Source organism: Heloderma suspectum, chromosome 1, assembly GCF_057233095.1.
Source record: "Heloderma suspectum isolate Gila_16-S chromosome 1, 16-S_ref, whole genome shotgun sequence".
Taxonomy (NCBI): domain Eukaryota; kingdom Metazoa; phylum Chordata; class Lepidosauria; order Squamata; family Helodermatidae; genus Heloderma; species Heloderma suspectum.
In genome coordinates, this window is record NC_139458.1 from 247646803 (window position 1) to 247790981 (window position 144179).

At 44.6% G+C, this 144179-nt stretch overlaps 2 protein-coding genes and 1 long non-coding RNA gene across 3 annotated transcripts; 1 reads left to right on the forward strand and 2 right to left on the reverse strand.

Moving 5' to 3' along the window:
- Window positions 1-47870: 47870 nt before the first annotated feature.
- LOC146358924 (uncharacterized) lies at window positions 47871-77339 on the reverse strand. The gene is made up of 10 exons (XM_084830386.1): window positions 77303-77339; window positions 62333-62446; window positions 58990-59134; window positions 58100-58213; window positions 56991-57135; window positions 55578-55726; window positions 52940-53079; window positions 50122-50316; window positions 49572-49672; window positions 47871-48811 (listed from the first exon to the last, which is right to left on the reverse strand). Exons 2-8 carry the CDS (start codon window positions 62436-62438, stop codon window positions 50204-50206), a joined length of 912 nt encoding a protein of 303 aa, XP_084686512.1. The 5' UTR covers window positions 62439-62446; window positions 77303-77339; the 3' UTR covers window positions 47871-48811; window positions 49572-49672; window positions 50122-50203.
- Window positions 77340-107142: 29803 nt separating this feature from the next.
- On the reverse strand, window positions 107143-117207 carry LOC146358925 (uncharacterized). The gene is made up of 3 exons (XR_014786219.1): window positions 116908-117207; window positions 113440-113563; window positions 107143-110253 (listed from the first exon to the last, which is right to left on the reverse strand). It is a non-coding gene; the product is annotated as an uncharacterized LOC146358925 (long non-coding RNA).
- A 268-nt stretch (window positions 117208-117475) lies between these two features.
- Window positions 117476-138278, forward strand: LGALSL (galectin like). Its single transcript, XM_084823419.1, has 5 exons — window positions 117476-117624; window positions 118295-118366; window positions 118484-118572; window positions 119101-119278; window positions 134772-138278. The coding sequence occupies exons 1-5, from the start codon at window positions 117592-117594 to the stop codon at window positions 134913-134915; spliced, it is 516 nt and encodes a 171-aa protein (XP_084679545.1). The 5' UTR covers window positions 117476-117591; the 3' UTR covers window positions 134916-138278.
- Window positions 138279-144179: the final 5901 nt, after the last annotated feature.

Sequence of the window (144179 nt, forward strand, 5' to 3'; positions counted from 1 at the left end):
GCCCGGAACAGGGGACAGATATTACACATCTCTCCCTTGTTCCCCTTACCTGGCATGGCCTGCCCCTAGCACTCCACCAGTGCCTGCCGCCCAGCCTCGGTATAGGGTGGCCCCCAACACTCCCCCCACTGCCTGGCTGCCTGCTTGCCTGCCTGCCTCTCTCTCTCTCTCTCTCTCTCTCTCTCTCTCTCTCTGTGTGTGGGCTGGCAAACAGTGCTTGCTAACCTCCTGTGGTTAGTCTTATCTTTAAGAAATTTCTTAAGAGGTTTCATCATAGTCAGGGTGGAAGTTCTTAGATTTGCAGCCAATTGGTTTAAGTTGTTGCTATCTTGGTGAGAAGATCTGAGCATTATGGCACATGGCTGACACATGGGACGTTGGTGGGAAACTTTCAGAGTTGCTTGTAGGAAGCAGAGAATGTGGCCGGGAGACAGCAGAATGACGCTGCAGCTGCAGCAGCACGTTGCATTGCAAATCAAAGCTCCACTAGACTGATTCTGTCTCCTCTCTAGCAATGACATACTCGTAGAAAATAATCTTCAAAGGAAAGCAGAGAGACAGCTTTGCATTTATTCCTCTCTGCATGGTATGTTGTATGATGTCTCTGCAACAGAGATGTTGAATTCCTGTGACAGAACATAAAAGAAAACTCAAAGACGTTACAGTGCTTCATGGAACTAATTAAGGAATCAAATGGCATTTGTTAAACACACACACACACACACACACACACACACACCCCTTTAATGTATGATGCAGACATCAGAACATAAGAAGAGCCCTGGTGGATTCAGACGAAAGAATGAGCTAGTCCAGCATTCTTTTCCCACAGTGGCCAACCAGATGCCTGTGGGAAGCCCAGGAGCAGGACATTAGTCCAGTAGAACCCTCCTACTCCTGTTCCCCAGCAACTCATATAAAGAGGTATACTGCCTCTGATACTAGAAATAATATGCAGCCATCCTGACTAGTAACCATTGATAGTCTTACCTGTGATTTGGGGAGACTAAGGGGCCTTCCCCAGCATACGCTGCTAATGTCAGTCTCCCGTTGCTTCCTCATCTCAACTTAAGGTAATTTTAGAACTCGGTGGCCGTGTTCGGATGATCAAAGGGGGAAAAGAAGCCACTGTGGCTTCTTCTCCCCGCCCTGTGTGTGCCACGTGTGCGAGTGCTATTTGCATAATTACCTGCAACACCGTGCAGGATGCTGTGTTGTCAGGACCCAGCGCAGTGTGCGTCGGGGATGGCTTCTTACCCACCCTACAACCCTTACTACAAACCATGGGTTGTAGGGTGGGTAAGAAGCCACCCCCACTGTGCACAGTGCCAAGTTCAGATGACACGGCAACCCACACAACGTTGCGGATAATTATGAAAATGGTGGTCGGGAAGAAGCCATGGTGGGTTCTTTCCCCACGATTGTTCAAACCGGGTCACTCTGTAAAAGCTTCCACCACTTTTATTTCTTCTTGTTCAATGCACCTGGGTGATTAATGATGAATTGTCTTTTAGGGCTTCTTTACACGGAGCTTTCATCCTGCTATTGAGATTGGTTATTCACGGAGGTTTACGGGTCCTTTACATGACGCCGTCAACCTCCAGGGCGTCTCCCTCGCTAAATGACCTTTATCACATTTTTTTAAAAGATTGGAGGTAATGAGCTATCAAATTACCCCCCATTGAGTTCCATAGTGAAAAGAGGAAATCCTGCAATAAGAGGAGCTAGACCACAGCACCATCTAGTGGCTGCATAATGAAACATATAGAACTTGCAGATAAGGGGGGAAAGCTGGGGGTGGGGGTGGGGAAGGGAAGCACGTGTAAAGGGAGTCTGTCATGATCCTGCATTTAAAATGGAAGCAGAAAGCCCCAGTAAAGTTGCGGGATTTTAGGATGGTGTAGAAATGCTCTTGGTCAGCTTTAGTTTCCAATTTGGATGTGTGGTTTCCTGTCAGGAATGTTCAGATTTGGTCCATTTCAGAGGAGCCCAGCTCCGATTTGGACATCTCCCGAATGTGTCCAGAATCAGCTTCATTCAGTTCTGGATTCAGGACTTGACTGAATCCAAAGCACACCCCTACCAGGAAGTTGTTCTCTGTAGATCTTGGACCTTGTAATGGCATAGAGAAGACCAAAGGTCTCTTAAGTACATGGGGACCAAATTGTTTTAGTATTTCCCTGTAGAATATATGTTTCTAAAAATGTAGAAGGTTGGGTAGAAAATGGCCTTTATCCAAAAGTAATAACATAAATTCAGAACCACCATAAAATTTATTCCCCCTTTTGATACATTTTGTTTTCTTGACATACTGCTAAACCTATTAAAAGATAGTGGTTGGCAACTTAAAGTTAATTTAGGTTGCAATCCTATACCAGGTGGCCCAAAAGTAGGTATACAGTTGTTTAGAATGTTGATGGGAGGGGGAGAGAATGTGTGAGTAGAAGATGTGTGGGTGGAGTCAGAATGACAGTTGGGAAGAGTGAATGACAGGGAGTGACAGTTAAATCAGTTAAGTGTAGAGAGTGAGGGGAGTGAGGCCCTTAAGTAGGAATACAGTTTAGTTGTTGTTGTTTTTACTGATAAACAGTAAATATTACTGATATTTGTAAATGATGGCAGCGAACTTGAGTCAAGAAAAAAGAAAGTGGATTCTAAAGCAGTACTGGAAGACTGGAAATGCTGAGTGGGTGCTCACAGTGTGGCAAGAAGCATCTGACACTCCTCCACCAACACGTCTGATAATTTATCGTCTTAGAGATAAATTTGAAGCAACAGGTGCACTGGCTACTGCACCGAAATCTTGATGTCCTAGGATGTCTATGACAGAGGAAAATGAGATGAGAGTCGCTCTGACATTTGTGAACAGTCCAAAAAAATCCACACGACGTGCGTCTAAGCAGCTATTCATACCTAGAACGTCCTTGCAACGCTTAATGTGTAAATTGAAACTGAAGCCATACTGTCCAAGACTGTTACATGGTCTTCTGGAGGACGACCCAGACCGTCGGTTGCAATTCTGTGAGATGATGCGTAACCAAATCTCTAACGACCCAGACCTTCTTGATAAGATCATCTGGTCAGATGAGGCTTCTTTCAAGTTGTCAGGCCATGTGAACAGGCATAACTGTGTGTATTGGGCAGATGAAAATCCTCATTTGACTATCACATCTCAACTGAACCAGCCAGGTGTCACAGTGTGGGGTGCACTGTCCAGTGAAAGTGTTGTAGGACCGGTTTTCTTCGATACAACTGTGGATAGTAACAATTACCTAAACATGTTACGTGATGTGGTAGTGCCACAACTCAGAACCAGGGCTAACTTCGCCGAACTGCTCTTCCAACAAGATGGGGCACCTCCTCATTATGCTTTTGCAGTACGGGACTATCTTGACAACGCCTTTCTGCAGCTTTGGATTGGACGACATGGCAGCATTGAATGGCCGCCACATTCACCCGATTTAACACCAATGGACTTCTTTTGGGGGGGCGTAGTAAAGAATAAGGTTTTTGAGAGGAATCCCTGGACAGTGGACGAATTAAAAGAGTTCATCTCAGAAGCATTTATGGACATCGATGCGGACCAGAATTTGTGTCGTACTATGTGTCACAGTGTTCTGGACAGGTTCAAGGAATGTTGCAATGTTGATGGAATACATTTCGAGCACTTATGAGATTAAACAGTGTTAAATGTAAATGTAATAAACAATGTAATAAAGTGCAAATAAACTATACTGTATACCTACTTTTGGGCCACTCTGTATATGTTCAGACTGCAAAAAGTCCTTCAGCTGCCTGCATGGCTGAGGAATGTTGCTGTCTAAACATTCTTGTTGCTGTCTAAACATTCATAGGATTGCCCCTTTCATCTGTAGCAGTGGTGCAAAGACATGACTTTCCCTATTGTTCTTCCTCAACTTTCTTTGAATTTAGCCAGGGCTTGTAAAATCCAAGTCATTGGCCACCTACTGGTCTCTGGAAGAAGTACTAAGCAAACACCTTAAAAAAAGAAAAGCACCAATTTCCAGAGCTTTTAACTTCTCATGAGACAGTTTTCATGCTGCTAAACCTCCCCGCTGTTTTTATTCTGTGTTTGTTTAGTGTTATATTGGATTTTATTGTTTTATCATTTTGACAATGTACTGTAAGCACCCTAGAAATATTTATATTGAAGGGCAGCATACAAATCCATAAAATAAATAAATACAGATTCTAGTCTCAGTATCTGAAATATTAATAAGCCCTCAGCAACTTGAATATGCAAAAGAAATGTTAAGAAGCAAAGGAAGAATGACAGCTCATAGAAGTTATTATAGAGTTACTTCAGGATGACACAGGAATAGCTGAGGTCCATCAGACCCTGTTTAGCTGGGAAATACTTTATTTACCAAAGTACTGAGTTTGTTTGTTTGTTTATTTAACATGATTTTTAGGACACCTATACAGGTGGAATACTCTCAAGGTTGCGTTGTTGTTGTTGTTCAGTTGTTAAGTCGTGTCCGACTCTTCGTGACCCCATGGACCATAGCACGCCAGGCCTTCCTGTCCTCCGCTCTCTCCCGGAGTGTGCTCAAGCCCATATTCATTGCATTGGTGATGCTATCTAGCCATCTCATCCTCTACCGTCCCCTTCTCCTTTTGCCTTCCATCGTTCCCAGCATCAGGGTCTTTTCCAGGGAGTTTTCTCTTCACATTAGGTAGCCAAAATATTTGAGCTTCAGCTTCAGTATCTGTCCTTCCAATGAGCAGTCAGGCTTGATTTCCTTTAGGATTGACTGATTTGGCCTCCTTGCAGTCCAGGGGACTACAAAAACCAATGCAAAATACAATAGACAAGCAATAAATAAATGTTCAATAAACTACCATAAAAACAGACAGTTGGACCATTCTAGAAGACAAGCTGTTCTACTTTGATGTACATAGCAAACCAAACTTGCTAGCATACTGAAGCTGCAGCCAAATGCACACCTACCTACGATTAAGCCCAATGGAACACAGAGGGCCTTACTTCTGAGTAGGATCACACTGAACATATTTTAAAGAGAGAGCTTCGGCTATTGGGCGGTATATACATACATACATACATACATACATAAATGCTTCTTCCCAGCTCAATAAAGTTGCTGAATAAAAGTCACTAGAAGCTGTTAAATACATAATCATCAGGCAGGATGCTTGAATGCTACTGCTTCTCATTCTTCTTTTAGAGACAGTCATCAGGGCCAGCATCAAGGGTAGGTGTGGTTGGGCACTGGCCAAAGGCCCCTTCTCCAGCAGGAGCCCAGTGACAAGAGCCCCCTGGACTTGCCCTTCTCTTCTCTATTGCCATCTGCAACCTATTTACCTGCCTCTCACTCTGATCCAAAGGTGATGGTGAGGAGGAGCAGGAGATGCCTCGGCCCACTTGCTCACTCAGTCTCTGCCTGCCAAGCAAGTGGGCCGAGACTCATCTCATCTCATCATCATCTCAGCAATGATGAGAAAGAGGATGAGGAGCCACAGCAGTTGGTGACAATGGCACCGAGAAGGGAGACTCACTGAGGGAGGGGCCCACTGAGGGTGTTTTGCCAAGGGCCCTCGAAGACCTGGCCCTGGCCCTGCCAGTAATGACTTCCCAAATAAGGTGTTGGCATAGCAACATTTTATTAATGGCAGAACGCTATACGCTGAATGTCACAACTGGAAAACTACCACATACACATTACAACCACATTGTGGTCCTGAGAAGGGGCACAGTGGAGTAAGGCAAGCTCCAAGTGAGCAGCTTGCACCAACAGGGGCAGCATGGACTGTGGCCTTGGGCAGATGTGGGAGCACAGGGGGCACTTGGGTCCTCAGGCTCAGGGGAAGGTCCTTGAGAGGGTCCACACTATGGTTTGGCAGGCTTGGCTGGTGGCAGGGGCTTGGTCCAGCTTTTCAGCCAGCAGCTCAGCCTGCTCATTCTTCTCTTCCAAGTCTGAGGCCAGGGCCATAACAGTGGGTCTGGTCGGCCCCTCCTCGTCTGAGCTTAGGCTGCTGCTCTGGATGAGAGTCGTCACATGAAGGGGGAGCATGGGGGAGGAGAGGTCCACGGTGGGATCTCCACGACAACGGGAGGAGAAGCGAACGGAGGATTACTGGATTTTTTCAGGTAATCGGCTTTGGTCCATGCAGGGCTCCATGAACAAGTGCACTGAACCATTCTAAGTCGCTTCACAGGAATGTACCGCTGGGTTGGGTGGGGGGTTTGGAGTGAACATCATCAGACTGGCAGGGGCTGATCAATGTGAGAGGCTTCCCCCCCTCACTCCAATGCGAGAGGTTCCCTGCCCCCCGTCCTTCCTTACAGCTGACAAAGCAAACATTAAAGAAAGCCTTCTCCCTACCCTGAAGCTCCCATTATGCGAAAGATCAAAGCTTCACAATAACTACTTCCTTACAGCTGACAAACATTAAAGAAACACAGCTCCACCACCACCCCTCCCCAAGCTCCTGATGCTGTGAAGGATCGAAGCTGCACATTAGTTATTTCTGAAAAGCAAGGAAGCAAACATCAAAAACATGCAGCTTTGACATGGCTTTAAGAACATTTCAGGAACAAGCCTCACTGACCACAATGGGAGTTACTTCTGAGTAGACACACATATGTTTGTGCTGGGAAAGACAGAGACAGGAAACACAGGGACAGGAAACTCCCCTTGACCGGGGTCACAGTGAAAGGCACACCCCTGGGTAAGGCTAGCGTACGCAAGATAAATGCAGGGGATGGGGCATACAGCAACTATAGTGTGGAGAACCCAACTTAAGGAAAAGAATCGGACTTTAAATAGTTTCAGGAAATCTGTTTTTCCCGTGAAAAGCTCTGAGATGGCCACAACATATGTGCCCTGAATGACCTCCAAACACAGCCAGCTTGCAGGAAATCACCTGTGGAGGCACCTCCCCCAGGGGGGGGGAGGACCTTTTTCAGCACAGGAGGGATGACCTCATCTGCCAAAGTGCCTGGGGAGGAGTTGACGGACACCTTTCTTGCTCCAGCAAATGAACAAGGACCTAATGAGGCTTTCAAGTTTTACTGTTGTTTGTGACACATTAGTACAGAGTAAGTCAGGGAAAGAGGAAAATGATCAAGCAGAGGCTAGATATCTCTTTCCTTTTCTTTAATGGGGTTCCTACTTCAAGCTAACAGTTTAGATGGTCACACTTCTTTGAAAGATTGTTTGCAGTTCTAATCAAAATCTAAAGATTGCATTTCAGCTGGTTGGAAATATTTGGTTAAAGCTCAGTGTGTCTTACCAGTTGAACCTAGGCATTCTGAAGTAAGCACTGTTGAATTCAGTTGACCCTACTGCCTGTCCCAGGTAACTGCACATAGGACTGCAGGCATGCTGATCCTAATAAATTGGGTATTATGCTATGAACCAGGGGCATCGTTAAATACTCAAAAGATCTGGGCCCTGGCACACAGACACAAAATTGTGTAACATTTACATATGCTAATGTATATACATAAATGCTAATTTTGAAATTAGTATACTTTACATTTCACAGAAGGCAAGCCAATTAATTTCCAGCCAAGTAAGCCCAAATAACTTTTTCAATAAATGTGCACTCCAGAACACCCACGTTAATTTACCCATTACCCCAAATTAATTATCCACCCAGATGACCTAGATCCTGCTCCAAAATTAATTTCTCTTCAGTTATTCCCATTCATTAATCATTGCATCATTACTTCCCTAAATTCAATTCAAAGGAAAAAGTAACGGCTGCCCGAAAATAGGTTTCAGAGCAAAGCATCTGCAGCTCAGCAGCTTAATTCACCTACCCAGTTACCTTTGCTTAAGAACGTAAGCAACTCCACCATACAGCTGATAAGCAGTTTTAGCACTTGACACCACATGCCTCCTACTGCAGCAGCTGCAGACAGATCCAGGCCCAGGCCCCAAAGACCCGGGACTCCAGCTACCCCGTAAAAATGCCCCTGCTATATGCTGCTATTCTCTCTCTCTCTCTCTGTGTGTGTGTGTGTGTGTGTACACACTGCCATGATGAGCTCCTGCGCTTCAAAATGTATCACAACACCACTGTACAGATAGAATGAAGAATGCCCGGCAATCCAGAAGGGTCCCAATTTGACTCTAGAGCACAAGGTGCTTGCATGCCTTCCACTCCCCTTCCTTTGTGTGTCTTGTCACTTTCATTTGTAAGCCTCGTGACAGGGGCTGTCCCTTTTTTTATTGATGTGAGGTGCTTTGAGAGACAATAACTGTCTGAAAAGTGGAATAGAAATGCAGATTCTAATAAAAATTATATACAGTATGTATATGGAAAGCAGCTGCTTCAACTGACCTCCAACAATCTCCAGGGCAACCTAGTTTTATCTCTGGGTGAACAACCTTAACCACTTTCAAGGACAGGATGGACAATATGGATTACTGACCGTAACCCAGTAAATCTAATTTTCTATCATTATTCTTTGGTATCATTTATATATTAATCCCAAGATGTTTTCTTGCCTGAGGCAAAAACACAACGAGATGACACTCTCTCCCATTCCATGTACAACAGCCAACTGGACTGTTTCTTCAACAGTGGTGATGGGACAGCATCCTCCACTGCCCCTGAATGCAGCAGGCTAGCTTAGGGGGCACAGGCAGGGGCAGGCTGCTTGGCATGCAGCATTCTCCTCTAACATCTGACTGCCATCTCCCAACATCTGCTGCCACTTCACTTTGGCTCATGGTAGGGCCATCCCTGGCTGGAGCAAACAGAAGCACTGAGGGAGACTGCATACACAGTGGACTTGGGAGTGAGGGAAGAGCTAGTGGCAAGCCCAAATTAAGGCTGGCTATCAGGCCAAGCCAAAATGTGTGAAGCCGTGGTGCTATATGGATAAAGTGTGGCTCCGCTTAGCAATGGGGGCCTACAAAGCTTTTTCTTCCTCAAGACAAAACATTTTGTTCAAAAGATCTACTGATCCGAACAAGCACTTTTTATTTAGCAGCATTACTCGTTTTTCACCTGTAAGAACATAAGAAGAGTCATGCTGGATCAGACCAAGGGCCCTTCTATTCCAGCATTCTGTTCACACAGTGGCCAACCAGCTGTCCTTTTCTGCACTTTTTCCAGCTCTACAATATCTTTTTTTAGGTGTGGTGACCAGAACTGGACACAGTATTCCAAGTGTGGTCGCACCATAGATTTGTATAGGGGCAGTATGGTATTGGCAGTTTCATTCTCAGTTCCTTTTCTAATTATGCCTAACATGGAGTTTGCCTTTTTTACAGCAGCTGCACACTGGGTTGACATTTTCATTGAGCTGTCCACCACAACCCCAAGATCTGCTTTTTGATTGGTCACCACTAGCTCAGATCCCATCAGGGTATATCCCATCAGTTGGGATTTTTTGCCCCAGCGTGCATCACTTTATACCTTTTCATACCTTTATACCGTCATACCTTTATACCTTTTCATACCTTGCTCAAGATCTTGCAAGGTAGACTCCAGCAATTCATGGAACGAGAATTGCCAGATGTACAAGCTGGGTTTAGAAAAGGCAGAGGAACTAGAGACCAAATTGCCAATATCCGCTGGATAATGGAGAAAGCCAGGGAGTTTCAGAAGAATATTTCTGTTTTATTGACTATTCTAAAGCTTTTGACTGTGTGGATCATCACAAATTGTGGCAAGTTCTTGGTGGGATCGGATACCAAGTCATCTTGTCTGCCTCCTGAGAAATCTGTATAACGACCAAGTAGCAATGGTAAGAACAGACCATGGAACAACGGACTGGTTTAAGATTGGGAAAGGAGTACGGCAGGGTTGTATACTCTCACCCTACCTATTCAACCTGTATGCAGAACACATCATGCGATGTGCTGGGCTTGATGAAGCCAAGGCTGGAGTTAAAATTGCTGGAAGAAACATTAACAATCTCACATATGCAGATGATACCACTTTGATGGCTGAAAGCGAGGACGAGCTGAGGAACCTTATGACGAAGGTGAAAGAAGAAAGTGCAAAAGCTGGGTTGCAGTTAAACCTCACAAAAACCAAGATTATGGCAACCAGCTTGATTGATAACTGGCAAATAGAGGGAGAAAACATGGAGGCAGTGACAGACTTTGTCTTTCTAGGCACAAAGATTACTGCAGACGCTGACTGCAGCCAGGAAATCAGAAGACGTTTACTTCTTGGGAGGAGAGCAATGACAAATCTTGATAAAATAGTGAAGAGCAGAGACATCACACTGACAACAAAGGTCCGCATAGTTAAAGCAATGGTATTCCCCATAGTAACCTATGGCTGTGAGAGCTGGACCATAAGGAAGGCTGAGCGAAGGAAGAGAGATGCTTTTGAACCGTGGTGCTGGAGGAAAATTCTGAGAGTGCCTTGGACTGCAAGAAGATCCAACCAGTCCATACTCCAGGAAATAAAGCCAGACTGCTCACTTGACGGAAGGATATTAAAGGCAAAACTGAAGTACTTTGGCCATATAATGAGAAGACAGGACACCCTGGAGAAGATGCTGATGCTAGGGAAAGTGGAAGGCCAAAGGAAGAGGGGTCGACCAAGGGCAAGGTGGATGAATGATATTCTGGAGGTGACAGACTCGACCTTGGGGGAGCTGGGGGTGGTGACAGCCGACAGGAAGCTTTGGCGTGGGCTGGTCCATGAAGCCACGAAGAGTCGGAAGCGACTGACCGAATAAACAACAATATGCATCACTTTACACTTGCTTACATTGAACCACATTTGTCATTTAGATGCCTATTCTCCTACTTTGGAGATATCCTTTTGGAGCTCTTCACAATCCCCTTTTTGTTTTAACCACCCTAAATAATTTGGTGTCATAGGAAAACTTGGCCACTTCACTGCTCACTCCTAATTCCAGACCATTTATGAACTGGTTGGAAAGCATTGTCCTAATACAAATCCCTGTGGGACTCCACTATTTACTTCCCTCCATTCGGAGAATTCACCATTTATTCCTGTTCTTTGCTTTCTGTTGTTTAACCAGTTACTGATCCGTAAGAGGACCTGTCCTCTTATTCCATGACTGCTAAGTTAGCTCAGGAGTCTTTGCTGAGGGACTTTGTCAAAAGCCTTTTAGAAGTCAAACTAAAAAATTTTGACCATATCACCCCTGTCTACATGTTTACCGACACTCTCAAAGAACTCTAAAACGTTAGTGAGACAGGACTTACCTTTGCAGAAGCCGTGTTGATTCTTTTTCAGCAGGGCTTATCCTTCTAGATGCCTACTAATTTTATCTTTAATAATGCCTTCAACCAATTTACCCAGAACAGATGTTAAACTAACAGGACGGTTATTTCCCAGATCCCCCCTGAATCCCTTTCTGAAAATTGGTGTTACACTGGACAACTTCCAGTCCTCTGGTATAGAGGCTGATCTTAGGGACATGTTGCATATTTTGGTTAGAAGATCAGCAATTTCATATTTGAGTTGAGAGCTCTAGGATGGATCCCATCTGGGCCTGGTGATTTATTTGCTTTCAACTTAGCCATAAGGTTGAGAAAGTCATCTTTTGTCGCCACTGTTTGCTTCAATTCCTCAGACTCCCTTCCTGAAATCATCAGTTCAGGCACAGATATTTGTCCTATCTCTTCTGCAATGAAAACAGATGAAAATAATTCATTCAGCTTCTCTGCAATCTCCTTGTTCTCCTTCAGTACTCCTTTGACTCCATTGTCATCCAATGGTCCAACTGCCTCCCTAGCTGGCTTTCTGCTTCTGATATATTTAAAGAATTCTTTATTGTTGGCCTTGATGTTGTTAGCAATATGCTCTTCAAAATGCTTTTTTGCATCTCTTATTGTCTGCTTGCATCGCCTTTGTGCACGCTTGTGCTCCCTTCCCCCCCACCCTCACTTGGGCAGAACTTCCATTTTCTGAAGGAAGCTCTCTTTTCTCTAATAGCTCCCTTAACCCTGCTTGTGAACCATGCCGGTGACCTCTTGGACTTGGTGCTACCATTCCTAACCTGTGGCATATATTTTAGCTGGGCTTCTATTATTGTGGTTTTGAGTAATCTCTATGCATTTTTAAGGGATTTAATCCTCTTGACTCCCCCTTTTAACTTCCTTTTCACCAGTTCCCTCATTTTAGAGAAGTTTCCTCTTTTGAAGTCAAATGTGACTGTGTTGGACTTCCTCTGCAAGTTTCCATTTAAATATACATTTACCTGTAGAATCATAGAATCATAGAATAGAAGGTTTGGAAGGGGCCTATAAGACCACTGAGTCCAGCCCCCTGCTCAATGCAGGTATCGAAGTCAAAGCATCCCTGACAGGTGGCTGTGCAGCTTCATCTTGAATGCCTCCAGTGCGGGAGAGCCCACTACCTCCCTAGGGAATTGGTTCCATTGTCATATTGCTCTAACAGTCAGGAAGTTTGTCCTGATGGTCAGCCGGAATCTGGCACCCCGTTATTTGAGCCCGCTATTCCATATCCTGCACCCTGGGATAATTGAGAAGAGATCCTGGCCTTCCTCTCTGTGACAACCTTTCAAGGACTTGAGGATATCTCCCCTCCTCTTCTCAAGGCTAAGCATGCCCAGTTCTTTCAGTCTCTTCTCATAGGGCTTTGTTTCCAGTCCCCTGATCATCTTTGTTGCCCTCCTCTGAACCCTCTCCAGTTTGTCTACATCCTTCTTAAAATGTGGTGCCCAAAACTAGACACAGTACTCCAGATGAGGCCTAACCAGTGCTGAGTAGAGGGGAACTAGCACTTCATGTGATTTGGAAGCTATGCTTCTATGAATGCAGCCTTTTTTGCAGCCACATCACATTGTTGGCTCAATTCAGCTTGTGATCTACAACAATTCCAAGATCCTTCTCATTTGTAGAATTGTTGAGCCAAGTATCCCCCATCTTGTAATCATGCATCAGTCTTTTTCCCGCCACCCAGCTGAGCAGAGCAGAGGAAGCTGCTCCAGCTGGTACAGGGACTACAGAAACAAGCAAGCTCCCAGAGAGCGAGCAACCAGAGCAAGTGGACAGGGGGAGCAAACAGGAGTTGGCCAGGGGAGTTGCAGTGGTAGAAGAGACAAAGGAGACAGAGGCAAAGAGGTAAGTGGGCTGCAGGAAGCCCAGGGGGCTGCCCTTTATCCTTCTGAGTGGCTGTGAGCTCACCAGGTGCTCCTGAGAGCTCCAACTGAATTGGGGGGGGGGTGGCCTGAGTACTCCCAGCAGCGGTGGGCAGGAAGCTTCAGTTTGTTTCCCACCTCCCAGCTGAGCAGAGCAGAGCAGAGGAAGCTGCTCCAGCTGGTCTAGGGACTACAGAAGCAAGCAAGCTCCCAGAGAGCGAGGGAATAGGGGGAGCAAACAGGAGTTGGCCAGGGGGGTTCAGCAGGGGAGGTCAAGGGGGAGGCCCCTAACATTTTTAAAAAATATTTTTCTTGTAACACACACTTTCACACCAGTGGGACTTTGCTTTTAACCTCTAGTGAGTAGAGGAGCAGGCACAGGCTAGTCTAGAATCAGAATGCTAGACACAAAAAGGGAAAGAGGCTATGGAAGGACAAAACTCTCCAGTGGTGGTGACTTGCAAGGTGTGTGCAATGTTTGTTTTCTTGCCCGAGAACAACATGGCCTACACCTGCAACAAGTGCAAGTTGATCACGCTGCTGGAAGAAAAAGTAAGAGGACTGGAGCAGCGACTGTCAACCCTCCAGGGAATAAGAGAACACGAAGAGTTCTTGGACAGAATGGTGGAACTACAGCAGCAAAGTGAAGACCAGAAGCTTAAAGAGCAACAGCAAGCTGAGGCAGAAGTGGGAAATGCTGAGGTGAGGAAAAATGTAGTAGAGATACTCCTTGGAAAACAGTGACAGTTATGAGAAGAAGAACTAGAAGCCATGCTACACCAGTGGAAGCAGTGGAGCTGTGGAACCAATTCCAGGTACTTGAGGATGAGACTGGAGGACAGCCGGCAGAGGAAAAATTAGAGGGGAACCTGCATGAGAGTGAGCAAGAGGCTGAAGGTCAGTCAACTAGAGCAGATGAAACCCAGGCCTACAAGAAGAAGAAGAGAAGAGTGGTAGTAGTGGGAGACTCCTTGCTGCATGGGATTGAGACCCAAGTATGTTGTGAAGACCCGTGGACTCGCCAGGTATGTTGTCTCCCAGGAGGATGGATTAGAGACGTGACGGAAAGGTTGCCTGCACTCATAAAGCCCACTGATAGATATCCCTTTCTTCTCATCCATGTGGGAACAAATGATACCGCCAAGCGGAGCTATGAAGAAATCATGTCAGACTTTGAAGCTTTGGGAAGGAAACTCAAGAACTTTGGGGCCCAGATAGTTTTCTCTTCCATCCTTCCAGTAGTTAGAAGAGGGATAGAAAGGCAAAGGAAAATACTCCAGGTGAATGACTGGCTACGAAGGTGGTGCCGGCGCTAGAGATTTGGATTCTGGGACCACGGCCTATACTTCCTAAAAGATGGGCTGTTGGCAAGGGATGGATTGCACTTCACAAAGGTTGGGAGGAATGTGTTTGGCCACAGCATGAAGAACTTCATCAGGAAGGCTTTAAACTGAATCCTACGGGGAAGGGAGATGTAAAGTTGGGGGTAACAATGGACGTAGGCTCATGCACTGCAACAGAGAGAACAGCTCTAATAGTGCCCAATAATAGTCTTCAGAGACATGTAGGAAGAAAGCCAGACTATGAAGCACATGGTTTTCAATGTCTATGTACTAATGCCTAGGGATGTACGAAAGTCACTTACCTTTTCGCAGCTTGGCTTCGCGGTGGGGGGGAGGCGCTTCGCTTTCTCCCCTGAAGTTCAGGCGAAGGGGGGGAGGCTTCCCGCCTCGCCCGGCCGAAATTCAGGCTGGGGAGAAGGGCCCCATCTCCCCGGCCGCGAAACAAAAAGTAAAAAAAAAAAAAAAAGACCCCGTGATAGGCTACGTGACGATTTACATAGCCTATCACGGCTAGATTTCCAAAGTCAGCTGTGATAGGCTACGTAAATCGTCACATAGCCTATCACGGGTGACTTTGAAAAAAAAAAAAAAGCACATACGCAAATGGCGGCGGCCCATGGGCGCCGCCATTTGCGTTCCTTATTTTGGCACGTCTAGTCTACGTAAAGATTTACGTAGACTACGGCGAAAATAAGGGCAACGCAAATAGCGTGCCCTTATTTTCACCGTAGTCTACATAAATCTTTACGTAGACTAGGCGTGCCAAAATAAGGAACACAAATGGCGGCGCCCATGGGCCACCGCCATTTGCGTACGTGCTTTTTTTTTTTTTCAAAGTCACCCGTGATAGGCTATGTGACGATTTACGTAGCCTATCACAGCTGACTTTGGAAATCTAGCCGTGATAGGCTACGTAAATCGTCATGTAGCCTATCACGTTTTTGTTTTTGTTTTTTACTTTAGGTGTTTTTTTTTGCAATGGTGGCGGCGGCAGCCGGTCGGGAGACCAGCCGCCGCCCCCGCCCGCGACGAACCGCCGCTGGGAGGGACATTTGCCAAAGGTAAGTCCCGTCCCGGGGGGGGCAGGGGGGCGGAGAATTTCACCACCGATTTCGGGGGGCTGAATGCGTTGGTGCTCGGCCCCCCGAAGATTCGGGGAGGAATTCTCCACCATCCCTACTAATGCCCAGAGTATGGGAAACAAACAGAACGAACTTGAACTCTTAATACAAGAGGGAAATTACGACTTGATAGGTATAACCGAGACTTGGTAGGATGACTGTCATGACTGGAATACAGCAATTGAAGGATATAACTCGTTCAAAAAGAACAGGAGGAACAGAAAGGGAGGTGAGGTTGCACTATATGTGAAAAATACATATCTCTGCACAGAAATACAGGAGGATGAGCTTGGTAGCCCCATTGAGAGCATCTGGATCAAAATAAATGGAGTAAAGAATAAAAGGAACATGGTGGTTGGTGTCTACTACCAGCCACCCAATCAAGGAGAAGACGAGGATGAAACTTTTGAAAAGCAAATAGCCAATGTTTCAAGGAAGCATGATGGAGTAGTAATGGGGGACTTCAATTTCCCTGATATTTGTTGGGAGACAAATTCTGCAAAACATGGCCCCTCCAGGAACTTCCTGAATTGTGTGTCAGATAACTTCCTCCTACAGAAAGTAGAGGAAGTGTCAGGAGCGCCCCAGTTGCCTCTTGCAGTCCCCTCCAACAGCCAACTCAGGACACAGATGATGAGGATTCTTTCCAAGGCTTTATTCCTTTATTACTTTATGACTCTTACAGATACTAATCACTAGCAACTAAACAAGGAACAACACTGGGGAAAGACAGCAGAGTAGCCTAAGTTCCAGGTAAGGCAGTTGGTCCCCATTTGAAGGAGAACTGCAGGAAGACTCTGAACTTATGGGCTATGGAGAGATCCTCCCTCTTTCCCTTGGGTCCTTGGGACGCGACCGTTGTTTTAGCACCAAACGAGCGGACCGTTGTTTTAGCACCAAACCCTCCATCTGTTGTCGCTTCCTGCATCTGCGCTGAGTGTCCAGCCAGCCCCCCTCCAGCGCTCTCTCACTGCCAGGGTCACTATCTATCCCAGGAATGCTGGCAGGAAAAATCTCTGCCAGCTGCTGTGCTTGTGAGAGATGAGCAAGCTCCTCTCCCACGGATTGCTGTTCTTCCTCAGAATCAGAACTGCACTGGGGCTCTATGGGCTCAGATTCCACCCTGACATCATCCCCGCTCCCATGAGGCTCCCCCTCGTGCTCCTTCCCTGGGCCTCCGGGTTTGTGGGGGTACAGCTGGTGGAAACGCCTTGGCAGCAACGGAGCATGCACATTTTCCATGGGTTTCCAGGATCGCTCATCTGGCTCGTACCCCTTCCAGTCCACCAGATATTGCAAGCGGCCACGAGAAAGGTGGGAGTCCAGAATCTCCGCGACCTCAAACTCCTCCTCCCCCTCCACCAGCACTGGTGGCAGGGGGGAGCCAGCCGAGCGATGAGGGTCACCAGAAACCAGGGGGGGCAATAAGGACCGATGAAAAACAGGATGGATCTTCATGGGGGGGGAGAGCCAGGCGAAAAGCAACAGGGTTAATCTGGGCCGTAATCTGGAAAGGCCCCATGCGGCGAGGCGTGAGCTTCTTTGCGGGTGAGTGAGAAGGGAGGTATTGGGTGGACAACCAAACCCAGTCCCCCAGTTGCAGAGACAGACCCGGCTGGCGCCGCCAGTCCACAGAGGCCTTGTAGGCTGTCTTGGCTTGCTCAAGGGAGTCCTATAAGAGGTGGTGTACTGCTTGCAAGTCCTCTAAAAACTCATGGGCCGCAGGCACTAAAGAGGGAGCTAGGGTGGACGGGAAAGCCTTGAGGTGGTAACCAAAATTGGCAAAAAATGGAGTTTGGTGGGTGGAAGCATGGCAGGCATTGTTATAAGCAAATTCTGTGAGAGGCAGCAAGGAAAACCAGTCATCTTGCTGGTAATTGACATAACAGCGCAAATATTGCTCCAGAGTCGCACTGGTGCACTTGGTCTGACCGTCTGTCTGTGGATGGTGGGCGGAGGAAAGACGGAGTGTCACATGGAGAAGCCCAAGTAGCTCCCTCCAGAAATGGGCAGTGAATTGGGCTCCCTATCCGAAATTAGACCCTCTGGCCATCTGTGGAGCCAGAAAACATGTGCCAAAAACAGCTCTGCCATCTTCCTGGCTGTTGGCAACCCAGAGCAGGGGATGAAATGGGCCATCTTAGAAAACAAATCCACCACCACCAGAATAGTGGTCTTACCATGTGAGTTAGGCAAGTCAGTGATGAAGTCAAGGGAGAGCAGTCAAGGGACAGCAGTTTCCAAGGTCCTGAGGAGGTAGGCAGGGGGTGAAGCAAGCCTGTGGGCTTGCCTGAGGGGGCCTTTGCCCGCTGGCAGGTTGGGCAGGAGGCGACATAGGTCTTGATGTCCTGACACACACGAGGCCACCAAAAATCCCATGTCACTCCGTGCAGGGTCTTGGCGAAGCCAAAATGCCCATCAGTGGGGGAGTCGTGGCACTGATGGAGGACCTTCTCATGGAGGGGTCTAGAAGGCACATAGACCCGGCCGGAATGGTAAAGCAGGCCACCTCGCAAAGAGAAGTGGGTAGAGTGGGGGGGGGGCAGAGGCTAGCCCCAATTCCTCCACTTTTGTGTGGACAAAAGCATCCTGAGCCTGTTCACAGTGAAGGAGCTCCTACCAAGAGTGAGGTACCACAGCTGCCGCCAGGCTCTGGGCGGGGGGAAAGAATCAGAGGGGGGGGATTTCCCTCACCCCCTGGCTGGAGGTCCAGCTTATGAGAAAGAGCATCTGCTTGTAGGTTGTTGGAGGCCTTCACATCGCAAATCTTAAGGTGGAACCAGGGGGGAAAAAGCGACCAACTAATCTGCTGCTGGTTTAAGGCACGGGCTGTCTGAAGATGTTCCAGGTTGCAATGGTTGGTTCTAACTTCGACTGGGTACTGTGCCCCCTCCAGAAGATGACACCAGGTCTCCAAAGCGGACTTGATGGCCAACAGTTCCTTCTCCCAGATGGTATAATTCCTCTCAGACATGTTCAGCTTCTTGGAGTGGTAGGCGCAGGGTTGCAATCCGCCGCCCACCCGATCTGGCTGAAAAAGCACAGCCCCCACCGCAAAGTCAGAGGCATCAGTTTGCACTACAAAAGGCTTCCTCGGGTCGGGATGTAACAGGATTGGCTCAGAACTAAAAAGCTTCTTAAGTTCCTCGAAAGCCTGTTGGGCAGATGCTGTCCAATGAAAAGGAGATTTCCTGCCCTTAAGGAGGTCCGTGAGAGGAGATGTCAGCTGAGCAAAGCTGGGCAGGAACTTTCTGTAAAAATTTGCAAAACCCAGAAAATGTTGCAAGTCCTTCTTGGTGGATGGAGCCTGCCAGGAGAGGACAGCCTGGACCTTTGCAGGATCCATCCTGATACCGTCAGCTGAGATAATGTAGCCGAGATAGTCCAAAGAGGTTAGGTCAAACACACATTTCTCCAGCTTGGCATAAAGATGGTGCTTGCGGAGGCGCTGGAGGACGGCGGAGACATGGTGCTGATGGGCGTGGGGGTCCTCAGAAAATATAAGTAAATCATCGAGATAAACCATGAGGAAAGTGTCCAAATACTAGTCCCGGAAAATGGCATTCATAAAATGCGAAAATGTGGGGAGGGGGGGGACAGGCAAGCCCAAACGGCATCACTAAGTATTCATATACTCTGTACCGGGTGCCAAAACAGGTCTTCCACTCATCCCCTTCCTGGATGCGAATCAGATTGTAGGCGCCACGCAAGTCCAACTTCGTGAAAATCTTGGCTCACCCCAGGCGCTCCAGCATCTCCGTTATGAGGGGGAAGGGGTACTTGTTGGGGATCGAGACCAAATGCAATGCTCAGAAGTCATGCACCGGGCGAAATTCTCCCAATTTTTTGCGCACAAACATGGTAGTGGGGCAGGCGGGGGAGGAGGAGGGGCGAATGAAGCCACGGCTGAGGTTTGTGTCCAAAAACTCCCGCAGAGCTCAAAGTTCTGGCTCCAACATCGAATACAGCTGGCCAGCGGGGATGGTCGCCCCAGGAATGATGTTAGTGGCACAGTCAAAAGGGCAGTGAGGGGGGAGCTGGTTGGCCTCCTTCTTGTTGAAAGCATCCCGAAAAGCCGCATACTTCTCTGGTAGCTGAAGAACTGCCAGAAGCAGACGAGGAGGGGGAAGAAAGGGTTAAGGCCTGGGCCGGGACTGGCACCTCGGTCGGGAGGCAACGCTCCCGGCAGTAGGGAGACGAGAACTCCACTTGCTGAAGCCCCCAAGAAATCTGAGGATTATGCTTAGGGAGCCAGGAAACACCAAGCACGATTGAGTATTGGGGAACCTTGGCCACGTGAAACTGAATCTGCTCAACATGGGACTGGGTGCGCAGAGTAAGCGGAGCTGTAATCCAGGTCACTGCACCTGAAGAAAGAGGATGCCCATCAATGGTCTCCACTGCCAAGGGGGCAGGAAGAGGCAGGGTAGGAATCTTGTGGAAGTGTGTGAACGTTTCATCCATGAAACTGGTCGTAGCCCCAGAGTCCACTAAAGCTAGGGCCTCCACCGTACCCCACTGGGAGGAGCGGAGGTGAACATGCAATAGCAGATGGGAGGGGGGCTTGTAGAAGGCACTCACCTGGTGGGGAACCGACCCCCACACTGGAGACCCCCAACAGGCTTGGGGGGCAGGCTAGTCAGGCTTGGGGATGAGGAGGAGGAGGAGGAGGCAGTGGGGCTGCGCGTCTGGCGCGGCAGGTTTTAGCGAAATGTCCCATCTTTCCACACCAAAAGCATAGGCGCTCCACGCACCGCCGCTGTAGTTCCTCCGGTGGCTCGGGTAGCTCCCAGCTGCATCGGGGTCTCCTCCGCCCCCACCACAGGGGTGGGGGTGGGGGTGGGAGAGGGGGCAGGAAATGTGGGGGAATGGGAGGAGGGAAATCTCGGCCCCCGGGGCCCCGCCGGGTCTGCCGGTGCCCCTCCAGCTGACTATCTATCTGGAGGCAGGTCTGGATGAGGTCCTCTAAAGTAGGCGGGCTAGGTGTGCATGCCAACTCATCCAAGATCTCGTTGTTCAAACCGTCCAAAAACTGAGCCACCAGCGCAGCATCATTCCACTATAAATCCTGCATCAGAAAGCAAAAAGTTGTCGTGTAGCTGGAAACTGAGTCCTTGCCCTGCCTGAGGTGACGAATCTCCTGAGAAGCCATCTGCATGCGCAGGGGGTCACCAAAAAAATTGGCCATCGCTGTCATGAAACCTTGATAGTCCCTGAGCAGGGGGTCATTAGCGAGAAGAAGTCCATTTAGCTGCCACGCCTGAAAGTAGGTTAATGATGAAGCCCACATGAACCTGTTCTGTCAGGAAATCCTCAGGTTGTAGGTGCATGTACAGATCCGACTGGGCACAGAAAATCTGAAAAAGTCCTTTCTCAGCAGAAAACTTCTCTGGCAGAGCCACCGGGCACTTGCGGCGGGGGGTAATCGGGGGTGGTGGGGGTTGAACCTCAGCTTGTAGAGCCTGTATGGCAGTCGTCAGTTGAGCCACTTGATCACAAAAAGCCTGGTTCTCTTGTGCGAGGGCTTGCACCGCCGAGTCCATGGCAGCCTCCAGAGGCAGTAGGAGCAGAGAGAGAGAAAAAAAGAGGGACGGGGACCAAGCTGTCAGGAGCGCCCTAGCTGCCTCTTGCAGTCCCCACCAATAACCAACTCAGGACACAGACTACGAGGATTCTTTCCAAGGCTTTATTCCTTTATTCCTTTATTACTCTTACAGATACTAATCACTAGTGACTAAGCAAGGAACTGCACTGGGGATAGATAGCAGAGTAGCCTAAGCTTCAGGTAAGGCAGTTGGCCCCCGTTTGAAAGAGAACCGCAGGAAGACTCAGAACATATGGGCTATGGAGAGATCTTCCCTCTTTCCCTTGGGTCCTCGGGATGCGACCGTTGTTTTAGTATCAAATGAGCAGAGTGCCTCCTTTCGGCACCCTCCACCTGTCGTCGCTCCCTGCGTCTGCACCGAGTGTCCAGCAAGCCCCCCTCCAGCGCTCTCTCACTGCCAGGGTCACTATCTCTCCCAGGAATGCTGGCAGGAGGAATCTCTGCCAGCTGCTCTGCTTGTGAGAGATCAGCGAGCTCCTCTCCCACGGATTGCTGTTCCTCCTCAGAATCAGAACTGCTCTGGGGTTCTATTGGCTCAGTTTCCACCCTGACAGGAAGGAACTAGAGGATCAGCTATCCTTGACTTGATCCTAACCAACAGAGATGACTTAGTGGATAAAGTAGTAGTTACAGGAACTCTGGGGGAAAGTGACCATGTTATAGAGTTCTTGGTTCTAAGGGAAGCAAAAGCCGAGTGTAGTCAAACACGTACCCTGGATTTTAGGAAAGCTGATTTTAATAAACTCAGAACAATGATAAGTAAGGTCCCATGGCAAGTGACTCTAATGAGAAAAGGAGTCCAAGATGGGTGGGAGCTTTTAAAAAAGGAAATTCTCAAGGCACAATTACAAACAATTCCAACAAGAAGAAAAGGTGGAAGACAACAGAAGAAGCCAATGTGGCTTCACAAAAGCTGAGAGATGACCTGAAAACAAAAAAGGACACATCTAGGAAGTGGAAAGAAGGCCAAGCAACAAAGGAAGAGTACAGGCAGGTAGCACAGAATTGCAGGGATGGCGTCAGGAAGGCTAAAGCTGAGAACGAGCTGAGGTTAGCGAGGGACGCTAAAAGGAACAAAAAGGCTTTCTTCAGCTACGTGCATAGTAAAAGACAGAGGAAAGAAATGGTGGTTCAGCTATTAAATAAGGATGGCAAAATGATAACAGATGACAAAGAAAAGGCAGAGGTGCTCAATTCCTACTTTGGCTCAGTCTTCTCCCAAAAGAGGGTCTATGACCCCCCTGGCAAAGGCGAAGTACAGGCTGAAGGGGCAGGATTGCAGCTTGAGATCAATAGGCATATGGTTGAGGAATACCTAATTACTTTGAATGAGTTCAAATCACCAGGGCCAGATGAACTGCATCCTAGAGTAATAAAGGAACTGGCAGAAGAACTCTCAGAACTGCTGTCTATTCTCTTTGAGAAATCATGGAGGACGTGAAGTGCTACACTCAGCTTTTGCTTCCTTCAGAACCAAGTACTCAAGTATAACTATAACATGGTCACTTTCCCCCAGAGTTCCCATAACTGCTACTTTATCCACTAAGTCATCTCTGTCGGTTAGGATCAAGTCAAGGATAGCCGATCCTCTAGTTTCTTCCTCTGCTTTCTGTAGGAGGAAGTTATCAGCAACACAAGTCAGGAATTTCTTGGAGGGGCAGTGTTTTGCAGAAATATTTATATAGTAACATCTGTTTTCAGTTATCACAGTATCCACTAGGTGGTGCTATAGACACATTGCACAAGCAAAGAAAATTAATTTATTTCCCATAAAAGCATGCACTGCCATCTTCGGACTTTCACACATGGGCAGGAGCCTGAGAATCGAACAAGAATCACTTCTCAAAAACTAATTAATATGCAATGAATGGTTCTTAGTAACAGTGCTAATAAGCAAAGAAACTTGTATGAAAGCTTCTTCTAAGAAGTTATGCCCGGTAAGCCGGTACCCATGATAACACTGTTCCAATGCTCATAGTAGTTTCCCATTAATCCAAATGGCAGACTAAGCTGGGGCGGGGCATGATGGGGTTAGTGGGGTCATCATGAAGGTCAAGCAAGGTTTTTAAAGATCAAAACACTGCACAATTTATTCCACAATTATATGGAGCTAATTAGAAGAAAAAATCCTGATCTATGTTACAGGGCTGTTGTGAGGATTGTTTATTCATGTATTTAAAGTACTTTGAACACTCTAACTTACTATATAAACATTATTATTATGCAAATGCCCATCATTATGGCAAGTATGGTATAGATGGAAGGAGGGCCCCACATTGCAAATGGTCTTGGACATTGCAAGGATCCCTGGGGATCCTTGCAATGCATCTCTGTGCATCTCTGTGTGGTCTGTATATTCTATGTGCAGAGGCAGAATTTCCTGCTAGTGAGAGCTGGGCTACCCAGTGGCATGGCAGGGGGAGGGCAGGTTTTGCCCTCACTACTACAGTGCCCACTGGCAAACATACTCATTCATGGGCAAAAGGCACACTCGAGGAAGCTCTGAGGACAGGGAGGCCAAGCCTGCTCCTGCTCCTATTGATCCAAGCCACTGGGAGTCATCTGTTCTTGTTATCAAAGCTCAGTCATGGACTCTATTTCTTGGCCGCACTAGACTGGAATGGTATGTTGAGAACAGGCTTTTAGGTGGTGGTGCTGGTGATGATGGACCCAGATAGAGATCATCTCTGCACCAGCTTAAGATCCTGCATTTAAAACAGGGCGTTCTGCTTCCATTTTAAATGCAGGATCATGATGGACTCCCTTTACATGCGTTTCCTTCCCCCTCTTCCCCCCGCCTTTTCACCCATATCTGAGTAGTCCATACGTTTCATTGGTCTAGCTTCTCTTATTGCAGCTTTTCCTCTTTTCATGGAGGGAACTCAAGCGGAACTCAAGTGCTGTGATTTGATAGCTCATTATCTTTGATCTTTTAAAAAATGGAATAAAGGTCATTTAGTTCAGGAGACACCCCGGAGGATGAGAAAGTCATCTAAAGGATCCACAAACTTCCATGAGTAACCAATCTCAATAGCAGGATAACAGCTCCATGTGGAGAAACCTTAAGTTAATCACACTTGAGTGCCATTGAAATCAGTGGGGCAAGTTACAGCCCCTCAATTTTATAGGACAGCTCCAGGCACTGTTGAATGAAACAGATTATCTAGATCCATTTCAATCGGGCTTCAGGCCTGGTTTTGGAACGGAAACTGCCTTGGTCGCCCTGTGGGATGACCTCTGCCGGGAGAGGGACAGGGGGAGTGCGACCCTGTTGATTCTCTTGGACCTCTCAGCGGCTTTCGATACCATCGACCATGGTATCCTTCTGGATAGGTTGTCTGGGTTGGGAGTTGGAGGCACTGCACTACAGTGGTTCCGCTCCTACTTGGATGGCCGATTCCAGAAGGTGGTGCTGGGGGATTATTGCTCTGTGCCATGGCAATTGTGCCATGGGGTTCCACAGGGCTCTATTTTATCCCCCATGCTGTTTAACATCTACATGAAACCGCTGGGGGAGGTTATCCGGAGGTGTGGGCTGAGGTGCCATCAATATGCGGATGACACCCAGCTCTACCTCTCTTTCTCATCAAAACCAGGTGAGGCAGTGGCTGTTCTGAACAGTGCCTGGGCACGGTAATGGACTGGACGAGGGCTAATAAACTGAAACTCAATCCAGACAAGACGGAGGTACTGTTAGTGGGTGGTTCGTCTGCCCGGCTAGGTGATATTCAACCTGTTCTGGAGGGGGTTGCACTCCCCCTAAAAGATCACGTTCGTAGTTTGGGGGTGCTCTTGGATCCAGAACTGTCACTTGAGGCATAGGTGAACTCAGTGGCACGGAGCACTTTTTATCAGCTTAGGCTGGTATACCAACTACGCCCTTATCTGGACAGAGATAGCCTTGCTACAGTTATCCATGCTCTGATAACTTCTCGTCTGGATTACTGCAATGCGTTATACGTGGGGCTGCCTTTGAAAACGGTCCGGAAACTTCAGCTGGTCCAAAATAGGGCAGCAAGATTGTTAACAGGGACTGGCCAGTGAGCTCATATTACGCCAGTACTTTTCCAGCTGCACTGGCTGCCAGTCCATTTCTGGGCCCGATTCAAAGTGCTGGTGTTAACATTCAAAGCCCTTAACGGCTTGGGGCCAGGTTACCTGAAGGATCGCCTCCTCCCATATGTGCCTGCCCGGACCTTAAGATCATCATCAGCGGTCCTTCTCCGTGAGCCCCTGCCAAAGGAAGTGAGGCGGGTGGCTACTAGGAGGAGGGCTTTTTCTGCTGTGGCACCCCGGCTCTGGAATGAGCTCCCTAGTGAGGTTCGCCTGGCGCCTACATTGTATTCCTTTCGGTGCCAGGTGAAGACCTTTTTATTTCCCAGGCATTTTAGCATTTTAGCTTTCTAAATTTTTATCTTTGCTGTTTTAAATCTGTATTTTAATATACAGGATCTGTATATCCTGCACTGCTGCTAGGTTTTATTGTGGTTGTATTGTTATATTGTGGTTTTAATGTTCTATATATTTTAAATTGTTTTATTGTGTGTTGTTTGGTTTTAATTTTTGTGAACCGCCCAGAGAGCTTCGGCTATTGGGCAGTATAGAAATGAAATTAAAAAAATAATAATTTAATGGGCCGAAAGCATGACTAACTCAGTCTGGATCCAACCCATCAATATTACTACTAGTACTATATTGTTGTTGTTGTTGTTATAGAGAGTTTCAGCTATTGGGCAGTACAGAAATGCAATAATAAATACACACATACATACATTATAGTAATTGTACTACAATGATGATGAAGCTCTTTTTTTCCTTTTCTTTCCAGGCACAGCTAGGCCCAGATCAAGCCCCACTGAAATCATTTGGACCAATCCATGGTGACTGGCCGGGGAATACTGGGAGTTGTAGACATTTTCCTGTCTAAACATGCATAGGATTGCACCCTTACTCTCTTTGGAGACGAGCCCAACTGACTGGTTTAGTGCTAACATGCTCAACCAGCAGTAGAAGAACCTGCCTTTTGGATGCACTTTAAATCCTGAGCTCATGAAGCCCATGCTTTCCAGCTGCCCCATGTATGTCTAGAAGGAGAGATACCAGGGCTCAAGACTGCCAGATTCTGATTTCCCCCCAAATGAGGCGAAAGGGATGTGGTGAAGAAAAAGCATTCTGTTACTTGATTTCATGTGCTAAGAACATGGAGTGCAGGGAATAGTGGGGGGGGGGGTAAATCATGATGTGCAGGTGCTCTCCATAACAATCCCCATGGCCACACCCCAAGGAGAGTCCAAGAATGCAGGCAGCTGCATTGATCCATATCAACAAACCAGTTCAAGCAGGTTTATCTCCACCAGGAGCTGGTCTGTTGTAAAGCTACTGGGTCCTAATTGCCTAGTCAAGACCAGGCCACCCCAAATTACTTTGCATTACAACAAGGAATAATATAGTGTTGTTGGGAAAATTCATTCCACCCCATTTACTGTGAGGACTACAGCTAAGCTCAGAGGGGGCAGGGAATTCACTGCAAGTCCTGCAATTAAAATGGATTCTCTTTTTAAACACCAGTTTTGTAGCAAGCCTGTAATCCCTGGAAGGGCATCCTAGGAACCATAGGATAAAGCGGCGTTCTCTCTCCACCTGCGGAGAGGGAGGTCTGTAGGCAGAGAAGGAGGTCTGCCCTCCCAGCTGCAGGTGTGGAAACCACAGTGCTCCAATGGCAGTAACAGCTGAGGGGAGGGGGTCCTGGGGGTATTTGGGGGCAGATTGGAGGGGGCTTTGGATCCACTGGATTCAAAGCCCCCCCCTTCCTCCAACATGTGTGTGTGTGGGGGGGGGGCGGTATGCCAGGCCTATACCAATGGGAGGGAAAATCTGGATTGGACAGTGGATGAAGGTAGCCTGGGTTGGGAAAAAGTGCCCCCCTTTCTGCCTTGCCAGTGCAAGCCCAGCAGGGCTTTGGATTTGGTGGTTCCTCCATCTCAGATTCTCCCTCTCCCACCCCCATAGGATTGCCCTGCCTGGTGTTTTATACTTCTGAAGTTTTATACTTATGTTGTTTCAACTTCTTAAAACTGCGTCACCCTCCTATCTATGGAACTATATGCACAGGGTTTTGATAGTGATGTAAAGTAGCCTCCTCTTTGATATGACCTGGAACTGTTTTTCATTCAAGCAGCTGTATTCAGACAGCGATTTATACAGGAACAACCAGAACAGCATGTAAATCTCTTGCCCGAATCCTTCTCCATTCGCCTTGCTACAGCCTACATTAGCTTTCCCCAACCTGGTGCCCTCCAGATGTGTCGGCCAAGGGCCAAGCTGTCTGGGAATTATGGGAGTTGTAGTCCAGCACATCTGGAGGGCACCAGGTTGGGGAAGGCTGGCCAGTATCTTCATTCTGTTCAACTTACTTGCTCAGGTTAACTTATTGTTATTCTTATCATGATTATTATTTTGCAAAACATCGACGCTCTTAAGCCTAATTTGTATATATGCACATTGCAATGTACTAAGCAACCACTTGAAATGCAGCCACCTGGAGGAAGCCCCACATGGCAAATAGTTTGGGTGAGGTGGCTCCATAGGGGTTCTTGCTAATCCCCCCCCCATGAATGGACACAGCAAAAAAGGGTGGGGACAGCTGTGTTAGTTCATAAAATGGCTAGAGCTGCATCCACTTCACAACTACATAGAACTGTGGCTGCAATTCCAAGGTCTGCTATCAAGGAATTTGCATACCCGACTGATGGCTGTTGTATCTTTCTAGTTACAGGCACTTCCTTCTTTTGAGTTTTGAAAGATTTGTCCCTGGAGGGCCCTGGCAGAAAAAAAGGAAGGCAGGAGAAGATAGAGGAAGAAAGAAGGAGGGGGCTAGTGGAAGGGGGGGGGAACGTGGTATATGGGAGTTGAAAAATAAAGTGATCTGTTTGCATTCAGGCCTTGTTTTTGGGTCCTCCTTGCCGAGAAGGTACAAAAACTCCTCGTGCGGCTGAAACCCTTTTCCATGTTATGACTGTAAACTTTAAATGATGGGACTGATTTTCTGAAGTAATTTCCCAAGACTAAGAGCATAGCGAGAGGAGGATTTGTGTCAAAATATTCGATTTTACTCATACGGAAGAAAAGAATAGAAAGCTGACACGGGGGTGGCTCAGCATATCTGTCCCTTTTTTCTGAGCCAGCCCGTTCATAACCCTGTCTCATGTTATTTCACACATGGGGACTGAGAGGCGGGAGCATTCTGAGGTCTGATTCAATGTGACAATCCCCTCATAGAAGAGTTGCAAAGCTCTGTGCTGCTAGGGTAGCTTCTCACGGCCGGCCACATTTAAATCGGCCCTAAATAAACCATTCCATAAACTACCGGATCCTGGACCCTTGTGCTGATAAATAATGGGATCTCTACTCAATTTGGAAAGCTGCTAGAAGAAATGTGTGTTAGATTTGTGGCTTTGAAGTCTCTTTTATGACTGTGATCCTGGCATATAATTTAGAAAGTCTTGTACTGTAACTAGTAGCTCTTTCTATATGTTAGTATCATAGGTTTGTCAGGCTACACATTTCCTGGCCTGTATATGGCTTTTTAGCTTCACATGCAGGCAGATATAGGATCTATTTTGACAAGCTGTCAGCAGAGCTAACGATGTCCTGACACTTTGCTCACCCCACCAGGGAGAGCGGAGTTTGGATATGCGTTCTTTAATGCGAGGCAGTCCTCATTCCATTATTACACCACTGATTCGGATGGTCACTGCTGTGTCTAAACAGGTCTAGAGTGGAATGGTGCATGGAAGAGAGCTTTGTGGAGCCACCCGTGTGTCTTTAAAACAGGCGGTGCTTTCAGATGAGGCTTTTATGCTGCCATTGTCCCGCCTAAATCAGGGCATTTTACTGGGGTCCGGACGTCATCATCTTCCACTTGTAATCTTCCCATACTTTCCCGCCGCTTCTTCCACCTTTTTTCTTATTGCAGAAAAGTTAAGAAAGAAATGGCAGAATAGCTGCGCAGTGCCTTCTACTGGCTAGGAGCCCTCCATCTGGTGTACATAGGCAGCATGGATTTTAGTCCATAGGGCAGGGGTGCTCAGGCCTGAGAGCTGAATTCCATTTTGGAGAAGGTCTCAGGGGCCGCATCCCAGTGGTGGGCGGGGCTGAAGGCAAAAGGGGCAGGGGCAGAATTTCAGCCTCTTTTAGCTTAAAGCTCTTCCTGCCAGTTAACTCAGCCTTAGGAGAGGCATCTCAGGCTCTTAGAATGGAGAAGAACTGTGTCAAAGCTGGGAAACCACCAAATGATTGGTGGAGGGGGGGAGTGGTAGAGCCAGGATAAAGTGCAAGGCCATCTAGGAATGCCCAGAGAGCTGGATTTGGCCCCAGGCATGAGATTCTGAGCCCCTGCTAGAGGACCTGTTCTTCCATGGGGAATAACACTTCTCACAGGCTGCTCAGCAGAGTGCTTTGCAATGGAGGCTGGTGCTGTATTAGGATCACTGAGCAGCTGTAGAAACGACTTTTCAAAAGGTATCCCACGAATATTCTATGTCAACAGAGATGGGACTCCTACAACATCTCCCAACCCGCTGGATCACAACAGAGGTAGAACTAAAGACCAGGACATCCATTCCACAACCATGTTACAAAAGAGCATATCCACGAAGAAGTAGTAATTGAAAATGATTGTGTGAGTAAACGAAATTTCATTTCTCCACCCCAGACATGAGAAAATCCCTTTTTGCCTCTTCTCAGCCACCTTCAGGAACCTGCTTTGACCTTAGTCCTGCTGTTATGAACCTGCTTGCAGTCCTGTTCAGCAACATATATATATTTTTAGTTACTGACCCAACCATTTTTTGCTGGCTGGGGAATGCTGGGAGTTGTAGGCCTTTTTTCTGTCTAAACATGCATAGGATTGAGCCCTAAAGCTATTTCATTCTCTGATTTGTGCTCATGTCCCTAATCGGCATGGGATGGCATGCATTCAAAGAAAGAGAATATGGGGTTTGGCATAGGGGCTCACTAATATAAGAGGCACATAATGCACTCAGGTAACAGGACAGGTGACAGTGGCAAAGCTGCGTCCTAGGTGCTATTCTACAACGTCGAAGTTCCAGATGTTCAATGCAAGCCTAAACACTTTAAATCAAAGCTAAGTCCCACTGTGTGTAATGTTGCTTAGTCCCCAGTATAGGGTTGCCACCTTAACTAATTTAGGGAGTTATTTGTGTATATTCACCATTTCTAAACTGGAGTTCAGTGTGTCCACATAAAGATACTATGAGCTGCAAAACCTTGAGAAAATAGGCCATTAAAGGCTTGATTCACTGGCTTTAGCAGAGTTCATAGCAGCGTTCATAATAACCTGGTTGATTTCTCTCTAGAGTACCTATGTAAGCAGCACAATTGGACACATGGTGAGGAGTATGGAGGGAATCTAATCAGTACTTCTTTTGCATTAAGTAATGCAGTTATTTGCTAATTTGATCCCTCTTATATGAAATGGAATACTAAATACTTCACAGGGAAGGAGATTCTTTGAAAGGAATCAGGCTTGCAGTTTTAGCCATGTTATGAATAAATGTGGAAACAAAGGCAGACCCTTGGATCCTCTGCCTGCAACAGTTAAGACAAGACTAGCTGTTCAGGTCTCACCACCGTCATTTCCAGTTTTGGCTTCCTTTTAAGCCTCTTGACAACAGACTTCTGGAAGTCACTTTGTAGATTTGATTTGAAACTGATATAATTCATTAAAATCAGTACTTTTTTATTTGACTGTAGACTTCTAGGTGTTTTGGCAAAGTGGATTGGCACTGTCAACCATAGCATACTTAATGAAATTTAAAAAACATGTAATGGGAATGTTGTAATGGCAAGATAAAACTAGAGGAGGCTCAGCAATGAAATGGTGGAAATTGGGTTATAGTAGAGCCAGGTTGCAATGAAGCATAAATAGACCTGTCAGGTGGAATTTAAGGGAAAGATGAAAAACTGAGGAGGGGGATTAAAACCTGGAGCTGAATAATACATGTGCATTAGGAGCAGTTCCCCCCATTGCTACATGTCATGTTTTGTGTCCTGCCTTGTTCTTTACATTAGCCATTTTGTAGTCTGTGTGCGTTATAATTGTGTCCTCACAATTACTGTACTGGCTTTAAAACATTTTAAAGACAGATTAATTAAAAGCTAAGTGAAATTTAGAGGTGTATATCCAGTTATGCACCTCTCTCAGAAATGGCAAAATATATATTTAAAAATAATAAAACATGCAAGCAGTTATCTGGAGACATCTCTGTGGGTGTGGGAAATAGCTATAGCGCAAAGTTGAAGAAAAAAAGTTTGATGAGATGTTTATTGGTGAACAGTTGGATGTGTCTGATGAAAAGATGACCGAAAAGCTATGATAGTGGAGGAAGGATGGAAAATACATTTTCCGCTAGAGGGAGAAAAAAGCATTTCTAAATTATGGGGAGAAATTACTTTTTCGTCTCTATGTACTGGTGTTAATGGAGAAACATTATCTATTAGGTAGATAACTTGTTTCACTTTACGAATGGTGCTGGCAGTACAAGGGGGGCACTTCCCCCACCATGAGCCATGATCCTCAGATCCTCAGCTTTCATTGAAAAAAAAAGAAGCAAATCTTTAGCCCTCATAGAACCCAAGGCAGCGCAGGCGCTATTCTGCCCAGTTTGTGAGACATTAACCTGCTAGTGTTTATATCCAGTGAATGAAGTCATAGACTGTGGCCCTGTTCAGACATGCACAAGGGGAGAGTGGTTAGAGTAACTACAGAGGAGGGGGTAGCAAAACCATGATGCGCGTGCCTGTCACATGACCAGGAGCCAAGCACTGCTGTGTGGTTCCCGTAACCCACCCATCCCGTAGTTACCGTAACCATCCTCCCGCTTGCTCTGTGAAAATACTCGTGCTGGCTACTCCATCCGTTGCTATGTGACAGCGACCATAGAGAAAGTCTGTGCTGGCTAGAGTGCTGTCGGAAGTGCAGGATGCTCTAGGCTGCCTCCACTATGGTTGCAGCCTAGAAACCACCAGGAACCTATTTTAACCACCAGAGAGCCTGCCACACATAATGGTAAGCTACCTCGGGGGCCCTTAACCCTGCTGCAGAGGGTTGGTTACCTGGGATGGTTCCAGAACCACTGTTCCAGAACCCCATATGAGGGGGAGAAAAGCCTCTGAGGTTAGCGCAAATTCCCTAACCATCGTGGTTTGGTGTTACATGTGAACAGGGCCAATGTGTCAATCACTCATGGGCCAGTTTGCACAATCAAACAGCCCACTGTGGCTTATTGATGCTACGGTGGGCTGTAGAGCATGCAGGCACCATTTGGAATATTCGAGCCATGACTGTGGCTTGTCATGTCATCCAAACCCAGTGGGGGTGGGTTGTGTGCGGTTTAAACAACCCTTGCATAACCCATGGCCTGTTTTAGGGTTATACAAGGGTTGCTCAACCCTCACACAACCCATCCCCGCTGGGTTCAGATGACACAACAAGCTGCAGTTATGGCTTGAGTATTCATAAACCATCCGGCATGCACTGCAACCCACTGTGGCTTATTTAAGCCACAGTGATCAGCTATGAAGTTGACTGTAGTGTTGCCCTCCATATGAAGTGGACTCAGTGGAAGTTGGTGGCTCTTATTTCGGTGGGGCTGTGAATCTATTCTGGATTTCAGTCAGAACCAGCCAGAACTCTAAAGGAGCTATCCAAGGTCCTGAACCTATTATGGGATAGGGGTCAGCCCCACTGAAATCGGAGCCACCAGCTTCCACTGATTGGACTACAACTTCCACCATCCCCAGGCAGCATGATCATTGGAGGTCAGGCATGATGGAAGTTGTAGCCCAATACATCTGGAGGGCACCGGGTTGGGGAACGCAGCCTCAAAGCATGAGGGCTAAACAAGCCTGTGACACCCAAGGAGACATCTCACTTGGGTTCCAGTGTTCCTTGACTCCCTTGTTTCCAAGTAGAGTTCAAGGAGCTGATTATGTCAGAGCTCTTCCCTCCCCCCATTCCTCTCCCTTGCTCCCATGCACCTTTGTGGAAATTAAGATCATCTATAGTGCTTGTCGGCAGGTCGGCAGGACAGCAGTTCGAGACCCGAGTGCCGTGTGACGGAGTGAGCTCCCGTCTTCAGTCCCAGCTCCTGCCAACCTAGCAGTTCGAAAGCAAGAAATTGCAAGTAGATAAATAGGTACTGCCTCGGCGGGAAAGATAACAGCGTTCCGTGCACCTTGGTGTTCAGTCATGCCGGCCACATGACCACGGAAGCGTCTTCGGACAGCGCTGGCTCTTCGGCTTAGAAATGGGGATGAGCACCGCACCCTAGAGTCGGACACGACTGGTTGGGGACACCTTTACCGTTACCATTTTTATAGTGCTTCTGCCAAGTGTTTGGAGATACCGTCATCACTGGGAAACCCAAGGTTTCTCCACGCAGGACTTAATGTTTCGGGAAACATGTTTGCTCTAATCTGCCTTGACTTGGTGATGTTCAGGAATGTGTGTGGAAGATGCAGCAATTCATGCTTATGCTCATGTACAGGGGCTGAACTGCAGTGGCTTTTAATAACTTCATGGTGATAACCTTTCAAAAATTCTGATGACAGTTATTTATATATGCCCACACAGAGGCCTTTTAGGCTCTCTATGTTGTGTTTTTAGATATCTCCCTGAATAATATTAGTTGCTGTTCTCCACCCTACCCTCTGGTCTATGTTGTGATTTCAAGGTCTAGCAATCCGAACCCATGTTAGTACACTGGGGGAGCAGGTGTCTTTCAATAAGAGCCAAGTGGAGTTGTAAACTTGCCCTTCCTTTCTTGACAGTGGATCCTGCACAGTTTTTCCTGACGCAGGGGGCTGCATTAGGGAAAAGTTTTCTTGCTGCAACTGTTACTCGAGCAGGACAGTGCGTGCGGGCACCATTCTTCTCTGGATTCCATACTACCCTCCTCTTGATGCAGCTCCGATAGACTCCCTCAGTAGAAATCTCATTAAGCCAGCCTTCCCCAACCTCCAGATGGGTTGAACTATAACTCCCATCACCCACAGACAACATGATGGGAGCTGTAGTCCAACATGTCTGGAGGGCACCTGTTTGAGGAAGACTGCATGAAGCTGTGGAGTACTTGTTTGCTCATGTTTAGCATACTTGGGGCATTGAAGCGTTCTACTTTAGCTCTAGGGCCGCGGTGGCTTGGTGGTTAAGACGCTGAAGTGGAGACCGGAAGGTCGGCAGGACAGCAGTTTGAGACCCGAGTGCCACGTGACGGAGTGAGCTCCCGTCTTCAGTCCCAGCTCCTGCCAACCTAGCAGTTCGAAAGCAAGAAATTGCAAGTAGATAAATAGGTACCGCCTCGGCGGGAAAGGTAACAGTGTTCCGTGCACCTCGGTGTTCAGTCATGCTGGCCACATGGCCACGGAAGTGTCTTCGGACAGCGCTGGCTCTTCGGCTTAGAAACGGGGATGAGCACCGCACCCTAGAGTCGGACACGACTGGTTGGGGACACCTTTACCTTTTTTTACTTTAGTTCTAGAGCACAGTTAGGGGTAAAATCACCTGTGCATTTTTCAAGCACTTTGATGCTTACTCTGGATTTCCCCCTATTTTTCCCTATGTTAATGTCTGTAACACAGGTTGTGCCTTCATGCTTTAAATGTCACCACACTCCCTCCTGTTAGTGTGGAAAAAAGACACTTCCAGACTTGCCTTCCCCAGATCCTGGCCCACACTTCTAAACCTGGGGGCAATCCCATCCCAGTGGGTTGGGGGAGAATCCGAGGGGATGTGATCATCCTTTCTGCATGACCTGCCATCTCCCTGGCCATTTTCTTCAGTGTTCTGGATTCTAGCAAGACAATATCCTTTCACTGGTGCTTTCAGTCTCACTGGTGGTGGCTTTGATTTCTTTTTCCAGGTTTGACATTTAACCATTTTGTTTTATAAGAAAAAATGGAGGACAGGGAGAAATACTCAAGAAAGAAGATGACAGATAGAAAACTTACAGTACAACATGTAATATTTCTTGGCAAAATATTCCTTCATATGGTTTCTCTGGGGATACCATACTGTTTATTTAGGTCAAGAATGAAGAATCTGTTACCATCTTCCTGAAGGACACAGGCAGAACCGGCTCCCCCCACAGCTTGCTTTTGGGGCCCAGATCAGAGATGGGCTCAGCAACAGGGAAACATCCACCCAGCACAATTCTGGCTCACATATGAAGAGAAACCTTTGGAGAGGGGCCACAGACTGTCAGGCTATAGCATCACTCCTCCCAGCACCATTTTTTTCAACCTGTGGGGCCTGAGGGTTGCTGGATGCATCAGCCTAGCAGGTCTCCAGACCTTAGGCCAGTGTTTCTTGAACTTTCTGAACTTGTCCCCATCCCCGCTACAGATTTATGCTACCATCTGCCTCCATCCCACCCCACACCTGCCCCCAGTCCTCTGGTATATACAGTCAGGGCCAGTAATACTGGAACACGGATAACTATTTTGGCAGTTGGCCTCTGTACACCACCACGTTGAAGTTGAAAGGAAACACACCCAGATGGGAGCGAAGTCAGGGCTTTCAGCTGTAATTCAAGGGGTTTGGCAAAAGTGGGGCACTAACCATTCAGGAAGTACAGCCAGTGGCATGCACACACACCCATCGTTGGTGGCTCATAAGTAATGGAACAAACCAACATCATTTCATACTTAAGGATCGCCTTTAATACCTGGATGAAAATCCTTTGCAGTCAATGACTGCCTGAAGTCTGGAACCCATGGACATGACCCAATGCTGAGTTTCCTCCCTCGAGATGCTTTGCCAGGCCTTTACTGCAGCTGCCTTCAGCTGCTGCTTGTTTGTGGGTCTTACTGCCTTCAGTCCTGTCTTTAGTAAGTGAAAAGCATGCTCTATTGGGTTGAGATCAGGTGACTGACTTGGCCATTGAAGAACATCCTACTTCTTTGCCTTCAGAAACTCTTGGGTAGCTTTTGCTGTATGTTTTGGGTCATTATCCATCTGCAATATGAAGCGGCTGTCAGTGTGGCAGCATTCCTATCAGTTTGGCAGCATTCGGCTGAATCTGAGCAGAAAGTATAGCCCTATACACTTCAGAATTCATCCTGCTATTTTTATCAGCAGTCAGGTCATCAATAAACACCAGTGACCGAGTTCCACTGGCAGCCATACATGCCCATGCCATAACATTGCCTCCACCATGTTTGACAGATGATGTGGTATGCTTTAAATCATGAGCTGTTCCTTTCCTTCTCCATACTTTTCTCTTCCCATCATTCTGGTACAAGTTAATCTTGGTTTCATCAGTCCAAAGAATCTTATTCCAGAACTGGGCAGGTTTTTTTAGGTCTTTGCTGGCAAAGGCTAATCTGGCCTTTCTGTTCTTGAGCGTCACCAGTGGTTTGCACCTTGTTTTGAAGCCTCTGTATTTACATTCATAAAGCCATCTCTTGACTGTAGATGTTGACAATGACATGCCTACCTCCTCAAGAGCGTTCTTGACCTGGCTAGATGTTGTGAAAGGGTTCCTCTTCACCATGAGCAGAATTCTGCGGTCATCCACTTTAGTTGTCTTCCGTGGTCTTCCAGATCTTTTGCTGTTGCTGAGCTTGCCAGTTAATTCCTTCTTTTTCAGGATGTTCCAAACTGTTGTATTGGCCACTCCCACTGTTTTTGCTATCTCTCTGATGGGTTTATTTTGTTTCCTCAACCTAATGATGGCCTCCTTCACTCGCATGGACACCTCTTTGGACCTCATGTTGGGAGTTCCAGTGAGCAGCTACCAAATGCAAATATAACACTCAGAACCACCTCCAGGTCTTTTATCTGCTTGATTGGTCATGGGGCACCCAGGAAACAGGCCACACCTGGCCATGCAGCTGCTTGTCAGCCATTCATTCCATTACTTATGAGCCACCAATGCTGGGGGTATGCGTATGCCACTGGCTGTACTTCCTGAATGCTTAGTGCCCCACTTTTGTCAAACCCCTTGAATTACAGCTGAAAGTCCTGACTTTGCTCCCATCTGGGTGTGTTTCCTTTCAACTTCAATGTGGTGGTATACAGAGACCAACTGCCAAAACAGTTATCCTTGTTCCAATATTTCTAGCCCTGACTGTACATTCAGTAGAATATACATCTAGCGGCAGCCATGCCATGGGTGTTTCTACATTAAGCACCCACACACACACAAAACCCTACATCCTTTCTGGAGCTTCCTACTTTTGGTTTCTTTGAGGGATTAGGAAGTGCTTCTTTACATAGCAGACACGTGGTTTGAACTGAGGGAGTGCCTTCCTCCCTCTCTCCCTGGCATGTGTGCAAAGGAGGGGCAGGGAATCTTGTTTTTGTAGCTTAACTTCTGTTGTACTGTTTTCTCACAGCCCCCAAGAAACCTCTGACTTACTTCTGAGTAGACATAAAATGTAAGATTGTGCTGTAAGTCTGCAACCCTTGGCACACTTACTTGGGAGTAAGCCCCACTGAACTTAATAGGGTGCTCTAAAAACAACAGAGGACGTTGCTTCTGAGCTTTGTGGGGTGGGGGATCAGATGTGTCTCCCTTCATTGCAGGGAGGCATTTTTCCCTCTTCTTCCTCCAACTGAGAAATGCAGAGGCAGGGGACACAATCGGCAGGCAGGTCTTGCCCTCACTCCTGTCAAGTCTCATCCTGACCATGCCCCCAACAACTGAAAACAAACACCCACAGCAGGCAGACACAGCAGTTTCTTCCGCTATTGGAGAATTTCACAGGGAGGTCATGGCACTCTTGTTCCCTGGGCTGGAAAAAATACCACATTTTTTGCTTTTGGGGAAAACACGAGATAGGCTGGAGAAAATGGTGGGAGACACTCTGGAGGGTAACAGCATCATCTAAAGAGCCCACAAACTTCCAAGAGAGAGCCATCTCAATAGCGGGATAAAAGCTCCGTGTGATGAACCCCCAAGTCACTGCAGCCATTTGGCTCTGCTGAGAGACCAGCTCCATTTGACTCCTCACCTCCCTGAACTGTTTCCATTACAGCTGGTCTTTCCTTATAAGAACTGCTATATAACTTTAACAACTGGTGCTTGAGTGGCCTTGTTTTCTTCTTGCCTCCTCTCCTCTTCCTTTTTCCCTTTTATGTCATGTCTTTTCGATTGTAAGCCTGAGTGCAGAGACTGCCTTGTTTGTTATTACCCTTACAGAAAACACTCTGGGAGCTTTTTCACTTGAAAAGAGGGGTAAAAATGTTTTAAAAATTAATTAATAATGTAATTTGTTCCAATATATCAAGAAGGGTCTCCAATGATCCAGGAGTGCAGATTTCTGTTTTCCCCACAGTCTTTTATAATGAATAATTACCAAGTAATGAGCAATCAACAAGTTTTGCCAAGTATTTTGAAGCCAGTGGTCCACAGTAGGTAAACTTCCCCCCACTCCAATATTTTACAGCTAGAATAATGACCACAATTAGCAAGTTGTGTACTAAATATTGATCTTATTGTTTTATAGATCATCCAAATAATCTTAACAAGAAAACCTCAAGTTTTAAAGGGAAAATTTACCCAATAATCCCTTTGATAAAAAGTTTCCAGAAAGTCTTATATACATACAGGACTACCAAATATGTCTAAAACCTGTGTTTTCTTCCTTAGTACCTTGAATTAGCTAGACCATATGGAGGCAGATTTTTTTTCCTTTCTTTGTTTTCTATTGTTGCAGTTTTTGAGATACAGCTTATATATAATTTTAGAGGAAAAAACTCTAGATCTAACAACTAATAAATACTTCATTGTGTCTGTAATGTTTGATCCATTTCATTGATGTTTTACTGGTGCACACAGGTCAGTGAGGGAAAGGTTTCTTTTTCTTTTTCTTTTTTTAAGAACAGTGAAATTTGCAAGCCTTTTGCCCAGCCTCCTCAGTTGTACTGAACATTGGGGGCAGAGGAGAGAGGGGAGTAGCCATACCATGACCACCGGAGAAGGAGAAGAAATTGGGTAAAGGAAATGGGCTTGCTTGTTAATATTAACCAAAGATATTTCTGTACAGACAGAAGAGGTTAAAATATGAAAAAAGCCTTTCCCAAATATGTATGACTCTATGGAAAAAAGAAAAGATGTCTGGAGGACTAAAAACACACTTCAGATAGAATGCGTCTGTTCACAGGTGACCTAAAAATGAAGGGAGGTTGAGATTGTAAATCCTCCTTCCTGTATGGCCATTAATTGCTTTTAAAGCACGACACACATGCATTTTAAACTGCATTTCTGTCTTTCAAATATTCACACTGATGGTGGAAGAGATACTCAAAAACGTTTTATGTGCATGTATGAAATCTGTCTATTCCTACAGGGAGTAGCATAGGAAAAAGCAGGAGACTTCCCTTTCCACACATAAATTGGCACAGCGAGCATGAGAATCCACCCATAAAGAGCCTATGCAGCTCATCCTCACCCATGACAAGCATACAGGCTGAAGCACTCTGTATATAGGGACTAGAGACTGGTTCGGGTTTGCACACATTTACCTCTTAGCACACATTTACCTTCATGGATCACTGCCTTGTTGTGGCGAAGGGGCTTGCGTAACTCAGTGAAGCCATAAGCTATGCCGTGCAGGGCCACCCAAGACGGACAGGTCATGGCAGAGGGTTCTGACAAAATGTGGTCCACTGGAGAAGGAAATGGCAACCCACTCCAGTATTCTTGCCAAGAAAACCCCATGGAACGTATCACAAGGCTAAAAGATATGACGCCGGAAGATGAGCCCCTCAGGTCGGAAGGTGTCCAATATGCTACTGGGGAAGAGCAGAGGGTATTTCCAAGTAGCGCCAGAAAGAGTGAAGCGGCTGGGCCAAACCCGAAAGGACACTCAGCTGTGGATGTGTCTGGTGGTGAAAAGAAAATCCGATGCTGTAAAGAACAATATTCTTTAGGAACCTGGAATGTCAGATCAATTAATCAAGGTAAGCTGGAGGTGGTCAAACATGAGATGGCAAGATTGAACATCGACATCTTGGGAATCAGCGAACTAAAATGGACAGGCATGGGCGAATTTAATTCAGGTGACCATCATATCTACTATTGTGGGCAAGAATCCCTTAGAAGAAATGGAGTAGCACTCATAGTCAACAAAAGGGTGGGGAAAGCAGTACTGGGGTACAATCTTAAAAATGATAGAATGATCTCAGTACGAATCCAAGGCAAACCATTCAACATCACAGTAATTCAAGTCTATGCCCCAACCACTGAGGCCGAAGAAGCTGAGGTTGATCGGTTCTATGAAGACCTACAACACCTTCTAGAACTAACACCAAAAAAAGATGTCCTCTTCATCATAGGGGATTGGAATGCTAAAGTAGGAAGTCAAGAAATCACCGGGATAACTGGCAGGCATGGCCTTGGTGTACCAAATGAAGCAGGACAAAAGCTAATAGAGTTTTGCCAAGAGAACATGCTGATCATAGCAAACACTCTTTTCCAACAGCATAAGAGGCGACTCTACACATGGACGTCACCAGATGGTCAATATCGAAATCAGATTGATTATGTCCTTTGCAGCCAAAGATGGAGAAGCTCCATACAGTCAGTAAAAACAAGACCTGGAGCTGACTGTGGCTCAGATCATGAGCTGCTTCTTGCAAAATTTCGGCTTAAATTGAAGAACGTCGGGAAAACCACTAAACCGTTCAGGTATGACCTCAGTCATATCCCTTCTGAATATACAGTGGAGGTGAGGAATAGATTTCAGGGATTAGACCTGATAGACAGAGTGCCTGAGGAACTATGGACGGAGGTCCGTAACATTGTTCAGGAGGCAGCAACAAAATCCGTCCCAAAGAAAAAGAAATGCAAGAAAGCCAAGTGGCTGTCTGATGAGGCTTTAAAAGTAGCTCACGAAAGAAGGGAAGCGAAAAGCAAGGGAGAAAGGGGAAGATATACCCAACTGAATGCAGAGTTCCAGAGAATAGCAAGGAGAGACAAGAAGGCCTTCTTCAATGAACAATGCAAAGAAATCGAGGAAAACAACAGAATGGGAAAGACTAGAGATCTCTTCAAGAAAATTGGAGATCTCAAGGGAACGTTTTGTGCAAAGACGGGCATGATAAAGGACAAAGAAGGCAGGGACCTAACAGAAGCAGATGAGATTAAGAAGAGGTGGCAAGAATACACAGAAGAACTCTACAGGAAAGATCTGAATGTCCCTGATAGCCATGATAGTGCGGTCACTGAACTTGAGCCGGACATCCTAGAGAGTGAAGTCAAGTGGGCCTTAGGAAGCATTAGTAACAACAAAGCTAGCGGAGATGACAGTATTCCAGCCGAGCTATTTAAAATCCTAAAAGATGATGCTGTTAAAGTGCTGCATTCAATATGCCAACAAATCTGGAACACTCAACAGTGGCCACAAGACTGGAAAAGGTCAGTTTACATTCCAATTCCAAAGAAGGGCAACGCCAAAGAGTGTTCAAACTACCGCACAATTGCGCTCATTTCACATGCCAGCAAGGTGATGCTCAAAATCCTACAAGCTAGGCTTCAGCAGTATGCGAACCGAGAACTACCGGAAGTACAAGCTGGGTTTCGAAGAGGCAGAGGAACTAGAGATCAAATCGCCAACATTCGCTGCATCATGGAGAAAGCAAGAGAATTCCAGAAAAACGTCTATTTCTGCTTCATTGACTACGCTAAAGCCTTTGATTGTGTGGATCACAACAAACTGTGGCAAATTCTGAAAGTGATGGGAGTACCAGACCACCTTACCCGTCTCCTGAGAAACCTGTACGAGGGTCAAGAAGCAACAGTAAGAACCAGACATGGAACAACCGATTGGTTCAAAATTGGGAAAGGAGTACGACAAGGCTGCATATTGTCACCCTGCTTATTTAACTTATATGCAGAGTACATCATGAGAAATGCCGGGTTGGATGAATCAGAGGTCGGAATTAAGATTGCTGGGAGAATTATCAACAACCTCCGATATGTAGACGATACCACCCTAATGGCAGAAAGCGAAGAGGATCTCAAGAGCCTCTTGTTGAGGGTGAAAGAGGAGAGTGCAAAAGCTGGTTTGAAACTCAACATTAAAAAAACGAAGATCATGGCATCTGGCCTCATCACTTCCTGGCATATAGAAGGGGAAGAAATGGCAGCAGTGACAGATTTTACTTTCTTGGGCTCCAAGATCACCGCAGACGGTGACTGTAGCCATGAAATTAAAAGACGCTTGCTCCTTGGGAGGAAAGCTATGGCCAACCTAGACAGCATAGTAAAAAGCAGAGACATCACCTTGCCGACAAAGGTCCGTCTAATCAAAGCTATGGTTTTCCCAGTAGTAATGTATGGCTGTGAGAGCTGGACTATAAGGAAGGCTGAGCGCCGAAGAATTGATGCTTTCGAACTGTGGTGCTGGAGAAGACTCTTACGAGTCCCCTGGACTGCAAGGAGGTCAAATCAGTCCATCCTAAAGGAAATCAACCCTGAGTGCTCATTGGAAGGACAGATAATGAAGCTGAAGCTCCAATATTTTGGCCACCTAATGCGAAGAGAAAACTCCCTGGAAAAGACCCTGATGCTGGGAAAGACTGAAGGCAAAAGGAGAAGGGGACGGCAGAGGATGAGATGGCTAGATAGCATCACGGATGCAATGAATATGAACTTGAGCACGCTCCGGGAGAGAGTGCAGGACAGGAAGGCCTGGCGTGCTATGGTCCATGGGGTCACGAAGAGTCGGACACGACTGAACGACTGAACAACAACAACCTCTTAGCACCTTTATGAGTGGATTTTCCATCCCACCGCACCATGAAATATTGAGACACATTATAGAATGAGGACTTTTGTGTTTCATCCAGCATATAAATCTAGCAATGAAATGCTCTTCTTCTGTTTTTCCAAGATATGTTTTCATCCTTGTCAACGACATTTCCTTATCTGTTTGAGAGCTTGCTTAGGGACTTGCATTGCATCTGCTAAACTAGACATCCTTGTTCCTGGAAGCTAGATGCTATCTGGTGTAAGCTTCAACATGCATTAATCGTACCAATTAGATAAAGTGGGCGGCTTGTTTCCAGTCATGTGCAAAGGGCTCCCCAGTTTATAATAAGATGGATATGCTATGTTATTGTATGCAGGTGCGTTAATCATCTGGATTAATATAATTCTCCTTAATCAGATATGGCCAATTTGTGCACCATGCTCAAGTCTAGAATGTCTTGTGGTACACATTATACTGAGAGGTACTGACACCGGCTATTTCTGGCCACTAGTGCCAGGTCCAGGTTTCCGAGGGCCCTCTATGCACCCTCCATGCTCCCCAGTGAGTCTACCATTGTCACCAGCTGCTATTGCTCCTCATCCTCTTTCCTGTCGTTGCTCTGACTTGCTTGCTTGACAGGCACAGAGCCAATGAGCGAGTAGGCAGAGCCATGTGCTGCTTCTCCTTCCCAGGCAAACAACCAGGTTGTAATGGTGAAGAAGAGGAGCAACTCCAGGGGGCTCTTGTCAGTGGGTCCCTGTTGGGGTGTGGGTCCTCGGCAGGTGCCCAACCATGCCTACCCTTGATGCTGGCCCTGCATCCATGCCAGCCTCATCGAATGGGACAGCAAGCCATACAACACCTAGCCCCAGGCAGCCTCGTGCCTTCAGCTGCTGATCTGTTTGATAGGCAAGCACTTCTGGCGCCAGGAGAAGACACTGCTATTGTGCTGTAGCAACATTGGCACTGATTCAGTTCCCAGCCACAATGGCCTATGTGTGCTGCTGCCGCCAACCACCTGCAGCTGCTTGATCTAGACTGGAGAATGGGGGCTAGTTGGATCAGGGAGTTCCAGGCCATAGCTGCTCTTTCCCAGTTGGTAGCCACAGCCCCACAACATGGCTTCTGGATGGGCATTTTTATATATATCCTGATATCAGATTACTTGTGTAATAAAATAATAACATAAAGTGATGCGGTGGGTGGGAAGGGATGATGGCTGACGTCCCACTCACTTTCCTGGCAACTCACCAGAGGGTCATTAAAAACCGGGGAAGTTGCTCCCCCAGCCAGGTGGCAACTCTAACGGGACTACTTCTGAATAGACATATTTAGGATCCTTTTCTTAGTAGAAATTTATACAGCAGAATGCTGTACAATTTTATCTGACTTTTTTTTTTTTAACAATCCAAATGCTTTCAAGGACATGCTAAAGTCTTAGCAGCCCCATTCATGATCAAAAAACAACCCCATTTTAATTAGTAGATGCTTTTAAATATTCCATTTAAATGTCCATAGGGCTCGGCTATGCTACTGTCTTAATCTTCTGAAAGCTCTGTTGATTTCTGTTTGACATTCTCAGTAGTGGATTGGTTTTAAACAGCTTAAAAATAAACCCTCAAGGGCGCCGCCATTTGCGTACGTGCATTTTTTTGTTTTGTTTTTAATCAGCTGTGATAGGCTATGTAAACATTTACGTAGCCTATCACGGCTGACTGCAGGGATGCAAACGGCGGCGCTTACGGCTGCTGCCATTTGCGTCCCTGCTAGCCAGCAGCCGGATGTCCGGCTGGCGGCTCCGCAGAATCCCTGCGGAGCGGAGCCAGCCGGCCAGGATTCCGGGGGGGAGGAACGGAGCACCTCCCCCCCGGCCAGGATCCCGGGGGGAGGGACGGAACGCCTCCCCCCCAGCATCAGCATAATCCGCGGAAAGGTAAGTACCTTTCATACATCTCTAATGCAAACTGAGACTAATTTCTCCCACTGGGAAAAAGGAAGTGCAGGGCAATTCTGGAGGCTCAAAAGAGTGCTCTAGGACTTTGAGGTGTGGGAAAGGCAGGCAAGTTTCTGTAGTTACTTAGATTACTGTGGGCATGGTCACACCCCTAAGAATACCCCCATCAAACCGAATTTAAAGTGGAGGGATGGGCACACAGTAGCTGAACTACAGAGGAACCAAATTAAAGAAAAACAACAGACTAAAAGTACTCTGCAAAAATGTGGCTTCCCCACAGCTAAACTCCAGAGTGGCTGCAGAGTGGCCATGACATCATCTGTCTCTAATGACTTTAAGCCACAGCAGCATTGGAGAAAGTCTCCCATGGAGATGGGCCCCTGGCCACAGTCCCTCTCTGGCCAGCCAGGATAACAGTCAGGGTAATGTTGACAGTACAGTGGGTGGGTGCCATCACTGCTGATGTTGCAACATATATCAGTACACCGCAGTGTAGTGACGAATGGTGTATTCTGGAAAATTCCAGTTAAAGTTTGCTTCATGTCACAATCTCTCAGCCTCAGCCCCCACCCCATCCCAAATCATCATCATTGTCATTGCCTGGCCAGGGATGGGGAACCTCAGCCCCAGGGGCCAAATCCAGTCCTCCTAGGGGCCTGATCTGACCATCTGGGGTTCCCCAGATGGACTGCCCTTTCCCCCCAACCACCAATCATTTGGTGGTTTCCTGGCTTTGTGCAGTTTTTTCTCTTTTCTCAAAGGTTGAAATGCCTCACCTGTGGCTTAGTGACTGGCAGGAAGAGCTTTAAGCTACAATATACTGAGGTTTTTAACAAGGGGCAGGGGTATTTTTGGCCCCTCCCCTTTTGCCTTCAGCTGTTCCCACCAGTGGAATGCAGCCCCAAAGAGCTTCTCTGAAATTGAATTTGGCCCTCGGGCTGAAAGGTTCCCCACCCCTGCCTTAAACATTTCTAAGATTTATTAAGACAATGTATGTGAGGCACTTTGAACAATGAAGGAAGATATTACACCATTTTATACTTCATGCCAATTCCTGGGTTGTTTAACCCAGGAATTAGTGGGGCCACGTGGATGTGAACAAGCACACTGCCTTCTGAGCACTTGTTGCCTCCACTTTCAATCAACTGTAATCGACAACTTAGGAATGCCTCCATTCATGGGTTATCATAACATCTGAACCTGGAACAACCCAGAGTTTAACCTACTATCACCCATGGTTTGTTCTTGAGTTAAACTCTGGGTAGTTTAACCCCTAAACAACCCAAGAAGTGTCATGATGTGCAAACTGGCCCAATATCTGTATTCCTTCATTGCTGTTATTATTTTTGAAATATGCAAATAAAAATGTAATGTGTGAATGAGACAAAACACTTTTGGAAACATGAGCATCATACAAGTACACTTCTCAGCCAGGACTGTGTGCAGCTACCTGTGCAGGGTTCACTGAGTGATAAACCTGAGTTTGCTGCCATAAAATTGATGGAATGGCCCTTTGGAATAGCTTATTTTTTATAGTAACAAAAATAAATGTTTTTTTTTCTGGCCCTGAGAGATCAGAATGTGTATCTCGTTCTCCCAATTGCACCTCCATCTCCATCTGGGATGTCTGCCACACATTATCCTATTTTTACATATCCTAATATCAGATTTCTTTTCAGTCCTTCATACAATTTGACTACTGTAGAAGGAGGCATTTTTATCTTCTCTCTCTCTCTCTCTCTCTGTTGAATGGTAGCTTTGGCACTATGTTTCTATACAGTGGAAGTGAAACCAAAGGAGAAGCAGGCAGTGCAGAAGCAAGTCTCCCAGTCTGTTTGTGAGACATCTATATCTCTTTTTCTTGAACTGCTTACTTTTTGACCAAGAAACAGAGAGATTCAAAACTTCATTAAGATTGTAAAAGTGTAGCCCCTACATGGTGAGAATCACATTTTCTGGATTTTAAAAAAAGTAAGTTTCTAGTCCACATGACTTCTGAAAACAGAGCTTGAGGATAAAGATGCCATTTCCTAGAAACTGAAAACATACTGGACAAACAACTGAATAACTTTATACAAATATTTTATTTAAATCTATCTTAAGAAGAACTGCCCTGCTTGTTCCAACAAAGCCCTTTCTTCTCCATCATTGTGATTCCAACAGAAACAAACGCCAAAAGGGCAACACCAAATGCTAAAGAGAAGCTCCTTGATATACTTGTCCAGTTGATTAGATATGGTTAATTATAATTTTAAATGACAGGTTTTTTTCTTTATATAGCTCCATCAGTGTGTATAGTACTTTGCAGAATATATATACAAGAGGACATGTCTCTCCTACCCTGAGAAGCTTATAATCTAAAATTCCACACAGGGGAAGGGGGGAAACAGAGGAAGGGCAAGCAGGGCTGAACAGGGAAGCCAGATGCAGTTGTTTCAGCTACAGTAATTTATTAATGCTGTTGGCAAACAGTAATCCCCAGTACATGTGACTGTTTCACAACCATTTCTGAGGATAAAGTGGTTGCCATAGGCCCTTTTCACACATTACAGAATAGCAAACTTGGGTTTGCCACCAACTAAGTTCCCACTGGGGTAATCCATCCACTATTATGTCAAAGTCTGTATCACACACATTTTCCAAGCATATGTTTGTACCATCCATACATTACGCTATTAGGCATATGCCTAAAAATCATAATGTGTGAGACCCATCAATACTTGAAATATGGGGTGGGGTGGGGGACTGGAAGAGCTTACCCTTACCTTTTGTGACAACCTCCTTAACTGATTTTTTAGGTAAATTACAGGCTATACTGGTTTGGCTGAAATGTTGGGAATTCAGGGGTTGGGGCTTGTGGAGTTTATTGAGGTCCCCATATCTTTCTGACCATAATTCAAGCCCTGGCAGAAACCTATTGGTTGGTGCCAATGAGTTGTGCCTTCAGGTTTGTCGCCTGTCTTTTTTTTTTTTTTTTACGTTTTCTAGCTTGATGTTGGAACCTTTTTTCCTGCAGTTGCAAAACACATGCTTCTACCAAAACAGAAAAGAAAAAGAGACCCTGAGACTCTGTTCCCATGCAGCAAGCAAGGCTAATCTTCTGTAGGCTAACTCTACCCAGTAATGATGATGACAAAAGCTGCCATAACTCTCAAAGGAGAGAATCTTTAGTCTAAATGGTCATTAGGCTACTGAAATTTGCAAGTCCGCTTTTCCAAAAGGACACAATACTATCACCCTCCTCTGCTCCATGGATGATCTTCTGTGGTTGCCAGCAAATACTCACAGCAGATCAGGTTGCATGACTGGATTCATTTGCCAGCCTCCACCACCCAGGAAGGTACATGGTTGGATGCATATCTCTTCTTTCACTGCTGCAGTACTATTTCAGTTTCCTCCAGACATACTAAGTTAATGGAAACAGCATGTCGCTTGCACCATCAGTAAAAGGGCAGAAATAGTGAATTCACCCAGCTAGCTTTGCTAGCAGTGCTGGAAAAGCACATCCACAGAGAGGCATTTTCCACTAAGTGGTCCACGTTGCTCCATTCAGAATTGCAAACACATGGCTTCTTGCAGCCCACATAGTGGCTCAGGCAACCACATTCAGTTTACTTAGGCAACAGCCTTTTGTAACTGGCATGTGGGGTGAAGAGCCAAATGAAAAGCATTAGCTGTGCTTCTGTGCACAACTGCCCAAGAAATGCTGACTAAGGAAATGGCCCATACGTTAGTCCATGCCAGTAGAAGAAATCTGACATTCTGCCTGAAAAGACACTCTACTCCTCCTGCTGTAGCTCTGTAGGTAGCCAGGTGCTCTGGAAAACAGGGGAAACTGGGCTTGCATTTTTCAAAGTTGTCATTAGAATAAGACACTGGTTTTGAACACAGGGGTGCCTTGGGAGCTGATCAGGGGTTCTGCAACGAGAACAGGAGTAACAGTGGACAACGCTCCCTGAAACAGACTTTGCGTGCTACTGTCAGTCTTCCCCATGCAATATGGAGCAGTGGTAGACTTTGGGATACATTTTAGGCTATGCTTTCATTTCATGTGAATTGACGGAAAGGCCTAACAGACCTAGCTAGCACCCTGCTCGAACTGAGGCCTAGTTGCCACTGAAGTAATAGGACTGTGTCTGGGCTTTACCTCCCCCCGCACCTTCCTCCCCAGCCCTTTATAATGGGCAAGACACAAGTCTGGCAATGTTCCCAGGAGCTCCTGTGCTACTCATGTGAGTCAGCCTTACATCTGAGCAGAAGCAGCATCAGAAATGGCTCTGAGTTTTGGCTTCATTCCACTCAGATCAATGGATCACTTTTTTCCCTGTCATGAATGGGCCAAGGATCGAGTTATTTAATCAGGAAAGGCTAACCTCTCTATGTAAAGACCATAGTATTAGGAGTTACGGACTTGCTATTTAAGCATTTAAGTACTTTAGCATAGATTTAAAAAGATATTCCTTGATGACAGTGTTTATTTATTATGAGGGGGCACTAAACCAATAATGGGACCCCAGATTAGAATAATGGGACCCCCGTTGGGCGGGTGGAGACACCCTTGAGGTTCCTCTATTTAATTGGCTCTGGATGCTTATATTTATCCTTATGTATCCTGTAAAGTGATTCTGCATAGGGCAGTTCTCTCCCCACCACACCATTTCCAGAACTTGGAAGATACCTATGCAGGTGATAAAGAGGAGCTTACGAATGGTAGAGACATACAGTAGCTGCCACTTGATGTTCCCTAAATGGTCTGTTTTACTTCTCTGTTGGGTGAGCCTGGGGAAAGGGGATACATTTGTTTTGCTTGCATTTTAATACAAACTTACTTAGCACTTTTAAATCTATATGTGAACCAAAATTCAGTTATCCTTTGAAATTTGCAGTTCTCTGAATTTTGCATGGGAGTTCTACAAAATGTCCATATTAGGGGAAAGAATGTACAAAAATACATATATTAGTGAAATTAAGTTCCAAAATGGATATTATGGAAAATTGCTTGCAAAAATGCATGCATTTGGCAAAGTTGCATTCAGAAATATGCCTATTAGGAGAAATGTGCACAAAGATGTTCACATTTTTGTGCAAATTATTTTTTAAAGTTCTCAGACTGATGTGGAAGTGGGACAAGCCAAACTTAAGTTTGGAAAAATGAGAAACTGAGAGAAACCTACACTGACAGATTTGTCCATCCCCAGTATTAAAAGGCACAAAGGATAGTTGCACACCTGAGCACTGCCGAAAGTCTTTGACAGCCAAGTCAATCTTTTTGCTGTCCCTTTAGGGACTCCATCCAGGTAATAGACAAATTCACAGTGTTGTGACTGGAACAAGTGGTTCATCCAAATTGTCTTTGTCATGTTTCCAAATGACAAGGACCAGCCGAATGCCAAATATAACATATACCTTTATCAGCAGCACAGCTAGGAGAAAAAGAAAACAGTCTTGGTTTATTTAAGGAGAAAGAAAGTGAGCATTTCTCATTGTGGCTGAGACATTTTCACCGTTTGTTACCTTTTCTACCCCCCCCCAAAAAAAACACCTTGATGCAAGGATCCTCCTCTCCTATCACCCTCTCCTCTGATTCTAGAGGGTTAAAAATGGGGGTTTCCCTTAAGGATTTCTCCTATGGAGATGTGTCATCTACTGAACATCATGGATGGTCCTTGTACTTCACAGATAAGTTTGAGATTCCCCTTTAAGATTGCCTAGTTTAGGTTATTACGAGACTCAACTGTTCTGTTTCTTTTTTTGCTAGCCTATCTTTATGCTTCTAACCTCAAAACTTGTGAAATCTCCCCATGAGTAAACAAGTGGAAGGCTCCACTCCTTGAACCACCTTGTCCACATCCTTAGACCACAATAGCTGAAAGCCATCCCATAAAACAGAACAAGTCAATTCACTGGACATGTCACTAGACTGAACTTTTCAGCCTGTAGTACCCTGAATAAGTTTGTCTTCCAAGTGCTTAGCCAGGGGAGGGGAACTGAGTTGAGGTGAAGGGCCAGATGCCCCCACCCAGTCCTTCAAAGGCTGGATGACATCATGGGGTGTGGCTATGCCCATTACATCACAGGGCATGGTCACACCCCCATTACATCATGGGACGTGGCTTCATTGTTCCCTGACATGAAGCACTGGCTGGAGCTCCCACTGGCATTCATGTTGTGGCTACTTCACCCTCACTGCACCATCCCCAACTGGGGAAGGCATGGTGAGGGTGAAGCACCCTAGCTGAAGCCGCAGACTTTGCGGCTCTTGGGTACACCTGATGAATATAGGCACAGTGCAGGCAAAGCACTTACTGTGCTACTCGCCCTCCCAATTGGGCGGGGAATTCCAGTTATCTCCAATTACTGACCACAGGGGGATTCCCCTCCTTATGCCCCAAATGGGCTTGGGGTGGGGAGGGGAATCCCCCTCTTATCTCTGATCAATAATTGCAGATCACAGGGGATTCCTGCCCCCTTCCCAAGTCCCTAGCAGACTCTGCAGAGCCCATTGGAGGGAGTCAAAGCCTCTGCCCACCGGATGGGGAATGTCCATGAGTCAAATTAGCCCCATGGGACAGAGGCTCCCCTCCACTGTGCTTAGCAAACACGTTAGAATGACCATCTGATGGTTATTCGGCATTCACCTGCAGGCCCAGTTAATAGCTGTGTCTTTGTGCAATTCATGGCTTTTTATACCCCTCTGAGACTTTATGATGTTCTCCAGGAGTGGAAATTAGGATGAATGCTGTAGTAGGCATTCATCCTACATTTAGAATGAGTTCCTTCTCTGCAGAGGAATACTAAAACATGGAAGGTATGTCTGACCAAGGGTGCTTCCAGATGAAGCTTTTTTTATGCTATTGCCCTGCCTCCTTCATGAAATTTTACTGCAGAGTGGGTGGGGTCCAGATGTTGTCTTCAATTTGTAATCTAGCCATGTTTTCTCACTACATCTTCCTCCTTCCCACCCCCCTAAAAATCAATTAAGGAAGAAAAGATGGAATAGCTGTACAGTGCCTTTTGCTTAGTAGCTCCAGGAGCTCTCCACCTGGAAGCATCCCAAGAAAGTGGTCCTGTGAAGATGGCATTTTTAATATAACTGTAATATGATGTACAAAACAGAGACTTGTACATCATATGTACATCAGAGACTGGGTTTGCACAATCATGGAAGGAAAATAAGCCATGCTGGCTTATTTTCCCTCCCCACTTGTGCCAGGTGTGAGCTGCCTAATTAGCATAATTACCGTCACCAGGCGCAGGTTGTCGTGACTTCTGAACCTGGTGAGGCTGGGGTGGTTTACAAACCACTCTGAAACCCATAGCTTGTTCTAGGGCTTCAGGGTGGTTTGTAAACCACTCCAGCCATGCACCTGCTCTGGGTTTGGACATCACAAAAGTATGCTAATTAGGCAGTTTGCAACGGGCACACATAGGAAAGGAAAATAAGCCACCATGGCTTATTCTCTCTCCGTGATTGTGTGAACCTGCCCAGACTTCTGAACTCCATTAGTTGAGTAGTAATGCTAGACTTCTGAACATCTTTAATGAAAGCTTGTGATGAATTTCTCCTTCCCATCATCATAGTTTTGTACTGTCACTTAAAGAGCCTTTCTACATGAGGCATTTGTTGAACACTCATAAACCCTCACGCATCATAGTTTGCGGGTGCTTTACATGATATGGTTAACCTCCAGGGCCTCTTCCATGCTTTGCAACCACTATAATGTGTATTTTTTTTTCTAATAAGGAAAGTCTGGCATTTCTGTGAAACCTTGGTGTATATGCACAATTCTGCTATAACACACCACCACCTAGTGGTTGTGTAATGGAACATACAGAAAGGCAGGGAAAGAAACCCCCTGGAAAACAACATGTCTAAAGGAGCCGATCTTAATCCCACAAAGAATTAGAAGCCTCAGTAAAGTGGCGGGTTAAAAGCCTCATGTAGAAAAGCCCTTAGTGCAGAGGGTGAACTTTTGATCTGCTTCATAGGTTGAACATGTAGGTATCTGTTCAATAACACAACAAAAAAGGCTATTCGAGAGTCACCTGTAATTATGCTGCTTGGATTTGGACAGAAAGTAATATTGCTTTTCTGTAAGGTGCCACTTAATGCTAAAATGACCACTGGGTAGATAGTGAGGGTATAACGCAGATACTTATCAAGTAAGAAGTTCTCCAGATAAAACCTGGTGGCAAGAATATTGAAAACAGAATTAAATGTCCATCTTTTCATCCTATAATCAAGCTCTTCAAGGATCTGAACAGACAGGCACTTAAGCCCTATTCATGCCATCTCCCCTCATGCAATTTCAATTGCATGACGGGGAAAGCAAGGTGCTCATTGGCACCTATCCTCTCTGTTCCATCCCTGCCCCCCATCATCCATGGGTTGGGCACAAGGTCAGAAAAGAGGAGCCCACTTACACATGACAGCTCCCTGCATAGTTTAAAACCTGGTTATGCAGGGTTCCAAATCACATGAGGGAAGCCTACATGTGTAGAACAAGCTCTCCTCGTTTCATATTTCCCCCAACTCACGGAGCCAACAAGTACCCAACATACGGGAGTGGGCAGGGGGAACAAGAATGGCCTCCTCCCCTTCATGCGATTATAATCGTGAGGGTCCAGTGCCTCTGTCTTCTAGGTCACTGGGCTGAAAGTAAAAACAGGAAAGAATCCTATAGCACCTTAATGACAACTACATTTTTACTAGCACCAGCTTTTCTGAACTACTGTCCAGTTAATCAGATGTATCTGATCTCATAAGGTAAGAGTTTCCCTGTTTTGAACACCATTGCTGGCCTTTTAGAATGCTATTTCTCCTTTTCTTTTCTGTTACTATCAAAGCTTTGGTGAGCAAAGGGCTCTGTCAGCACAAGTTCCTTTCCCTGGTGTAAAGATGATGCCATCAAAATATCCTGTGCGGGATCTGGCAGTGTTTCTGTTTGCTGCCACTGCCAGCTTATTCGAAGGCAAAACAGGAAACTAGGACTGCTCTGCCGGGCAGTTTCTCTGTAAGCTTTTTCATGGGTTGGCAAGGGGAGGGATGAGTTTATCTCCATTATGCAACCTTTTATAGGACATTGATCCTGTCCATATAGTAAATGTGCATCAGGAGGGAATAATCACATCCACTGACATGCCACAATCTGGTAGCAAGAAATGTGTGTGTCCCTTTGCTACCTTTATGTGGTGCATCTGGTTATTACATACAGTCTCCTCAGTTTAGCCATTTCAGTTCAACCCAGAAAATACCTATTCACATTGCCAGTTGACACAATAGCACAGGCAAAACCACGGTTGTGCCACTTTCAGTTAGAAATCCTCACACTGTGAAATAACCAGCTTTCCAGATTAACAAAAGAGGGGGGTTTCTGCATTCTATTTTCCAGTTACAATATCACTCCTAAATTGTTTCCCTATTGACCTGCAAATTCCAGAGCCAGAATCAGAATTTGCAGGTCAGTAAGAAACCAGTTCATCCATATAATTCATTTAGACACTGCATTTTCATCGCTACATGGGTCCCAGAATCACATGCAAAAGTAATCCCAAGAACAGAAAATGTAAGAGGTCAATCAACAAGTTACAGTTGTTTAACCTCCTCACTTCCAATTTAAATAGAAGCACAATATATAAAATATGCACTTTCCTTTTAGGAGATTTTAATTACTTATAATTAAAGTAGTATACCCTGGGTGCATAGGGATAAATTATTTAATTATGTCAGTGCATAACAGATTAGCTATTAACAGATTAACACAAACATTTGTCCTCTAGTGGCAACTCCTCTTTGAGCAACTGCATTTGTGTGGATGCCTGAAAAGCACGTAGGAACGCCACGCTGCTTGCGGTGTGAACAAATCCTGCAATAGCAAGTCTGATTTTCTGGCTGAGGCATCCCTTAAAAAGGGATGAATGGACTCAGGCCAATTGGGATTATGTTAAGCTACATTCTGGAGTCCTTGTTTTTGACTCCTGAGCCAAGCTTGCTCATCTGTTGAAACACAGGTGCATATCCTGTTTATCTGATTCTGCTTTGATCAAAGCTAGACAGGGGCCATGTGTAGGTGAACCAAAGTCGAGGCCTGAATGATCACCTCTCCAGTGTGGAGTTCCCAAGGTCAGCAGCCCAAGTAGCTGCGGCCTGGATGCAGGAAGCAGATGCATTGCTCTGTTAATCAGGCAAAGAAGAAAGCCTGGCACCTGGTGTCCATATATACCAAGCCTGACCCATCTGGGGAGTTCATGCTGCCAGTCAGAAGGCCTCATGTTGTACACTCCTATTTCCTTCTGAACCTGAAGACAGCTTTGAAGCCTGAGGAGACATTGTTCCTGATACCACACTAGGCTAGGTCCTAGCTTCAGGTTCCTGGTACCTGCCCTGGGAATTCTGGGAACGGTAGTCCAACACATCTGGAGGGCACGAGGTTGGGAACGGCTGCCCTAGAGTCCCTGACAGCCTCAGTGCTCTTTATGCTGTCCAAGCTATTAGTGCTCTGAATTGTATTATATTTAGGAAGATGATAGCCACTGCTCCCCTTTCCACTGATGATTGTGGCTATTTTTTATTTTAATTTCTTGCAAGGCAGTGGTCTACTGCAAACAGCAGGATGGGTTAGTTGTCCAGGTAACGACACAACACCAGTTTTTTTTAGGAACACAACTATAACAGTTCACTTACCATATCATCAGTTCAAAGAAAAGGATGCATAGAGAAGTTACCGTTGCAGTCCTATCAGACACATTCCCACTGTAGATCAAGACAACTGTGAAGTTTAGGAGGGTGGCTACTGTGGTCCAAGTGGCATAAACGGCAATTCCATTTTGCACCTACCATACGTAGAAATTAAATAATAAGGAGGGATGAAAATGAAGGGAAGCCACCATAGCACAATGTTTAACTCCAGATTCCACCCCTTGTAAGGTTATTACATTGATGACAGGGGCAAAGTGTCTGCTAGGAGTCTTACACAGCATAGCTTGGCTTTGTAGAACTTTCACATTGTTGCAAAATAGGGTTGCAAACTGCAGCAAAACTATCTATGCTTTATCTTGACCGCCATCAGTAGCTCAGTTGTGGGGTGACATCATTTGCTGCTCATCCATCTGAGAAAGAGGAGCTTGTCTTTTTACTGACTGCAGCAAGCCCCTAACATGTGGTGTCATTGATGGGTTGTTAACTTGTGTTCCTTTAAAACAGCATTAGGCCCTTGAAGGAAGATGGCTTGCTTGCCCAAGGCATATGAAAGAATCAGCTCCCTTGACTCTTTTACTTGCAAACATTCTCACCCCTCTGTTCTATGTCCTTGAGAGGAAGCTTCAGCTGAACAGAATCTGTGTCAATATGTTAAATTTTGTTGACTTACATTTGCTTTATTTGTGTGATTTGTAGATTTTCCCATTTGCAGTATTTGCCTAACAATGCAATCCTGTAATATCTACTCAAATGTAAGCCCCAGTAAGTTAAATGGGGCTTACCCCCAGGCACGGGAGTATAGGACTGCAGCCTAAGTTGACTTGAAGGTAAACATGAAGGTATCCTGACAGGGGCCCACAAATTTTTGCTGGCCTTAGTAGCCTGCCATTATTTGCGGTCATCGAGGACTTTGCTCCTCTGCCAAGTCCTCTAGCACATGTAGGGGATGTGTGTGTGTGTGTGTGAGAGAGAGACAGAACATGAATCTCTCGCTTTGTGCAGGGCTTTGGAAATATTCCAAAGCATGGAGAATCTTCACTCGAGACTGACTCTTTCCTCCCTCGCTCCCCAAGTTCTCTGTATGTGCCAAAGTGTGTAGTTCTTAAGAAGTACTTAAGAAATCAAGGGCAATTTTAAGAATTCCTATGCAATAAGGCAGTGACTTTAAGATTTCTCTTTTGAATACAGGCCCAAGGAGAACTATTTTGTGAGTTCACCAACTGCCCAGGCAAGTGAAGCGTCAGTGAAGTCAGTTCCAATCAGGTAGGATTGGAAGATAAGTTAGGAGTGAAATACATCCCCACTATGTCTGAATTAATACTGATTCAGGAACTTTTTAACATTTGAATTCAGTCTCCCTACATTTAAACCTTTGTAATGAATATCAAATTACCATACCAAAATCCGGATGAGCCAGAGGTCTACTTTGCTATGCTTATGTAACCAAGCTGCATGAAGGTGCAAAGCCCGGTGCGAAATGAAGAGAGCAGCATAACAAGTGACAGTGAGAAGTGCCAAGATGAGTAGGGCTGGAACAAAATGCCTGGAAGAAGAAGTAGATATGAGGCAGAATTAGGAATTTCGGTCTAGAATCGTCCTTGTATATTAATTCACCGAGACTTCAACAGAAATTTTATTTATTTATTTATTTATTAAATTTATTAATCGCCCATCTGGCTGGTCACCCAGCCACTCTGGGCGATGTACAACATATAATAAAACAGTTTAAAACAATAAAATTCTACAATAAAAACATTTTCTAAAATACCCTAACCCACCCCAAATGCCTGCCTGAACAACCACGTTTTTAATGCATGGTGGAAGCTCATTAAAGAGAGGGCATGATGGAGTTCCTTAGGCAGGGAGTTCCACAGAGTGGGGGCCACCACAGAAAAGGCCCTCTCCCTCGTCCCCACCAGTCTAGCTGTCCTGGCTGATGGGACAGAGAGAAGGCCATCCGAGGCTGATCTTGTTAAGCGGCCTGTCTGGTGTTGCTGGAGGCGCTCCTTAAGGCACTCCTTGAGAAACACCTCAACACACATAACCATCAGGTTTAGCCTGTCTGGAAGCTGAGAAAGAATGATATTGTGGAAGGAGGAATGAATGACAGTGTGGTGTAGTGGCTAGAATGTTGGACTGAGACCAGGCAAACCCAGGTTGAAAATCCTGCTGACTGTGGCCCAGTCACTCTCTCCCAGCCAAACCTATTGAAGCATGTCCTCATGTATGGTGCATAGAGCTCCTTGGACAAAGGGCAGGATAGAAATATAATCATAAAATGCCTGCTTGCTAGCCCATCTTTTCAAAATGTCATGCAATGGACTGTTATGAAAATTGGGGGACCAGCCCACTAAATGGACCATGAATAAAGCTTTCTTGGAGTCCAGAAAAGAACTGAATTTTAGATAACTAGCAGCCTTTTCAGGGAAGACTATGCAACTGGACAAAACAATATAGATTTGGAAGGAGGTGTTTTGTTTGTTTGTTTGTTTGTTTGTTTTACTTACAGTGAATCCCACAGAAATAGCCATCCAACATTTAAAGCATTGTTCAGCATCCATATCAGGTAAAAAGAGAGTGGCAGTAAATCTGGCCACATGTAGACCCAGCCAAGTTCATTCCTGACAATACAAAGGAACCATTTTGAAAAACAGCACTGTTATACCTCTCCTACAACATCTATTCTGGTTTCCAATTTGCTTCATCAAAGTGTTAGTGATCACCTTTAAAGCCCTAAATGGCCTGGGTCCAGGAAACTTGAGGGATTGTTTCCTCCCATGCTAACCTGCCCACTCTCCAAGATCAGAAGGAGAAACCTTCTCTGTGTCCCAGCCAGGGTGGAGGCACAGTTGTTGATGATGAGAAATAGAGCCTTCACAGTGGCTGCACCAACATTGTAAACACCTTGTCCCGTGAAGTCTGGGTGGCGCCGTCTCTGAATAACTTTTGTTGGTTGGTGAAGACAGTTTTATTCTGGCAGGCTTTTGCCTGCTAAGTGGTTGGTTCATTTAAAGGTTGTTTTATCTATGGTCTCTGCCTCTGTATTATATCATATTTTTATTGAATGCATGGTATCATATGGTACTGTGGTTTTAAATTGTTGTGAGCTGCTCTGGGTGGTGCATGACCACTAGAAGGGCGGGACATAAATGTCTGTATAGATAATTAAAATAAATTTAATTACCAGTGTGCTGCCAGAGTCACAACACTGAGCTAAACAGCCATCGAGGGAAGCATAAAAAGCTTATAGGAAAAACACTTTCCTTCTTCTGAAGCCCTACTTCTGAGGTACAACTGGAGTAAGGCAAGAATCCCTTGGAAGCTACAATAATGCTACTGGCCCAGCATTCCTGAGCTTGATGAGCAGTCTTATTCCAAAGCAATGAAAAACAAGTACCTTCTGCAAAGTCCTGATAATGTATAACCCAGCCAGCCATATTGCCATAGAAAGATTATGTTCCAAATGAAGAAGGTCCAGGTTGCAGGTGTGAGTTCAGTGTCATGGTGGCGAGAGATATTGCCAACAGTGGTATGAAATATACCTGAACAAATTAATATTAGTAGATTGTTAGACATTTCCCCCCATATGTTAAGAAGAAATCATTGTTAATCAAATCAATCGTATCATTACACTCACCCTACTTCCCCAAGTAGTGAGAAGTTCCAGGGCCACAGCACTTACACAGGTTTGGTCTGCTTTGGAAGGAGGCCTCTGTAGGCTTATTGGTGTTTTATAACATTTGAATTTATTTGTAATAGATTTGAGCCTAGAAGGTGGCAAGCAGCTTAAATGCTCCAAAAACAAATCCCACTGCCTTGCCTCAGATCCCTAAAGAGTGGCAGCCTCCTGACCGAAAGGTACTTCCCAGAGCTCAAAGTGAGTCCCCTGTCTCTTTCTTTGACCCACTCAAAAACTGCAGTCTGTCTACCAAAATGCTTCTGTTCTTTCCATTCGCATTTAGCTTGCCTCTTCCCTTTGGATGGAGAGGAGAGAATAAGGATGAATCATTTTCCTCAACCATCTCCTAGTTTTTCCTTGAGCCATTTTATCTATAATTTTCTGAACAAAAGATGTACCTGGTAACTTTGCCACTGACTAGTCTCTTGCCCAACCTCCCATACCCCAACACACAACATTCTTGTTACAAACAATAATCATGGTTAGCCTATTGCAATGTGCTCTACATGGGGGTATTTACAAAGAGCCTAATGGGCCTGCCTCTTCCTGGAACTGCTAAGGGAGGCTTTTAGCTGCTAAATGACCCTGAGGTCCTGGGGGTGATGGATTGTTTCCTCCTGTTGGAGCTCTCTTGCACAGGGTGGGTGTTATCTGAGGGGGCCACCTCTGGCTGTGCTTCAGGAGGCAGAGAGACTCCAGAGCTAGGGGCTGCTACAGGTTCCTGCTTCCCTTCCTTTTCAGCAGTGGTCTCATTGGGTCTGGGGTCCAAGTGTTGGTGGGTCCTGTTAGGGGTTCCTCTTGCCAAGCATCCTCTTTCCAACTATGGCCAGACAGATGCTGACAGGAAGGGCATGAAAGCAGCACCCTTGCCTGTCCCCCAACATTTTGTATTCAGAGATATGCCTAATCCTTATGGAAATAGTCTTCCCTCTTCCTAAGCCATCTGCACTACTGGCTATCACCACATCTGGTGGCAGTGTGAATTCCATAAGTTAAGTGTGCAATGTGTGAAACAGCGTGTCCTTTGGTTCTCGTGTTAGGATGACAGATGGAGAAAAACCTCTCTGTGTCTTCTCCCTCCACACCATGTAATATTTTATAAATCTATTATGTTCTCTCTTAATTATCTGTTTTTCTAAAGTCAACTCCCCCACCCCCAAACTTTAGCCTTTCCTCATAGCAAAGGTGCTCGAATGAAAGGTTTTAATTTATATCCCACCTTTCCACCAAAAAATGGTGCTCAATCAACCAATTTAGGGCAAAGTCCTATGCATGTTTAGACAGAGAAAAGGCCTACAACTCCCAGCATTCCCCAGCCCACAAGGCTGGAGAATGCTGGGAGTTGTAGGCCTTTTCACTGTCTAAACATACATAGGATTGCACCCTTAGTTGTTCTTTTCTGTTTCGTTTCCAGATATCCCATTTTTAAGCTAGTGTGACCAGAACTGCAAACAGTATTCCAAATGCAGCCACATCACAGAATTATAGAAATGTCTATGATACTAGCTGTGAAGAAATTGACTTTTGGTGAGGTAAATGTTTAATATGTTCAACTGTTATGTTTTGTTTCAGTGACTGAAGACAAAGGGGTTAACAGTAGAAGAGGAAAAATGTGTGCCTGAGGAGAGATAGGGTAGAATCCAACTAAAGTCCTACTTAGAGTAGACCAATTGAAATGAATGGGGCTGAAGTTAGTTATGACTAACTTAATCCCATTCATTTCAATGGGTCTACTCTAAGTAGGTCTTTAATTGATTCTACCCCTTACATTGTAAATACGCTATGCTGGTGGAGTGGCAGTTCCTGTGACCACTGAGAGGGAAATATGAGGCCAGGTTTCTGTCTTATATTATTTATTGCATTTATATCCCGTCTTTTTCCTCTTGCAAGGAACCCAAGGTGGCTTACATGGTCCTCCTCCTCTCCCTTTTAACCTCACAACAACAAGCCTGTGAGGTAGGTTGGGCTGAGAGTCTGTGACTGGCCCAGAGTTACCCAGTGAACTTCCATGGCCGAGTGGGGACTAGAACCCAGATCTCCCAGCTCCCAGTCTAACACTCTCACCACTATACCACACTGGCTCCCCTTATATTATATACAGGAAGGTTGGATCGAAATTGGTACTACCTGGTTGGAGGATAGCTAAATATTCTAAAGATGTCTATTGGTCCTGAACAGACATCTGAGAGCATGTCAGGCAGAAGCTGAAGGAGGTCTGCAAAGGAGGAGAGGAAGACTCCGGAGCCACCTTCAGAGGAAAGAGCTCAAGCCTGAGTGTCAGCTGGTGGCGGTGGTCTGAAGACAGAGCAGCTGGTGGGGAAGCCTGGTGAATAGCCTTAAAGGTTTCCATCTGCAGTCAAACCCTACAGAGAGAAGACTGCTTATCAAGCCCCCATTGCTAGGCCTTTAAGTTAAATGGCGTGGAGCTTGATAGGGGAATTTGTTTTAAGTTTAGTTAGGGTTAAGAACTGGGGCTTCTATAACCTGGTCGGTGGTAACAGTAACAATACAGAAACCTTTTTCTTAAAGTAACAGCAATCTTAAATAATAAGCTTTCTTGTATTATTCCTTTTCAATAAAATATTCTTTATCTTTGTTTATTATACCTGCACCTCTTATCTGTTTGGCTCATGGCTTATGACCAGCTACCTTAGGTAAAGGGAGTATATTAAACAAAGGTGTGTAGATTTATGGTGGCAGCAGAAGTGAATGGTGGGATTGCCCAGCAAGAAGGGGTGTTTCTCCACATTAGGTGGTAGTAGTGGGAAGGATTGCCCAGTGATGATCCTCCACAATTGGTGGCTATAGAGGAGGGGTTGTCCCAGTGAGAAAGGATGTTCCTCCATACTAGTATTTTTATTTTCAGCTTCTTTCCTATTCCTCCCAACACCAAGTTTGCCTTTTTCACTGCTGCTGTACACTAAGTGGATGTTTTCAGTGAGTTGCCCACCATAAGTAGCAGACTGAAAGGTGCCAGGCTCAAAAATGTGAGCTGCAGGATTTCTTGGCCACTATGCTTGCATACGCACCCACTTCTAGAATTTGTATCTCCTTACCTCACCTTTGAATGCTCCTGAACCAGCTCCTGCATTCATCACTATCATGACTGTGTAGGTGACCAGTGTCAGTAGCATAACGGATATCTTCAGCTTGTTGTGGGTTGGCATGCTTGAGGCTAGAAAAGAGAAAGCCAAACAGGAGACAGCAGCAAGGTGAGTTCTTATGAAATGATTACATTTTTATATAATTCCATTCAGCAGCTTGACAGCCAGCAGAAAGTTCACATCTAGCTTACGGCCAACCCTTTGATCATGCCAGAATATGTGATGACTCCCCATGTTCATTTCACATTGGCCTGTGAAGGAATTGTTTGACTGTGCTACCATCCCCTCAGATGGTGGGCAAACAGAAATTGAGCTGAGTGCCAAAACATTTTTAGCTAAATATGCATTTGCCAGACAACTACTTCACTACAGAAAAAAGCCTAAATGCTAATGCATGAAGAGGGCTGCATGCAAGTGTTCTTAGTATAGTTTTTAACAGTCAGATCAAAGTATTGGAACAGTAACAAAAATAATGAAGATGAGCCACTTGCCATCGGAGGCTTAGAACATTCTCTAGGAAGCCTTTATCTAGCAACTGGACAGTGTTTGGGAACATGGACTACCTTAGCAGTTTAAAACAAAGGGTGGCCAGCTGTCCTCTTTTACAGAGGACAGTCCTCTATTTTGGAGGCATCCTCAATTTGAAGGGCTGTTCAGTCCAAGTCCAGTTTACAGATAAAGAACCATCTGAGGGAAGAGTTGGGCCTTGAAGTTGCCCATCACAGCATCTGGACAGCAGAGTGAGCAAGGTGCCACAGGTCACCTGGTCGCAGCCTCTCACAGTATGGTAAGATGTACTCTATTTCTATTTAAATTATTAAAAAATATTTCTACATGTGTATCTATACATATACATTAGCACATGCAAATTTGATGCAAATAGGCATTCTCTTTTGCCCTCTTTCTTAGAGATTCATAAGTGGCCACCCGAGCTCTGAATATTGGGGCGCTATTTGCAGAAGATGGCTGACATGTTTTCTGCTTAAAATGATACCAGACCACCAGACCTGTTGCAGCTCGATTCATTTCAGTTTTGCCCCTTACTGTCTTTGAACAAATCTGTGTGTGTTGCATTCTCCTCCTAGATTTGCAAGGTGAGGCTTTAATTTTTTCTTAATAAATACCAAATTGTACATATACACTCCTCTACCAACACATTTAGTCCAGTTTGCCAGATTCCTGAGATAGGATTAACTTCTGCTAAAGAGAGTTAGTGGGCAAAATTAGCCAAAATGCCTGTTTCTGTAAATTGGAAGCACCAATTCAATGGTGCAAATCCACAGTTTTAAAAAGGAAATAAAAAGTTTCCAGTGATGAGAAGAAATGGAAAAGGCAAAAAAAAACAGGGCAGTAGTCAGGAAGTAGAACAGTGTAAGACTTCTTTTTTCCAGACCAATCACCCAAACATTAGTACCTCTTTCATGAGGTACAAGGTTTTGCAGAGAAGTAAACAGTAATGGATCCCAGAATGCAGTCTGATCTGCCACCCATTGTCACATGAACGGCAGTAGCATATAGTGTACAAAAATCACCTGCCCTGGCTTGTTGGGTGCAGCCAAATTTATGGGCCTGTCAATATACCTGCTCAAATAATCCTGAGACAAAGGCCTTACGCACATTAGGCACAGCAACGCATGTCTGGCACTAAAATCACACGCAACAGCAAGCTATAGCCAATCATGGCTGCCTCACAAGTGTACCTCTGCAATATATAGTTACACGTTTTTTGAAGTTGCACAGTCTTTTTTTAACGTATGCTTCCAAAATACAATGTGTGGAGTGGCCCAAACTGCGCTCGTTACGCGTAAATCTGTCTTCCGGGTTCAGGAAAGCTTTGGAAGGTTGCTGTAGGTTGCAGAGCCACTAAGAGGGGAGAATGGTGCCGTGACCTATTTTTAAAATCCATTTTACAAATACCTTTATGCTGAATAGCATAATAGCACAAAGGGAGGCTTGTTGTGGGCCAAGGGCCATTCAGTCCGAACTCTCGGATGGCCATGTGCCCTACTTTACAGAGGAGAGTCCTCTAATTGAAAGTTTCCTCTGTTTGAAGAGCTGTCTAGCCCCAAGTCTGATTTAAGGAGAAAGGATAAAACTCAACATAAGTCCTACTTAGAGTAGACTCATTAAAATGGGTCATCTACTCACTAATTTGGTGGGTCTACCCTAAGTAGGGCTTCTGTTGGATTTTACCCAAAGAACCACGGGAAGGGAGAGCAACAGGGGCCATGGAGCTCAGCCTGAGGAAGCACACAAGTCACGTGGTCACAGTCTTCCCCACTATGGTGGACTGTATTGTATTTCTATTCAAATTTACTTTTTAAATTATAAGAATTATTTCTAAATTTGTCTCTATACATATAAATTAGCAAAAGCCAATGTAAGGCATCTGCCCTCTTTTTCCCCTCTTCTTTGATGATGCATAAGACAACCCCACAGCAGCTCCTGGTTTGTTGTGTAAACTTAACAAATAAGAGCTTATATCATGAACTGCCAGCCAATTCACATTCTTTACTGAATTCAGAATATTATTAGTGAGTATTTTTTAAAATCTTGCATATTTTTATTCACTGGAAGAATATAAAACATATATGTTACTCCTGTTTCAAACCTTAAAATATATAGTTTGAATGCCGGTCTTGACAGATCATACCTACTGAAATGAAATAACATACATAACATATGCTGCAATCATGTGCACACTTACTTGGAAGTAAGTCCCACTGAGCACTCTGAGACTTGCTTCCAAGTAAACATAAAGGGTAGGATCCAGACCTAGTCATATTTAGAGTAGACCCATTGAAATCAGTGGGACTTAAGTAAGTCATGACTAATTTATGTCCCATTGGTTTCAATGGGTCTGCTCTAAGTATGACTGGGTGGCAGGCCAGGCCACATATCTAAGTAAGAGAACCAAAGACTGTTGGACAGGGATATAGCATATTCAAAAGATCTTGTATCCAAGAAGCTGAGGTTATATCACCGGACCCCACCTTGTTGAGGAAGCTGTGCTTCAGAACACTTGTTCACTTGTATTTACTTGCCAGCTTGTTTACACAAACAAAATTAAAGATTGCTGTTTAATCCCTTAAAAAAGAATTGTTGGTTGTGTCAGCCACACACCCTTGCTGACTCTTTTGGGTCATTAGAGCCTTTCTCTATGAAACTGTGAACTTCACCTTCTATAGATAATCTCTGCAATTGTTTACAGGATCACTTATCCTGGGATGAAAGAGAGCCTAGTCTTCTAATCCAGTGGACTGTCTTCATCTCACTGCAGCCTCTGATTCACCCCTTGAATGTATTAACAAATCAAAGAATCAAAACAGATTAAGGAGTGTAATCACACACACACACATATAATATGTAGATGGGCCTGGATTGCAAACACCCACATTCCTACAAGGAGGCAGTTAATCTATTTTAGGACTGATTTTCACATGTGTGCTATTCAGTGGTTTATAACAGCATCCAGTAGTGACTTCCAAAGCTGGGCAGCGGGTGGGGATGGGGAGAATGCTCTCAAATTGAACTGAGCCTGTGGCACTGGAGAAGGGGAAGTTAACCCTTTTTTGTCTTTCCATTTTCCCAGTTGAAGTCTCCCCCCACACCCCAGCAAATATTTGCCCCATGGAGCAACACATACATGTACCCAGCTTTTTCTGGGAGGAAAAGATGTAAACATAAGAAGAGCCCTGCTGGATCAGATCACCATCCCATTTCAAAAATGAGCCAGAGATGGGAAGCCCACTAGCAGGAAATGCTGCAATCATTCCAGGAAATCTCTAATTAAGCATAGCTTCCCATTAACTGGGAAACTATAGTTAACAGTCTCAGATGAAGTCAGGATAAAACCCCTATATTTTAATATAGCTCAACAGTGCTCCTGAGAGCATCTGGTAAATTGGCACCATGCTGTGGTGCCTGAATAGGCTTATCTCATCTCTTTGTTACCCAATATGCATCCAAAAACTCAAGCTGTTAAAAAAAAAAAATTAAGAATAGGCTAACTGGTTCAAAGTAGTTGAGCCTTTTGAGATGTTTATAGTCATTAGCAAGATGAGTCCAACCAATAATTCTCTGGTTTCTTGGCTAGACCAGAAACTGCCCCAAGCAGCTGGACAGACTAGATCAGGGGTCCCCAACTTTTTTGGACCCATGGACGCATTTGGGAATTTGAGAAACTGCTGTGGGCACCACCACAAAATGCCTAATCAGTGGATCGCTGCTTTAGTGCCTACCTGTCGTGTCTATGGATCTCGGGCTGAGTCTTATTCAGCAAAAACTTTTGTTTCATGTCTATTGGATGCTGCAACATCTCTTTAATAAGGGATTATCTAATTCACAGGCCTGTTCCAATGTATCTTGCCACCTCAAGCAAGGTGGCGGTGTTACCACCACTCGCTCGGTCGCTTGCATTGGCCAGCCTCCTCAGCCATCCAGCCACTCGCACCTACTCCCCGGCCATTTCCACCACGTGCTCCAGCCACGAAGTTCCTGCGAGAGGGTGGCCAAACTCTTGTGAGAGATCAGCTGAACTCTTGAGAGAGCTCAGCAGCGACAAGCCCCTGCACCTGTGGTAAGAAGCAGCAGCGCACCCAGCAGGTTGCTCTAGAGAGTCCTGCCAGCCACCCTCTTGCTGCAGCAAATAGCACAGTGGGAGGGGGGCTGGAGAACACGTGCTGGAGGAGATGGGGAGGCAGCGGCAGGCCCTTCTGGCAGGGGCAGGAGGAGAGCGGCACAATTTGCCACTCTTCCTACTCCATCACCTGATGCAGTGCATGAAACTGCATAATGGTAGGGCCAGCCCTGGTAATTTGGCTAATTTCTGGTAGTGAAATACAGCTAATTATTAACTTTTAATAAACTTTCACTTCTATTAAACATATGTTTTGGAAATGTCCAGTAGTTGCTTCTTTTGGGGAGGATGTTATGACGCAAATAGATCTGGCACTGGAACAGTCTTTAGTATTCACGGATGTACAAGTTCTTTTTTCCCCTTCATGGATCACTGCCTTGATGTGGCGAAGGGGCTTGCGTAACTCAGTGAAGCCATAAGCTATGCCGTGCAGGGCCACCCAAGACGGACAGGTCATGGCAGAGAGTTCTGACAAAATGTGGTCCACTGGAGAAGGAAATGGCAACCCACTCCAGTATTCTTGCCAAGAAAACCCCATGGAACGTATCACAAGGCTAAAAGAGATGACGCCGGAAGATGAGCCCCTCAGGTCGGAAGGTGTCCAATATGCTACTGGGGAAGAGCAGAGGGTATTTCCAAGTAGCGCCAGAAAGAGTGAAGCGGCTGGGCCAAACCCGAAAGGACACTCAGCTGTGGATGTGTCTGGTGGTGAAAAGAAAATCCGATGCTGTAAAGAACAATATTCTTTAGGAACCTGGAATGTCAGATCAATGAATCAAGGTAAGCTGGAGGTGGTCAAACATGAGATGGCAAGATTGAACATCGACATCTTGGGAATCAGCGAACTAAAATGGAAAGGCATGGGCGAATTTAATTCAGGTGACTATCATATCTACTATTGTGGGCAAGAATCCCTTAGAAGAAATGGAGTAGCACTCATAGTCAACAAAAGGGTGGGAAAAGCAGTACTGGGGTACAATCTTAAAAATCATAGAATGATCTCAGTACGAATCCAGGGCAAACCATTCAACATCACAGTAATTCAAGTCTATGCCCCAACCACTGAGGCCGAAGAAGCTGAGGTTGATCGGTTCTATGAAGACCTACAACACCTTCTAGAACTAACACCAAAAAAAGATGTCCTCTTCATCATAGGGGATTGGAATGCTAAAGTAGGAAGTCAAGAAATCACCGGGATAACAGGCAGGCATGGCCTTGGTGTACAAAATGAAGCAGGACAAAAGCTAATAGAGTTTTGCCAAGAGAACATGCTGATCATAGCAAACACTCTTTTCCAACAGCACAAGAGGCGACTCTACACATGGACATCACCAGATGGTCAATATCGAAATCAGATTGATTATGTCCTTTGCAGCCAAAGATGGAGAAGCTCCATACAGTCAGTAAAAACAAGACCTGGAGCTGACTGTGGCTCAGATCATGAGCTGCTTCTTGCAAAATTTCGGCTGAAATTGAAGAACGTCGGGAAAACCACTAAACCGTTCAGGTATGACCTAAATCATATCCCTGATGAATATACAGTGGAGGTGAGGAATAGATTTCAGGGATTAGACCTGATAGACAGAGTGCCTGAGGAACTATGGACGGAGGTCTGTAACATTGTTCAGGAGGCAGCAACGAAATCTATCCCAAAGAAAAAGAAATGCAAGAAAGCCAAGTGGCTGTCTGATGAGGCTTTACAAGTAGCTGAGGAAAGAAGGGAAGCGAAAAGCAAGGGAGAAAGGGGAAGATATACCCAACTGAATGCAGAGTTCCAGAGAATAGCAAGGAGAGACAAGAAGGCCTTCTTAAATGAACAATGCAAAGAAATCGAGGAAAACAACAGAATGGGAAAGACTAGAGATCTCTTCAAGAAAATTGGAGATCTCAAGGGAACGTTTTGTGCAAAGACGGGCATGATAAAGGACAAAGAAGGCAGGGACCTAACAGAAGCAGATGAGATTAAGAAGAGGTGGCAAGAATACACAGAAGAACTCTACAGGAAAGATCTGAATGTCCCTGATAGCCATGATAGTGCGGTCACTGAACTTGAGCCGGACATCCTAGAGAGTGAAGTCAAGTGGGCCTTAGGAAGCATTAGTAACAACAAAGCTAGCGGAGATGACAGTATTCCAGCCGAGCTATTTAAAATCCTAAAAGATGATGCTGTTAAAGTGCTGCATTCAATATGCCAACAAATCTGGAACACTCAACAGTGGCCACAAGACTGGAAAAGGTCAGTTTACATTCCAATTCCAAAGAAGGGCAACGCCAAAGAGTGTTCAAACTACCGCACAATTGCGCTCATTTCACATGCCAGCAAGGTGATGCTCAAAATCCTACAAGCTAGGCTTCAGCAGTATGCGAACCGAGAACTACCGGAAGTACAAGCTGGGTTTCGAAGAGGCAGAGGAACTAGAGATCAAATCGCCAACATTCGCTGCATCATGGAGAAAGCAAGAGAATTCCAGAAAAACGTCTATTTCTGCTTCATTGACTACGCTAAAGCCTTTGATTGTGTGGATCACAACAAACTGTGGCAAATTCTGAAAGTGATGGGAGTACCAGACCACCTTACCCGTCTCCTGAGAAACCTGTACGAGGGTCAAGAAGCAACAGTAAGAACCAGACATGGAACAACCGACTGGTTCAAAATTGGGAAAGGAGTACGACAAGGCTGCATATTGTCACCCTGCTTATTTAACTTATATGCAGAGTACATCATGAGAAATGCCGGGTTGGATGAATCAGAGGTCGGAATTAAGATTGCTGGGAGAATTATCAACAACCTCCGATATGCAGACGATACCACCCTAATGGCAGAAAGCGAAGAGGATCTCAAGAGCCTCTTGTTGAGGGTGAAAGAGGAGAGTGCAAAAGCTGGTTTGAAACTCAACATTAAAAAAACGAAGATCATGGCATCTGGCCCCATCACTTCCTGGCATATAGAAGGGGAAGAAATGGCAGCAGTGACAGATTTTACTTTCTTGGGCTCCAAGATCACCGCAGACGGTGACTGTAGCCATGAAATTAAAAGACGCTTGCTCCTTGGGAGGAAAGCTATGGCCAACCTAGACAGCATAGTAAGAAGCAGAGACATCACCTTGCCGACAAAGGTCCGTCTAATCAAAGCTATGGTTTTCCCAGTAGTAATGTATGGCTGTGAGAGCTGGACTATAAGGAAGGCTGAGCGCCGAAGAATTGATGCTTTCGAACTGTGGTGCTGGAGAAGACTCTTACGAGTGCCCTGGACTGCAAGGAGGTCAAATCAGTCCATCCTAAAGGAAATCAACCCTGAGTGCTCATTGGAAGGAAAGATAATGAAGCTCCAGTATTTTGGCCACCTAATGCGAAGAGAAAACTCCCTGGAAAAGACCCTGATGCTGGGAAAGACTGAAAGCAAAAGGAGAAGGGGACGGCAGAGGATGAGGTGGCTAGATAGCATCACGGATGCAATGAATATGAACTTGAGCACGCTCCGGGAGAGAGCGCAGGACAGGAAGGCCTGGCGTGCTATGGTCCATGGGGTCACGAAGAGTCGGACACGACTGAACGACTGAACAACAACAACAACAACAAGTTCTTTTAAATTATTTCTCTGCTTCATGGAAATTAAAAATGGATTCTCTGCACCCTTTTGACAGCAAAAAGACAGATATAACAACACTGGAAGGATAAACACTTACCTCCTAGAATGCAATGGATTGTGGACCTTACAACTCTTTCAGTATTTGAATAGGTGGCGTATAGAGGCCACCTTTAAATGGAGACTCATTTGGATATTTGGTCTGCTTTTGTTGATGCCAGTATATAATTGCTAGAAAGTTGTATGCATTTCATATGTATTCATTGCTATGGATATATACTAATCCATGTATATTTTTAAAAACCCACAAATTTTAACAGTTTTGTGGGTGCCCCTGGGCGCCACATTAGGGACGCCTTCATGGGCACCATTGGAGGTGCCCACAGGTGTTGCATTGGGGAGCCCTGGACTAGGTTGTGTCAAGAGGTTCATTCTGACTGGTGGCAGAATGTACTGTTAGGACCTTTTAGAATAGAATTTCTAATAGTACCTATTAGAAATTCTTTTCCTGGGGAATCCATGTAAAGAAAGGGTCTGTTGTTGTTGTTTATTCGGTCAGTTGCTTCTGACTCTTCGTGACTTCATGGACCAGCCCACGCCAGAGATTCCTGTCAGCTGTCGCCACCCCCAGCTCCCCCAAGGTTGAGTCCGTCACCTCCAGAATATCATCCATCCATCTTGCCCTTGGTCAGCCCCTCTTCCTTTTGCCTTCCACTTTCCCTAGCATCAGCATCTTCTCCAGGGTATCCTGTCTTCTCATTATGTGGCCAAAGTACTTCAGTTTTGCCTTTAATATCCTTCCGTCAAGTGAGCAGTCTGGCTTTATTTCCTGGAGTATGGACTGGTTGGATCTTCTTGCAGTCCAAGGCACTCTCAGAATTTTCCTCCAGCACCACAGTTCAAAAGCATCTCTCTTCCTTCGCTCAGGCTTCCTTATGGCCAGCTCTCACAGCCATAGGTTACTACGGGGAATACCATTGCTTTAACTATGCAGACCTTTGTTGTCAGTGTGATGTCTCTGCTCTTCACTATTTTATCAAGATTTGTCATTGCTCTCCTCCCAAGAAGTAAACATCTTCTGATTTCCTGGCTGCAGTCAGCGTCTGCAGTAATCTTTGCGCCTAGAAAGACAAAGTCTGTCACTGCCTCCACGTTTTCTCCCTCTATTTGCCAGTAATCAATCAAGCTGGTTGCCATAATCTTGGTTTTTGTGAGGTTTAACTGCAACCCAGCTTTTGCACTTTCTTCTTTCACCTTCGTCATGAGGTTCCTCAGCTCCTCCTCGCTTTCAGACATCAAAGTGGTATCATCTGCATATCGGAGATTGTTAATGTTTCTTCCAGCGATTTTAACTCCAGCCTTGGCTTCATCAAGCCCAGCATGTCGCATGATGTGTTCTGCGTACAGATTGAATAGGTAGGGTGAGAGTATACAGCCCTGCTGTACTCCTTTCCCAATCTTAAACCAGTCTGTTGTTCCATGGTCTGTTCTTACTGTTGCTACTTGGTCATTATACAGATTCCTCAGGAGGCAGACAAGATGACTTGGTATCCCCATCCCACCAAGAACTTGCCACAATTTGTCATGATCCACACAGTCAAAGGCTTTAGAATAGTCAATAAAACAGAAATAGATGTTTTTCTGAAACTCCCTGGCTTTCTCCATTATCCAGCGGATATTGGCAATTTGGTCTCTAGTTCCTCTGCCTTTTCTAAACCCAGCTTGTACATCTGGCAATTCTCGTTCCATGAATTGCTGGAGTCTACCTTGCAAGATCTTGAGCATTACCTTACTGGCATGTGAAAGAAGTGCCACTGTTCGATAGTTGGAACATTCTTTGGTGCTTCCCTTTTTTGGTATGGGGATATAAGTTGATCTTTTCCAATCTGTTGGCCATTCTTGTGTTTTCCAAATTTCCTGGCATATGGTATGCATCACCTTGACAGCATCACCTTGCAAGATTTTAAACAGTTCAGCTGGGATACCGTCATCTCCTGCTGCCTTATTATTAGCAATGCTTCTTAAGGCCCATTCAACCTCACTCTTCAGGATGTCTGGCTCTAGCTCACTGACCACACCGTCAAATCTATCCCCGATATTATTATCCTTCCTATACAGATCTTCCGTATATTCTTGCCACCTTTTCTTGATCTCTTCTGCTTCTGTTAGGTCCTTGCCATCTTTGTTTTTGATCATACCCGTTTTTGCCTGGAATTGACCTCCGATGTTTCTAATTTTCTGGAAGAGGTCTCTTGTCCTTCCTGTTCTATTATCTTGTTCCGCTTCCACGCATTGCTTGTTTAAAAATAATTCCTTATCTCTTCTGGCCAACCTCTGGAATTTTGCATTTAATTGGGCATATCTCCCCCTATCACTGTTGCCTTTTGCTTTCCTTCTTTCTTGGGCTGCTTCCAGTGTCTCAGCAGACAGCCATCTTGCCTTCTTGGTTTTCTTTTTCTTTGGGACTTTTTTGTTGCCACCTCCTGAACAATGTTACGAACTTCTGTCCATAGTTCTTCTGGGACCCTATCTACTAAATCTAGTCCCTTAAATCTATTCTTCACCTCCACTGCATATTCATTAGGAATATTAGTGAGCTCATATCTAACTGATCTGTGGGTCTTCCCTATTCTCTTTAGTCTGATTCTGAATTGTGCAATAAGAAGTTCGTAATCTGAACTACAATCAACTCCAGGTCTTGTTTTTACCAACTGCATAGATGTCCGCCACCTTTGGCTACAAAGGATGTAGTCAATCTGATTTCGGTGTCGACCATCTGGTGAAGTCCATGTATAAAGTCGTCTCTCAGGTTGTTGGAAGAGAGTGTTTGTTATGCACAGTGAGTTGTCTTGGCAAAATTCTATCAGCCTATGTCCTGCTTCATTTTGTTCTCCCAGACCATGCTTGCCTGTAATTCCAGGTGTCATTTGACTACCCACCTTAGCATTCCAGTCTCCTGTAATGAAAATAACATCTTTTTTTGGCGTACTATCCAGTAGGTGCTGCAGATATTCATAGAACTGGTCTACTTCTGCTTCTTCAGCATCTGTGGTTGGGGCGTATATTTGGATCACTGTAATGTTAAATGGCTTGCCCTGAATTTGAATTGAGATCATTCTGTCATTTTTTGGATTGTATCCAAGCACTGCTTTAGCCACTTTATTATTAATTATGAAGGCTACTCCATTTCTTCTGTGGTCCTCTTGTCCACAGTACTAGATCTGGTGGTCATTTGATGTGAAGTGGCCCATTCCAGTCCATTTCAGTTCACTGACACCCAAAATGTCTATATTTAATCTTGACATCTCCCCAATAACCACATCCAATTTGCCCTGGCTCATAGATCTTACATTCCAGGTTCCTATGGTGTGTTGATCTTTAGAACATCGGATTCGTTGTTCACCACCAGCACCATCGGCCACTAGCCGTCCTTTCGGCTTTGAGCTAGCTGCGTCATCACATCTGGGGCTAGTTGAACTTATCCTCTGTTCCTCCCCAGTAGCATTTTGACGATCTTCCGACCTGGGAGTCCCATCTTCCGATGGTATACCGACATATCTCTGGTTGTAAAAAGGTAAAGGTGCCCCCAACCAGTCGTGTCCGACTCTAGGGTGCGGTGCTCATCCCTGTTTCTAAGCCGAAGAGCCAGCGCTGTCCGAAGATGCTTCCGTGGTCATGTGGCTGGCATGACTGAACACCGAGGTGCACGGAATGCTGTTACCTTTCCCGCCGAGGCGGTACCTATTTATCTACTTGCAATTTCTTGCTTTCGAACTGCTAGGTTGGCAGGAGCTGGGACTGAAGACGGGAGCTCACTCCGTCATGCAGCACTCGGGTCTCGAACTGCTGACCTGCCGACCTTCCAGTCTGCAGTTCAGCGTCTTAACCACTAAGCCACCACGGCCCTATTCTCTGGTTGTATTGATCCATTTAGTTTTCATGGCAAGAATACTGGGGTGGGTTGCCGTTTCCTTCCTCAGGGATCGTATTTAGTCTGACCTCTCTGCCATGACCTTCCCGTCTTGGGTGTCCCTTCACGGTTTAGCTCATGATGTCATTGAGGTGCTCAAGCTCCAGCACCACGATAAGGTAACGATCTCCTTTGCTGAAGTTTTGTGGGTGCCCCTGGGCGCCACATTAGGGATGCCTTCATGGGCACCATTGGAGGTGCCCACAGGTGCTGCACGGGGGACCCCTGGACTAGGTTGTGTCAAGAGGTTCATTCTGACTGGTGGCAGAATGTACTGTTAGGACCTTTTAGAATAGAATTTCTAATAGTAACTATTAGAAATTCTTTTCCTGGGGAATCCATGTAAAGAAAGTATCTACCAGTATAGAAAGTCATCCCTTCCTCTCAGTCCATAATAATATTTAACCAACTTAAAAAAGTGGTTTAATATCCTGGATAGTTCTGAAGCTAGTAACAACAGTTGTCCAGTTTGGATGAAACAAGGAACTATAGTTAATGGAAGACTTCCTGGTTTGTTTTCCGGCTTGCACAAAGAGGCTGTGTGCACGGGGGAAAATCTCACTCATCTGAACACAGTCATAGAACTGCACAGTGACATGTAGTGTGAGCATTTATGCACCTAAACTTACTCTAGTTTTTAAAGATCCTACTATTTTTCTGCTTTCTGGATCCTGCTCTCTCTCATGTTCTTTATATTGTTTGAAATAAAGTAAATGTGTGATTTTGTCATGTTTGAAGAAAATACCCTAGTTCTTCATCACCAAAGTTTTTGTTTGTTTTATTTCCATGTACCTTTGTTTCTTCACTTCTTTAATTGTGGTAGACTCAAAAGTTGTTTTTCACTGTGTCATAGCTTGCCAATATTCACAATTCAGTTGTGAAGCCCTTTTGATTTTTTTTTATGTGCAAAGATAACTCTAAACCCTTTTGTTAAAAAGTAATGACACCTTAACCTTTGAAAAACTGACTTTCTGTTTAGTTTAAGAAATGCATAAATTCAGATGTTTTTAAACTGTCTACAATTGAATAGCAGAATTACTTGTAATGTTTGAAAAAACTAAATTAATCATTTAAAATCTAGTAAAATAATAATTGTAGACTGATACATATGTGTACACACACAGTAGTATAGTGGCAAATTCAGAAGTGCAGGGTCCCTTTGTGACAGTCACAGCCACACCCTCTTGTAAGATATACAGCCTTCAACTAGGATCCAAAAACAGTGCAGCTGAGAGTAACGGAGGTGTATTTCAACTGGACATCTGAGAAAAAATGCAGGGGTGTTAAAATCTTTTTCACTCACTCACTCACACACAAACATTTCAGGTTTTCAAAAGATGATACTCCATGGAAGCTTCACCCTCTCAACTCAGTCCTTATGGGCAGATCCCTTCTCATTTAAACAGCCCCCTTGCACACTCCCTTAGCACCCCAACATTACCCACTAGCCTTCCCTAAGCTCCTTCATTATAGCTCCCAACTCCCACTCCAACAGAAACATCCACACAGCTGGATTGAAACACACACACACACACAGTGGCGTAGTGATAAATTTGGAAATGCAGGAGCTCATTGTGACAGTCTCCAAGGGCAGTCCAAAAATTTCAGGCAGCTGTGTCAATCCATATCAACAAACCAGTTCCAGGAGTTTTCATCTCCACATGGAGCACATCTTTGGTAAAGAGAATGGGTCTTAATTACCCATTCTGGACCAAGTCATCCCAAATACTTTGCAGCCCAACATGAAACAATATATTGTTGCTTGGAAAACTCATTTCCCCCAACAGCTACAGTGAGGATAGCACCTAAGCTCAGAGGGAACAGGGAATTCTGAGGGGGGTGGCAGATGATGTCAGAGTCCCTGCTAATGGAAAAGTGCCGGGGCTGCGTCCCTGCGAGACCTGCCTCCACTACACGTGCATGCGTACGCGCGCGCGCACACACACAGACTGTGCTGTGGAAAGGTGAAATCTTTTAAATAAATCTTTTAAATAAAATTTCCCCTAGGAAAAATTAAATAAAAAATTAAAATTGCCTCAGGAAATCCTTAAAAATAATTAATACTGAATGAAACTTATCTGCATCAAATTTATAATGCCATAAAATTCTCCTTGTGAACTGATTTGGTCTGATGGCATGAATGCCTCTTGTTCACACATCACTGAATGGTCATTTTGTGCTTTGTTCCTGGGTTTAACTATAGTCAAACACAACATGGGGAAGCGGAGAGGAGGTACTTCTTTTCCACCCCCAGTGCAACAACAGTGAGGTTTTGTTAAATCATTCCTTAATATGAAAAGACCTTTTATGCTCAGTCTGCTTCAGTCCAAATCCAAGATCTACATCACAGAGGAGATTGCTTTAGTAAAAAGGAGATGGATTCTGGTCAATTAGATTGTTCTTACCCAAACCTGCTGTCCTTCATGTTACTCCAGCAAAGGTATGCTGTATCTTCAACAGCAAACCAGGGAGAACAAACTCTGCACAAGCTTTGTTGCAGCATATTTGAAAGGGGTTTCTGACAAGCAACACCCCACTGAAGAACTCAGTAAATAAATGTGGAGGAGGTTTGGAAAGCAAATGTTATTTCCAGCTGTAAAGGGAACTACAACACACAATCTTTCCCCCTGCACCTTTTAATTTATTCTTGGCAATAAACATATTTTCCAGCAATTGCTGAAGATCATATTTCAATGTATCCCGTTTACATGAGGTTTTAAAATGTTACTCACATTGTTTCTTTAAAGCCAATGCTTCAATGCAAATATCTCTTCACGTTGATGGAGCTACTGTCCAGGCTCACTTTGCCCTTTGGCTCCAGGAACCGTGCCTCTTGGAATTACATTTTGAACAATGTAAACAATCTTAGAAAGATCGATAGGATTTTTTCCTTACGCAGCCATCGGTTGTTAAAGAAGTTCATTCAGCACACTGTATTTATTGGAACTTCTGATTGGCTGGAGCCTCTGTAAAGCAACAGCTTATGCAACAGAAATGTTACTTAACTCACTACTAAACATCCTATTGTGTAGTAGCTAGGGAGTCCACGTTATATAAACTTCCTGTCTTATTTTTCTTCTGCAACTACAATTAATTGCCACTGTGGAAGAACATAGGATGCAACCGATTGTGACCAGCTGACTTTTACAGGAAAAGGACACCCTTAAGTAGTCTATCTCACTTTCTCTTTAATACCAATCTGATTTTAAAACATATTTGACATTGTCCCAGGCAGTTGCTGTAATAATATTGGAAGGAACACTCTGTTCTTGCTGGAGATACGTTTTGCCAAGACCCACTCCTTTTCTGCAGCTGAATGTGACTTTTATAGGTTAGTAGTACACAAATGAAAAAGCAAAGCAATTCAGTGTCTAACTAGCTTTCTCACTATTTTTCGGAATCATAGAACTACTCAAAATGCTTGCCTTAAACCCTGCATGCTTTCACGTGTTGAGCCTGCCAGTGATTTGTATGAACAAATAAGCTTAAAGTACCTATTTTAAATCTTAGCTGCATGGAGATGACTTTGTGTGGGCCCCAGGGTGGCATGTGTCATCCTTTGCAGAAGACAGACCTCTAGCTGGATGCATCCTCTGTTTCAGGGGTGCAGAACCTCCAGCCAATGGGCCTAATCCAGCCTGTGGGGTACCTCAATCTAGTCCATGCAGCCTCTTGAGGTTCCTGCAGGGACATGGTTTAGGTTTAGGCTCTAAGCACCACCCCCTGGAGGAATCCTCTCAAAGGACATCCCTCCACCCTGCTGATATATCCCATTTGAGATCGGAGACAGCAGCAGGGATAAGGGGCGGAGGGAGTCAACCGAGGAGGGAAGAGCGGCTGCTCTCCTTGGTGCAGATGAGTCAGGCCCAGGCTGCCCTGCTCTGACAGCAATGGGGATGTGAGGGTACCTGAAGCCTGACTCACCTCTACTCTTCCCTGCATGGGCGAGTCTGAAATCAAAAATAAAAGCAGGGATGTGGGGAGGCCTGGGCCTAGGCCTGGGACCTTTTGTCCTTGCTGGGAGGAGGGGGCACATTTCCACATCTCCTTCCAACACAAAGAAAAAGAAAAAAAGGGGTGGATGTCAGGGGGTGGGGCCACACCTCTTGATGTCATCCAGCACACGGCGTGCCTGGGTGGGGGCAGTCCAGGCCCCCACCCCAAAACAGTTCTGCACCTCTGCTCTATTTGAAGGGCTTTCTGATCCAAGTCCGGTTTAAAGAGAAAGGACCACAGGAAGAAAGAAAAGTGGGCTGTGGGCCATGAAGTTGCCCCTCAACAGTGAGCACCTGGGCAGCAAACTCAGCAGACAGGCCACCTGGTCACAGTCATTCCCAATATGGTGAGACGTATTGTACATCTATTTAAATTATAGTAATTCTCTCTGTATTTGCATCTATACATATGAATTAGCATATACAAATATGCAAATTCTTTGTCCTCTTGTCCTCTTTTTTGGTCATGCATTTCTTCTTCTTTACTTGATTATGCATAAATGGTCATCTTACTGGGCCTTGTCGGGTGCCACTTACAATGTTGCATCTGTTTTTCCCTGCAAAATGATGAGGTTCCATATGGTGAGTGGCTGCAACACAAAGGGCTCCCCAAGTGGGATGGCCATCCTACACACATGTTGGTTTTTAAGATGGCACCATGTTGCTGCTTGTTCACATAAACTAGAGCCCATTCAGGATTTATTTGTATATTTGAGCAAACTAAAACTACCCATCTTTTTTTCTTTTGTATTAAATTATCAGGAAATGATTGGAATATTATATGACATTAATTTCTAATTTCAATAATTTAGGGTGCAAAACTATGCCTATTTGAGACAGAAGAAGTCCTGTAACTCCCAGCACGCCCCAGCCAGGAGATTTTCTGTCTCAACATGCAGAGAACATAAGAACATAAGAAGAGCCCTGCTGGATCAGACCAAGGGTTCATCTAGTCCAACATTCTGTTCACACAGTGGCCAACCAGCTGTTGACTGGGAACCCACAAGCAGGGCATGAGCACAACATCACCCTCCCACCCATGTTCCCCAGCAACTGGTGTACATAGGCTCACCGCCTCTGGTACTGGAGACAGAACATAGCCATCAGGACTAGTAGCCATTGATAGCCTTCTCCTCCATGAATTTGTCCAACCCCCCTTTAAAGACATCCAAATTGGTGGCCATCACTACATCCTGTGGTAGTGAATTCCATAGTTTAACTATGCGCTGTGTGAAGAAGTACTTCCCTTTATCTGTCCTGAGTCTCCCACCAATCAGCTTCACAGGATGACCCCAAGTTCTAGTATTTTGAAAGGGAGAAAAATGTCTCCCTATCCACATTCTCCACACCATGCATAATTTTGTAGACCTCTATCATGTCTCCCCTTACCCTCATTTTTTCCAGGCTAAACAATCCCAGGTGTTGTAACCTTCCCTCATAGGGGAGATGCTCCAGCCCATTGATCATTTTAGTTGCCCTTTTCTGCTCTTTTTCCAGCTCTGTTGTTGTTTATTTGCTCAGTTGCTTCTGACTCTTCGTGACTTCATGGACCAGCCCACACCAGAGCTTCCTGTCGGCCGTCACCACTCCGAGCTCCCCCAAGGTCAAGTCCATCACCTTTTCCAGCTCTACAATATCTTTTTTTAGGTGTGGTGACCAGACCTGGACACAGTATTCCAAGTGTGGTCGCACCATAGATTTGTATAAGGGCAGTATGATAATGGCAGTTTTATTCTCAATTTCTTTTCTAATTATGCCTAACATGGAGTTTGTCTTTTTTTACAGCAGCCGCACACTGGGATGACATCTTCATTGAGCTATCCACCACAACCCCAAGATCTCTTTCCTGGTCGGTCACCACTAGCTCAGATCCCATCAAGCTATACTTGAAGTTGGGATTTTTTGCCTCAATGTGCATCACTTTACACTTGTGTACATTGAACCGCATTTGCCATTTAGATGCCCATTCTCCCAGTTTGGAGAGATCCTTTTGGAGTTCTTCACAATCCCTTTTTGTTTTAACCACCGTAAATAATTTGGTGTCATTGACAAATTTGGCCACTTCACTGCTCACTCCTAATTCCAGGTGATCATTTATGAATAGGCTGAAAAGCTTTGGTCCTAATACAGATCTCTGTAGGACCCCACTATTTACTTCCCTCCATTGGGAGAATTTACCATTTATTCCTACTCTCTGCTTTCTGTTGTTTAACCAGTTACTGATCCATAAGAGGACCTGTTCTCTTATTCCATGACTGCTAAGTTTGCTCAGGAGTCTTTGGTGAGAGACTTAGTCAAAAACCTTTTGGAAGTCCAAGTAAACAACGTCTACTGGATCACCCGTCTACATGTTTATTGTCACTCTCAAGGAACTCTAAAAGGTTAGTGAGACAGGACTTACCATTGCAGAAGCTGTGTTGATTCTTTTTCAGCAGGGCTTGTCCTTCTAGATGCTTACTAATTTTATCTTTAATGATGCCTTCAATCAATTTACCTGGAAGAGATGTTAAACTAACCGATCTGTAATTTCCTGGATCCCCTTCTGAAAATTGGTGTTACATTGGCCATCTTCCAGTCCTCTGGTATAGAGGCTGATGTTAGGGACACGTTGCATATTTTGGTTAGAAGATCAGCAGCTTTATACCTGAGTTCGTTGAAAACTCTAGGATGGATCCTATCTGGGCCCAGTGATTTATTTGCTTTCAATTTAGCCATAAGGTTGAGAATGTCATCTTTTGTCGCCACTGTTTGCATCAGTTCCTCAGATTCCCTTCCTGAAAACATCAGTTCAGGCACAGATATCTGTCCTATATCTTCTGCAGTGAAGACAGAAGAAAAGAATTCATTCAGCTTCTATGTAATCTCCTTGTCCTCCTTCAGCACTCCTTTAACTCCATTGTCATCCAATGGTCCAACTGCCTCCCTAGCTGGCTTTCTGCTTCTGATATATTTAAAGAATTCTTTATTGTTGGCCTTGATGTTGTTAGCGACATGCTCTTCAAAATGCTTTTTTGCATCTCTTATTGTCTGCTTGCATCTCCTTTGTGTAAGCTTGTGCTCCTTTCCCCCCCCTCACTTGGTCAAGACTTCCATTTTCTGAAGGAAGCTCTCTTTTCTCTAATAGCTCCCTTAACCCTCCTCGTTAACCATGCCAGCGACCTCTTGGACTTGGTGCTACCATTCCTAACCTGTGGCATACATTTTAGCTGGGCTTCTATTATTGTGATTTTGAGTAATCTCCAAACATTCTGAAAGGATTTAATCCTCTTGACTCCTCCTTTTAACTTCCTTTTCACCAGTTCCCTCATTTTAGAGAAGTTTCCTCTTTTGAAGTCAAATGTGACTGTGTTGGACTTCCTGGGCAATTTTCCACTTACATATATATTAAATCTGATAGCACTGTGATCACTGTTTCAAGTGGTTCAGCAACATTTACATCTCGTACTAGGTCCTGGGCCATACCATTTAGGTTTAAATCCAAGGTCGGTTCCATTACCAGTGTTCTAGGGCACAATCGTTTAGGACATTGAGAAATTTAACCTATTTGTTGTGGCTGGAACATGCATTTATCCAATCAATGTGGGGGTAATTGAAGCTACCCATTATTACAACATTTCCTTGTCTGGAGGCCTCCCTGATTGCGTTTTCCATTTCAAGGTCACTCTGAGCATTCTGGTCTGGGGGATGGTAGCAAGTTCCTCGCACTAAATTAGTTTTGGAGCCTGGTACTGTCTTGCACAGTGCTTCTGTGGAAGAGCCTACCCCTTTTACATGTTCTGGTCCGCTCAACACTATGCCCTCTTTGATGTACAGGGCAATACTTCCCCCAGTACACCCTTCGATGTCCTTCCTATCCTATTGGTTGTCTCCGCTCCACCAGGTTTCTGTAGTGCCCACTATATTCAGGTTTTCCTTTAAAATCAAGCACTCCAATGCTCCCATTTTAGCTTGGAGGCGTCTAGCATTTGCATAAAAACACCTATGCACGGTATCTCTTCCCAGATGCCTCTGGCACGTGCATCTTTTGCTATGGGACGTTGGCCCCTTTGATTGGATATTATGTTCTGCCATGTACTCCTGGCCTATTTCCTCCCCTTCTACATTTGGGCAATCAAAAACATTTTCATCTTCTGGGATGATTTAACCCAAACTGGATGCTTCCCAGTTCCTGTTGGCTGTCCCTCAGGGTTTAGTTTAAAAGCTGCTCTGCCACCCTTTTTATGTTTAGCGCCAGCAGTCTGGTTCCATTTTGGTTCAAGTGGAGCCTGTCCCCCTTGTACAGGCCTGGCTTGTCCCAAAACATTCCCCAGTGCTAAACAAATCTGAACCCCTCCTCCCTGTACCACTATCTCATCCACACCTTGAGACTCCTCAGCTTTGCCTGTCTAGCTGGCCCTGTGCATGGAACAGGTAGCATTTCAGAGGAAGCCACCTTGGTCGTCCTGGATTTCAACCTCCTACCTAGCAACCTCAATTTGGCTTCCAGGTCCTCACGACTACATTTCCCCACATCGTCAGTACCAACATGAACCACGACCACTGACTCCACGCCAGCACTATCTACTAGGCTATCTAAATGCCGCATGATATCGGCAACCTTCTCAGCAGGCAGGCAATTCACCATGCGGTCTACACGCCCATCACAAACCCAGCTGTCTGTGTGTCTGATGATCGAATTTCCCACTGCCACATCCCACTACCACCCCCTGGAGGCACATCCTTGGTTCGAGAGGATATTTGTTCGTCTTCTTAGAAATGGGTCCCTTCTGAAGGATCATTTCCCTCTTCCTCAGAATGACGCCCTCCTTCCCCAAGACCTGCATTCTCCATGACAGCAGAGGAGATGTCACCTTGGGATTGGGACACAGCTAATAGGTCCCTGAAGGTCTCATCCACCAACCACTCTGCCTTTCTTAGCTTCTCCAGATCAGCAACCTTGGCATCAAGGGGACACACTTGTTCCCTGAGAGCCAGGAGCTCATTATACTGAACATACACCCACGACTTCTGTCCAGCAGGTAGATAGTCATACATGTGGCACTCAGTGCAATACACTGCATAGTCCCCACTTCCCTGCTGGCTTTCTACCTTCATAACTGGTTATTTGGGTGTGTTTTCCCTGGAAAACTTAGTTGTTTACTACGTGAAGTTGGGGAAATTATTTACAGTTACTTACTGTGAGTAAGGAATAGGGAGGTAAGAGTTCTCCGCCCTGGCTTCCTCGCCCTGTTGCTAAACTCGCCCTGTTGCTTAACTCGCTTGTTTGCTGACGCTTTGTCACTGGGGCTGAGATGCTTTGTCACGGGGGCTCCTTCACACTCAGAGAGCTGACTCCTTTGCAAGCATGCCTCCTTGTATAGATAGGCCCAACTGCTGCTGTAGTGAATCTGATTGGAGGGCCTTGTTTGAAAAGCAAGGGAGGCTGTGTGAAAAGTCCTGATCAGCACTGGCTTTCAGTAGCTGTGAAAGGCCCCCAAGGGAAAGGTGATTCCTATTTGCAAAGAAGGACTATTAACAGTAGTGAATGGGAGACCTATTGAAAGGAGATCCTCTATTCAATGGGTCGTTGGAGGGGACAGCAGACAAAGGGTAGGTGATTTGGGAAGGCTGTGGCTTGCAAGGTCTGGATCCTTTTTCTGTGTGATTTTAAAACTTAGGATTGCACCCTTATTATCAAATGATTGTGGTACACATACGATAATCTGAACAGATGTCTGGAGTCAGAAACAGGCTTGTTGATGACTAACAAAATGAAGCTCTGTCAATAGAGAGGTGCTGTTAGTTCATCAGTCAAAGGAAGTGGTACTGAGACTGAGACTGTTCTGGATGGGGTTGCATTCCCCCTTAAAGACCAGTTTCTCTCTGTGATGATCCTCCTTGATTCACCCTTGCTGCACAATGACTGAGGATCCACTCTAACTCACAGTGCCTTTTACCAGCTTTGGCTCGTGTGCTAGCTGTGGACCGTTTTGGAGAAAGATGACCTGGCCATTGTTATCCACAGAGCGGTTGAGGCGAGACAGCATAATTCCTGATTGTGGTAGCTGGCTTTGCCCCCCCCACTCCCACACCTGGGAATTCAAAGACGTCCAATCCCTGTGTGTGTGGTGCACATGTGTGGCCCCTACCAGGGCCAAAAAGGTTGTGCACTCCTGGTCTACATACTATATGAATCCACGTTTTAGTACATCAGTCTTAGGGATGTACGAAAGTGACTTACCTTTTGTGGATTATGTTGATGGTGGGGGGGGAGGCGTTCCATGCCTCCCCCCGGAATCCTGGCTGGGGGGGAGGCGCTCTGTTCCTCCCCCCGGAATCCTCGAACGGCCGGCTGTGCTCTGCGGCAGCTCCGCGGAGCAGCCAGCCAGGCCCAGCCCGGCCAGGCCAGAGCTGTCCACAGCCGGATTTCCGGCCGCGGAGGGCTCTGGGTAAAAAAACAAACAAAAACCGCGTACGCAAATGACGGCGGCTATGGCCGCCGCCATTTGCATTCCTTCTTTTTACCGTCTTAATCTACGTAAATATTTATGCAGACTATGACGGCGAAAATAAAGGGGAACGCAAATAGCGTAGTGGGCGCTATTTACGTCCCTTTTTCATTCACCATATTAGCCTACGTAAATCTTTACATAGGCTAAAATGGCAAATCAAAAGGGGATGCAAATAGCGCCCGCTACGCTATTTGCGTTCCCCTTTATTTTCGCCGTCGTAGTCTACATAAATATTTACGTAGATTAAGACGGTAAAAAGACGGAATGCAAATGGCGGTGACCGTAGCCGCCACCATTTGCGTACGCGGTTGTTGTTTTTTTAAACCCACACAACCATGACAGGCTACGTAAAGCCTATACATACATAGCCTATCACATCTTTTTTTTTCTTTTTTTTTAAACCTAGCCATGATAGGCTACGTAAATCTTGACGTAGCCTATCATGTCTTTTTTTTTCTTTTTTTTTAAACCTAGCCATGATAGGCTACGTAAATCTTGACGTAGCTTATCACGTCTTTTTTTTTTTTACACAAGCCTGGAAATGGCGGCGGTGGCAGCCGGTCGGAAGACCAGCCGCCGGAGCTGCCGCCGCCCGGAAGATCCGCCCCAGGTGAGTCTCGTCCCGGGGGGGGACCCGCGGGGGGACGGGGGTTGGCAGGCCATTCCGCCACGGAGTTCGGGGGGCCGAATGCACTGGCATTCGGCCTCACCGAGATCCGTGGTGGAATTCTCTGACATCCCTAGCAGTCTTGCTCATTATCTGCCTTACACCAAAGACCTTTCTTTAAGCCATGTCCTATCTGTGCTCAGGTCTTTATTCTGCTCTCGTGGGATAAACTACCTAATCTATCCCGGTTTCTTGCCCTTGATTTCTGGTCCTGAGCTTTGGCTATGATTGCTGACCCTTTGCTCAGTTTCTAAACGGTGAACGTGCCCTGTTACCATGTCATAGACTTTGATGCTGCTGGAATTACTTGATCCTTTCTGCTGAGTCATACCCATTGTCCAACCAATTGCTGTTGGGTTCCTGTCCTGCAAAGAATGTCTCTCTCTCCTCCCCCTCTTTCTTGTCTTTTAATAAATACATGGTTTTATTTTGAAAATACATGTAACAAAAAGGAAGAACATCACATAACAATGCAAAATCTCTAATTAAGAGAAAAGATGGAAATGAAAGTTGCTGATTATATTCCATTTGAATGTGTCCCTCTATTCTGCCATCCATAGTCAATCATGTAATAAGATGGGTAAGAACTGTCGTTCACCACTGAATATTATTAACTGTCCTGCCTTCTGGATGACCATAGCCTGATTTTGCAGGAATTCTATCCAGATTCATGGATCGCCCCAGTATTTTTTTTTGCACAGATAGACCTGCATTAGAGGAGTTAACCTGTGGATGGATAATGTTTTTTTTTAATTATTTGAGGCAGTGTTTAAAAATGTTTTTGGACAAAGTTGTCCAAAAGAAATGGGAAAAATCATAAAAGCATGAAGTGCTAATAAAAATACACAGTGCATAGATCCATTTTCAAATGTTCTTATTCTGGGGAAATAACAATGGTGTTGGATAAACCTAGTGTTTGGCATAGGAACAAAGGTGTGTGTGGAGGCGTTTGCAGTTGTTGCTACTGGGAATATTCTTAGGGTGGGTCTTGTCCCAAGCACTGCTATTGCAGATCCCATTCACACTTCATGATATCTGATGGAGCATCTCTTCCCTCATGTGCATTAAGATTATTAGCATCGGCCCTACTTAGACTAAAATGCAAATAAGGCTAGAGACTAGATCCCAGGCATTCTCTATGGTGGCTCCCTCTTTTTGGAATGCCCTTCCGAGAGAAGTAAACTTGGCTGACTCTCTTGCAAGTGCCAGGAGATGATACAGTACCTTCAGTTTTTAGGATGGCTTGCTGTGTCAGTGATGAACTTTGTTGTATTAACTTCTCAGTTTTGTTAATCATGTTGTTGTTCAGTCGTTCAGTCATGTCCGACTCTTCGTGACCCCATGGACCATAGCACGCCAGGCCTTCCTGTCCTGCGCTCTCTCCCGGAGTGTGCTCAAGTTCATATTCATTGCATCGGTGATGCTATCTAGCCATCTCATCCTCTGCCGTCCCCTTCTCCTTTTGCCTTCAGTCTTTCCCAGCATCAGGGTCTTTTCCAGAGAGTTTTCTCTTCGCATTAGGTGGCCAAAATATTTGAGCTTCAGCTTCAGTATCTGTCCTTCCAATGAGCACTCAGGGTTGATTTCCTTTAGTATGGACTGATTTGACCTCCTTGCAGTCCAGCGGACTTGTAAGAGTCTTCTCCAGCACCACAGTTCGAAAGCATCAATTCTTCAGCGCTCAGCCTTCCTTATAGTCCAGCTCTCACAGCCATACATTACTACTGAGAAAACCATAGCTAACTACTTAAAAGTTGCAACCCTTCCCGAGTTCGATCTGACTTGGCAACAGTTGTCTGTGCCTTGGTTACATCACGTTTAGATGTGCTCACTGAAATGCCCTCTATGTGGGGCTATGCCTGAAGAGTGTCTGGAAGCTTCATTTGGTGCAAAATGTGGCAGCATGGCTGCTAACCAGGGCATGATATTGCATATTGGGACTATATTACACCTGTTCTGAAAGACCTGCACTGGTTGCCAGTTGCTTTCTGAACTCAATTCAAGGTGCTGGTTTTAACCTTTAAAGCCCTAAATACCTTAGGACCTGGCTATCTAAGGGACGGCATGTCTTGCTATTTACCTGCCCTGGTATTAAGATCTGCAGGAAAGGGCCTCTTGAGGAGACCTTTACCTGCAGAGCTGTGCTTGTCAGGAACATGTGAAAGGGCTTTCACTTGTGTTGCTCTCAAACTTTGGAATGTGCTTCCTTAAGGATTACTCTCTTGGCTTTTAGAAAGGCTGTGAGGACACATCTTTTTAATTTAGCCTTTTAAATTATGTAGCTGTTTTAATGTTTGGCAGTGTTTAATGTTCTTTTTATTGTATTATGGTTTTATTGTTTTAAATTGTCATTTTTTTAGCTAAAAAGGTGGTATATAATAATTAATAAACAAACAATGCTTTCAAATTGTTCTATATTGTTTTCGTGATGTAAGCCATTGTGGGAGCCAAGCATTTGTGTAGTATATGTATAAAAATGAAGTGATGAATGAATGAATGAATGAATGAATTAATTAATGATTGTGCCAGCCTAGGAATCATTTCCCTTCCTCATAGGGCTCAGTCTGTTTTCCTCTCCCTCATTCCACAAACCCTTTGTAATGGATGGCATTTTTACTTTCAGTGTCAGGGACTTAAAAGCTGAGGTCAGTTTCTTAGCACAAGCCAAGCACCCTGATGAGATAAGAACCTGTGGGCCTTTCCTTTTAATTCTGAAATAGCCTTAGTTAACATGACCGCTTAATTCCAGCTTTTGTCTAACTCCCGCACCACCACCCACAGTGTCACCTTCCATTTAAACCCTTGGGGCAGGAGGAAAAGGAAGAAAAGTAGTTTTGCTGGCATGGAACAGGGAAAGGGAATCATGGATCACAATTCTGTTGAATTAGTTGACTCTTCATCTGCAAGTAAATTTAGTTTGCATTCCTTCAGAAGAGACATAGGATGCTTCCAGATGGAGGGAAGCGCTACCCATTAAAAGGCATCGTGCAGCCATTCCGTATTTACCTCCTTAACAGTGTGTGTGTGTGTGTGTGTGTGTGTATAAAAAGAAGAACAAGCACTGGAGAAACACAGAAGGCTACAAATGGAAGACAACATCTTTTATGGACCCCGTGAATGACGCAGGGCAATTGCGGATTAAAAGCCTCATTTGGAAGCACCCTGAGTTCACACAATTGACTGCCTCATATGATATTTTAAAGGCTGGACACATCCAATATGCATTCCAGACGGGCAGCCTTATTAGTCTATTATGGAAGAAACAACATCCAAGACTCCTGTGGCACCTTAAAGACCTACATATTTTTATTGTGGCCTATGCCTTCTTGAGCCAGAGCCCAGAGCCCACTTCATCAGATGCATGAAGTGATCATCTAAGATGGGAGATAGATATGCCCCCTGTATAGAAAGAAAAAGAAGAATAGGAACAGGTAAAAGAATTAGACCAAAAGATCAAAAAATGCAGTAGAAAATATTTTGAATTGAAAATGAGTCTGAGAAGCACACAGTTATAGGGTCTTTGCAGCAGGGACGTTGGTTTGGTTTGGTTTGATCCACCGTTATCATTTATCATTTGTACTACAGTAACAGTGGAGAACTTGGTTAAGACCAGAACTCTACTGTGCTGGGGCAGAGGGATATTTGAGTTGGATCCAGATTTAGCCATACTTAGAATAGACCCATTGAAATCAGTGACTAATATACACCCCACTGATTTCAATGGTTCTACTCTAAGTATGACTAAATCTGGATCCAACCCTTTAAGTCTAAGGAAGGTTTATTCTGGGATGTCAGAATTGGGCCCAAGCTCCATATGGAGTCTGAAGATTCCAATTCCGAGGTGGAGCTAGGAGGAGAGCAGTTTGGGTCAGAGAGTGGGGCAGGAAATTCCCCAAGAGTCTCCAGGAGTCAGGGTAGAATCTTCCCAGGGGCAGTTGGGCCAGGTACAGATACTTGGAAACCAGCTTCCGCCAGAGGGGGAGAAGGAGCACAGCTTGGCAGATGCAACAGCCCACTGTTGTTCAAGAGGGTGGAGCTTCTGAGAGAATTGAGACGCTCTGCCAGGCTAGTTCAGGATTAGCTAGTTACGCCCTGAGAGAGTCTTTGGGTGTCTACTGACTCTGTATTGTTTGAAGGGCTCGCTGTCAGCATAATAAAGAAGTATTGACTTGAAGGTCAGGTCTCTGCCTGTTGATTCCACAGTGGGAGGGCCAGTAGTTCTGACATGGAACTCCCTCCCAGAATACCTACAGGTACCACCTCTTTCTATAGCAGGGGTGCACAACCTTCTTGGCTCCAAGGGCTGCAGCAGGTGGTGCCAGACTCCACAAGCACATGCGCACACACAGGCGCACGTACACACACACACACTTTTGCTTGCACATGCACACACACAAATACACAAACACACACATTCCTGGGAAAAAACCAGGAATTCAGCACTAGCAAGGGAATCCTTTCCTTATCTCTGATGAGAGTTTATAAAATATAAAAGCACAGAGAAAACAATATAGACACACACACAGAAAGACAGATGTGCGGTCTTTGAAAACCATAAGGAATGTAAACCTAGCATATTTCCATAGTTCCCATAGTAGAAAGAGCTCCCATATTATTCTCAAGGGCAATTAATTTACAGCGCAACACTATGCACATTTACTCAGAAATAAATACTATTTTTTTCAGTAGGGCTGAACTTCTCAGGGAAGTGTGCATAGGATTGCAGCCTTAGTTTCCATAATCTTCACTTCTGGTTATAGAGTTACAGTATATAGCAAAATATATAATATTTAGCTGAGTAATGGGAATTCAGCTAAACTAGCCACAATAACTTCATCAATCTTGCTAAGTTATTACACTAACATCAATAAAGGGGGTTTACATCTGAAAAAGTCAGTGACCTAGCCTCCAATAATGTTCCCAACAAGTTCCAAACTACATGGACTAATCCTCCAAAACCAGCTCAGCATCTTAATCCTGCACTGAGTTAATCTGGGTGCTTTTAGTGGGACAGATTAATATCTTTGTTGGCTGGATGGGATGGGATTTGAGTTTGGCTCATTGGTAGGGGACAGCATGCAGAGTTTAGTGTATCTGGGTTACCTAGATCCAATTGGAATTAGTTTTGGTGGCAAAAACAGCAGCTTCTTTTTTTATTTCTCATGGCAAAGATATGACTCTATTCCATTTTCTGGCAGCTATGAATAATATGTAAAGAAATCTGGAGGAAAGAAAATGTCAATCAACCAGAATCCTGAGCCCATTTCTATCATCAGATTGGCTAATTTAAAAAAAAAAAAACTCCCTGAATTTGGCTTATTGAACCTTCTGGTTAAACTCTGAATTTACAGTGCTGCTGACTTAAATGTATTACTAAGATTTTCTTTTTTTGTGAAAAAGTGAGGGCCTGTTGCCAGAGACTAGGCTAAATCTCTTCCAATAGAAAAGGGCTGGGATGGGAGGATGGCAGACTTGTGATCTGGCCATGAAAGAGAAGTTTTGTTTTACACTAAATATGAAGCAGAAGTGAAGAACATGAATACAGTTAAGAATAGTCTGCAGTGTTGCGATATTCACATGTCTCAGGACTAGAGTAAGCTTTTTTTTTCTGTGTGTAGAACAAACTGTCACCTTAGAACAGTGGTGTAGTGTGGCCCTTTAGATATTGTTGGACTCCAGCTCCTATCAGCTCCAGCCACAACAGCCAATGGTCAGGGTCAGGGATGATGAAGGCTGTAGTCCAACGACATCTGGAGGGCACAGATCCCACACTCCTGCCTTAGCATAATCTTTGTGTTGAATAATCTATACAACAGTAATGGAATATTTTTATACATTTACACCTTTAAATACTTTGGATCAAATGCTTTGGTTATTCCTATTAGTTACATAAAATATTGTTCTAATCTCACAGAGGCAGCAGCATGGACATGCGATAGAATTAGACATGAAACTATACTGCCATCTATAAGAATATGGTATGTTTTCACATAGGTCTTCTCCTTGATGTTCTCAGGGAGAAATATCATAGCTAGAAATATGTTTTATCCATCAAAATCTTCAAAAAAGTGTGATCTAAATATTTTCTAGATGTCTGGTGTACAAAATTACTCCATGGGAAATATTAGTACTCGATATTTGAATCATTAAAAAAACAAAATCTCATTTTATGTACATTAAAATACAGAATTTAGATTGATTTGAAATTTGAGCTGTACTCTTTCAGATGCTTTTTGATTCTTTCCTATATTATGATGTTGAGATGTTGACTTTGTGTAGAAGAAAAAGAATATGCAAGATAGCTACCATAAAAACAAGTGGGGACAACTTTTCCAGAGTACAACCTCAAGAGCCATGATAAATGATTGTACATATTTTTATGAGTGTCAGAAGCACTTCCGCTGCAATTATTTTTAAGTTACTGCTTGTGAATATTTCATCGCAGCAGCTTAGCCAATCACTGTCAGAGACTTATCTGCAAAACCCTTAACACAATTGCAATTAGCACTAGCGTTTCAAAGATTTCCAGGAGAATATAGTTTCCCCTACCCCCTTTGGCATCCAAATACTGAAGGTATATGCACTATAAAATTCTTCCAAAGAAATTAAAGAGGAAGGAAGAAGTTTGCTGCAAAAGAGCCTGATAAACAACATTTTACTGCATTCCTCCTGCAAAAGAAAACTTGCTTTTCATGTGTCCTTACATCATTTCAGTGTCAAAGTAACTTTTCTTTAGTTGTGGTGTTGTCTTACTCTTTTTATATTTAATATTAAAAAAGGAAACATTCTACCCTGTGATAGACCTTGCTATTATTTCCTTGTTTATTAAAGGAAGCATAAACAAACACCCTTTGTTATCTTGTGGATAACAGCTGTCAAATCTGGACTGAATTATACAGATGTAAACTGGAAATCTCAAGAGTTCTGGAAGAACAGTATGTGCAATCAAAGGAAGCTCTTAAAACAGGGAAGTGCTCTGAACGTAGCCATTTTCTAAAGGCAGACTTGCTTCTCACATTTAAGAAAAAGAAAAGGTAGAAATGTGTAGGTCTGAAAAATGTAAATTGTATGCATGTTTACTTAGAAATAGGTCCTACAGTGAAGCTTATTCCCAGGGAAAGTGTGCATCGGACTGCAGTCTCAGAGTATTTGGTATGTCACTATTAGCACTGAATGTGTGGTTGACAACACAGTTTGATAGCCTTGTCTGCCTTTTTTCTTTCAATGCACCAGTTTATTAATATTGACTACAGAACAGTCCCCCATGGCAGCACGTTTCTGTTTCTGAAATGCTATACACTAAGTGGCAGACCTTGTTACAGTGTCAGTCCAGCCTATCCTGGTGATGTTAGGAGGAAGCAATTCATCTACTCTATGGCAGATTCTACTAGAAACTTTATTGGAACTGTCCATAAATCAGTTCCAGCTTCATTTTTAGTATATTATATACAAATGGTGAACTCATGTTGAGAATGCCAAGCCTATATAGCCAAAACATTATGTAGTCCTCCACAGAAGGGGAAGATATCAGCAAGCTCAGGAAAACCCCAAGATTTTCAGAAGCACAGACACACAAAATATTTTTTTTGGGGTGGGGGAGAATTAAAGCAAAAGAAAACCCAAAACAACTCAGTGAAAACTGAGCATGCTCAGTGGCTATGGAATGCTGCCTGACTGTTAAGGCAGGTAAAAGGAATAGAATGAAATAATGACTGGGTTCACACAACACAACAACCCACACTCAAGGCTGAGTATGGGTTGAGTGTGGGTTGTTGTTGAACCATGGGTTATGTTATGTGAACCCAGCCATGCTAACAAACTATGGTTTGTTAACCACAAACAACCCATGAAGAGAACCCATGGTTTGTTGTTAGGTTATGAACTGTAGGTTGTCCATGGTTAACAAATCATGGTTTGTTAGCACAGCTGGGTTCACACTACATAACAACCCATGGTTCAACAACAACCCACAGTTCAACGACATACTCAATGTTGAGTGTGGGATGTCTTGTTGTGTGAACCCAGAAGCCACAGCTAGAACCCTGAACAGGAGCATTCCACACTATATTTTGTTGTAGATCTCATTTCATGGGCTGTGCCCATAATTTTTCATGGGTTAGTAAAATCATCAGCAATAATGCTGATGTATGACCAGCATGTATTAGCACCAACACTTTGCATTTTGCATCTTTAACTAGAATTTGGCAGAAGCTGAGGCAACACTATGCCAGAGACTTGGTAAGAGGAGACAACTACTGCCTTTACTTTTTAAAAAGACAGCTAGTTCAACCCAGGCATATGCAAGCTTCATCATTCAGGGTGGAGGTGAACAATCTATAATGACAGCCCTTGGGGTCTAGTACAAAATTTAAATAATGCAGGAGGAGGATGGGTCAAGAGCAATTAATGCAATAGAGGCAGGGCCATTCCTCCCATAAAGCAGAGTGAGGCAGCTACCTCAGTTGGCAGATGCTGTGGAGCAACAGCAAGGTATAAGAAGGCAGAATTCTGTGTACCATGGGCCTGCCTGTGTCCTCTAAGCTAGTCTGCTGCCCTCAGATGTGGTGGAGGACACTGTCACGTTACCATTCCTGAAGTAAGATTCAACTGCCAGTTCAGTTAGCTTTTGTACATGGAATGGGAAATGCCACCATCTTGTCCTTTACCTCAGGCAGCAAAATCTTTGCGTCCAGCCCTGAATAGAGAACCCTTTTTGTGGTTGCACACCGTTGGTGGAAATTGCTCCTGTGAGAGACCTGCCTGACACCTTCTTTATTTTCTTTTAAGCACCAGATGAAAGTGGCAGGGTGACAAGATACAAAGGAGGACAGAGTTCCTGACCTTTAATAGTTGTGTAGAAGAGGTGTAGCTGACATTACAAGTTATACTTACTGAAATTCACTCTTCAACACAACTATGAAAGGTGCAGGAGGCCTGTCCTCTTTTGCATTTGACCACCCTGGAACAGCCTTCAGAACCTGGTCTCCTCCAGATGTTTTGGATTACAACTCCCAGAATTCTAATGGGAGTTGAAGTCCAAAATATCTGGACAGTACCAGATTGAGGAAGGCTGCCCTGGTAGTCCTGTTAAGTCAGGCTTTTGGTGCTTGGAATTCTAATGGGTAAACTGCTGGCAACTTGTTTTGTTTACAGTTTGTGCTATGATGTTGTTGATGATAATGCTTTCAGCTGTTTGCAGCGTTTTTGTTATTATGTAGCATAATCCTATGCATGTTTACTCAGAGGTAAGTCACATTTAATGGAACTTACTTCCAGATAAGTAAGAATAGCGTTCATTCAGCTTTAATGATTTATTATTTGCCACTTTGAGTGCCTTGTTATGATAGGAGGGTAGGTAGGTAGGAAGGTATATGGAAGTTTATGTATGATAGCCACTAGGTCAGGACATTAGTGTTGTTGTAAATGAAGGTCTTGTTAGGGGGAAAGGTAGCATAAAAATGTCTTAATAAAGAATAATAAAAGTGTTGTTCTGCTTTCTAGCCCAACAAGAGGGTCATACTCGACAACACAGAGTGAAATAAAAATAAAAATCAGTCAATAGTTGAGTACAAAGGCAGCTTTAAGGCAGGATATGTTTCATGTGGAATGCAGCTCCCTATAAGGGGAAATTCGACAGAATGAACAATAACATTGGAGTGATTGTTCAGCCCTGTTTGTGTTTTCGTCTTTGATCATCCAGTTTTCAAAGGTAGAAATTGTCTCAAGTGCAGAGCTCTCCATTTGAGGGACTTCCTATGTGAATGACTGGAGAGCGATCATAGTCAGCCTGCAACATTGCAAGGACTACGCTAGTAATCTAGAGACGCTAAGATTTCTCTGCTTCTTCTTAGCACTACTGGGCTTTGCCTATACCAACAATATCCATGCTCTGGTAACCTCCTGAAATGTGTACTATTCATGGGGCTTTTCAATTGCCAAAATACATGCTTGGAAATTGCAGTTAGTGCATAATGCAATTGCTATATCACTAAGTGGAGGTTTGATCTAGAGCGGAGTTACACTCATGGGATGCTGGAGACATAGACTCTATTCCCCCTGAGGGAGCGTCCCATGAGGTAACTCCACAGTATTCAATATAGGGAGGGAATTTTTGCAGAATCTTCCTTCTCCCTGCAGCCCCTTGTACTTGCTGAAAAGCTTGTGGGACCCACCAGAAGAGTATGGGTGTTGGCACTGGGGCTGCCGCGGGAAGGGGGAATTGATAACAACCTCCTTCCTCCTTTCAATGTAGCTTACTTGTAGGACAGTGTGTATAGGACTGCAGTCTAATTGCACTAAGTTTTAATTTATGTGTTTTTGTATGTTTAATAGTTTTAAATATTGTTGTAAGCCACCCTGAAAGTTTTTACTGAAAGGCTTTTAAAATGTTTTAAATTCAATTAAAACTTCATACACACATAGGCTCTGCATGTAGGACCAGAAACCTTGTCTTTTGCAGTTGTATAATTGTACATTGGTATGCATATAGCATCTTTTCCTCCCCCTGCCCTCCCCTCATTGCTATTGTCAGCGGGAGCTTCTGGATTGGGATCATAATGGAGGCAAAGAGTTAACACCCCTCCCCCACATTATGGTACTGATCTGGATTAGTGGCCCACATGAGTGCTATTTCCTTAAAAAAAAATTTTTTTTAATGTAATTGCTGATTGTATGAACAATATCACTTCTGTTTTGGCCCTTACTCTAGACCAGCCTTCTCTAACCTCCAGATATTTTGGGCTACAACTCCTATCAGTCCCAAACAGCATGGTCGATGGCCAGGAATGATGGGAGCTGTATTCTAAAACATCTGGCAGGAACCAGGTTGGGTAAGTCTGCTCTAGCTATTTATAAAGCCATGAGAACTGAGCACCGCTGAGTCTATTGTTACTATTCATAGACCTCTTAAATGAGCAGCCTTATCTTTAATTTAGTTGGGCTCCATTGCTGCCAATAGATTTAATTAGGTTTAAATGCAAGCATGTTGACTTGGGGCATTTATGGATTGTCATCTAGGACTTTGTCACATACAATTCTAGTTAGTAATATGCTAATATGCTGGCTTTTGCATTTTCACTCAGGCATACCCATAAAGGTAGTGCGATGCCCTGGTGATCCTTCAGAAATAAGACCAAAGCAACCTTTGGATATACAGCGGTATTGTTGGACAGGGTTACATGCAAATTGGAATTGCAGGAGTATTAACAGAGGATAGTGAACTTTACACAAAAACATTAGATTTCATTAACACATTATTATTCACTCCTATCAAGTAAGTGTATCTATTAAACATAATGTAAAACTGATCATACACTTTATGCAAGATAGAAATGAACATCTTATTAAATGGAAATGTGGCTCAACACACCCATCAAGGTAACACCCCAAAAGGTGAAGGAAGTCTGAATTGATTCTGAATGTAGCCTCCTGGCAATTAGGCCAATGATTAATTGGGTCAATGAAATACAAATATAGCTGTAAATAGATGATTATCCAATATGCTAGTTAAGTGCAACCTCAGCTGCTGACTTCCTGTGAAGGAATGGCTCATTAGTAAAAGCTTCTGGCATTTGAAACCAAAGTCTGGGAATTAAGAAAATAAAATTAGTAGGATTGTCAAGAAGTGCTGGATCTGTCTGCCCTGTGTGGTGGCAGCTTCTCAGTGAAGTGTCCTTGCGCCCTGTACTGACTCCGCCCACCCAGGGCTGGCCATTGGATCTGCCGGTCAGGAAGGAGTATAAGAGGCCTTCCTGGTGCAGCCAACTCTTGCTTGAGAGACAAGGTTTTCCTGAGCTCTGGTGTGTTCCTGTATCTTTGGTCCTGACTTCTGGCTTCCTTCCCAACCTTTCATCCTTGTTTGTCCTTTGATCCTTTACTCTTTGGCCCTGACTACTGGCTTGTCCCATGGCTCTTGATTCCTGGCTCATCTCAGATTGCTGCCTATAACCCGGCCCTCACAAGGATACAAGAACTGAGTAATAGGATATGTAGTAGGTGCAAGCAAATCACTATCACTATGTCTCAAGGAGCAAATGACAATATGTCAGCAAAAGGCTAGGATGACCTCCTGTATTGTGATGCTTAGAGCACTGCCCCCAAGTCCCTGGGTCTGAGGAGTATTAATTGCTCCAGTTCTGGATCAGGTACTAGATTAAGAGCGCCTTGGCTCTTTTGTGGCAATTTTGCTAGCACTGCTAGATGGCCCATCATTGTTAATGTCCTCTGAAAGTGGTTAACAAGGCATCTTCCAGGGTTCCATGCTTTAGAAGCTGCTCAAAATGGCTGCCATCACTTTAGTTGCATGTATATGGAATACAGGTTGTTCTGTTTACCATCCAAAATTAAGGCAATTGTTTGTAACCCACTGTGACTTTGTGGCTGCCTGATATTGACACTGTTTTGTATAAGTATAAATACACAGTATAATAATGTTAATGAAAACCTTCTCTAATTACAGGTGATGTGAATACTTTTTGATTATGGCTGCAAACAGAGAAGTCATGAGCTAGTCACATAGACAAAAAGGTTTGTGAGAGTAGTTCCTGGTTCACTGGTAAAGGGATAAGGCCAAGAAGGGGGAGGAGTCAAGACAGAGCATTGCTGAGGAAAGTTGCTTGGTACAGGAAGTTAATACACAGTTGCCAAGTTGTGCAAGTTATTGGTTAAAGGTGTCCAAAGGTTTGGGTAACAACACAAGGTCCTAATAATGCTGGCTGGTTGCAAACAGACTAACTGGTTTTTAAATTTAGGTATAGGAAATTTCCTATAAAAACAACAGGACCTAACCGTGGAAACCCTTTGCAATATTAGCCTACCTGTCCTTTAGTCTGGTGCCAGCATCTGCTGGTTCTAAGTTTCGGTGCTCTGGCAGGGCCCACCAGCACTGATGCCTGCCCAGGGGCCCTAGAAGTAGGTGGCTGGGAGCTACCATTTAAAATTCCCCACAATGCCTTGGATCACAGTGGAAGAAACAGAGGCAGAAATAGTCAGCATCGCTGTGACTAAAGGACTTACTGACTCGGAATCCCCTACAGTTGGTTCTGAAATGTCATGGGCCATTACTGTTCAGCTTCCCATGGTGTTCCTTTTCCCCATTAATTAAATAAATTGTTTGTGATAGAAATCACATTAAAATAACTGTAGAAAAGCAGCCCAGCATTGTGATTTTTGAGAAGTAAGTTATCAATGTGGCAGAACTCTGAATACATGTTTTCTTTTAGCTTGTTTATAGAGAGAACGTTCCTTTTCTGTCCAAGGAAAGGCTAAATATGTCTCCCAACATGTATGTCATTTTATTGTCAAGAGTTGCCTATAGTAAAATGTTATGCATACTTGAAATCAAACTTCATTGGATGGCCTGGAGTAGATTCTTGAAACAAGTTTGCTTTCTTGATGTTCTTGATGTTTCTTTGCACAGAGAACTGTAGATTTTTTAAATACTGAAAAACTGGGATTTGCTCCAGTATTGTCTTTTCCCTTCACACCTTGGAACTCAAGTATGTTAAGGACCGCCTTCTCCCACATAGATCTGTGTCCCTGAGGGGGTTGGTCAGCCATCCTAAACAGTGTGTATGTATGGAGGGGGGGGGCAAGGGGCAGCAATGTAAGGGGAAAATTGCTGGAAATCAGGGGGAAGCATGTTCTGTTTGCGTAACTTTGGATCTATTCCAATATCTCTATTTTTAAAATAGAGTAACAGGGCTGGGAAAAGCCCTTTTCCTGAGACCTTGGAAAGACGTCCAGAGATGAGCTAATAAGAACAGAAGAGCCCTGTTGGGCCTTTAGTCCAATCCATCTAGTCCTGCATTCTCTTTCCAACAGTAGCCAGCTTGGTTGGATGCTTCCAAGAGCCAAGCAACATGTTATGCTAATCGCATAGCATGTAATGGAGGGTTAGCTTTTTAGTTACTCTCTGTAAGCATGTGGGGCCCTGATTTGGATTGGGGCCACTATGCAATGGGTGGAGGGAATTAAACCTTCCCCACACTGTTCCTCCCCCCCCCCAATTCCTCCCTCTGCATGTGCGGGGGCAGGGTGTGTGTGTTAAATAAAGGAGGAAAAGCCTCCGTTGGCATTAGCGGAGGGTTTTTTTCCCCTTTTTTTAATTCCTGGGAAGGGGGATTTCAGAGGGGAAATTGTGTCCATATGAGGTTTAATCTTTCCCTCCCATTTTGTGGTGGCCCTGATCCAAATGAAAGCTGCACATGCTTACACTTGAGTAAATAAAGAGCTAACCCTTGGCTACACTCAGTTCAATATATATGCATTCAGTTCAAATTGAATGCATATATAATTTTAGGCTTTTGCCATCACCAACTCTAAGCAAGGCATATAATGTAATAGATGCCCACATATTGACACACACACCCTCTTCCTAGCATATTAAGGGAGCAATCCTATCAAGATAGGTGGCCGCCTCTGAACTCGGAGGCAACCGCCTATCCAAAGCAAGGCAGGAGAGGCATGGGGGAATCTACACTGAGTTTGTATCACAGTTAATCTATACACTGTACTGCCTTTGCTAAGTTAACCTGCTTTAACATTACAGGAAAGAAGGTGAGCTAAGCATTATCTGCCTTTTCCAACCTGGGGCCCTCTAGAGGTTTTGAGCCACAACTGTGCTGGCTCCTTGAACAAGGGCCCTCCCTTAGTGAGTCTGTCTTCTCACCATCATTATCCCCAGCGGCTATTGCTCCTCATCCTCTTTCTCATCGTTGCTGCTACTTGCTTGCTTGACAGGCAGAGAACCAGTGAGCAAGTAGGCAGTGGCATCTCCTGCTTCTCCGTCTCACCTCCACCATTGTCTGGGCCAGAGTGAGAGGCAGGTGAACAAGCAGGTTGTAATGGTGAAGAGGAGCAACTCCAGGGGGTTCTTGTCAGTGGGCCCTTGCTGGGATGTGGGTCCTCGGCAGGTGCCCAACCATGCCTGCCCTTGATACTGGCCCTGGACCACAACTCCCAGCATTCCTGACCATTGGCCATGTTGACTGGGACTGATGGGAGTTTTAGTCCAACACATCTGGAGGCCACCAGTTTGGGAAAGGTTGGCATTGATTTAACAAAATGAGCAATAAACAAGGAGTCAAACCTGCTTTGGCACCTTAGAGGGAGAGGCCTTCCTAAGAACAGGTAGTAGAACCACACCTGTCACTTGGTGCTGGTGAAAGTTTAAATTCCACTTGACAGATTTCATGTCATATTGGGTGCAGACTTATTAACTGCCTTCTTGCTTCAATTGTGCTGATATTACATCAGTTGCACTGTGGTTGAGTATATGTGGGTGGTTGTGCAGTGGGTGTGTTTCTGTGAACATATCAAATGGTATGCTCTGCACAAGTTCAGGTGCCCAACCCACCTGGGTCACAGTTTGAAGGAGGGCCTGAGGAACCTGCAGATTAATTATATTAAAGGCGCTGCAGACGACATCTCCAGCTTTGCTGATGAAGCATTGCCATCTCCTCTTTATTATTGTGGGACTTTCTGGAACATCACAACCTGATTCTTTCTTGGCCCGTGCTAGTCACCATTAAAGATACATTACTATCTGTAATCAGCGTGACTTAATAAAAATGTGATTTATTTGCCAAGAGCCTGCTGCTTAACTCAAGAAAAATAAACGTGGACTTTGCCTGCACGTTCTACACTCCCTCACTTCTAATACTTGTGTGGGTGTTTTATTTATGGGGGTGGCAACATCAACATCTCAATTCACCGTTAAACCAATTCACTGTTACAATAAAATATATTGAGTCTAATACAGCAGTCTTTGGCCTATCTGGTTTTTAAAATCTGTGTTGTATATAATACAAAGATAAAGATTAATACATAGTATAATGATTGAAATCCATTAACAGCACAATCCTATACATGCCTACTCAAAAGGAAGTCCCACTGACTTCAGTGGGGCTTTCTCCTAGGTAGGTAAATTTAAGATTAGCCTAAATCTATAACATTTTACACAGAATTTCAAGCTCAATATTGAGAACAATAAGAATAAACAATAATAATGATGAAAAAAGAACTCAACTAAGTGTAGATAATCCAAATCTGTTTAAGGAATTAGAGACTTGAGACTTAATAATTGGTTTCCACTTAGCTTTGTTTTTTGTTTTGTACTGAGCACTAGTTTGGATAAGGTGACAACTTCACCAAGCAAAGGAGCTCCCATATTTTACTAAGGAGCAGAGCAATCCCAACCTGGCCCAATGGGGAGATGCACCATGGAACTGCAGCTGGGTCCCTGCTGGAACACAACTGGCCAAGACGAGCTGTGTGGGAGGTGGGGATTTATTTGCTGTTTTTTCTTCTGATGGACCTCTGCCCTTTCTCTTCCATAGCCATTGATTTCAATGGGTAGTGGGGAAGTGGGGGGGGCGGAATACCTACATCAGCCTGAGACTGGTGTAGGTTAGGCGCCTGATCCTGGGAAAAGAGGGTCTTTGGATCCAGTGATCCAGAGCTGCTCCTGCGGACATAACAGGTGTCTTAGGGCAGATGGCCTCCACCACTGGCGGAGAGGAACCTCCACATCATCTCAGCTTCCCTCCAGCCAGCAGATCTGGGGATTTGGATTGCATGGACATCCAAATTTTCTAGGGAAAGTTTGTAATTTTCATGTCCTTCCAAACATTATTTGAGCCACAATCAAGACATATAAAAGTGGTTCTTGCAAATTAATGTAAGATATATATAAAGATATATTTACGGGCTCATTTATATATTACTTTACGGGCTCATAATTAGCTTGGAGGACAGCAACAAGGGAGAGGGCCTTTTTGGTGGTGGCCCCCAAATTATGGAATGATCTCTCCGACGTGGCCCTCCTGGAGCCAACATTGTTATATTTTCGGCACCAGGTTAAGACCTTTCTCTTCTCCCAGGTGTTTGGCAGCATATGATAAGTTTTATTTGATCCTAGAATGTCTTATGTTTATGGTTGTTTGCTTTTGAGATTGTTTGTTTGAAGTTGTTTTAGATATATGTTTCTTTTGTGTATATTGTCTGTTCATGTGTTTTTAATGTAAATGGTTTCTGTATGTTGCATTTTTAATGTTTTTAATCTTTGTAAACCGCCCAGAGAGGTCCGGCTATTGGGCGGTATAGAAATGTAATAAATAAATAAATAAGCAAGCCAAAAATAACAAAGGCTCTAAATGCAAGGGAAGATTAAGTATTTCCTTAATAACATTATTCACCATTGACCGACTTTAATGTCTCGCTTATATTTCCACCACTTGTGAAGAAAACCAGTCTTCAGGGATTTACAGTGCCAGCGCTCGCCATTCCCTGAATTATAAATCGTATAGATTTTCCAAAGCATGAGGTGCCACTGGACTGCCATCTTCTCCATGTATCAGAGAAATAGGATATTGCTGGCCTTTATGCACTGATGCCAATGGAGGCTTTTAAAAGGCTTAATTGCAGCAGGGAAGCGACGTTTTCAGGAAGGGGAGTGTGAGTGGGGTCTGGGCTGCCCACTGCTGCCATGCACCCCCAGTGTGCTTCCCTGGAGCCAAATTGGGTTTTGGGCTGAAAAAAGTTTCCCACCCTTGCTTTAATGAATAAAACTGGGTAAACATCCTTCAGTCTTTTGCCTCTCTGGTGCTTGAGAGCACTACTTCCCACCACCTGGTAACACTACTTTCCTTGAAGACACCCCCAAGTAATAACCTTTTTAAATGCATACTCTGCCTTTTAGCCCAACACTGCAGATCTTAAGGAAGCAGAAACAGATTTATAACTGCGTGGCAGGTGTTGGTAGGGCCGACAAGAGCAGAGAATCAAAATTGTGTCCCCTGCCCCACCAGCAATTATAATACATTAAACTGCTGCCGAATTCTTGTGCCTTAGTGAGGCCCAAAATCTGCCATGTGCAGCAGTTTCCTTAGAACAGGGCTAGCCCAGAGTGCCTTTTCTCGTATTATTGCAGGAATGCAACGGTAAAACAGATCAAAGATTTCCCTGCCTTGCTGCCATTGCATTCACAGGGGGCCTGTTTGGGTTTCTAAAAAATCTTCAAGATTCTGCTCTTACATGGAGCATGAGACAGAATAGTGCCTGGCCATGGTTTGCAGTCACAAGGGAGAAGCGGCTTTGTGCTGTCTCCACACTTTGAACATCACCAGTGGGCTTAGCCAATCTCTGGCCTTCTGTTCTCATACGAAATTTTAATTGGTCTTTGAACCTTAATTTGGCACTGCATCCCAGGCCAAACTATTGTGCTCTTTGAATTACAAATTGCCTTTAAAACAGGAAAATGGGGCAATTGTTTTCTCAGTGCCAGGACGACACTGCAGATGGTGTAATAAATGTTTGTTCCTCTAGAATTTTCCATATTCAAAACATTTTGGCTTGACTCTTGTTCGGTTGACTCGAATGTGTGCCAAACTTTCTTCTTACTCATTGCTCATCTTTTCCAGACTGTTGCTACGCCTTTCCAGCCTGAAACCAAAAGGGGCGACTATGAAACCTGTGAACACGTCACATCTTGACAACAAAACACACTGTAGTAGGCAATGCAAGTGAGTCTATAGGCATAGCACACAATGTCAGATAGCTCTGGCATGATACATCCAGAGTAATTATGCCACGCCAAAACTGATTGAGCAGCATTCCTTTTCACTAAGGGGGAGCCAGAAATTATATGCAACTTTTGAGATCATCATCAGGAATGCTAGCAGGGGCAAATCATTTGGCTTCTGAGCTGGTTGAAGATTAACTTTGTGCTGATAAAGGGATGTTAAAACATTTCTAATTTTTGTTTGGGAGATGCTACTTCCATACATTGTGGGGGGAACACTAATTGAAAATGGTTTCCGCCATCATTTGCCTTTGCAGTATCTACTTTATGGGCTCATTTATACATTGTATTCCTCCACTTCCTTGTGACCAAACAGATCATGTCAGTGGTCTGCCAACACTCCCTGACCAGCAGAAAATGGGGCAAGGGCGTACCCAAGCAGTATTACAGTTCAACTTCTGTGGGTAGGGGGAGCTTGAAAGATGAGAGAAATTGCTTCAGGGAATATGAAAAGCAGTATTCTACATTGTCACTTCCTAGGCAAGTACACCACCACTTGCATGAACTGAAAAGTGTGCAAGTATGCTGCAAAATCTAACATGTTAATTGGTCCTTAATTATGCAACCAGAAGGAGAGCTTTACCACACAGTGAAAAAATGAAAAAGGCAAAACCCAAAGGTGCATGCAGGGAAGTTTCCCAAATTTCCCAATGTATTTCAAACATGCATTCTTCTTTGGGGAAATTGCAATTAAATAATGAACATATATTCTGATCTAATTCCGTCTCTTCCAGCTTACTTCAGGGCAGATGAACGTATTTAACAGTTATACCATTGCTTATAAATCCAGCACTGTGTTCTATTGTAGATCTTTCTGGATTTAAAAGTGGGGTAGACGTCTGTTGATGATAAAATACGTTGCTTTATCCAAGCTAGACTATACCACAGATATGAATGCCTACTTATGGCACCCGCATGGTGCAATGGATTCGCAAAATCTCATTGCTAAAATCTGGGAATGTGGCTAGGTGTGGTGTCAATACTTGACAATTTACTTGTCTTTTATAGGCGGGGCTGGTTTCCCTAGTTCATCTTATTGCATCCAACAATATGAATAGAAAACCCACAAACTGGACACTGCCACTTTCATCTGTGGGCAGGCACTGTCGTACTCCTGAAAATCATCATCAGCATCTCCCTCGCCAACTCCCCTTACTTCAAAAGGTTAGGTTTCCAGCTTTCATTTTTCTTGTTTATATTTTCTGCAATTACGCAGGCTCACGAAACCCTTAAGCAAGACATTAGTCACAATAAAAGCAGAGCTTATAAAAACAGATTAAAAAACAATGATTTTGAATGTGATGTTTAAGCAGTGGGAAGGACCTAGTAACTACAGGGGTGGAGAACGTGTGGCCCTCTAGATATTGGTGGACTGCAACTCCCATCAACCTTACCCAGCACAGCCAATGATGAGGGTTGATAGGGGTTGCAGTCCAACAACTTCTGGATGCCCACATGTTCACCATCTCTGACCAGGAATAACAAAGACAGAATTACATCCAGGACAACTAGTTCCCTATGATGACCTGACTTGTGTTGCTGGCACAGGATACACTTCTAACGAGATAGCACTTAAAGGAGCAGCCATACACATGTATGCAGTAGAGGAAATGCCCGGAAGACCTTTGTATATCATGGAGATAGTGTGACATGCTACAACTGCTTATTTTATGCCTGAGCAAACCTCCTGTGAGACCTTAAAAACCAGGTATCTCAGGCCTCTTTAAGAGCCATCTAGCTGCTTGGCCTGACTCCTTGTTTTTCTAACCAATTAGGATGGTATGGCCTTGGGAGGCAGGGAGGGCCTCTTTGGCTGCAGTCCACCTGCTAATTTAACTTAAGATGGAAAAAACACCTAGACATCATGAGACCATCACAGCAGGTGTGATTGATCAAGGAGCTGTGCGAGACTGCAGGTAGCCACGGGAGACTTTGGGTAGATAAGTCCCTCCAGAGGGTCACTCAGTTTGAGCTTCAGTGCAGACCGGGATCACACAGAGGTGCTGCACATTGGCCGAAAGGAGTTTCTCCATTGTCATTTATCTGGGGCTCCTGACAGCAGAACAGAGGAGTACAGCGTCTTGCTTAGCTTCGATTTATAACATCCTATGTTTAGTTGTAATATTCTGCCTGCTAGTTAAATAAATATTTGACTCTTATTCACTTGTGTGATCATTACTTCTGAATCCTAAAAGAACCTCTTTGCCTTTGACTAAACAATGCAGGTAATGAGAACATTAAAGCAAACAGAAGATGTTTGTGGGTCTTGAAAACACAGCTCTGACACTGTGCAAGATTTTCTTGCTCTCCTCCCCTGCAGCCTCCTGCATGCACACACCCCAAATCTTCCCTGGAGGATCCCCCAACCCTCTGGAGCACATTTGGGGGGCACACAGGGAGCTGCAGGGTGGAGAGGAATTCTGTTCTACCAGAAGAATGCATTCTGCTGATGGACAGCCGGGGCTGGATACAACCCTTGGGGCCCATCTACATGGGAGGTTTTCTCCAATGCTGCTGTGGTTTAAAGTAGTTAGGGACACATGATGGCATGGCCAATCCGCAGCCAACCAGCTGCATCGCTCTTGAAAAACTGCATTTTCTGAAAGTCCTTTTCCTCCATATTTTACTTAAAGAGGCTCCTAGGTGGTTCCTCTGCAGCATGCCCTGTCCCTCCTCATTAAATCCTGGGCATGCCTCTGTGACAGGGCTGTGACCTGGCAGTGAGATGGGCAAGAGGTAGGGCCGCTCCCCACCCCATTCCCTCCTTTCCCCCATTTGCAGTAGGGCTGCTTTCACAATAAGTAGCCTTTTCCCATTCATAATATCAGTAACCCTGTTTCATTCACAATAGTGGAGTAGCCAGTTTATATGTAGTGCACAATAAAGAATACACAGAGGAGGGAGGAGAAAGGGCAGCCAGCCACTATTTCGCAGTGGCGATACATCTGGAACTTTGCAGTCATGCGATATACCTACAAGTACGAAATACCCAGACGGGAAGGAGACAGGGCGGCCAGTACAGCAAGGGAGCAGGGACAAGGCTGGGAACAAGCCTCGCCAATCATGGAATCTTGCTGGTTCGCCCCTTCAGAGTAATGCAGCAGTTTGCTTTCTCCATTCACAAATAGCAGCCTCTGATTCATTCATGTCTCCCCTTCAGAATAGTCCCCAGTGTGTGTGATTTTCCTGCGTGGTTGTGGGGAGGAGGAGGAGGCTTAGTTCCAGGCAGGGAAGTGAAGGCAGCAGCAGCAGCCCCTGCTGCTGACTCCAAAGCGCTAGCAAGGGAAGGCAACTCCAGCCCTTTCCCTCCATGCAGGACCTACGCGCCTCCTATCTGCCCGCCTCTCAGTCTGTCCCTGGGCTTCAATATTGCTGGTTCACAGTCAGTGGATGCGAGGGGGAGAAGTGTAGGGTAAACTCTCTGACATTGAGTTGACAGCTGACTCATCTCTTCCATTAACCTTCCCTGAGCAGTGCAGCGGGGGCGGGGGAGCAAGCCTCTCTCACTGGCTGAGCAGCGTCTGTGGGATTGAGGGCATTCACTTCTACTGGCAGGACTCCGCCCATTCAGCCACAAAGTAAGGTGGATTAAAGTGCAGTTTGACCTGTGAAAAGCGGGTTTTAAGGTTGTGTTTACTCCGCATTTTTTGCTTCATGTGCTCCTGATGGACATGAAAATCCATGTTCAACATGACAGCGCTTCGCATTCGTTGCCATGTTGATCCGGGCTTGGTCTTTTACTCTAGTCTGAAAGCACAGCCATTGTCATGGTGGGCCAGATCAATGTTCTACCAGGGCTTTCCCCAAGTGGCTCAAAGCATATTGGGCTGCACCCAAACTCTCAGGTCTGTCTCAGAGATTTGGAAGATGCAGATAAGAGTCTGATTCTCAAAAATAGTTACATTTCCCCTCCAAGCTCTCCATAAAAGGAAAAAGGCAGAAACAGGGAAGCGAAGGGGGTGAAATGTTATGATGGACAGCTCTTGCTTCCAACCAGGGAATAATTTTACTAGGGCTCCCCTTCTTACTTCCATGCACAGTGCTTTCAGGAGTGACATCGAAAGAACAATTCATCAGTTGGTGTCTGTTAAGCAGAGAACAAAAACAAAGCCTCAAACTGTTTTTCAGTCATTGTAACTCCTTATCCTCTGCAGCTATCTATCTGAAAAAATCCAAGTTACTTACCTATGAGCACCTCCAGGATGCACGCCATGTTCATATGAATTGCCCAGAAAATGAAGTGGGGGGAGGGAGTGAATGCCATTCTATCCCCCCAACTGTAAAGGCTGCCCTTGCATAACCTGCCTGCACCTATCTGTCTGACATTTGGCAGGTTTTATACTCCTCAGAAGTAGCTACTGTGGCTGCAAATTTAATCAAATTCTGTTAAGAAATGAAAGAGTTATATGCATCCCGTTTTTAAAAAATCTCAGGTCTTCAAGGCTACTTGCACACAAAAAAACCCTGCACCTATTTGCCTGACATTTTGTGGACCTCATCCATTCAGAAGGGACTATTTTGCCTGCAAATTTCATCCAATTCTGTCAAGGGAAAAGGAAAGGGTAGAGCTATTTGTTCATTCCCCATGCAAATTAATGATACATATGAAGCCTTGAATTTTCTAAAGTGAGGCTCTGCTTTGGACCGGTGAAGCAGATCATGCCTGAAGCTGCCTTGATTGAATCAGCCCACTTTCTGAAGCATCAAAGTGGGGTTTGTATGAAATCTTGTCTGCAGTGCGCTCTGCTAGTAGAGAGCATGAGGTATCTTTAAAGTATGCAGTTCCTAAACCATTTTATGTATTATATTTATTAAGCTATATACCCCTACCTTTCTATCACAATTAAGGTTCAAAGGTTATTTTTCCATTTGTATTCTGCCCTTCCTCCGAGGAACCCAACACAGCATATATGGGGCATATCATGTTGTATCCTCACAAGAACCGTGTGAGTTGAGTTAGGCTGAGTGATGGTTGCTGTTCGGTCTAAGGCCATCCACTAAGTTTCATGGCTGCATAGGGATTTGAGCTCTGAGCCCTACCCAGTCCAGGTGAAGCACTCTGTCAGCTACATCACACCAGTTCTCTGCATATTTCTTCCCTCTCTTACACCATCTTTGTACTGCCAGCCCACCTCCTCTGAGAGCAGGGGGTAGGGGCGAGAGCAGAAGGCCTGTAGTCTGCCATGGTCCAGAATCTGCAAAGGGCTGAGGCAGGTGGAAGGAGAATGAGGAAGGCCTGTAATTTACAGAGCAGAGACAAGGTAACAGCAATATAAGCCTGGCCCTGCATTGCACACTTTAGGGGGAAGAGGGAGCCAGGATGTATGAGAAAGGAGGGAATGTAACTCCCTGTCCTCTGAGACACCTCCCCCATAGTCTCGGTTTTGGGTTAAACAGGTGCAAGCTTATAGCAGGAAACATGACTATGTTAAAGTTAGCTGGAGTTGTTTTGCTCCATATAAGGAGTGACAAACAAAAGTAGATTGGTCTCTCAACCCTCCTACTTGAGAAACAGTCTTCTCTGTTATTACCCTGTGATTATTTAAACACTGTAAACTTACAACAGAATTCAAACTTTAATTTGTAATGATATAATGTACATTTTCCCCTTCATGGATCACTGCCTTGTTGTGGCGAAGGGGCTTGCGTGACTCAGTGAAGCCATAAGCTATGCCGTGCAGGGCCACCCAAGACGGACAGGTCATGGCAGAGAGTTCTGACAAAATGTGGTCCACTGGAGAAGGAAATGGCAACCCACTCCAGTATTCTTGCCAAGAAAACCCCATGGAACGTATCACAAGGCTAAAAGAGATGACGCCGGAAGATGAGCCCCTCAGGTCGGAAGGTGTCCAATATGCTACTGGGGAAGAGCAGAGGGTATTTCCAAGTAGCGCCAGAAAGAGTGAAGCGGCTGGGCCAAACCCGAAAGGACACTCAGCTGTGGATGTGTCTGGTGGTGAAAAGAAAATCCAATGCTGTAAAGAACAATATTGTTTAGGAACCTGGAATGTCAGATCAATGAATCAAGGTAAGCTGGAGGTGGTCAAACATGAGATGGCAAGATTGAACATCGACATCTTGGGAATCAGCGAACTCAAATGGACAGGCATGGGCGAATTTAATTCAGGTGACCATCATATCTACTATTGTGGCCAAGAATCCCTTAGAAGAAATGGAGTAGCACTCATAGTCAACAAAAGGGTGGGAAAAGCAGTACTGGGGTACAATCTTAAAAATGATAGAATGATCTCAGTACGAATCCAAGGCAAACCATTCAACATCACAGTAATTCAAGTCTATGCCCCAACCACTGAGGCCGAAGAAGCTGAGGTTGATCGGTTCTATGAAGACCTACAACACCTTCTAGAACTAACACCAAAAAAAGATGTCCTCTTCATCATAGGGGATTGGAATGCTAAAGTAGGAAGTCAAGAAATCACCGGGATAACAGGCAGGCATGGCCTTGGTGTACAAAATGAAGCAGGACAAAAGCTAATAGAGTTTTGCCAAGAGAACATGCTGATCATAGCAAACACTCTTTTCCAACAGCACAAGAGGCGACTCTACACATGGACATCACCAGATGGTCAATATCGAAATCAGATTGATTATGTCCTTTGCAGCCAAAGATGGAGAAGCTCCATACAGTCAGTAAAAACAAGACCTGGAGCTGACTGTGGCTCAGATCATGAGCTGCTTCTTGCAAAATTTCGGCTTAAATTGAAGAACGTCGGGAAAACCACTAAACCGTTCAGGTATGACCTAAATCATATCCCTGATGAATATACAGTGGAGGTGAGGAATAGATTTCAGGGATTAGACCTGATAGACAGAGTGCCTGAGGAACTATGGACGGAGATCCGTAACATTGTTCAGGAGGCAGCAACGAAATCCATCCCAAAGAAAAAGAAATGCAAGAAAGCCAAGTGGCTGTCTGATGAGGCTTTACAAGTAGCTCACGAAAGAAGGGAAGCGAAAAGCAAGGGAGAAAGGGGAAGATATATCCAACTGAATGCAGAGTTCCAGAGAATAGCAAGGAGAGACAAGAAGGACTTCTTAAATGAACAATGCAAAGAAATCGAGGAAAACAACAGAATGGGAAAGACTAGAGATCTCTTCAAGAACATCGGAGATCTCAAGGGAACGTTTTGTGCAAAGACGGGCATGATAAAGGACAAAGAAGGCAGGGACCTAACAGAAGCAGATGAGATTAAGAAGAGGTGGCAAGAATACACAGAAGAACTATACAGGAAAGATCTGAATGTCCCTGATAGCCATGATAGTGCGGTCACTGAACTTGAGCCGGACATCCTAGAGAGTGAAGTCAAATGGGCCTTAGGAAGCATTAGTAACAACAAAGCTAGCGGAGATGACAGTATTCCATCCGAGCTATTTAAAATCCTAAAAGATGATGCTGTTAAAGTGCTGCATTCAATATGTCAACAAATCTGGAACACTCAACAGTGGCCACAAGACTGGAAAAGGTCAGTTTACATTCCAGTTCCAAAGAAGGGCAACGCCAAAGAGTGTTCAAACTACCGCACAATTGCGCTCATTTCACATGCCAGCAAGGTGATGCTCAAAATCCTACAAGCTAGGCTTCAGCAGTATGCGAACTGAGAACTACCGGAAGTACAAGCTGGGTTTCGAAGAGGCAGAGGAACTAGAGATCAAATCGCCAACATTCGCTGCATCATGGAGAAAGCAAGAGAATTCCAGAAAAACGTCTATTTCTGCTTCATTGACTACGCTAAAGCCTTTGATTGTGTGGATCACAACAAACTGTGGCAAATTCTGAAAGTGATGGGAGTACCAGACCACCTTACCTGTCTCCTGAGAAACCTGTACAAGGGTCAAGAAGCAACAGTAAGAACCAGACATGGAACAACCGATTGGTTCAAAATTGGGAAAGGAGTACGACAAGGCTGCATATTGTCACCCTGCTTATTTAACTTATATGCAGAGTACATCATGAGAAATGCCGGGTTGGATGAATCAGAGGTCGGAATTAAGATTGCTGGGAGAATTATCAACAACCTCCGATATGCAGATGATACTATCCTAATGGCAGAAGGCGAAGAGGATCTCAAGAGCCTCTTGTTGAGGGTGAAAGAGGAGAGTGCAAAAGCTGGTTTGAAACTCAACATTAAAAAAACGAAGATCATGGCATCTGGCCCCATCACTTCCTGGCATATAGAAGGGGAAGAAATGGAAGCAGTGACAGATTTTACTTTCTTGGGCTCCAAGATCACCGCAGACGGTGACTGTAGCCATGAAATTAAAAGATGCTTGCTCCTTGGGAGGAAAGCTATGGCCAACCTAGACAGCATAGTAAGAAGCAGAGACATCACCTTGCCGACAAAGGTCCATCTAATCAAAGCTATGGTTTTCCCAGTAGTAATGTATGGCTGTGAGAGCTGGACTATAAGGAAGGCTGAGCGCCGAAGAATTGATGCTTTCGAACTGTGGTGCTGGAGAAGACTCTTACGAGTCCCCTGGACTGCAAGGAGTTCAAATCAGTCCATCCTAAAGGAAATCAACCCTGAGTGCTCATTGGAAGGACAGATAATGAAGCTGAAGCTCCAATATTTTGGCCACCTAATGCGAAGAGAAAACTCCCTGGAAAAGACCTTGATGCTGGGAAAGACTGAAGGCAAAAGGAGAAGGGGACGGCAGAGGATGAGATGGCTAGATAGCATCACGGATGCAATGAATATGAACTTGAGCATGCTCCGGGAGAGAGCGCAGGACAGGAAGGCCTGGCGTGCTATGGTCCATGGGGTCACGAAGAGTCGGACACGACTGAACGACTGAACAACAATGTACATTTTCTGCTTTACAAGGCCATTTTGTCCTAGCATGCATCAGGATTTCCCCCCCATGATGCGAGTATAGCTTAGTTTTATTCCTTCTACTGAGAACTGCGGAGAAGCACAGAGATGGGTTACTACCAGTGTTGCATGTATTCTACTCTCTGAGCCTTTTGACACAAAGGAGACTCCCTTGCCATTAACATCTGCCCAGAAGGGATATGATCAGTTGCACTGCAGTAACCAGACAACTGTTGAACGTCTCCTGTTGTGCCTCTATTAAAGACAGATGAGCATCTTTCAAGGTATTGCAAAGCCAAGCCTACCTGAGACCACCTGTGTAGGCCCATCTGTAGATTATCATATGCAGTCCCCTCAGCATTTGATGTAGAGGGCTACATTGTCAGACAACACTGCAGTGTCCTGAGGATCACAAGAACACACCTCTTTCTAAAGATGGGGGAGAAACATTTGTTTAGTTTGCATTTTAATATGGACGCACGGAACGTTGCACTTTCAAACCTATACATGAATCGAAATCCAGCTATCCTTCCAAATTTGCACTTTTCGAAATTTCGCAATGGAGTTCTCCAGTCAAGAAATGTGTTTTAAAATACATACATTTAGGGGAACATGAACACAAAATACATATATTAGCATAAATAAGTTTAAAATAAACAAGTTTAAAATGCATTATGTTAGGGAAAATTGCTCCAAAAAAGTATACGTTAAGCTAAACTGCATAAAAAAATGTGTATGAATTTTCAAGCAAAATTCTTTAAAAAAAAAATCTCAAACTGATGTGGAAACAAGCTGAACCAAACAAAAGCTTCGAAAAATGGGAAACTGAAATTGGCAGATTTGTCCATCCCTACCTATTCCACAGAATGGACCAAAGGCACGTGTTGCAGCTCTACTCATCAAGCTAAGGAGACTGGGCCCAGTGAACTGCCTGGATGGGGAAGAGGAGCACACGGTAGGCTGCTACTGTGATCAGTTTGTGAGATACTTTGTCAACAAAGTCATTCATATCTGCTCTGATTTTCACTCCCTGTTAAGAGCATTTTCTATGGATTCATTTCTATGGATGCTCTCGGTATCTGCTTGTCCAGTTTGGATAGATAGATTTTTAGCTATTTTTGTCTAAGGATGTGAACAAGCCGCCTGGAGATTTGTGGCTGACTGTGATCCTGGCCGAAGGGGAACTGTCCAGTTGGGTGGTGGAGGATGAGTGCCTCCTTAAGAGAGGGGTCTGTGCCATCTGTATTGAAGGAAGAAGTTATGAGACCACTGCTTAGAGAAAGAGGGAGAGAGAGCCCACAAGCCTGGCTAATTAATGGTCTCAAATTTGCCATTTGTGAGCAAGGTGCACACGCACATTGCGGCAGCTCAACTCTAGATATTCTTGGATGGGACTCATTTTTTAAACCTTTCGATATAGGTTCTAGCCTGGTTTTGGAACTGTGACAGCCTTGGGGTACTTCCAGATGAGGCTTTTATTGTACAGTCGCCCTGCCTCATTCACAGAATTTTACATGGGGTCAAGGTGATCTCTTTACTTTGTGACCCTCTCGTGTTTTCCCATCACTTCTTCCATATTTTTTTTCTTACTAGAAAAAAAAAATCAATTATGGAGGAAAATACAGAATCGCTGCATAATGCCTTTTGGCTGGCAGCCCTAGGAGCCCTTTATCTGGAAGCACCCTTAGTTGCTCTGGTGAATGTCCTATGCTGGAAACTGGAGGTAGGGTGCAGGGAGTGTATACCTGTAGTTTCTGATGAACATCAGCAACCTTCTGTACCAAGCATGGTATCCGCATGGGCTGCCTGGGGTTCTGTACTGGTTCCAGTCCTACCTGGAGGGCAGGTCCCAGAAGGCATGGGGGGGACTCAGGGCCAGCCCTACCTTTAGATGGAGTGAGGGGACTGTCTCAGGTAGCAGTTGCTAGGGGAAGGGGAGATATGGGAAGACAGAGCTATGTGCATCATGTGAGCTGCCCTGCATCCCCTGAAGCAGCCTGCTGCCTTCAGGTGCAGCAGGAAATGCTGGGCCATCAGCCATGTTGAAGCAAAATTCAGCTGCCAGTCTGGCCAGCTTCTGAAGATGGAATGGGAGGAGGAACCATCTTGTCTTTGGTCTCAGGCAGCAACATGTCTGTGACTAGTGACACCCAGCCCTATCTTTCCTTCTTATCTAATGCCGGGGAGGCTGTGGATCTGAGCCAGTGAGGGACTAGATGTGGGAAAATAAACCGAGACTTAATCCAGACAAGACAGAGGTGCTGTTTGTCAGTAGGAAAGCTAATACGGGATTAGGTGTACAGACTGTTATGGATGGCATTGCACTCTGCTTGAAGGACAAGGGTTGCAGTCTAGGAGTGCTCCTTGACCTGGCTTTACTCCTGGATGCTCAGATAGCAGATGTAGTCAAGAAGAAGATTCAGCCACACTACCAAAACAGAGAAAGGGCTTTTCTTCCCTGCTGCTGCTATCTTGTCTCTGTTCCATCCCAATATTGCCATTATGTTGATACACTGAAACAAAACCATGGCTCAGCCTAGTGTAGGAATAGAGGCTTTCTTTCCAGCTATACAGCAAATCTGTCTCCTTTTTTCAGCAGTAAAGCCAGGCAAGGAGACAAATAGCCTGCTGTGAAACTTGAGGGACCAAATGGCATGGAAGCCTGTGACCCACTTCCTCATCTTGGCCAAGCTAGGCCTTCACTGTGGGAATTGGAACGTGGCAATTATGGCTAAATAACGGGAGCAATGCTTTAACTTCTGCTGAGAGGTGAGTGGCACTTTATAAAAGGGATTTGCTGGGAACATATTAACCAAGACATATTAGCTAATGTTTATGAGGTTGTGTTAAGCAGGTTGCTACATTTTAAAATATGTAGTTGTGACTAGCTTTTTACTAGTTATGCAGCTGCCTCACTCTGCCTAATGATAGGGCTGGTGCTAATACTGGCCTGCCTTATAAGGCTGTTTGCCAGTGAGCAAGGAGAAAGTGGCATCTACTGCTCCTCTTTCTCACCACCTTCATTGTCTGGGCCAATAAGCAGGTTGCAATGGTAAAGAGAAAGAACAACTCCAGGGGGCTCCTGGGGCGGGGGGCTGCTGGAATGTGGGCCCTTGACAGATGTCTGACCATGCCTATGCTTGATGCTGGCCCTGAGTAGTACAGGGAACATAACCTCCCCACGGATCTCAGTAGGTGGTCCTTTAAACATCCTTAGCCAAGCTATAAAGGTGATAACCAGCACTTTGCATTGGGTTCAGAACAAACTGGGAGCCAATGTAGATCAATGTAGATTAGAGTAACTTGTTCCTCATAACAGGCCCTGACAACATCACAGCTGCCCTAGCCAGAGTTCCCAAACATTTTTCAAAGGCAGCCCTAGTATTTACAGTGTATTGCAGTAGCAAAGGTGGTTTCCCCTGGATTCTAGAGTGAAACCTGATAACTTGAAAGAAACCTGAAAGGCTGGAAAACACGGAGCACAGGACCACTTCCTGAAATCGCTTGCCTGTATAAACAAATCTCACGGAGTAGAAGGCTGCCATTATTGTGATCTTTTGGGAAGACTTTAGGCAGTTTTTAAATTAAAGTATCCATTAAGCGCAGTGATTACAGCTGCCAGATAACAACAACAGTGCCGAGTACTATTGCTCATTATTATGGAGTGAAGAATTGCCGCTCAACTTTATATATATATTTTTGAAGTCCTTAAAAGCAGCCCTAATGCCAGCTCCAGATACCAAATACTCCCTGAAGACGGATCCTCTCCTTACATCTAACAGCGCCCCTCCCTCCACCAGCGGGGGGACACCAAATTCCGCCGTCCGCAGCGCCGCGCTGCCCATCCGATCGGCGCCCCTTCCGGATCGCGCCTTGGTGCCTCCCGGGACTGCTGCGCGCCGCTGCATTGCCCCCGCCGGACAGGCAGCGCCGCCGCGGCGTCTCTCCCGCTCTCCCCCTCCCTGCCTTTCTGCGTCAAAATAGCTTGGAGGCAAAGTGCGGTCGGAACAAGCTGCAACAACCCCGGCAAGTCCCCACCCCGCCCGGCTCCTCCTGGTCCCATGCCCTGCGCTGGGCTTCCCGGAGGCCGGGGGGGGGGGCGGGCTTTATATGCTGCGTGCCTGGCAAAGAGGCAGAGCAGCAGCGAAGGCTCGGCTTGTCTCTTCGCCTTCTTCCTTGCTGCTGCATCATCACTAGCTCGGCGCGGTGCACGTAAACCATTGGGGATTTGTAAGGAGCGCCTCCTGGATCCAGGGCTTGGGACAGCCACGATCAGCTCCCGCCCCCACCTCTTCCTCCGTCCGCGCGTCCCTCCCTCCCTTCCCCTGCCAGGTCAGCTCCGGCTGCGCCGTGCCCAGCGCTCGGCAGGCACGTCTAAGCCGGGTACTGCCCTCCAGCAGCTCCCCCTCTCCCTCCTCCAGCTGATCAAGGCTTAGTAGCTGCACCGTTTCAGCAAGATGGCGGGATCGGTGGCAGAGCGGGACGCGGTGGTAAGCGGCACATTTCCTAAATACTTGGCGGCGGGGGCGAGGTGGGTAGAGGGGTAAAGGGGCGGGCTTCTCAGGGTGGCTTGTGGGGCTCACGCTGAGATCCCCTCTAACGACGGATCCGAGCTGAAAGAAGGGAGTTCGGGAGCTGAATCTTGAGACCGGAATACCTGTTTGCAGCGGCGGTGGTAGGATCCAGCGCCCAGAAAGCTCATGAAATGCTCCTATTTAGGCCGTCTACGGGGTGGCCGAAAGGGGGGGCCGGGATGGGAAGCGGTCTTGGCGGATGTTGGAACGACACCAGCCCCCTGTGTGCAGTTTGTTATTCCTCCCCATTCCCGGCCTTCAGGTGTCATATTGGGTGTGTGTGGCTGTGCTGCAGCTGGATGATTGTGGGCGTGCAAGAGAGGGAATATGCATGAGAATCTACTCCATCCCAGGGGATAGGCATGAATTGTACCTGAAGCACTTGCCTGGGGAATTACTACGCAACACCCTTTGTTTTGCAAATAGGCTGGAGGAAAAAAATATGGATTCTCTCTTCAAGACTTGAAATGAAATTGGCGCTCTGTTGCTTGGTGGGCCCTCCCTCTTTCTTTCCCCTTGCATGGGTCTGGGGCTGAACACAAAGGGTGCCTTCCCTGTCTCAGTGTGCGTTTGTTTTTGTCCTCAGAAAATAGAGGATGGACATTTAAACAACTCCTTGGGATCCCCGGTGCAAGCAGAAGTGTATTTTCCAAGACTGGTAAAGGATTTTGGCTTCCTCTCTTCTCTGTCTTGTTATAATGAGGCCTGATCTGGCCCAGTCTGCTCCCATTATATAAAAGGCTATTCATTGTGAATCCCTGCAATCCTTTTCCAGATTGTCCCATTCTGTGGACACATTAAAGGAGGAATGAGGCCAGGCAAGAAGGTCTTGGTCATGGGCATCGTCGATCTCAACCCAGAGAGGTAACAAGACTGAGACAGGGCTTGCTTTCCATTGGCAGGGCTCCTCTGTTCCTGCCCGTGTATCCCTTCTTGGCCAAAGAACTGCAAGAAAAGCTGTGTTCCCACAAAAAGAATGTGCCTGCCGAACATCCATCATTTCTGAAGACAGCTATTTTTATCTGCAGTTATAAATATAGAACGCTGGTTTCTCCTTTGACCCATAGAGGCGGGCTTATTTTTACAAGAGGAGATCCTTGTTTCCCAACATTTCTGTTGGGCACAGCAAGAGTTGCTTTATACATGATGTGTGTTCTAAAAGGAGACCATCTCAACATTGGTAGTGGGGGGAAACAATGTGAGAAGTGGCAGTGAGAAAGACAGAGATTAGGATGGCAAGCATGGAAGTGAGTCTCCACATACTGTAATTATTTGCCAGCTTTTGGCAATACCAGTTAAGATGCATTTGTTTGCATAGGCTTAGAAGTGTGCTACATCTTGGATTTGATTGCTTGTTTCAGATGAATGAGCGGTATACTGTTCCCATTACAGTTTTGACATCAGTCTTACGTGTGGAGACTCAGAGGATCCTCCTGCTGACGTAGCTATTGAACTGAAAGCCATATTCTCAGACAGGCAGTTCCTCAGGAATTCTTGCATATCTGGCGAATGGGGAGAAGAACAATCATCTCTTCCTTACTTCCCATTTATTCCAGACCAGCCCTTTAGGGTGAGTACTAAGAGTTCATAAAAGAGCCAGTGCCTGGTTTTTAAAAAAATAATAAAAAAATCACGTGCCTGTTGAAAAGAACATTGAGCTGTAAGAATCTTTGCCCGTTTGAATAACTCAACAGCATGTACTCGAAGCTACTGATTAAAATCTATGTATAGGAATTTAATATGTATGGCATTTATTTGTTGTGATGAAAGATGGTAATATTTAGTGGTTTGGTTTGATTATTTCTGGGTTTGGTTATTACAACCATAAATTTAAAGCACTCTAAAATTATGTTTCCATTTGAAGTGGTTACTATATAATTAATATACTCATTGGTACTATCTCCATGCTTTCTGTTTTATTGAATATAATGTGTCTTAATGTTGTAGTTGGGTGATGTGCTTTCATATGCTCCAGTAGAGATTCTCCCTAGGTGACTGTAAGTCATTATATCCATAATACACTGCAGAATAACAGATAAACAAATGCAGCTACACACACACACACACACACACACACACACACAAAATAATCATCCTGTGTATATTTTGCTCTTACTCTTGTTCTGTTACATGCCACCTCTTGTTTTACTCTACAAGGGGTTGGGTGGGATATAATAAACAAAAATACAGAAAAATATGAAAAGCAATATATAAAATAAAAAATAACATGGTATTTAACACTCTCAATTGTAAATATTGCTTTTCAAGTTTGAGGTGTAGAACCATTAAAAATTCTTGGAGGGGAAGAAGGGGAAAAAAATGTTTTTCTCCTTTTACCACCTCTTCATTCTACCCCCATGCTTCTTCACTCCAATCTAGCTAAGGATATCAGCATACAGAAACAAGTTTCCAAGTTTGGATTTAATTCACTGGATCAAGGCCAGGCATAAATTGGATATACATCTAAATGGGGATCTGATGTCTATGTGTAATGTATTGCTTTAAAATGCATTCAGAAGCCTCTTCAGCTCCAAACCAGTCTTGGGGGCTTGTCTTAGACACAACATAGCAAATAATGCTGCAAGGCATTGGAGCCAAGGGGGAGGGGAGCTTGCGTCCTCGCCCCTTTGGCCTCTAAACTCACCCCTCACAGTGGCATATGCAAGACTGAGGGCTTGGGGAGAGAGAATTAGACTCAGAGGATACTTCTGTGGCAGAGGCTCCAAAACTGTGGTCCATTAGCTTCAATGAGGTGGTCCGCAGAAAGGTTATGCAGCAGTCGATAATTTCTGTATTTGGCCCTGTATTTGATTCGCGCTGCCCGACAATTGAAATCAAGGCTGTTTTGATTAGGCCCAGATTAGATCAGGCCCAGATTATCGAACAGGCTAATAAGGCCCTGGCCAAGGGTTCATGTTTTTCAGAATACAGCACTGATGCAATCTACTAATTTCCACCTGTTAAAGAGGTTCATCTCAGCAGCTGTGATTTTCATAATACACTGGTGGTTTTGATGAGGATGCCAGTGCTGAAGAAAAAGCGTTATTAAAATATGAGTTATGCATGTGCTTCGATTTGTAGAACAACATAAGGTTATTAAGTGGTTGATGGGGAAAAAATGTTGAGAACTGCTGATCAAAGCCCAGTTCCCAGTCATCCTTTAAACTGTGAGGGGATGTTTCCATTGCACTTTAAAGGCTCCTGTGGGCAGGGGAAAAACTGGGCTCAGAAAGTGAGTCTGAGGAGGCCTGTTCTCCGAGGCCTCTGAACTATGAGGGGGCATTCTGCTGTCCTCTGACCCCAAGTGCTCCCCTTTTGGGCCCTTGGCTGAGGGGACAGCCACTTATGTGAGCAGAGAGGAGATTTTCATTGTGACTGTGGCAAGGGGGTAAAGGATTACACCCCTCCCTGCACACCACAGTCCCAGTCCTGATTCACCTGCAACCCCCCCCCCCATGTTAAATGTGATTGCACATTTAATGTAACACAAACTTTGGCCTTAAGTCCCAACTCTGGCGGCCTGTGTGCTGCCCTTTGTTGCCAGGCAGCCAGAGATGTGTAGTCAATGTGCTCATTTCTTGCTGGTTTGGGTCTTTGGGGGAATGGGATGGAGTGCCCAGTGGTCTTTAAAAATGTTCCAAGATTTTTCTCCATATCTTAGGGCCCACAGGGACTGTTTTAATGTGTGTATATATACACAGGGTACCCATTTTGTTAATAGTAGTATACCTTCAGTGATGAAATAGAGTGTAATATAAGGAACTATGCTGAATTCTACGCCTGGTATCCTATACTAGTTAATAGTTTACATTTACTATCTATGGCTAACTTCCTTTGTCTTGAATGGCATTGGGGAAAGTAAATTATGTGAATAGTGTAGCCTAGGATTATGTGATTTCTAGACTGGGGGGACGGACACAATTAGATCTACCTATATGCTAAATGTATTGCTTTGTTCTCCTTACTAATGGATGAGTGCCCAGAGTGCAAGAGACCCAAATTATGGTCATTAACATTTTTGCTTCTTATTAGTATACTTCTTTAAGGAGGAGTATGAGAGATTGCAATTTAAAATGCAGGACAAATGGCAAAGTCAGTTTTTGAGGTCGGATCACTACAGCTGGTTACATCTGTTTACGGGTCACAGGCACAACCTGCATTATTTTTCTTTGATGCTGTAGACTGTATGAACAATGCTGTGCATACCCTGTGCATATCCACCCTGTATTTTTTGTTCTTTGAGATGTTAATCTTGGAGACACTTTTCCAGTATATTGCTTATTGGGTCTAAGGACAGTCCATTTGCACCATTGGACTGTGTAAATTAATTTGGCTTTCAACATAATTGAATTATTTGTTTTGTGGGGTTCCACACCCCTGCCCTGGTAGAATGGATAAGGTGCTGGATTTAGATGTGGGGAAATCAGGAAAAATCTCTGCTCAGGGTCTTTGCAGATTTATTTAGAATCATGGAATAGTAGGGTTGGAAGGGGACTACAAGGCCATTGAGTCCAACCTCCTGCTCAATGCAGGAATCCAAGTCAGAGCATCCCTGACAGGTGGCTGTCCAGCCTCGTCTTGAACGCCTCCAGTGTGGGAGAGCCCACCACCTCCCTAGGTAATTGGTTCTATTGTCGTATTGCTCTGCTTCCTGTAACTTGAGCCCATTATTCTGTGTCCTGCACTCTGGGATGATCGAGAAGAGATCCTGGCCTTCCTCTCTGTGACAGCCTTTCAAGTACTTGAACAGTGCTATCATATTTCTCCCAAGTCTTCTCTTCTCGAGGCTAAACATGCCCAGTTCTTTCAGTCTCTCTTCATAGGGCTTTGTTTCTAGTCCCCTGATCATCTTTGTTGCCCTCCTCTGAACCCTCTCCAGTTTGTCTGCATCCTTCTTAAAGTGTGGTGCCCAGAACTGGACACAGTACTCCAGATGAGGCCTAACCAGTGCTGAGTAGAGGGGAACTACTACTTCCTGGGATTTGGAAGCTATGCTTCTATTAATGCAGCCCAGAATAGCATTTGCCTTTTTTGCAGCTACATCACATTGTTGGCTCATGTTCAGCTTGTGATCAACAACAATTCCAAGATCTTTCTCGCTTGTAGTATTGTTGAGCCACGTATCCCCCATCTTGTAACTGTGCATTTGGTTTCTTTTTCCTAGGTGCAGAACTTGGCATTTATCCCTATTAAATGTCATTCTGTTGTTTTCTGCACAGCGCTCCAGTCTATCCAGATGACTTTGAATTTTGTTTCTGTCTTCCAAAGTATTAGCTATCCCGCCCAATTTTGTGTCATCTGCAAATCTGATCAGCATTCCCTGCACCTCCTTCTCCAAGTCATTAATAAAAATGTTGAAGAGCACTGGGCCCAGGACTGAGCCCTGCGGTACCCCACTCATTAGCTCTCCCCAGTTTGAGAAGGTCCCATTGAGAAGCACTCTTTGAGTCTAATTCTGTAGCCAACTGTGGATCCACCGGATTGTTGTTTCATCTAGCCCACTTTGAGCTAGTTTGCTCATCAGGATATCATGGGGCACTTTGTTGAAAGCTTTGCTGAAGTCGAGGTATATTATGTCCACAGCATTCCCACAGTCCACAAGGGAGGTTACTTGATCAAACAATAAGATCAGATTCGTCTGGCAGGACTTGTTTTTGACAAATCCATGTTAGCTTCGAGTAATCACTGCATTGTTTTCAAGGTGCTTCCAGATGGATTGCTTTATCATTTGCTCCAGAATTTTCCCAGGGATTGATGTCAGACTGACTGGTCTGTAGTTCCCAGGTTCCTCCTTTTTACCCTTTTTGAAGATAGGGACAACATTAGCCCTCCTCCAGTCATCTGGCACTTCCCTCGTCCTCCACCATTTCTTTCCTCTGCCTTTTACTATGCATGTAGCTGAAGAAAGCCTTTTTGTTGTTTTTAGCATCCCTTGCTAACCTCAGCTCATTCTCAGCTTTAGCCTTCCTGACACCATCCCTGCAATTCTGTGCTTCCTGCCTGTACTCTTCCTTTGTTACTTGGCCTTTTTTCCACTTCCTATATATGTCCTTTTTTTGTTTTCAGGTCATCCCTAAGCTTTTTGTGAAGCCACATTGGCTTCTTCTGTTGTCTTCCACCTTTTCTTCTTGTTGGAATGGTTTGTAATTGTGCCTTGAGAATTTCCTTTTTTAAAAGCTCCCACCCATCTTGGACTCCTTTTCTCGTTAGCGTCGCTTGCCATGGGACCTTACTGATCATTGTTCTGAGTTTATTAAAATCAGCTTTCCTAAAATCCAGGGTACGCGTTTGACTACACTCGGCTTTTGCTTCCCTTAGAACCAAGAACTGAAGTACAACATGGCCTCTTTCCCCCAGAGTTCCTGTAACTGCTACTTTATCCACTAAGTCATCTCTGTTGGTTAGGATCAAGTCAAGGATAGCCGATCCTCTAATTCCTTCCTCTACTTTCTGTAGGAGGAAGTTATCTGCCACACAAGTCAGGACTTTCCTGGAGGGGCCATGTTTTGCAGAATTTGTCTCCCAACAAATATCGGGGAAAGTGAAGTCCCCCATTACTACTACATCATGCTTCCCTAAAACATTGGCTATTTGCTTTTCAAACGTTTAATCCTCGTCTTCACCTTGATTGGATGGCCGGTAGTAGACTTCGACCACCAGGTTCCTTTTATTCTTTGCTTCATTTATTTTGATCCAGATGCTCTCGATGGAGCTACCAAGCTCATCCTCCTGTATTTCTGTGCAGTGATATGTATTTCTCACATACAGTGCAACCCCACCTCCCTTTCTTTTCCTCCTGTTCTTTTTGAAGAAGTTATATCCTTCAATTGCTGTATTCCAGTCATGAGAGTCATCCCACCAAGTCTCAGTTATACCTATCAAGTCATAATTTCCCTCCTGTATTAAGAGTTCAAGTTCGTTCTGTTTGTTTCCCATACTCTGGGCATTAGTATATAGACATCGAAGACCATGTGCTTCATAGTCTGGCTTTCTTCCTACATGTGTCTGAAGACTATTATTGGGCGCTATCAGAGCTGTTCTCTCCGTTGCAGTGCATGCGCCTACGTCCATTGTTACACCCAACATTACATCTCCTTTCCCCGTAGGATTCAGTTTAAAGCCCTCCTGATGAAGTACTTCATGCTGTGGTCAAACACATTCTTCCCATCCTTTGTGAGGTGCAACCCGTCACTTGTCAACAGCTCATCTTCCAGGAAGTATAGCCCGTGGTCCCAGAATCCAAATCTCTCTCATCACCACCACCTTCGTAGCCAGTCATTCACCCGGAGTATTTTTCGTTCCCTTTCTATCCCTCTTCTAACTACTGGAAGGATGGAAGAGAAAACTATCTGGGCCCCAAAGTTCTTGAGTTTCCTTCCCAAAGCTTCAAAGTCTGACGTGATTTCTTCGTAGCTCCACTTGGCGGTATCATTTGTTCCCACATGGATGAGAAGAAAGGGATACCTGTCAGTGGGCTTTATGAGTGCAGGTAACCTTTCAGTTCTGTCTCTGATCTGTCCTTCCGGGAGACAACATACCTGGCGAGTCCAGGGGTCTTCGCGACATACTTGGGTCTCAATCCCATGTAGCAAGGAGTCTCCTACTACTACCACTCTTCTCTTCTTCTTATTGTAGGCCTGGGTTTCATCACCTCTGTTTGACCTTCAGCCTCTTGCTCACTCTCATGTAGGTTCCCCTGTGATTCTTCCTCTGCAGGCTGTCCTCCAGTCTCATCCGCAAGTACCTGGAATCGGTTCCACAGCTCCACTGCTTCCACTGGTGCAGAGTGGCGTCGTTCTTCTTCTCCTAACTGTCACCCTTTTCCAAGAAGTATCCTCTACTCCATTTTTCTTCACCTCAGCATTTCCCACTGCCTCATCTTGCTGTTGCTCTTCAAGCTTCTGGTCTTCCCTTTGCTGCTGTAGTTCCCCCATTCTGTCCAAGAACTCTTCGTGTTCTCTTATTCCCCAGAGGGTCGACAGTTGCCGCTCCAGTCTACTGGTGTGGAAGTGTGTGTTACAAGACAAATAAATGAAAAAAAGTTAGTTAAAAAATAAAATAAAATGAAAAAAATGTCCCCCTTGACCTCCCCTGCCGAACTTCCCTGGCCAACTCCTGTTTGCTCCCCGTGTCCGCTTGCTCTGGTCGCTCGCTCTCTGGGAGCTTGCTTGCTTCTGTAGTCCCTGGACCAGCTGGAGCAGCTTGCTCTGCTCTGCTCAGCTGGGAGGCAGGAAACAGACTGAAGCTTCCTGCTCACTCAGCTTCTGGGAGTACTCGGGCCACTCAGGCCACACACACATTTATTTATAATAATGAGCAAGCAGCATACAAAGGAAAACATAAAAATACAATCAAATAGTACAACCACAAGCAACAGTGATCTAAAACACCTCAGACAGTTAAAAATCAACATAAAAATGAACACAGCACTGAACGAGCTGGGGAAGGAAGCTTGTCTGGGAAGGGAATTCTGTAGCTGAATGGGTGCTACAAATGAAAAGCCCCTGTCTCCAGTCACCACTTGTCTTAATTTATTTGGCAGAGTGACATGGCACAGGGCCTCTGAAACCAATCTTAATGTCTAGACAGGATCATGTGGGAGAAGGCAGCCCTTTAGTTACCCTGAACTTGAGCTGTTTAGGGGTCTGTCGTTAAAACCAGCACATTGAATTGTGTTCAGAAATGGACCAGGAGCCAATGGAGCCTCCAAAATTGGCATAGTATGTTCTTTACAACCAGTCCCATTTGTGCTAATGTATGCTGTTTCTGAACAGCCTTCAAAGGCAGCCTCAATGCAATTGTCTAAAGAGAATGTTAGAAGTCCTTATTTTCGCTTGAGAAATGGACTGTTATTGCCCATTGGTTACAGGGATTCAGAATACATCTTCCCAGCAAGTGCATTTGCTGAAGCCAAAGTGCCAAACTGAGTTGCTGGAAAGATGCAGATTTCCCCTTACAGCTGCAACTGTTATGTGAGTTCTGGTTGCACGAGTGCACTTGTCACCCTCCAAACATACTCCACCGGCCATGTATTGTGGCCAGCTAGGTGCTTGACAACTGGTCTTTACAGTTCCAGAAAGGTAGCAAATGTGGAGGGTTGTTGAGCCACCAGCATGTCTGGTGGGCCATGTGAAGGTCACAGGTTGTCCACCAGGGGCGTTGTTAGAGGGAGGCCTACCTGGGAACGGGCCCTGGATCTTTTTTGAGCTGTGCCCTGGATCTTTTGAGTTGTCCTATTGCCATTTTTTTTACGTTTTCCCATTGACTTGCATTGGAAAACAAAAATGGCTATAACTTTTTTAGTTTGTACAATAGATACATGACATTTGGAGGCTTGGTGGCCCCCATGAAGCTGATTGAATATGCCACATTTTGGGCAGGTAGGTCCAGTGGCTTTTGTGCTAGCCACAGGTAAAATTTGCTATTTTCAAGAAACCCTGTCAAAGCAAAGAGCTATAATTTTTTTGTGCTTCCGCATATGTGCATGGAATCTGGGGACCTGGCAGTCCCCATAGAGTTGACTGAGCCTACCAAATTTCAGATGGCTACGCCTAGTAGCTTTTGTGCTAGCCACAGGTAAAATTTGCTATTTTCAAGAAACCCTGTCAAAGCAAAGAGCTATAATTTTTTTGTGCTTCCACATATGTGCATGGAATCTGGGGACCTGGCAGTCCCCATAGAGCTGACTGAGCCTACCAAATTTCAGATGGCTCCGCCTAGTGGCTTTTGTGCTAGCCACAGGTAAAATTTGCTATTTTCAAGAAACCCTGTCAAAGCAAAGAGCTATAATTTTTTTGTGCTTCCACATATGTGCATGGAATCTGGGGACCTGGCAGCCCCTATGGAGCGGAGTGAACCTACCAAATTTCAGACAGTTACGTCCAGTGGCTTTTGCGCTAGCCATGCATAAAGTTTCCTTTTCTCAGAGTCTAAAACAAAAAGTAAAAACTGTCAAGTCACCCAGTGGATTAGAGATCCTAATCAGAAGGTGTTTAAGGTGACCATTAGGATGTCACTATCCCTAATCTCTGGTGTAGGGTTGTTGTTGTTTTGAGGTGCAAAAAACCTCTCTCCCCCTACTTTCTTTTCTGCTCTTACATGCCCACTGTTGGGAGCTTGCCTGCAATGAAATTTTGAAGAGGGAGAAGGAAGGGAAGAAAGAGCTTCATGTGAAATACTGGTATTTCACACAGCACCTGATTTTACTGCCCCAAAGTGGAACCTTTGACTTCTGCAGAAGTTTAGTAGCTTCAGTACAGCAAAGGATACAATCAGCCTCCACAAACTTCTTTCTCCCCCTCCACTTTAAATTATCCTAAATAGCTGTAGAACTCAAATTATTCCAAAAGGAGGGTTAGGACTATGTGGCATCGTGATCAAGGAACTGCTAAGGCTTTTAAACAGGTTCTACAGTTTTAAAAATGCTAGAAAAAGTCCTCCACCACCTCACCTCATAAAGTTAATTTAAGTATGTGCAATCCTTGCAAACCCTGCACAGCCTCCTAAATTCCTCTAAAGTACCTCTCTGAAAGGAGCCACTTGGCTTAGGGAATTCTCTCTACCCCGCCCCCGCATTTCCAATCACCATTCTTCTTTTCTTTTTCCTTCCCCTATCCTGTTCTTTCTTTCTCTTCTTTATTCCACCCAAAGCATATCTTGAGGAATTCTTAGAGAGAATTCTCCTCAGCAGGCAAGAGAAGTTCTGAACAGTATTTGACTTTATACAAACAGATAAGGGGGCTGGTTTTTCTCCTTCTCCTCACTCAAGTCTTTGAGAAGAGTGGGTTCACATGGTTGCAGAGAAACAAATCTGGGCCTGTTTTGTTTGTCAGTTGCCATTGTCCAGCAATAGAAAGGGCTGTAGCTCAGTGGTAGAGCATGTGCTTGGCATGCAGAAGGTCCCAGGTTCCCAGAATCTCCAGGCTGGGCTACGAAAGAATCCCGCCTGAAACTTTGGAGAGCTGCTGCTGCCGGTCAGTGTCAGCACAAGTTACTGCACAAGTTACTTTTGCAGGGAGGTTTGCACCTTGATGTTCTGCATGTTTACTCAGAAATAAGTCCTGAGTTGTGAGCATGGTACTGCAAGCTTAATACAGTGCCTACCCAATTCCACCTGATGAATAGACTACCCTTTCAGCTCAGCCCTATGCATGATTTGTCATTTGTGGATTTGGGGTTTTTTTTGCATGAACTCTAGCTTCAGTGATGAGGGAAAGGCACTTAGTACATGCTCAGAGTTTCTCCATAACTTAGCCCTAGTTTTGAAAACAGACTCATTGGCTGAATCCTGGTGAAGTCTTGGCACAAATGAAGTTATGGGGAGGAAGATACAATGAGAGCTTGTGCATAACAAGGAGGAGGTAGAGGGGAGTTGCTCAAAACAAGACATCTGTTTTTATGAAGAGTTGCTGGAGGATGGTAGGATGAGGAGGGATGGTTGCATTGAGGGGAACAGAATTGGTAGGGGGAGAATGTAAGTGCTCAGTGGTGAAAGAAAAACATTCTGCACATGCTCAGAGGCACTCTATATTTAAGAACATAAGAGCCATGCTGCATCAGACCAAGGACCATCTAGTCCAGCATTCTGTTCACACAGTGGCCAACCAGATGCCCACAGGAAACCCACAAGCAGGACATGACTGCAATAGCACCTTCCCACTTATGTTCCCCTGCTGCTGCCACTGGTGAAATGTAAATAAATTCTAGTAATTCTAAATTGGAATGCATGTATATCCTTCAGAAACGTTGCAGGTTTCTTACCTGGGGGACTCCTCTAATGACCTGTGCATTTTCATACAAATTTACCCAAAAACTATCAGGGAAAGGGTGAATGGAAGGGAAAGCAAATAACTCCTTCCCCCAAATTGGAGAACTCCCCTTCCACATGAACTGCTGCACTTATCCTTCTGAAACTTTGCTGGTTTCTTACTTAGGGACAACTGTAGGCTGTCTGTAATTTTCAGAACAATAGTCCACAAGGAACAAAGGGAGATAAGTATGTCCTATTTTGGAGACCTCAAAATGTCAAGGCCACCCTTGCACAAAAACCCTTGTGGCTAGCATTTTGAAATTTGGCAGACATCTTCTCCTCTGATGGGGCAGTGAATCCTGAATTTTTTATCCAATTCTTCCAAGGAATTAAAATGTTATTGGCAGTTCCCTTTAAAAGAAAATCAAAATATAAACCCTGCACTTATTTTTCTGACATTGGGCAGGTGTAATCCCCTTCTAGGGGGCTACTATGTCTGAAATTATCATCCAGTTCTGACCAAGAGAAAAAAGTTAGTTTATTTCTAATTTCCTGTGCTAATCAACAGGAAGCATAAAGACTCATTTTTCCAAACCTTGACTCAGGTTTGGTGCTGAGCTGAAGTGGTCCGACTACAAATTGGCCAGAGCAGAAGCGGGATGTTTTCCAAAATACTGAATCAAGGTCTGAGTTGAAGTGGGGTGGGAGAGTCGGTGCACACTCCTTATGTATCTATGTAATCTATACACACCTGCATGCACACTGCATGCATGCGCGCACGCACGCACACGCACACACACACACTGTATGCAAATTTGCATTATGGGTCTGTGCCCTGGATCTTTTAAGAACCTAGCAACGCCCCTGTTGTCCACCAAGTGCCTGTGATATGGCTTCCGACAAGTGATATACCCTTCACACCATTTTGTGATGTTTAAATGTTCTGCCGTTTAATTTGCCTTTCCCCTCCTTTAAAGTTAGTGTATTTCCGGACAAACATTCTGCAGTTGTTTTTCACACACACATCCACACGCTTGTTTGTTTTTAAATAACCTGACTATCTCCCTGCAACAAGGGCTACTCATGTCCCCTTTCGTATTATCATAATAGTGATTAAAACATCTCCTCAACAGTTAAGGGCCTCTTTTAATTAGGTTCAGAACATCCTCAGTGAAAAAGGAAACCATTCCCCATATTGGAGGGCTCATAGCCATCTCAGTGGAATAGATAGCAGGTAAATGTAGGAATACAGAGAAGGGGAACTTCAGGCAACAAGAAGAAGATTATGGTTATCATTCTGGACATTGTTTTAGCTTCCTGTTTAGATGGAATCTTTTGTAGGCACCTTGAGAGGGACAAGGTTGAGAGGGATTTAAGAGCTGGGCAGCTCTGAAGATTGTAAACTGTGTCATCCCTTTAGTGACAGAAGTTTGTTATGAACTAGTCCTTTGCAGACAGTGAGGACAAGGTACGAACACCATTTATTGGTGCTTAGAGCTTTATAAAACGGTAACAATCCAACCAAAGTTAAGCATGTTCAGTCTGTGTAACATGGTAGTTCAAATGTGATTTGAACATTTTAATCACCACCCAAACTAGCAGGGTTTAAAAGTGTTTAACTTTGACTGGATTACGTCCTTAAACATTGAATGGCATTTTTCTGTTGTTTTCCACCCAACCTCATTCTGAACAATTCAAATTAGAGGTGTTTGGCTTCTTCTTAGCCCCATTCCACCCAATATTCCTCTCATACACCTAGGCTATTTTTCTTATAGCATGGAAGTCTTTTTAATGCCAAAGGGGCTGTGGCAATAGTTTAGGAATATCTGGGCCTGGTTCCTTTGGCCCTAGCTGATGCTTCCATAACAACTAGTAACTACCATATTACTATGCTGGATAAAGTATATATAGCAGGCCTAAAGACTTACTCCTTTACACAAAATATGTCAGTATGTCTTCCTGTATCATTGGTGTAATGTCATAATTTTTAATGGTGCACTAATAAGCATTCATCCCAAGCACTGAAGGCTGATTCACAAACATGGATAATCTGTTTTGGTAACAATCCAGTGAGTTACAGCTGAGTATGTGATCGCTTTTATTGAAAAGTACTGAATTTGAGCTGATGTGAGGGCTACAACATGCGTTGTTGTCATACATGCGTATCACTGCTTGATATTGTTGCTATCAAGTGATCAACATGTGTGTGTGAACTTGGCCTTGTTGGCATAGCATGGGCTAGGATTGTTCCTGTTGCTCCTTTGAAGTTGCACAAATATAAGATCTTGAGGCTCAAGGTGTTATACTTACACCCACAAGTGTCATTCAAGAATGCCTGGAGTTTACTGGCAGCCACCCACTCAAGCGTCTTACCCAGGAAGGGGATGTTGGCTAGTGGCCTGTCGTTGTTAACATCATCCAAGTCGATTAGGCTTTTTCAGGAGAGGCCTAATTACCACCTTCTTTAAAGAGGCCAGCACCACTCCCTCTCCCAAGGAGGAATTTACAACCTCCTGAACCCAGTCAGACATCCCCTCTCTATTAGATGTAATCAGCTGGGAAGGACAAGGGTCAAGCCCATAGTTGATCAACCGGACTTGGCCAAGTATCTTGTCAGCATCGTTGGTCCACAACAACTGGAATTTATCCAATAAAACTGAGCTGGACGGTGCTCTGGGCACCTCTGCTAATGGAACTGCATTAACTGTGCTGTCCAAGTTGTGACAGATTTGAGCAACTTTATCTTCAAAATGTCACAGCGTGCTACCGAGGGTTCCACCGTCTCTCTCCCTGGCCCAGAATGTAACAGGCCGCGAACCACTCGGAAAAGCTCCGCTGGACGACACTGAGAAGATGCAATGCTGGTGGAAAAGAACTGCCTCTTTGCCACCCTCGCCGCCACAGAGTAGGCTCGATAGTGGGCTCTTACCTGTGTTCGGTCAGACTCAGCACGAGTTTTCCTCCACCTGCGTTCTAGCCGTCTCCCCTCTTGCTTCATTGCCCTCAGCTCAGGTGTATACCAAGGAGCTGGCTGGGCTCTGCTCAGAGGGAGAGGGCGCTTGGGCGCGATCGTGTCAACCGCCCGAGTCATCTCTGCATTCCACAGAGCGACCTGGGCTTCGACAGGAGCACCAGCCATACCAGCAGGAAAATCCCCCAGAGCCCTCTGGAATCCATCGGAACCCATTAGCCTCCAGGGGCGGACCATTTTAATACATCCCCCATCCTTGCAGAGGGGAAAGGCCACTGAAAATCTACACCTCAATAGGAATAAGCATGCTTGAGGACTGGGCACTAAGTTAAACTATGGAATTCGCTACCACAAAATGTGGTGATGGCCACTAACTTGGATGGCTTTAAAAGGGGATGAGACAGATTCATGGAGGATCAGGCTATCAGTGGCTGCTCATCCTGATGGCTGTATGCTACTTCCAGCATCAGAGGCAATTTGCCTCTGTATGCCAGTTCATAGGGAACATGAACAGGAGAGGACTGTTGCCCTCATGTCTTGCTTGTGGGCTTCCCACAGGCACCTGGCTGGCCACTGTGCAAACAGAATTCTGAACTAGCTGGACCCTTGGTCTGATCCAGGAGGCCTCTTCTTGTGTGCTTAAGATATGTGCAGTATGAGTCGATGTGCTGTGTTCAGTGGGATTTACTTCCATCTAAGTGTACATAGGATTGCAGCCTTAAGTACATTAGAAAATGCAATCCTTTTAAAATAAATGTGCTTAGAAGGAGATGGGCTCCAGTATACTTTAACTGAAGCAATTTAGATATTTTACTAAGTATCTAAATTTTAAAATGAATAGAGTTGGCTCTGGGTCTCTGGGGTACAGTGGGCAAGGATCTTAACTAGGGTGATAAAAAAGAGAGAGAGGGGAGGGAGTGTTCTGTGCATCTATGAAGTACAGAATTATGGAATTCTTATTCTACCAGTGTTGATTTAGCTTACTCTAGACCAGTAAACCATGTGGCAATCCCTGCTAGTCTAAACAGCAGACTAGGGGGTTAGCATGTTTTGCATAGGTAACACAGTGTCAAAATTTCCAGACAATGTGGTGTCTCTTTTTTGTGGATGCTGCTTTCCACCCTAAACTGGAAGCTGGGGTGCATGCGTCAGAGGAAGGAGATAGCAGATGGATAAATGTGGATTTGGGCTTGGAGCATCGGGTTCGTTTTATTTATTCATTTATTAGTCGTAATTCACTCTTCCTACAAATTGTTCAGAGCATCTTCCATATGAGGCAGCTTCCCATCTAGGCCAGAGCTGCTTAGTTTCAGCAGTAGAACTGGGCTGTATGCCTTCAGAGCATTTTCTAGATCATTTCCTCCTCAGCCATAGGGCTCCTGGGCAGCCATTATTGACTTAAGGTGTTTCAGTCTCATCTCCTTGTCTGTAACATGGGGACAATAACAGTCTAACTCACAGAACTGTTGTGAAGATAAATGATATGTGGGCTGTGCACACTGACGTTGCTTTAGGAGTTGTTTTTAATAATAATGTACATGTGGTACATGGCCTCAGAGTTATGAAGCAATTCCAGATTTACAGCTGTACAGAGACTGATTTGCATTATTTGTATGTCATTGCTTGCAGTGGCATCATGTCCTGGGATTTTTGTGAGCTGCCTATTCAGCAGGGTGATGCTTCTAGATTTGCAATGCTTAATCGACTCTTGCTTTTATATATTATGTATTAATAATTTATATTGCACTTTTAATGTGCAAATCATGTTAGAGTAACCATTCAATCTAGTCATTTAGTACATTGACATAATAGTTTCATTAAACTATGCTTATTCTCCTGCTGCAGATGTGGGGTTGATACTGAATGGCTTGATCAATGACACCCAGTGATTGTGTAAGCTGGATTTGTTTTCTCAGATTCCTCAAGTCTTGCAGATCAAAGTATAACATATTACAGTAGGTGTGCTCCATAACTGTGTAATTATATGATTAGATTTTACAAGATCATGGTAAGTCTGTAACAGAGCAATCCTATACAAGTGTACTCAGAAGTAAGGCCCATTGAAATCAATATGACTTATGCCCAGGTAAATGTGTATAGGATTGCACTATAAAGCTACAGTTGTATAAACAGTTACCTGGGAGTAATTCCTATTGATCTCAGTGGGCCTTATTTCTGAGTAGACTTGTATAGGATTGCTCTGTGAGTGATGCAACCCAAACCCCACAGATGCTCAGGGCAATATAACATGGACAACAGTTCCTGTATTAATGATATTTAAGATCTATAAAAAGTTGCTTCCAGTTAAAATTGTGATCCTGGTTCATAATTTATTTCTTACAGGTTGAAATACTTTGTGAGCACCCTCGTTTTAGAATATTTGTGGATGGACACCAGCTTTTTGATTTTTACCATCGTGTTGAGAAGTTGTCAGCCATTGATACGATAAAGATAAATGGAGATCTCCAACTTACTAAACTTGGTTGACATTATTATTATTATTAAAAGAAAAACAGAAAAAGATAAAAACCAAAATTTTAGATTCCAAATTGGCTCAGATGCCACCAGCATCTGTCTGAAGGAGTAGTGACAACTATACTTGAACACCTCCCTACTAGACAGCCATCACAGTTTCATTCCTCTAAGCAGTAAAGAACATGTTGATGAACTGCAGTACTGTTTATCCTAATGAAGAAAGCAATTGATGATGAATAGATATTGAGCCCTTCTCCTTCCTTTGGAACTAAAAAGCCTACCCCTGCTGGATAATCAAATTGTAAAGGATCCTGAAAGAGTTACTTCATTTGCTGTCTAAACTGCATAAGCTATTCATCTTCTCAACAAAGGGCAATTTTTGAAACCAAGTGCTAAATCTACAACTAAACAACAGCAAGGAAAAAGTTTTATTTTGCAAAAAATAAATAAATAGAAATTGCTCCCGCACTTAAGTGGATTAGTGTAAGTATAACAGAGATCACATGAGAGGGCCAAATTTTGAAGTCATTATTCAGTGCCTATGCTGGTCTCGTTAAAACCAATGGCAAAGTCCCATGGACTTTAAAGGTGCATGCTCAGCTAGACAATGGGTGCAGTCCAGCACACTGCTCAGCACACACATCCCATTGAATCAAGGGGACTGGAGCGTGCTTAATTGTGCACTGGTTGGTGGCCAATTACTATTGTTTTTACCGTGTTGAGTTGGTTGCCAACGAAAAGGAAGAAACTGAGTAATAGCTTCTGAATTTGGCCTGCATATTTTAGTCAGGGTACGAGCATAGAATGTGGGTCATTAAATGTTTTGCACAATGTAATATTAATACAATTTTTTAAAGTTTTCTTCTACTTTATTTATTGATACTCATTGTGTTAATGTGTTAACAGTAAAACTGAACAATATTACTGAGACTGAAGAGCAGCAAAGTATAAACCTTCTGAATGTACAAGTGTTATTTTGGTAAACATTAACATATCATTTTGGAAATACGTTTTCTTTGTCTTCAGGCAGTTGGTGGAACTCTTATGGTGCCCTCACAATTCACAGAAGCATGGTCTGTTCATGTCTTCACCAGAAACTGCTTTCAGTATGTTGTAATTCTCCTGTAAATGGTAGATAGAACTATAAGATGTTTGGGGTGACATCCCCACCCCTCCCACCAGTAAATAGGATTTTCTAGGTTTATTGATGCTTATAGGCTGCAATCTGATACCCACTTAGCTGGGAGTAAGCCCCATTGAACTCAGTGGGACTTACTTTGGAGTAGACACATATAAGATTGCACTATTAGAGCTGGGGAATACAATAGTATTTTTGCAGACTGCTAGCTCTTTGCGGCTACTGTCCTTCTTGGGGGAGACAGTGACATTCTCAACTCATCCAAGGACAAAAATTTGGCCTTTATAATTGGCCCAATTAATATTGTGGGAAAATCAGATACCCTGACATGAATAATAGCTTTTAGTGATAGGCATAATTGCATTATCACTGTAATTACACTGCACAATGGATGGTCACAGTGACAATTCATAGATCCTTTAGGAATCAATCCAACTTGCACCCTTGGACAGTGTTTCACAGTGGGCTGTAAAGGACTTATTTAGGTGTTATAGTCTGCGGAATAAACGTGTATTTGCATTATTTTTAAAACTTGTATTATAGTGACTTTTAAACACATTTATTATGGAGACATTTTGTAGTATAACATTTTTAAAGGCAAAAAGCAACAAAAATAACTTATGCTTGAATCATAAAGGAGGTCTGTTTCAATCAATCAATCAATCAATGATTGCAGGAACCTTCTTGTTTAAGATTAGATTTTTCAAATTGTCCACTCCCCAAACTTCAGCTAGAAGTTCTAGGTTTGATTGATCAGTCAGTTTACATCTAATTCATCTAGTGAAGTGGTGGGATCCATTTTTCTTTCATTATGGAACTTGGGAAAACAGGGCCCTTTGTGTGGTCGTTAGAGGTTTCTCCTAGTCAGTCAGTGCGTATTCTATATGTTCTGGCCTACAGTAGTCTACAGTGCCATATTTTGAGATTTTGATCTCTCACAGGTGACAGACCTGGTTAATCTGAGGTAAAAAGTCACCACAACTCCCCAAATCTGCCTGATCCATCTACTAAACTTGGTAGCATCACCCTCACCATCCTGTGGCAGTGTGCATCGCAAAGTAGGTGAGGCTTACAAGAAATGACATTGGACAATAAGGAAGAAGTTGCCTGCCTCTGCCTTAAGGAGTATAAAAAAGGGATGCAAAAGTTATAGAAAAAAGAGCACCACTAAGTAACTAAAACTGCAATCCTGTACTCATTTACCTGGGAGTAAGTGCTATTGAACTCAGTGGGGCTTACTTCTGAGTAGACATGCATAGTATTGCACTGTAAAACTGCAATCCTATACCCACTTACCCCATAGTAAACTTAGTTGAAGCCAGTGGGACTTATTTCTGAGTAGAAATGTATAGCATTGTGCTGTAAGGCTGCAATCCTATGGACATTACTTGGGACCAAGTCCTGTTGTATTCAGTATTACCTACTTTCAAGTAACCTTGGATAGAATCAGGATATTACAAGTTCCAATCCTAAACTTCTTCTTGGGAGTAGAACTTACTGAAATAAATTGGGAGTTATTTCTGAGTAAATGTGGCTGCTATCATGCAGCATGTATGAAAGCCACAATATTTACTGAATATTGAATGTATTTTTTCAGTATTCAGGAAATATTGTGTTGATATCAAAAAAATACCACTTCTGAATTAGTATAAGAATATGCAGCGTGTAACTATGTTTTTTTTAATTGTCTGCATACACTTACTTAGAAGAGCTTTCCCCAACCTGGTGCCCTCCAGATGTTTTGGACTTCAACTCCCACCAGCATGGCCAATGGTCCACAATGCTGGAATTGTAGTCTGAAACATCTGGAAGACACCAGGTTGGGGAAGGCTGTCTTAAGAGTAATTTATAAGCTGTATATCTCTTTAACTGAATACTATATATTGTGACTATAAACAATATGAACAGCCCATTCCTTATGGAGTTTATAGATTATACACACTTTGTAAACTGTAACAATTTGGGGGCAACTGAGCCAGGATGCTTAAGGCTGCATGAATGTGTGTCTAGACTTTTAAGCATGCAAGTATTCACCTTGAAATCAATTGTCAGATTAAACACCTGACTGAGTCTCACTTGCACTATGAAGATGAACAGAGCCGGCACAAAACTAACCCCCAGATCTTTTCATGCTCTTTTCCTTTCTTACTGTGGGCATGCTTTGATTTCTGCCTCTGTTAGATAGTCTGTGTATGTTATTTGTCCCTCAGCAGTCCTCAGACATAAAGATAATTAATGCCCCCAGAGACTTTGCAAGATCATTCTGCTACAGTACTGTTTCAAATGTCTATGAGAATTAATGAGATTGAGGCATATCGAAATTTTAAGCTGGAACATTAACCTTACCTTTGAACATGTCCCTGATTCCCCCCCCTCCCAAAATTTATATCAGAACCTAAATGGTTATTTTCAGGTGCTAATCTCTCCCCTCCACACACCCCTTGCAATTGCTTCTCTGAGTGGCTTTGTATGAATATTGTACTGTTTGTACTGCAGTTAGATTCTCTGTAGGTTTTTATCAGGATGAATTCACATGATGTATAAATTGTTGAACCAGCTATCATTTTTTAGCATCTTAAGAAATCCAACAATATTTCTATACAATACAAAAAAAGAATATTCTTGAAAATAATAAAACAAACATGGAGGAAAATAAAGTTTTATATAGAACAATTGGATTATTTTTTTCCATCTGACATACATAAACAGGCAGGGAGACTACTGAAATTTTTAGTGGAGTTTAATCTTTAATCTTTAATCTTTTGTTTATTTTAGAAAAACCACATATTTTGATGAGGTGAGTACTTGTAAAAAAGTCTTGGTTGTTCTTCCATGCCCATGAAAATGTCTGATGGAAAAATACATTTTAAATTGTTTGTCACTATAGAGTTTCAAACTACAATAGGACAGTTCAGAACAGAAGAAGAGAGAGATAGAGGAGATATAATAAAGAACATAATTCTCTGTTTTAGCCTGCAATCCTAAACACATTTTCTGGCAGGGGTCAAGCACTATTTTCTGGTGGGGGTCAAGCACCACTGTCGAACTTGCTTCTAAATAAACATGCATAGCATTGTGCTGCATGATTAATGTGCATGACTAAGAATGCAGTCCTATACACACTTACCAGGAGGTAAGTCTCATTTAATGCAATGCAACTTATTTTTGAGTAGACATGCATAGGATTGCACTATTAATCTCCATGTGCTTCGGAACTAACAGTGGCAGAAGGTGAAGAAGATTCAAACTCTACTAAAGCTGTGACAATGGATTAGTTAAAATCCATTAACTAATACTTACTTTAAATCTGAAATCCATTAATTAATACTTACTTTAAAGCCTAAAAATCAAATCTGCTCAAAACATTGGGACTTGTAAACTTGGGGCACAAAGCTATGCATATTTTAAAACAAGAGGAATAGATTCTAGCCTAATTTTCTGGCTATTCCTGCAGTAGGCACTGTTTAATCATTTTTATTGATTGATTTAAATTGGGACTGGCAACTTGTGGCCCTCCAGATGTTTTGGCCTAAAACTCCATCAGCCTTAAGCCAGCATAGGCAGTGGTGAGGGCTGATGGGAGTTGTAGGCCAGAACATCTGGACGGCCACAAGTTGCTCATCCCTGATTTCATCATTAAATATTTTCACAGAAATGACTGAAGAACTCCTGAATTTGTTGACAGTGACCAGTTATTTAACCACAACAAGTTGGGGCCCCGAGGGTGCTAGGTTGCATATGCAGCCCCCGCTTGGGGGTTGTCATGTCATGTGAACCCAGTGAGTGTGGGTTATGGGTGGGTTAAACAACCCTCACATAATCCTAAAACAGACGATGACAGGGTTTGAATGACACAACTAGTTATTCAGGCCATGATGAGCTGTGGCACCCGCAGGTACCATGTTGCATATGCATCCCCCACTCAGGGGTTAAATAACCCATGGTGGTCTGTCATGTTGTGTGAAGAGCCCCACTGTGTTTATTCCAAATTTGCTAAATTGCCTAATGTGTTTTTAATTGTTCAGCAGCACCTCTCAGCATAAGAAGGGCGAGAAAGACGCCCCACAAGCCTCTTCCTCTGGGATGTTCTCTTTTTGTTCTGGGACAGGCATCCTCCGTTGTCCCCAGCCTGAGAGGTTCCAACTTTTTTGATGAAGCTTTTGGTGAGAGGGTAACATTGCCTGGAGAAGTTGTTAGTCCCTGAGAAGCTTGTCTAGAGAGCATCCACCCTCCAGCCCTGGTTTAACTGAAAATGCTTATTTATTTACAGCATTTTTATCTTGCTTTTTCAGCTGAAAAGAGTCCCAGAGCTACTTAGATCAGATCAATAACAAATAAGATAGTCCGTACCTAAACTTACAATCTAAAAGATATGGAACATCTGGCTTATAATCTAAAAAAGCATGACACATAAAGAAACAGGGATGAAAAGAGAAAAGCAAGCAAACTCAGGCACCAGTTCTTAAAGATACAACATTTTACTAACATTCCCAAACATTTTAAATAGTAAAATTTAAATGTAAGTTCACTGACATTTTAAACATGTGTCCTGATCTAGAAAACTCCTGCCATGTTTGGAACAATTGTTCCATATGTGCAAACCCACACAATGAGCTGATTCGCATGTAACGAGAAGCCACCATGGGTAAATTTGCACGTGGGGCTCCTCATTGTGGCACTGGACACCATTTTGAAAATTCAAGTTGCGGTGGGGGCATGCCACAAGTTGTAATTACGTGTGAACCCGGCAAGGGCGGGTTATTGGGATGGTTAACAAGCCACCCACAACCCTAAAATGGGCCATGGGTTCTGGGTGGCTCGTTAACCACCCTGATAACCTGCCCTTGCTGGGTTCACACATAACGAGTTGCAGCACCCCCTCTCCCTGCCATGGCATGAATTTTTAAAATGCAAAATGGCAAGGCCTGTTGAGCAAAGGAGGGCTTACTTCTGCATAAACATGCATTGGATTGCCCTGTGTGTTCCTTCCTGTAACCTGCACAGGAAATTAGAAAAGTTCAACCCTAGCTCTGCCTTCCTAATAGCATTGAAGTACACCATTTATTTCTTACTTTGTTGTAAGGATAATAAATAAAGCGCCGAGTTCGAAGGAACAAAGAATCAGAGCCCCAAACAGCCTGAGACAGCAAATTGTTATTCTGAACTACCTGAGAATGGTATGGTCATTAATACATCACCACCTTGAAAATAAATGGAAAGAATGGACTTCGTAAAATCCCTACCTATTTGTTTGCAGGAGGAAATGAGCACTTATGGAGAAAAACACTTTGGCCCCCTGCAGTCTTCCTAAGTGCTGGCCTAGAATCCTGACAATCATTTGGTATGGCTGACAGCAGGCCTGATTTAGAATCTGCTGCACCATTGGTACTCCATGAGCTAAAAGGCTACTGGGGTTGGGTTCATTTACAGAACACTACTCGAAATGTATACACTCAGGAACACAGGAAGCTGCCATATACTGAGTCAGACCCTTGGTCCATCTAGCCCAGTATTGTCGAGACTTGACTGGCAGCGGCTCTCCAGGGTTTCAGGCAGGATTCTTTCCTCGCCCTACCTAGAGAAGCCGGGGATCGAACCTGGCGCCTCCTGCATGCAAAGCATGTGTTCTATCACACTGAGCTATGGCCATCCTTGCACTCCTCTCTCAGTAGATAACTTGGGCCTCATGAGACTTGTTTCTGATGGCTCACTGGTATATCTTCACAAATGCTGTTGCATTTAAATGGAATAAACCCATTTCAAAATGGCTGTGTCAGACAGAGTGACCGGGTTCACACGATCACTGCAGCCGCTGCAACTGTGGCCTGCGCCAGCACATCATAGGTGATTTTTGAATATTCAAGCCATGAGCATGGTTTATTGTGTCATCTGAACCCGCTGAGGGTGAGTTGTTGGTGTGCTTAACAAACCACCCAGAACCCGTGGCCCGTTTTAGGGCTGTGGATGGTTTGTTAACCATGACAACAGCCCACTCTACTGGGTTCAGATGACACGATAAGCCCTGCTTGCAGCTTAAAATGGCTGCTCATGACACAGCCCAGCGCGGCTTAAGCCATGGTGGTCTGCTTGATTGTGCAAAGCAGCCCAGTGTTTTGGATTCTGTTCATTTTGGATAGAGTTACACGTATCTTCTACTGCAGTGGTTTTCAAATTGTTTTTCTGGGTAACCTTGGGATTCCTCAGATGCTTATCAGGGAATTTCCGGGAAGACAGCTTGGCTGACATGCCTGAGCTTTCCCTTCAAGCTGTAGCAATGGGAAAGAGTTGAGTGTATTCCAGGTGCACTCTTGCTTCATGTGGAGCAACGCCAAGGCGCAACAGGATTGGCTGGTGTCAGTCTTCCCCAGCCTGGCATCCTCCAGATGTGCTGGATGATAGCTCCCATCACAGCCAGCAAGAGAACCCTAGAATGTGCCACAGAATTCCTCACAGTGCACAAGGTTTCCTTGCAAGATGAATCAAGATGGGAAGGGTTCCCAGGGGGTTGGGGCCCAGGTACCCGAAGGAGGTTTACATCAGTGAAACTGAAAAATGCTTCTCATTTTTTTATTACATTTCTGTCTCGCCCCATAGCTGAAGCTCTCTTTGCCCAAAGAGTTCCATTCATTTTTGCCTTCTGTTGAATTGTGGGGCTTTGATCTGGAAAATTTTCTCGATGCCAGCAACAACAAAATCCTAGTTAGCATGGTGTAAATTTGGCACCTCTCCCTCAGACATGGGGTTGCATCTGTTGACATCTCCCAGTGAAATGGAAACCACTGCTGGAATGGATTACCCCTCCCCCTGCAGCCCCCACGTGCTCCCAAACCTGGTTGAGAGGGTTGCAGGACCTTTTTGGGGGGTGCGGAGGCAAGCCAATTTGGGGGGTGCGGAGGGGAGGAAAGCAAGCGAAAGTCCTGTTGTGTGAGTGGAAATCCTCTCATGTGACGAATGGAGCCCGCAGTGTCTGAGCTCCAGTGTTTGCTTGTTGATGAAAAATATTTTGTTCATCACCTTTTAGTTATATTCCATAAGAGCAATTCCATTTCTAGAGATAAGAACAGTGGAGCACTGGGCTGTTAATGTAACGCCGCAATCATTGAAGTAAGTGCTCCTGAGACCATTGCTAAAGTTAATTCAACCGGAGATTAAAAAGACAAAAAGAACTGAACATGCTCTCTTGCTTTGATCTGCCCTCCTAGCTCCTGGTAAACAGCACAATTAATGTAATAGCTGTATATCTCATGTAGGATACTTAGCAGTAAGTGCAACATCACTATAATGAACTTCCATTTCTGATGCAGGTCTTCCATAGTTTCTGTTGTTAGGGAATTTGAGCTGACATAACTCAAATGAATTATGTATGAAAGCTGTGGAAAAAATCCCCTAACTTTGTGGGCTGCAGTCCTACAAGGGAGAAAGCATTTCCAAAGGGTTCTTGGTGTTAGCACCATCCTTCCTCAACCTGGTACCCAGCAGACATGTTGGACTACAACTCCCAGCTGGCTGAGGATGATGGGAGTTGCAGTCCAACACACCAGGTTGAGCGGGGAGGCAGGTTGATTGCAATGAGTTGTAACCGATGCATCCAGCAGTTGATAAATCAGCATCCATTTTGGAAACGTTAATGATAGAGATGAAATGAAGTGTTGCACAAAGTCAAACTGCAGCACAACATCAGAATCCTGATTTGACTTTTGGAGTTTTGAACGCCTTAAAATTATAGTTTACAATCTGACCTTGGGACATGCTTAAATTAAAGCTTAAGTCCCAATGGCTTTCAAGGCAATCATGTTATGCATCAACTCAGCAACCAAATGATACATTTGGTTATAGCTTGTCCTTCCTAAAACACTAACTCTCAACAGCATCCATGTCAAGTATTTCTCATGGGTTTTGCACAGTTATGATGGTGGGAGAAAATAAGTGGCCACATCAGAGAGCTGGTCTGGTGTGGCTGAAGCGTGATCTGAGAAGGCCCCATTTCAAACCTGTCCTCACCCATGAAATCACATGTGTCCTCGGCCTCAGCATCTCCTCTGTAATATGGGGATAATACGACTTGCTTGCCTTACAGGGTTGTTGTAAGCAGGGGAGAGGAACCATTTTTCTGTTGAGGACTGCATTCCCTCGGGGGC

Bases quoted from the DNA above. Each gene is read 5' to 3' on its own strand.
- LGALSL (XM_084823419.1), top strand. From the start codon at position 117,592: ATGGCGGGATCGGTGGCAGAGCGGGACGCGGTG. The intron at 117,625-118,294 runs GTAAGCGGCACA...TTTTGTCCTCAG, and splicing joins TGGCAGAGCGGGACGCGGTG to AAAATAGAGGATGGACATTT. The intron at 119,279-134,771 runs GTGAGTACTAAG...TATTTCTTACAG, and splicing joins TTCCAGACCAGCCCTTTAGG to GTTGAAATACTTTGTGAGCA.
- LOC146358924 (XM_084830386.1), bottom strand. From the start codon at position 62,438: ATGCCAACCCACAACAAGCTGAAGATATCCGTTATGCTACTGACACTG. The intron at 57,136-58,099 runs GTAAGTAAAACA...TTCTTCTTCCAG, and splicing joins CTATTTCTGTGGGATTCACT to GCATTTTGTTCCAGCCCTAC. The intron at 55,727-56,990 runs GTATGGTAATTT...TACGTATGGTAG, and splicing joins TCTGGCTCATCCGGATTTTG to GTGCAAAATGGAATTGCCGT.